Raw genomic sequence first — 141,294 nt, forward strand, 5'->3', positions numbered from 1 at the left:
TGAATTATTACAAAACAGTACCACATCTTTTTAAATAAAATATTTTACTTCTACAGACATGCACATTGATGTTTTTCTGTTTTTTAATCTTATTTTAACTTTTAATCATTGTATTGATTTTTCTACTTGATCTATGAAAATATTTATAAAATAACATGTTGTAATATTAATATAAAACTTTTCTATAAAAAGACCTGGATCATTTTCTTGTCCTGTTTATCACTGAGGCAAATGTGGTAATTACAATGTATGTATATATACTATATCAAATGTAGTTATTCTTTATACGTGGCAGAGTATTGGTGTAATGCATGGACTCCTCGGAGACAGAGAACGATTTACAAGACTTTATTAAACAGACAGAGATAAGAAGAATGAGCTTACTGCTGGAGGAAAACCGGTGGAACAGACTGAGGCACAGGAATCACGGAGCTGGGTTGGGGAAGAGGATAAGTCCATGTAGTGCATAGATTATGTCCGACAGGGAGTGACTGTGGTGCTGGGGTATATAAGGGCTGACGGGTGAAAGGGAGACAGGTGTGGCTGATCTGTGATAGATGTGAGCAATAAGGGGAGTGATTACCGAGGAAAGTCAGGAAAAGCTCGGGCAGACCAGGAGAGGGCGTGATCAGGGGGAGGAAGGCTTGGGCAGACCAGGTGAGGGCGTGACAATTGGTGACTCACTAATGTCCAATGAAGTTGCTAATGTACGATCCACACCCATGCAGACATTTAAAAACAGCCTTTAAATATGAGTCCTCTGTAGTGGACACTATGCATCAAAGGGTTAAGACCTGGTTCATTGACTGGCTGATTTTTTTATTTTTAACAATTTATTTTTAAATGTCTTGATAGGTAATCCTTAGAGCTAAAGAGGGTTAAGTTTCTGTAGAAATGCCAGAGTCAACTGTATTAGGCTATCAGAATACCTTTGATTTGATCCAGAATGTGCATACCATAGCTACATATTTAAGAATAAAATCAAGATATGATCTGTATTTGTCAATCTTTGCAACCCTTATGAATACACTTAATTTTACATTTTTATTACCTGCTTCTGCATGGTTTCATAGTGTCTTAACTGTTGAATATAAGGTGCATTAATATGTTGGTAATTGCCGCTATGGTTCTTATGAGCCCACACATCCAATACGTAGTTTTACAGCCCTGTCTAGTCAAATTTTGCCAATCTACTAATCTTGGTAAAGACAAGTGACAGTACATGTCACAGTGCACTCGAGCATTCACAAAAAGTAAAGCTGTTCCACTTGAAAGAATAGTAAATATGACAAGCAGCACTGGTTTACATGGTGAAAGTGCCACCAATGATGCTTGCACCAAAATCATTCTTTCACACTCAAATCTTTTCATTGGCATTGATGCCTGCTATCAGACATGACATTTCTAAGTGTCATTATAAATTTAGGGAACACTTTGCTCTATGCACCCAGTGTCAAACTATAAAATCCCACCTTCCCTTCCTCTAAGTCCTCTGAATCTCAACCTGCTGCTGTATAGTGACATTTGCAAGAAGTTGACAAAACAGGAACTATAAACTAGTAAAAGAAGCTTAAAATTGATCCTGAGACACACGGGGAGCCAATGCAGTGACCTTAAAACGGGTGTAATGTGTACTTGTCTCCTGGTCTTTGTCAGGACACGTGCAGCTGAATTTTGTAGTAACTGCAGAGCCATAATACTCTTTTTGGGAAGACCAGAATGCAGGGCATTAAGGTAGTCTATGCGACTAGTGAGAGAGAATAGGGCGGACTCTGGCTATATTTTTGAGATGATAAAAAACAATTTTTGTGGTATTCATAATATGTGGGATAAAACTAAGGTTGGAGTCAAAAATGACACCCAGGTTTTTCACTTGCAAAGATGGATTCAGGGCCAATGCCTATAGTTTAGAAACATGTTTGTCTCTTAGGGCCGATGACTATGTCTTCAGTTTTGTCTGTCCAAATGCTGTTTACTTGTAGGGGTTTTGTGTTTTCTTCAGTAGGTGTAGCTAAAATATGTTTTGCAAGTAATAGGTCAGCACCAAAAGGAGTTGCTCTCTCCAAAACTGCTACTAAGCATGTCCTGACTCTCATTCGTTGAACGGCTTTTACTTCTTGGACTTAATGACATCACAGTGAAAAACATTAGCATAATGCCTGCCCAGTGGCCTGTTAGCTTGCTTAAACAAACAGTAAGCAGCTGCTTCAAATTGCTCCATGCTTGACTAATCAGCTGACCAATCAGAGCTTTTTCAAGAAGGAAGCCTTGAATAAAGAGACAGGAACAACAATGGAGTGTTTCAGACAGAAAGACATGAGTTCTGCAGCAATGTGCAGTATGAAAAAATGATGTAGTTATTGAGCATTAAAGCAGGTCAATTTATTTTGCTGGACCACCGAAGCAGAATTATCAACATACTATAACATGGACAGTTTAAAGGAAAACAAATGGATGTCTTTTGGTTGAATGCTTTGATTATTTCCTTGAAAGCATGTTTTTGTCAAGATGAGCGTGGCGTAAATTATCAAGACTGACATGCAATGAAAAAATAAATAAATGTGCACACATAAGTAAAAAGGGAAGCAGAGTCTCACCTAAGAAAAATGAGTAAGCACTTGGTAGTCATCTGTTCTACACGAAACAGGTAACAGCTGCTGTAACATACTCATACCTGTAGATTCTTGTTGTCAGTATTTGGCTCTTGTAAACTTTTGTTAGCTCTTGAAAATATTTTAATGTAAATATTACAACAAAAAAATGTTTAACTACCATTACAGTCCAGTATTTTTATTGAAAGTAATCCAGGTTTTGACATTAGTTGGTGTGATTCCAGCTTGTTTTGTAGACTTGAGCATGACTTATTTTCATCTTAGCTTTCCCCTTGTAGAGCAGCAAGGGGCTCTTTGAGTCTGTTGAGCTATACTGTAGAAGCCAGTCTGAAAATTCATAACTCACATACAACAAATAGCAGCTATCATTGTCCTTTCATAGTTGTTTTGAATCTGTAGTTTTGAATGCATTGATTTTGTTAATTAATAGGTATGAATAATACCAATAGATTTCTTATTGTAACATGTCTACTGTGCAGATTTCGCTTCATACTTTTAAGACTTTTTCTTCATGTTTGTGCTGTTGTTTTTGAAGAAAGTCAGCTTTTTGTGGCTGTGTGTATTTTTATGAATCTGTGCATGTGAGCTCATATGTGCATCCTTGTATGTTTGTGTGTCTATGAACTGGTCAATGTGTCAGGGCGTGCACGCCTGTCTGAGTGCAGCTTGGTGGACAATCTGTCAGCTCAGGTTAACCTGATGCTGAGTGGCCACACCTCGGGGGTGTGCAGGCCTGCGAGGCGGGCTCTCTCTCATCAGCAGCATTAGGCCGCCGTGCGTGATGGCTGCTGACCCCCGGCAGAGTGTTGGCTGTGTCGGTTGGTCCGTGTTGGCCACCAGTAATACCAGGTTTTGGGCTCACTTCCTGCCAGAAGCAGCCCTCACTCTCCTGCTGTCAAATAGTAAGTGGTGAAGGCAAAGATGGCACTTTGGTTAATTTGCGCTGGGCATCATCAAGGACACCTTATTATAATGCCCCATGTCTCTGAGTCATAAACCACAGAGGAGATGGATGAAAAGGCAGGAGCAAAACTTTACCAACTTTTTCAAGAGGATGTAATAAGATTAATGTGATATATTAGCATTCACAGTTATTTTTTTTAAGTTGAGCTATCAATTTTAATAACATCATAAAACATCGGTACCAAAAATTGCTTAAATAGTCTAGGATCTGTGAATTTCTGTCTGTAGTTGTATGCAACCAGATTTCAGAGCTGTTCTTTTTGGATTTTATCTAATTAATTTGTCAAAGAGCAGATTTTTTTTTTCTTTCTTTTTTTTTAACCTGGAAAATTTTCTGTGAAACTGGCAAAATAAATGTTTGTTTTGGTGATTGTTTTTGGTCAAAAATTCCTTATACAAATAGATGTCAGATATTTAATTGTAATATGACAAAAAACCAGCATTTGATGTTGGCTGGATCAAGTTCAAAGATGTCTCATCTGTGAACGGAGGCATTTGGCTCCCTGCTGTGTGACGGTCAACAATGGCAGCAGGTGCACCATAGGGAGGAACAACAGGGAGGCAGGGCCACCACCAGGAAATGACCCCTGCCACAGAAACAACAATGAAAAATCCAGGGTTTTGGAGCTTTGAAAATATGAAGTGACAAAGGGTGCCCTTTGTGTGGGAATTGACGTGGTACAAGGCTGACACTGTGCACCCTCTAGGGGTTGATCTTACAGTCAAGATCAAATGCCAAAACTAGGTCAGAGGGAAAAGGGAAAGGGAGATGCAGGGTGGGGGGAATTCTTAATAATAAGAAATACTGTGATAATCTTCAACACCTTAACCAGAACATAGCGTACAGTGCACCGTTATGGTCCACCCATCTACCGCTTTTAAGCAGTTCTGCTAAAGAAAAAGCTGAGAACTTTATCAGACAAACATCAGTGGCCAGTACACATTGTCAGGGTTGTGGTTTCATTGTCAGTGTTGGTTTGGTCCGTAGTGTTCAGTAGACACCTGTGGTTGCTACCGCAGGTTCTCTACACTCATGCAAACAAAGGGCAACTGCTGCTGACAGAAAAAGCGAATGAACTTTTCTTTCCCTAACATGAAAAATAGAAATATAAAAACTAAAACTGTGTAGAGCACCTGTAACTACAAGGGGGGAAATCTCATATATAGGTACCCATGAGAATATTTTCATGCTAAGGAAAATCTAGAACTGGCAGCAAATATCTGACATAGTCATTAGAGATATTTTCTGAATCTAGCTTCCCTCCTTGCTATGAAAAATGTGATATGAGTTCAAACCTGAAAACTTTGACACCAGAGACCCAACCTCACATCCTGAGACCTGATTGTGGTTGAGTTTAGGCTACCAGTGCACTGTAGGGTTATTGAGAGAAACAGGTTTAGCTGAATGTTAATAAACTAAACATGTCCTATCTCACACATCAGGCAGAAGGTGACTTTTTCTTGAATATACTAAGAATTTTGTGTTTTACTTTTAAAAAGCATCGACCAGTTGATGAGTGCCTCAAGATAGTAACAATATTTTACTGAGAGGGTGACTGTTGTTCTGGAAATGTAAAGTAATATGTTCTATATGTTGATTTTACGATCCTGGTCCTGTTCGTTTCTCACACACATACACGGCACGGCGTGGCTCAGCAAGGTAGAGCGGTTGTCTTGTAACCCGAGGGTTGCCGGTTTGATCCTTGGCCAAGTCGAGTTCATGTCGAGGTGTTCTTGGGCAAGACACCAAACCCCTAATTGCTCCTGATGGGTTGTGGTTGAGCACCTTGCATGGCAGCTTCTGCCATCAGGGTGTGAATGTGATGTATGATGTAAAGCGCTTTGGTTATTATCACAGGTACAGTAAAGTGCTATATAAATTGGACCATTTACCATCACACACACACACACACATATATGTATATGTGTGTGTGTCATCCCAGGTTATATATTATTTTATTGTCCAGAAGTAGTCACATGTCATGTCAGTAATTACAGTGCATGAACATGTAAACCTTACAATGTACATATATTGTAGCCTTAACCATCTACCATTAACGTGTACCGCTAACCATTTGGTGAGAGCATGGTGGAAAAGCATGAGCAGGTGGCAGGGATGTAAAAAAATGTAGTTACTAATGAAAGCAATATGCTGGATGGGTCATTAATCAGTGACGTACGCTGTTTCTATGTAGGGAACAGAGTGGGGAAAATGTAATTTCCTGTAACACAGTACATTTAAGCCTTCACAGTGAAGCATCTGTGTTTTGGCATGCAGACCATTGTAGGTATTTAATGTTCTGTTATGACATCCTGTTGCACTCTGCTCTGTTTGTGGTCCAGCCGTGCTCATCTGCCCTATCCCTTTTTGCCTCTTGGTTTAATGTTCTAGTCTTTTGTCATTTTTAGGTCACCTTTTGTTTTGTTTCATCTCTGGTTTTTGCTTCCTGTGTTTTCAAGTCATTTCAATTTCCTCTTTTCTTGCCTGACTTTTCCTCTGACCTGCTTCTTATTAACTTTAACTCAAGTTTCCTTTTTGGATCCTTATTGGTGCATCCATGTTCCTTACATCACATATTTCAGACTCAGTTTGTTTCTTATTCCTTTCGTTCCGCTTTGTATTTGTGTCTCCTGCCTGTCCCTACTATCCACTATTGTGGATTGATGTATTCTATGTATTCTATGCATCAGTTAAGCAGAGCTGGCATCTCAGAATGTGCTTACCATGCACAGTAGTGCCATAACAGGATATCCCCACATCTCAGCTTATAGACACATTCGCCTGTCCTATCCTCTCCTCTATCCATTCTGCAGCCTTTCTTCTTGGAATTAGACAGAATTCTAAGAAAAAACTGAAAATGCCACCTTTTATAGTACCTACACTCTTTTCCTCTACACTATTTACAGAATATTATTAGAAAAGGACATAGCTTCATTCCCAAATAAAGAATCCTTAAGTCTGGAGTACTTAGAGGCCTCCTGATGTTTATTGCTCTGAAACTAATTGTGCTGCATTAAAAAGAAAGTTGTTTGGTGTTATGCTTTTTTTATGCAAGACATGTTTTGGGTAAATACACAAGCAGGGTTTCATGCCTTCATATAATAACGCAATGTGCAAAAAATGGAAACTGAGCAGTGATGCATGTGGGTTACTGCACTATTTTTAACCTGACATGTAGGTTTTGAAACATCTTGAAAGTAAATAATCATTTATCAAGCACAATTTTGTGGCAAATGTGTCTCATGACTCTTTTATGCAGCTCCAAATTAGATTAGTTAGTTTGTACCCAGACATTTCTGAATGGTTCATTATAATCATAAATAAACATTTTTTAGTCCATGAGTTGAAGAGTCCTTGGGTTAAACATTGAACCCAACAATGTTCAGTAATGTGACAATGTTCAGAGAAATGTATTTGTGTCACTTTAAAAACAAAACAAAACAAACAAACAAACAAACAAACAAACAAACAAAAAAAACTTAATTATTTTGTGTCCAAAATTAGTTTAGACAAGAGAAACCGTTTTATATATAAATGCAACAGTTTCCATTCCCCTTCAATTAGTGTCTGCCTACCAATCATGACTTGCCAGCAAAGTTCTCATCTGGGAACATCGGGTGAACACGTTGGGATATGAACATCAGCAGCAATAACAACAACAAAGCTGATCTTCCCCTCCAGAGGAACATTGGTCTGGCTGGTCCAAGCACACCGACCCTCCCTCTGGCCCATGTTTGTCATGAGCTGACCCTTCCATTTAATTAATTAAAATTAGCATCTGTCCCCTTGGCATTGACTTGTTACGTCAGATAGAATCAGCTTTTTGTATCTGCGGGCCCCTGGGGCTGCTGGCCCTAACGAGGCCCAAGATCCTAATTAGTCGATGTAAGAGGGGAGATGGGTGGGGGATAAGAAGGAGCTGGACAAGGAGGATAAAAGACAGAAGAGGCGGGATAGAGAGAGTCCTGCTGGGCTGAGCTTGCCCTGGAGGAAAATGGGGTATTTATACACCTTCACATGATGTGGAGGGGGGGAGGCAGGGGAGATGAGCAGCCCTGAATCCTTCCCTCTGTCTGTTGTATCCTCTCTTTCTCTGTTTACCTTCCTCTGCCTTTGTCTGATATGTCTCACTATTTGTCTCTTTCCGCCTCTCACCCCCATTGTCACAGTCAAACAAGTAGTACAGGATCAGACAAGGGTATGCAATCAGTGACATTAGTGCAGACCAGTGAAATCTTTCAAAGTATTTAAATGAATATTTTAAGGTGTGAAAAGAGCAGAACGTGGTTGTGCTGTTTTTTTCTTTCAGAAAAAAATTTCAAACATATTTCTTTGTAAAAAAATGAGAGGAATATTTCAGCTGCAAAACGCTGGCTATCAAGGGATTTGCTGCAGTTCTATCATGCAAGACCTGTAGGGTCAGGGGTGAATTCAGACATTTTGGGACCCCAGGAAAACCTAGCTATGGGACCCTCTACTTCCTTCATTTTAATTTAGAATTTTGTTGGTTTGAGGGTTTTCACACATTCAAGGTTTGATTTCCTTTTCCTGTGACAAAACAAACATTTAGAGAAAGTATATTGCAAGACTCAGTGTCTTTATATTCATAATTTGAGGTTGATGGTTGTTTTTTTCTTTACCACTTTTAAAAATATTTTAATAAGGTTTTAAAATTTTAATTTTGTCTAAAAACAAACCATAAAACAGTCTGTTCTATACAGCCTGACACTCTTGAAATAGGATTAATATCTATAAAAATCAGAGTAGAAATAGGTCAACAAAAAGTTATGAATCTAACAAGAATTTCAGTCACCTTTTGAAACTTGTGTGAACTCAAAAGACACTGAGTCTTACACTGAAGACTCAGTGATCTAGATGCTAGTTGTTGCTTTGACTGTTTCTCTATATCAAAAACCACAACTGCATCTTTGCCTAGTGTCATATCCTGATCCTCTCACTGTCCGGGGGTCGGTGGAGACACATGCTAGTGTTTGGTGGACCCTGCCAATGAGAGACCAGCCAACGAGAGCAGACAGGATGTGGGCAGCAACTCGTCCCAGATAGACATGTGTCAGTGAAACAGTGGGTGACACTCGAGGATGCCCATGTGGTGGGAGATGTTAGAGGTTTCAGAAAGAATTAAAAAGAGATGGTGTGCATGTGAAAGAGAGACAGAAAGTGAGACTGAATGTACAGTATGTCTGTCTTAATTCACAGCAAATCCTCAAGAGCCCCAAGAGTTGAACAACACATACACTAGCTTTCAAAAGTTTGGGGTCACTTTGCCATGGGATTCAATAGGGAAGTGACCCCAAACTTTTGAATGGTAGTGTATACTTAATAAATATTTTCCCAATTTTTTATCAGGGTTAGCATGCGTGCATGACTGGAGGATCAAGTAAAGCCAGTGTTGCATTTGAAACTCTGAGTAGGAAAATTTGTCATGTTTTGGCTAAAAATGGTGATATCAGCTAAAGCCAGAATGATGCTAACTGCTGAATTGTGCTTCTGAGGAGGCTTTTCTCTGCTGTCTCACCACCAGACAGGTATTTTTACCATTCAGGCTTAGTGGTGAGCAACTCTCATGACAGTCTGGATGTGGTTGCAGATACAGATCCAGATTGTATCCAGATTTTTATTCTGTTTAGTCCTGGATAAGGTATGAAGTCTTGGAATAAGTGATCAGCACAGCTGGATTCTGGATCTATTTGTCAAGTTGTATATTTATTTATTTAAATATACATTTAAAGACGCACTACTGAACTTTGGTGGATTTTCTCAGTGTAGTGACCCCTAACCCTTAATGGTGGCTAATTTGGCCTCCACCATGGAGCCTACTTGTACTCAGAGCTCTCTCCAACCAGTAAAAGTCAGTCTGATGTTGATTATTGTCGTACATCTTGCTCTATCTCTTCATCTCTTTCTTTTCCTTTCTTTCTGCAAAAATGTCTTCTTACATTTTTGATGAATCAGCCATGGTGTACATTCAAAATGGCCAGAAGTGTATTGATATCCAGTTGCATTTTGCAGCCTGTGCTACAGTATATTTATCATAAAAACTGAACCTTTTAGCCTGAGTCCACTAGAGGGGAGCTTTTTCATCTCAAAATAATCTGTTTCCAACACTTCAACTTGCAAATGTTAATATTTGTTTTTAGATTCTTTGTTTGAAAGAAAGCTGTCTTTCTTTGCCTTTATTAAACAGATATAACATCAAACTACAACATATTGTTTCTACACTGACAGGAGAGTTATTTATACCTTCTGATGTGCCATTGTGGTTTTATATAGCCTTATTAAGATCAGTCTTTTTCTAAAAGCAAACACAAAAGCTGTCATTCACAGTCACAGTTTCTGCAGATCAATTCAGATTAATTTCCATTGTGCTTGACTTGTTTAGCAGAATTAAAAAATACTGGGCAGGTTGATCTGAGCAGCAATTGCAGATCAAATCAGTCACCATAACGTTGGGTTATCAGAGTAAAGTGTACACAAAGAACTGCTTTCCATTATTATCTCTATATTTATACAGTTTACATCGTCTGTGAACAAGATCCCTCGCTTTGTGCTTTCTACTCCTATGTTAAACATTTATTTCTGTCCTTTTTTAGAAACCGTAACATTTTTTGTGTGCATGTTTGTGTACACGGCTGCAAGCTGCCTCAGTCAGAAAAATGCTCAGCTGGTGCTGCCCTCATGTATATAAATTTAGATTCACCCAGATGATTATCTGAACCTTATCACACTGTCCACATTCACACTTCTGTTGACTTTACTGTTCTTCCTTTTCCTGCTTTATGTACCACTCTTCACTTTTTTTTACAATAAGATGATACATCAACTTCTATACTCTTCAAATAAACCTGCACACCATAACACGCAAGGAAATCTAACACTGTTCCATATTAACCAATATTTACTGAATCAAAGAAGAGATTAAACTAACAACAAAAAAGCCAAATCCGGTAAAATAGTGTCCACCATCTCCGTAAACATGTCTGTACAAAGCACAAATTCACTACAACCATCTGAAGTGTCACCCAAATCAAGTGTAAAGAAAGTGTCAAGGGCTCAGAGATGTTAGGTAAGGCCACGGCCGTCCTGCAGGACAATGGCCAAGTTTACACGAGAGTTTCATTTTCCTTTTTTATTCAGAATAAAAATAAATTTTCTTTAGAAAGATCAAAAATGATTTTGCAAACACCTAATTCCGAATGAAAATGGTCATTAAATCTGAAGTAAGCGGTTGCTTTAATTTGATTTTTAATCCAAATTGAATAATTCCTCAATTATGTAAACATTCATTCCGCTTTAAATCATTCTGTGCATTCTAGTTCTCTTGTCCTGTCATGATTACGCACATACAGTACTCTGTTGTAAATATGTCCCATCTGCCCCCTGTCCAATCAGAACCCTTCCTCAACCCCCAGCTCTTAAGTGGAATTGAATTAAGAAGATTAAACGTGTTTTTCGTGTAAATCTTAATTTGGAATTACTATTTCCATGTAAACATGAAGGAGAATCCTTTACTTCTGAATTATTTAATTCTGAATAACTCTGAATTTAAATAAGTGCTACATCATTTGCTTCTAATTACTCCTCTGCCTGATGAGCTTTCAAAGGCTTCAGGGATGACAAAAGACTGACCTGAGTCCTTCATTTACCAGACTTAAGTCCTTTTAGGACTGTTGAGGCTTTAGCCAGTGAGTTTTAAAAGAAAGGAAACCAATACACCTCTTTAAATATCCTGAATGCATAAATCATACATGAATGGAAAGAGCAAATGGGTTCTCTCACCAACCACTGGTGCAATAGAAGTTACTCTATATATCTTTCTGACTTTAAAACTCCACGTTCCGGACTTGTTTGATGGCAGATTGACATGTATCTTGCATTAGCATATGCATCTCAAGTGGTTTGCTGATTCAGCAAAGAAATGCAAGAAGACATTATTGGAGGAAGTTAATAAAAGAAAGATAAAAGATCAGAACCAAACAAGAGTGATGATAAGACTGTCTTTTTCTGACTGGAGAGAGCTCACAGTGCAGGTTGGATGCAAGATGGATGCCATTGGTTGCTGACAGGGGGCGTGTTACTGAGAAAATCTACAAAAGTTCTGTAATGCGTCTTTAAAGCTTCCTCGCCCTGTCTGTTCCCTCATCTGCAAGAATGTAACTCCATAAATGTCCCACCGGCAACAAATGTGAAAGATACAAACAAGTTTTCAGTATGAATTTGTGAATTTGCTGGAGGATTATTTTTAAAAACTGTAAAAAAACAACTTCAGAACAAACTTAAGAAGATTTGGAAAAAGATATCATGTAGGAGGCCCAGTTTTATTTACTTGGTATGTTTTGTTACATTTTTTTTTCACTCAAGTTTTAGAATGGGTGAAAAAGTTGCTTTTGGGATGTAGTCGCCTACACTTGTCTAATAATTGTGCATGTTTATTTCCTCTTAAAAATGACAAAGCATACTGTCCATTTGTAAAGAGTTATCAGTCAGGATTAATAATAATGCATACTTTTATGACATTTTGGAGTTATGTGTTATAACTTTATCATACTGGATGAGCTGCAACATTCTGAACAACTTGTAAATGATACACACACAACTTATCCAGACCAGTTTGGAGGTGAAAAAGCTGTCATTTTCTCCAAGTCTTTTAGGGCAAAGTATGGCTTCATCTTGACAGTGATTCTAGGGGGTAATTCGTGCTTAACATTATGTTTGCAAACACATATGGACAAAGTCTTCTGTCTGTCAACTTTGTTCATTTCATGTGCACTTCAGTAGGTTTTTAGATTAGCTTATGAACGCTCCCCCAAACGGAGCAAACAGGGGTGGTATTGTACATTATGTCTCACATCTGAACAGTGAAAGAAACGAAAAAAGAAGATAGAAACAGTAGAACTTTTTGAAGAAAGGATTTACAAATGTGTGCAAAACTAAAAACACATATCTGGTTACCTTACTTGGGCATAGAGATAGAGAACTGTGACCATGTTTACTATTGTCTAAAACTGATATCAGAATATTGGATATCAGAGCTCTGAATTCTAAACTGCCCTCTAATGGATGTATTTCTTAACAACCATGCCAATTAAAGTATGTATTGGGAATAATGGATGTTTGACAACGCTTGACACGGATGCCCCTATTTATTCACGTAAAGGAACACAAATCATGAGCTGGAAAACTGAAACTTGAGTCCCATGCTCTGGATCTGGATGTCTTTCCTCCTCCTTCCCTCTAACCTCCTTCTGAAGCTGACATTTCTCATTGTTAACCCTTCACTGTAGACTGATGTTTTCCTGTTGGCATTTATAATTGGTGCAACTAATGTCATTTACTTAGTCATTTTCAACAGGATATTTATCTTGCAGCTCCCTTTGCATTGGAAAGTGATAGTAATGGGTAACTTGTATGTTGAATGGTGATATAAATGCCACAACACTAAGTGATGGTATGTGAGGATTTGGGAAGGAGGATGTCTTTGCTTCTTCATGATATAGCTCTTGTTAATGAAAATTTTCTTTGTGAGGGGTGTATAATGCTGGCTGTTGTTCAGTGCTTGTCTATTTGTGTGTAGCTCTTTGAGACTGTGTGTATGTGTGTGTGTTTGTGTGTTCAGCATAGCTGTGAGGAACTCCTTTAGCCAATCTCCATGTTTGTCATCTGGCAAGCATTCTCAATATAAGCACTCTAATTGCTCAGAAAATTACAGCTAACGATGATTGCACTTGACACGGGCTGACATTACAGTGACACCACAACGCCCCGCGCTCTCCTGCCCCCTCCCCCCATCATCCTCACCCTCCTCTCCTCCCTGTCCTGCCCAACACCCTCCTCAGGATGTTGTGGCGGCCCCCATTGACCGGAGCCCTACCCCTGGTGACCGCCGCATGCCCTCTGCTTGTTGAAGCTGTCCAAAACAGAGATGTCCCAAAGTTCAATCTGCTTTGGAATCGCTTTCTGCCATGCCTCATCCGTCAGTTAAACCATTTGTGAAGTATGATGTATTCAGCTGTACTTTAAGTGTATATGAAGTAGCTGTTTGAATTTAACTTTGTGCTGCTTTGAGTGTGCTCTTGCTTTTTTAATGTCTGTCTTTTCAGTTCAGTTTTATTAATATAGGATCAGTTTATAACATAGACAATTTTATAGCTTTTACATCCAATCAAGTAAACATTAGAAAGGGAAACCCAACAATTCCAGATTTTAGGTATAGCCGGGTGACAGAAACTGAAAACCAAAAACCTTAACAGGGAGAAATCGCCAATAGAGGCTGATTGGTTATGTTAAGCTGATGGATAAGTCCCAGTCCTGTTATAGATGAATAAGACATGTTGTATAGCACACAACTAATTCCTGTATTTTGCAACAAAACAAAACAAAACAAACAAAAAACAAAAAAAACAAAAACAAAAAAAAAAAAACCTACCATTTGGCATTAGTTTTCCCATTCTTGCCACTGCACACCAACATATAGTGTAACTGTGCACACATGTGAACCTGAGTAAATGCCCGCATGTGCATGTGCATGAACGTGTCCATATAGCCTGGCCCCTGCAGGCCGAGATGTGTCACCTCTTTGTCTTGTCAGTGTTAATGTGAGCATGGGCAGCCAGGCGTGGAGCTGTGACAGATCAGCAGACGAACCCCTGCTACACCCTTCCCCACCCGCCTTTCTCCCTTCAGCACCGCGATTAAATATCCTTTACTGTCCAGGCATTACCTCTGGCACGTAGGATTTTTATTTAATTTCAAGTCAGAACCTGTCCGTCTCTGTTTGTTTGGGCTACAATGCATCACAGCGCCAGAAGATGGCCACTGGGCGCTGCTGGGGTGGCACATAGGATCAGCAGTGATAGCAGGCACCTCACAGGCATCATACTTACAGCTAAAAGCCATGGTGTCACAGTGCCGCTCTGCTGTGTTAACCTGTGGCATTAACTTTTACAGGAGTATATATATGGTGGGTATAGATGCAGAAAAGGCTCTTACAGTTGTGGCAGGCAGGTTGGATACACTAATGCTGTCACACTGCGTAGCAAGCCCCTCCATTAAGTTGACCTTTTCATTCCACAGATGTGTGTGATGCACCACGTGCACAGTAAACATCATGGCTTTGTGGCTGAAACTGTGAAGTGCTTCTAAAATGTGAAAATGTTTTGAAGACCTCAGATTTAGGTATGGTAAAAGGTTTCATAGACAGTGAGTACTTGATGGAGTCATGAACATCAGCACCTTTAGTCCTACATCTCTGTTGGGCTTCAGACCAGCTAGAGCCATCACATCTGTAAAAAGGCTTAAACTTTGTCTGTGTTAGGGGATCAGCTAGCTTACGCTTCTCATAAAAATATCTCATCAAAGTTACCTGAAATTGAGTTTTTAGTCCCATATTTGTATTTGCAGACAGACACGGCCTGATATGATGCACAATGATGGAGTCAATCAACAGTCTGTTTATAAAGCTGTGTTATTTCAACATCATGAAAATATATTTAAAGCTTCACATGCTAAAAATTATGAACAAGCTCTTACGATAATAATCTACTCAGACACAAAAACAGACACCGTGGGTGGATCCCCAACTAACCCAAAGCCAAGTCAGTGGAAGCATGGTGACTCAGAGGTGACACTATCCCTGCTAACGGAGAGACCACTGTGGCAGACAGACAGTGGCAGACCACTCATGATCAGATCTAGATCCAGGCAGCAGAGTCAATGACTGCCTCAGCCGTCTGTGTCACAGTCAGACTGTCATCACTACAGAATGGAAACAATGGCATGTATTATTAGCCCTGCTAGTGGGTCTCTTCTCTGGATTGGCCTTTTTTGTATTCACTTCTCAAAATATGCAGTTTTATTTTTCATTAATCCCATCAAGAAGCCAACTTATCTCCACCTTTTTTAGACATTTCTTGGTTTGTTTTTTCTTCAAATAAAATTATTTTGAGGAAAAGACAAAGAGATTGTCTTTCCTGAATATCTGTTAAATAGTCACACAGATATTCTTGATTTCTATTATTTATTTCTATTTTATTTTTTGTCTTGTGATCTCTAAATTAACTTTTTTTTTTTTATTACTAGCCAATGTGGTTGGTAGAATCCCAAGGTTACCAGCCAATGAGCCAATATCCAACTTTTTTTCAGGGAAAATAAACCAGATTAAAGGTGCAACTTGTTATGCCTTGTGGGTTGCGGGTTCGAGTTTGTGTTAGTTTTTGCTGTAGCTGAGTTTTTGTCTTGTTTCCTGTTTTATTTTGTGTTTATTTGTTTGCTTCGCTTCCCATTTGTTAGTACACCCGATTTGATTTTCTCATTTGCTTCACCTGCTCCTCTTTAGTTGTCCTCAATATATATACCCCTTGGTGTCTGATACTCTTTTTCAGCTCGTCTGTCATGTCTCTGTTTCATCCATGTGAGTTCTGTAGTGACTCTTCATTAAAACCTTTTTTCCAGCACCTGTCTGCCTCCTGCCTTCTTTGTTCTCCATTTGGGTCCACTTCCTCCTCAACCCAGAACACAATTAAATGCATTTATCCATACATGTGTCTTAAGTTGTTTTCAACCCATGTGATGGGTTTTTCATGAAAATACCAAACATCAGCAACATTCCCTTAGCCAAGGATCTCAAACTCTGGTCCCTGAGGGCCGCGGTCCTGTAAGTTTTAGATGCTTTCTGGCTCCAACACACCTGAATCATTGTGATGGACTAGCGACCTGTCCAGGGTGTACCCTGCCTCTTACCTGCTAATTGCTGGGATAGGCTCCAGCCACCCGCAACCCTAAATTGGACTAAGTGGTATAGAAAATGGATTGATAGATGGACAATTAAAATTATCTACTTTAAACTTTAGCTTTATCTTTTTTTTTTTTTTTACATCAATAACAAGAAGAATTGTTGGCTGTCCAACATTTTGGAATATTTGAACAAAAATTAAAGATGTATCAGAAAACACTCAATACAGTCTTTGCCACACCTCCTTTCTCTTCATCAATATTCACCCGTACCCTTTTTGTAACCAGCCTCCTTTTTACACGGATCAATCACCACCATTGTTTTCATTTTTATTCTACATGCTATTTTGTATCAATTTTAGTTTCACTTTGTTCATGCATGGAAAAAACACCCCGCATGCTAAAGGAAGCACACATCCAAAGAATGTATATGTCATGAAATAGCTCTTATGGGAAATGCACTTCCAGGACAAATACCAAAAATACTTTATTCTTTATCTGCCAAACAGGCAAATGTGTTCCTATTTATACCCACCAAAATGAATTTTAAACCACATTTGGTGGGTATGTGGGTGTTAATTTAGAGCCCTACTTGTGAGTATAGTAAAATAAATAAATTTTGGTAAGGTTGATTGAATTTTGATTCCTGTTTGTATGTAATTTTTTAAAGTTTTTCTTCTTGAGTTTTTACACAGTTTCTATTGAAATTAAAAAACTCTACTACATTATACCTTCAGTATATGAAATCTTCACATAATTTTCAGCCAAACACTTTCTGTGCATCCTTCCTCCTCACCCACAAACTCTTCCGGGTGAACACAGAAAAAATCCCAAGCCAGCCAAGAGACAAAAATCTCTCCAGGATGTACTTGTTCTGCCTCAGGATCTCCTCCCCATGGGACGTGGCAAGAATGCCTTGCCTGGAAGGCATCCAGGAGCCATATTTAACAGATGCCTGAACCACCACAAGGGCTTGCATCTCTCTCTCTGAGCTGCTCCCCAGAGACCAACCTCTTAAGCCTACCTTGACACCCTTTCTTATTCCTTCCATCTCTTTGGCCTTTTCTAATTATACTGCATATGCACTCCATATACAGTACGCTGCGCTTTTTTCTCTTACAGTTATAAACATGACACTTTAACACATGAAGAGGCTGGTGTTCCATCAATCTTTCCACTGAAAGACAACAGCTCAACCAGCTGAACCACATCCGCCCCCAGGTAGGTGCAGGGTTAGGAGCTTCAACCACTAAGCCTTGCCTTTTGCCCCCCACTCATCACAACAGATCAGTATAGTGTCTGAATCACTGCAGATGCTGCACCAGCCCACCTGTCAGCCTCATTCTCTATTCGTTCCCTCTTTGCTCAAATGAATTTGTAGTTCTCAAATGAAACTTGCCAGGTACAACAAGAAAGCAGAAAGCCAAAATTGGGCAAAGATCAGGTTTAAATTTGAAGATGAGAGGAAAAAAGCTTTACCTTGGTTTTAGCTGTTCAGTCTTTTTGTTCTCTGACAGTTTTGAACTTCCAATGGTAAAAACAGATTCTAATAGATGCCAAACTTTTGGACTTCTTTTCCCTTTCTGTTTTATTCATGCACATGTATATGTTTTAATTTAATTTAATTGTAATTGTTGGGGAATTAAAAAAGAAAAGAGAAAATCACGAGTGATTGTTAAACTACTTTACATTTTATGTGATATTATAGTTTTACCTGACCATTTTCACAACTAAAACAAGATACAAAGGTCAAATTCAGAAAACTCGTATATTGTTGCAGAACGCTTGGGTTGCTCCCCTATTTGGCTACTTTTTTAAAAACAAACATACACACCTGAATAACAAAAAGTCATTTACAAATGTAATGTTAGCTGAGGTTTTGAACATGTTGTGTGTAGTTTCATGTTAGCTAATACAGGTAGTAACGTGCTATAAAGAAAATAATGCTGTTACATAAGGTTGAACTCTAAAATAATCCTATATAACTCCAAAATAACTCTTGTGATCTCACCTACAGGCCTTAATCTAAGTTATATGTGATCTAAACTCTAAACTGTTCATCATAATTAAGATAATCATCCACTTGAGCTGCCCCCCACTCTTTAAAAGTTTTTTGTTGTTAATCCACCCAGACGACCCCTGGCTCTTCCTGTTAGGCGCTCCTGTCACTCATCCAGCCGCAGTGATGGAGGTGTGGTAGAAGAAGAGGTGCTGGCGGTGGTTGCTGGGGGAACGTGATGGGTTGTGACAGCGGGAGCCAGGGCTGGCGGGCGGTCACCATGCGGCACCATATTGCTGGGCTCCCCGGGGATGAAGGATCAGCATGCCAGCCTTGCCAAGAAGTGCTAATAGGCGCAACACGTCTTGCTTTCACACATTAAGGCAAGCAAAGGGTGACAGATCAGAGCTGTGATACTGCTGCCTGTAAGGGGAAAAAAAGGGGCCACACCACCCATTTGCCATGCGTTGCCTCCTAATGATGAAAAGTCCCCAAGTCGAGCAATTTGCCCACCAATCACTGAGTTGATATCTCTGCAGATAGACACATCTCCATCTCTCTCGTGTCACGGAGTATACAGACCAGTGCAGCCTCACTCTTCACCACTGTTGCTAAACTCCATATTGTAACTGACAATAAAGCTAAAGTGTTGAAACGGTATCAACACTTTTCAAAGAAGACATCTAGTTTCTCACCCAAAGCAGCCGGGGTCAAGTGGGCTGCTACTGGCTACGACACCTTTTGTCAGATTTGTTACCAAAACCCACAGCTTGACTGTGGTCTGCTCAGCTGAATGTTTCAGTGTGAAGTGGAAACCAGAGCTTCTGTGCTCCCACTCTTTGTTACTTCCACCCGAGGGGCCATATGGACGATTTGGCAGACTCTTAAGCACCTGCCTCCATTTGTTTGCCTCAGAGATTATTTGGGACTGTTTTTTAGGTTTGTTTAAAATGCAGAACCGTGGAACTGAGTCCAGTTTAAAACTGAAGTCAGAACAATTTATAAGTAAAAATAACTGATGACTTAACAGTTTGTAGCTTTTGAACATTTAACAGAGAAAGGATGAAAAACTGAATTACGCTTACATCTAATATACTTATTTGACTGATATTATGGTAGCCAATATTGCAGAACCCATCATATGTGGATCACAGGGGCTCCTACTTTAAGTTTGGATAGGTTTTATCATTTGGTTGTAGCTCATTTAGTTTAAATTAAGAGTGATCTTTGTGCTACATAACAATTACATTTTTGACAAAAAAATGTGCTTCTGACTTAGTAGAATTTAATTAATCAGTAAAAAGTTCTGACTCCAGCCCCATTTGACACTTCTGTGATAAACATAGTGATATGTTAAGAATCAGGGAGCAGCTGGAGCACAGTTCCAGATGTCTCAACTATCCATGCTTACACTCACACCTACAGTAAAATCAGGGTCACCAGTTACCTGTGCATTTTTTTGCACTGTGAGAAAAACATCCATGCAGGCACAAGGAAAACATGCAAACTCAAAACATCATAGCCCTAGTGCCATTTCTGCAAATGGTCCAGATTTTATTTATTTTTTTAATCCCATCTAGGTTCTGGAAAGCACTTAAAATGTTTTCTGCACACAAACACTACTCAGAGCTTCGTATTATATGTATATATGCACCATGTAAACAGTAAGGAGTGCCTATCCTGTACAATCACACACCAGTGAATGTATCAAAGTGTTACATAGGGTTCAGTGGCTTGTTCAAAGACATTGTGACACATGGACACCTGAGGATAGAACCACTGACCTTTCAGCTGGAGGACGATCATTTTATCTGCTGAACTATGGTTGGTTTAAAACGCTCCTGTCTTTTCTTTCATTATATTTTTCCTAATTTGTGTGATTCATGCCCTATAAACAAGATTAATACACACTGGCCATTTTAATAGGTACACCTGTTTAATTGCTCGTTACCACAAATAGCCAATCACATGTCAGCAGCTCAATACATTTAGTCATGTTGACATGGTTAAGATGACGTCCTGAAGTTCAAACTGAGCATTAGAATGGAGAAGAAAGTGTATTTAAGTCACTTTGAATATGACATGAAATATCTGAGTATTTCAAGAACTGCTGATGTACTGGGGTTTTCACACACAACCATCTTCTAGGGTTTACAAAGAATGGTTTGAAAAAGAGAAAATATCCAGTGAGCAGCAGTTGTCTGGAACAAAATGTCTTGTTGATGTCAGAGGTCAGAGGAGAATGGGCAGACTGGCTCGTAGAAAGCAACAGGAACTCCAATAAGCACTGGTTCCAACCAAGTTATGCAGAACAGCATCTCTGAACACACAAGACGTCCAGCCTTGAAGCAGATGGGCTACAGCAGCAGAAGACCACATAGGGTGCCTCCTGTCAGCTAAGAACAGGAAACTGAGGCTACAATTCACACAAACTCACCAACACTGGACAATAGAAGATGGAGAAACGTTGTTGGTCTGATGAGTCTTAATTTTAGATGTAACAATCAGATGGTAGGGTCAGAATTTGGTGGAAAGAAGATGAATGCATGGATCCATCCTGCCTTGTATCAACACTTCTGGCTGATGCTGGTGTAATGGCGTGGGGGAAATTTTCTTGGCACACTTTAAGTTCATTAGTATCAAACTGTGCATCGTTTAACCACCATCTTCTGATGGCTACTTCCAGTAGGATAGTGAATAGTTTCAAACTGGTCTCTTGAACATGACATTGAGTTCACAGTACTTCAATAGCCCCCACAGTCACCAGATCCCTTTGCCATCCAACTGACTGTTGTGGTGCATATTCTGTAAATTTGAAAGTTCTGGAGCATCAAAAATGTCTGTTGCATTTTATAAATGTTAGTTCTGGCCAGGATGTCTTTCCCTCATGTAGACAGCTTGGTTCTCTACTGGACAGACTAACCTCTTGGCCAGGAATAAAACATATGAATGCAAATGGCAAATAAGCAAGATGTTGGAGGGAAACACCCCTTTGCAAAAAATAAACTCATACAAATAATTGGATTTGATGCTCCACATCTTTCTGCTTGCACATTTCTCACCAAACAAAAAGTTGATTTTGTGGTTATTTGTTTACAGTGTGGAAGGAGTTAGATCAGATTAAAAGTGTTTTTATAATGTAGAGATGCACTGAACTGCGAGCATGTCCACTTCTGATCAAGCTGACTCGAGCAGGATTGTTTGTAGGAGTGGAGAATGTTCCAAATGAGAAGTGGTTACGTTTCATTTGATGTCAGTCTGGATCCAGGATTTCTTTTTCAGACTTGGCGAAGATGTTGTCAGACATGCCATGTTATGAAACAGTGGATATAAAAAAGGATCCTGTGTTAAAGAAGGTGTGGCGACTGTCCAAACTGTTTCCACAATGACTCTGTCTCTTTCTGTAGACTTCCATTGTTTCTCATGAATAAAATCTTACTTTAATCAAGGCCTAAAAGCAGCACATTATAAATGAGAAAAATATCTTTTTAAAAAATCACAAGGGTGCACTTTTCAAGCATCTTATTTGGAAACCTTTTTCTAACCTTTACAACCTTTTATGTTTGTTTGTTAGCAGATATCATACTTGCTCTGGCTGCCTCCAAAAGGTCATTTCTTCCATGTCAGTGGGCCAAAGATGAACTCACTGCTACTGTGTGTTTGGCATCTGGGAAGACACTCGAGTGAAGACCCTTGTAATATGTCAGTGGCTGTCTGCTCTTGATCAAATATTAAAGTAGAAGGCGGTGTTGACAGTCAGAGCTGGAACCTCATAAAATAGCCTCCTTCTAATACAGACTGTAGTTACCTTCTAACATCCAAAATTGATAATGTGTCATGAATAAAAACATGCTAACACCAATGTGTGCACTGTATTGAGATGCTGTGAGAAGCTAAATGTTTGATATGAGATTCAGTGGGACGTCTGAGGTTTAACAGTAAAATGTTAATGCCAAATTATGAAAATGAAGTGAATGATTCATGGAGATAGTGGCTGACCTCTATGTAACCCCTAATGCTTGCTGCAGGGCCAATCTGTGGTTCAAGAGAGGTCATGTGACTGCTTATTTAAAAATAAAAAACATATCCCTTCCCTGTGTGCAGAGTTAACTTTCAAAGCAATATTAGAAGAGATGTTTTGTGGTGCTTTATTATAATCAAATATATTGTCTAAAGCCATGGTTCCCAACCTTTTTTACTCGGGGACCCCCTTCATGCATATACTAAAATATCATGCACCCCCTGGTCCACCCTGTGCTGGAACCATGTTGGTTTTAGGCTTTCAAAAGTGAGATTCTCACCATAAATACTGTATTCTGGTTGAGTCCTGTCCTTTGATGAAGCCGAAGTTAAATGAACAACACATAACCTAAATTATTTCCTTAAAATAGGGACAGTTTGTAGACATTAATCACAATGGGCCTAATGTTCAAAGCCTCAGGGACCCCCTGTGCTCTTTGGTGGACCCCCTAGGGTGGTCCCGGACCCCAGGTTGGGAACCACTGGTCTAAAGTATGCTGAGCTATGTACTCATTCTAGAGACACTCCTATCCAAACTGAAGAATTAGCAATAAGTTCTACACCTATTTAAAAGGACATGGTAAAACCACTGTCTTTTAAAGGGACACTGTCAGCACATTCAGGTGTGCTGAAAAAGTCTCACAGGAAGAACACTATTTTATATAAAAAAACTTTTTGAAACTAATTAAACATATCTTTGAGTTCTGACAGGTCAGGGAGGTCCCATTCTGATCCTTGAGGGCCACTGTCCTGCAGGTTTGAGATGTTTCCCTACATCAAAATGTCTGACTCAAAATAATGGGTCATTAACAGGTTTGTGCAGAGCTTGACGACGAGTTGTTGGGGAGATCTCCTTCATTTGCACCAGGCATGTTGGAGCAGAGACACATATACAATCTACTGGGTAGTGGCCCTTTAGGACTGGAACTGGACATTCCTGTGATAGATTATATGTCCAGAAACCTGTCCAGATCCTGTGATGCTTATAGAGATGAATTCAAATATACTCTTACTCAAGGTTGGTCCACCCAACTTTGTTCCAATCCAACTGCACTCAAATCACATTTTGCCTCCACCCAATTTGACTGGTTAGGATTAGACAAGGTTAGAGGATTTGACCTTCAATGAAACTAGATAAATAACTCAGACGGGGACAAGAATGGATGGTTCTGCTTTTTTATTGTCTCTGATATTTTTATGTCACTTTTATCTTGTGCCAATATTTGCAAGGTTGAGAAAAGCAACCACAAACTTAGTTTAATCTCTCCCATTGCGCTATTAGTCTCCTGTTATAGTAATTCCTTTAAAATATAAGGTAAGGCAAGTTTATTTGTATCAGACATTTCATACATAAAACAACCCAATGTGCTATACATGATAAAAAGAAACATGCAGGAGAATAGTGAGTTACATATGAAACAAACAGACATCACAGGGGAAATACTGTACATCATCATTATCATCATCGTCATCATTATTGTCATCTGCATTACCATTAACATCAATATCCAAATGAAAAAAATATGTTCAGAGAAAAAAGAAAAAACTCCCCAGTTTAATTGAAAGCTGTGACAAAGGAGTGTTTTAAGATCCAATTTTAAAGAAATGAGGTTTGAATCAGACTCAAGGTTTTGTTCCAGAAAGTAGGAGCATAAAAAACTAAATTTTTCATTTTCAGTTTGAACGCTTAAGATAGAAAGCAAACTTGACCAAGATAATCTAAGACGTTTGATGGCTGATAAGGTGTCAGCACATCAGATATATATTTTGGACCAGAACCATTCAGTGCCATTTATACCAGTAGAAAAAATTTAAAATAAATTCTTTAGAGAAACCTGTAAAATAACACTTACAGTAGTCAGGCCTACTGAAAACAAATGCATGACAAAGTTTTTCTGAATCACATTGAGCCATCAGTCTACTCATTCTAGATTTTTTCTTCATATGGTAAAAGACTAATTTAGTTATTGTTTTAATATGGTGTTAAATTGAACTCAGTCCAAAGTTAAACCCAAAATTTCCAGTCTGATCTGTTGATTTTAACATTGTTTACTGAAGCTGGGCATGAGGCTGGTCATTTTTGGATGCTCATCTGTGTTTCTAAAGACAACATAAGATTTAGCTTTTTGTATGTACAAAATAAATAATAATAATAATAATAAAAAAATTAGCTTCTCTCCTGATGCTGCAGTAAAGTTTTTATCTACCAAAAGTGAAGGCAACATTTTGTTGAAGAATCTCAATCATCCAGGCCATGACAATCCTGAGAGCTTGAATCAAAGGCAGCTTCTTTTTGTCTCTTGAAAACAATTAGCCTCTCATCCAAAAGGCTTCTTCAGTTATAAACTACGCTCATCTTGTGTATGTGTGGAGTTGTATATGAAGTCCAGTGCAGCAAGGAGAGCATAGACCTTTACACAGAATAAGCCAACAACCACTTCACAAGTGTCAACATTCAGCAGGCTACCTGCATCTTAAGGATAAAGGACACTCTTCAAATGTTTTGGTAGAGGAGTGAAAGAAGCCATCGATGTTAAACTGGAAAAAACAACATTAAATAGACGAGATGTCCTCAGGTTTCATCTGTCCAACACCTACAGTGCAGTCTCTACTTCCCAGGCAGTTTTGACACAATGTGAATCCTTTGGCCAAAACACATCTCATGTTGGTCAGGCAGGTAAACAACTCACAGATTGGAAAAGATCCTAACAACCCACAGGATGACCAACATTTATGTGACTTACACGACTCTCAAGTGTGAATGTCTGAACTACAGCTTATAAGCCTGAAACTCCTCACCAGTCAGTTTAGAACTGACTAGGCCTTTGGATAACATTTTCAAGAGACAAAAAGAACTCCAGTTGCCTTCGAATCGAGCAGGATATCTACCCAAAAACCAAATGCATTCCTTTACGTTGAACACTAGGGGATATTTTCCATGTACATATGGTTTTACAGACCGGAAACATACAAACATAGACACAAGGCTCCTCATAGACTGCTTCATTCCTTTCAGGAACAATTTCTGGTGCTCGCTTCCCTAAGGACAAGGCAGTCCTTCAGTCTCAGTCTGAAAGCCACCTTAAAGAATCACTTCCTCTTTAACACTAACGGGTATCAGAAATACTTTATTAATCCCTTTGGAATTCCTCAGGGAAATATATTTACTCTTGATATGTACATATATGTACATCCATCTATTTTCTATACCGCTTAGATCAATTCAGGATCATGAGGAAGTTGTAGCTTATCCCAGCAATTAGCAAGTGAGAGGCAGAGTGCACCCTGGACCGATCACCAGTCCATCACAGGGCCAACACTAAGACAAACAACCACTTATGTTCAGACTCCTTCCTAGGGAGCGTGTCTTTGGACTTTGGGAGAAAGTCTCAGTACCTGGAGAAAACCCAGGCATACATAGGGAGTACATTCAAACTTCACACAGAGGGCCCTTGTTTCTATAGTTTTTAGTCAATTAATTCATTATCAGAGTTTAAGCAGACTTAAGGAGGAGTTTTCTATATCTATTTCAGGTTTCCCACAGGAATGGATTAGCTTCCTTTGAATACAAATTTGTGGCATACAAATAGACACCAGGGTTTGACCACTGTAATGTTGTTGAAAATAGAGAAACTAGAGAGTTATTCAATTTCAACACCTGAGACAAAAAAGGGGTTTTATAGCAGAGAATTATCGGTATTCAGATGTCTGGATAATTTTGATCAGAGAATTTACTGTGCAAATGTGGGACATTTAACAGATTTGTCTCCTCAGATGATAAAGTGATAAAATGTTTAGACACAAACTAGCGTGTTATCTCTTTAGCACTATTCTGTAAACTTATCTGCCGGGCTTAACATCTTCTCTCTTCAGTCTGTCTCTTTGTGACTTCACCATAACACCTTTACAAATAAACTTGACTGGCAATATTTTTCCATCCATCCCATCCTCCACCCTCACCCCACACTGATGCCTGCAGTCCCTCGGGCAATGCTATGCTTGCTGAACCGCTGTGTTGTGAACGAGTGCGCTGGCTGCCATCAATATGGGTGAGTTACAGAGGTCAGCGGTTCAAACGCAGTTCACCGCCTCATGCCGACTCTAGCTGTGCCTCTACTTGTGCAGATTGGTGAAGTGTTGGAGCGTGTAAGAGTGTGTTTGCAGTGCATCTGTGTGCAGATACATGGATGTCTGTCTGTGTGGATGCGACTTTATCTCTATGCATGAATGTACTACACTGAATGTGTGTTTACGTGATGTCAAACTGTCCATGTTTTTTTTGGCTTTTGCATTCTCTCTTTCAGCTACAGCACTGAGGCTTTCGATCTCTGCCCTGCTTTCTGCCTGCCAACATAATGAACATGTTGTCAGTGGGGCATGTGGGACACCAGCACTGATTCCTACTTGAACAGCAGGTGGTGAATCTGTCTGATCAGCTGCATCACTGCTTATAACTCAGTCGCTGAGAGGAAAATGTCACAATAATCAATAAAGTGGTCGCAGCTGCGCTATATAACATTTTTTTTTAAATAAATGCAAGGTGAATCTATTAATCTAATCATAAAAATATGAAATTGCCTCTAGGTTCCAATAGCCAAACTCAATATTTTTTATATTTTCATTCATATGTGTCTCTTTTAATTCTAAATTCACATAATGATGTTAATGCAGGTCATAAATACCTGCTGACACAAAGTAAAAGATGACCTGAGGATATCTGTTGGAGTGTTATCTGATAAGAGATGGGAAAGACAGAAAGTCTTTAAAACACTAAATCCTTGATGTAGATAAATCTTCTCTGAAGAGAGACTCAGTTTGGATAGAGTAAACTGAAGATAAAATATGAGTTATAACTGGGTTATACTGGGTTAGATTAATTTAACCTGAGGTTGACAACAATATATAACACTTTCTCATCATTTATCTAACAAAACTAGATCTCTCTGTATGTCCTTTCTTATTGTTTCCACAGGGATTAAAAGCGTCAGCAGCACGGAGTTGCTGCTAATCAAATGCACTTAAAAAACTGATCATCAGAAAATGAACACCTTAATAAAAGCAGAAATGTAGGTAGTTTGCTGCTCTGGAGCATCCAGGTGTGTTTAAAATATTGCCAAGGAAGAAAGGCCGAGCAGTGATCTTAAATAAGCAATTGTTGCTGCTTATAATTCTGGGAAGAGTTATGAGTCTATTTCCAAACTAATTGCAGTCCATCATTCTACAGTAATGGACTGACAAAGATTATTTACAAGAGGAAAACAAGCTCCAATAACTTCAAAGTCAGTCTATAACACTTAGAAAACTGCAAAATAACAAGAGTTGGATCTCACAGCTCTAAAAAGATGGCAGCACAGGTTAGGTTTGCAAAGTTGCACCTGAACAAACCACATTGCTTCTGGAACAATGTCCTTATAACAGACAAGTCCAAACTCAAGATGCTTGGTGATAATACACAGCAGCCAAACCAAATGCATCTTATCAGAACATCATATCAACTCTTAAGCATGGTGGTGGAGGGATGATGATTTGGTCTGGTTTTGCAAACGCAGGATTTGTCCAAAGCAAACATGAACTCCTCTGTAAACCAATGTATTTGATGTGAGTCCATCTGTCTGACAGCTAAAACTTGACTGAAACTGGCTCATGCAACAGGACAATGATCCCAAACACAGTAGCAAACCCACGCCAGAATTACTCAGAGAGAAAAACATCAAGGTGTGTTTAAAGACCAGCCTTCAACCTGATTGAAATGCTTTGCTGGGACCATAAGAGAGCTGTGCATGAACAAATGCTGCAAACTTCAATGAACTAAAACAATATTGTGAAAAAGGGTGGGCCAAAATTCCTCCACCTGAAAGGTGATTGTATTTTCAGAATGTTAAATGTGTCTCTGTTTTTTAATAGTTTGGACATCATTTGGGCAGTTTTGGCATATTTGGAGCAAGATTTTCCTGTGGGCAGCAAGACATTTATAATTAAGGATATTTTTAAAAGTCATGACGCTTTTCCAAAATAAGAGATAAGGAGATTTCATGTTGTATAAAGATACAGTTGCCAACTAATAGTATTTGTGGCAATGATTTCATATAACAGGTGATATCTCAATTTAAAATGACACCTTTACAAATGAACATTCTGTTATCTGGAGAATGAACAATGTGCAGATATATGGTCTTGGGCCCTCTTATTTATCCGACTTGCTTTTAAATTATGAACCCTCGCGGACCCTGAGGTCCTCTGGTAGCGGTCTATTAGTTGTTCCAAGGGTGAGGACCAAGACATATGGTGAGGCCTCTTCCCATTGTTACGGCCCTCGTCTGTGGAACGGCCTGTCAGAGAACCTCAGGGCTGCAGAGACTGTTGATGTTTTTAAAAAGAGGCTTAAGACCTACCTTTTTAGCTTAGCTTTTAACTAAATTTTATTTGATCTTAAGCATATTTTTTTTATTTTATATCTTGTTATTTTATTTTCATTTCATTTTAATTCACTGTATTTATTTTATTTATCTGTTTATTTATTTATTTACTTACTCTTAGATTATTGTTTCTTAAGGTTATTTAATATTTGTTTTAACCCCCCACGCTGGGGGCTATACCTGCTCAGTTGGGGGGTTGTTGCTGCAGTGATCGCCCTTGTCTGGGTGGCTGGGGCCCTATACTGCAGACTTATGGCTGTGGTGTGGGTCCCGGTCTGCCCTGATCGAGGTGGTTGTCATGATGGTGGCCTCTGTAGGACATAGGTGGATTGACTCCTGGTGTGGATGGATCCCCATGATATTGTTTCCTCACAGCAACATCAAGCCAGATCGTTTTCACTTTTAGTGTTTTATTCTACTTTTAGTACAGAGAAGGAAATCAAGGAGTCGTGTGCTGAATGGGGGTGGGGTGCGGGGTGAGGGTGGGGGGGTGACTGCTTTGTGTGTATATATGCATGTTCCTGCGTGCAACTGTAACTTTTTTTTTTTTCTGTTATGTAGTTTCTATTTGTCTTAATATGCATAAATTGATTTTTCATGTAAAGCACTCTGTGTTGTCCCTGCATGAAAAGTGCTTTATAAATAAAGTTTGATTGATTGAGTTTGATATGGTAACTCCAGTCTGCTGTTTGTGGAGACAAGTAGGGGAAAGTTCTGTGGTTTATGTGGTTTATGTGGCCACCTAGTGGGCTGGTGAAACACTTCCCATATGGAAACAAAACACAAGATGAAAAATGCAAATATGTAAACACACTGTTCAGAACACACAACAACTGTGTTGATTATTTATTATTGTGATAAGTCTAATGTGAGCTCTTGCATAAACTGAATAACTAATTTAGACAGAAAGTGAAACACTGTTTAGTAAATTAAAATGAAAGCAATTGTGCAGCTTTGTGTTTACAATTCAATGTGTATCATGAGAATAAATGGAGACAGTTCTAGTTGGAAATACTATATATTCTGTAAAGGTAGTCTCCCTAGAATTTGAACTTGGTATCTGGTTTATATCTTATATGCAAAGAAAAGAAGCTCAGAGTATGTGGCTGTCAGCGTTTTTAGCTCCTAGATGACTCAGGATTTTTGTTCTACATCTGCAATCCAGTACCTAAAGGTTAAAACAACCACTGTAAGATGCTTAGAGCTTGTTGTTTATGCTCATGCAAACATTGATATTAGTCTGCAATTCTTCTGAGTTCAGTCAGAGTTTCCATTAATGTGATAAACTGTGCAGAAATCTTGAGCAATGAAACATGTTTCAACATCATTAAAAAATGGAATATTAGACAAAAAACAGAGACTTGGACACTTCTACAAAGCTAAAAGCTGTCAGCCCACATAAAAAACCGTTCTTGTATTTTTTATATAACATTTTTTAGTAATATTTGTAAAAAGTTTTGGGTCTTCTTGAAGGACTTTCCAAAGCTTTTCTTTCGATGTTGGCTCTCTTTGGTTCTGTTTTCTGTCTGGATGATTCCATACTGATTCAATAATGTTGAAGTTCGAGCTCCATCAGACCTGTTACAGTGATTTTCTGTCCAGTTCTTGTCTCATTTAGCATACTTCAGCCTTTTCTTTCTGTTTACCATCCTTATCTTCAGTTTAAACCACTTCAGACGAGGCTTCATTTAACAGAATATGGATCAACTCAAGGTCCTGATGCATTTCTATGGTTTAGTATCGGGTCTTTGCTGGGCTTTTTCTATTTCTTGCAAACATCTCTTTCACATGCACTTCTTGTGCTGTAGAATGGTCAAGTTAAAGGACTAAACTGAATTAAAATGAGAGAAAAAGTAGTCATAGTCCAAACATAAAAAAATAAAAAAATTGGAAAGATAACCAGCTTGAAAGTTAATTATAAATAAATTAAAGAAATAAGGGTGAACAGACTTTTGGACAGTAGTCACAATAGTACTTATATACATACATAGTTGTACACATAAGATGTTTTTAGCTTCACTCATCAAGTGAATGTGTTGCTGCTGTCAAAATACAACAAAGGACCACTGAGCAACCACAACATTTCCTGTTTTACTAAACTTCATTCGTGTTTGCCCTGCCATTTTTAAATGCACTTTCCTGGACTATGCAGCTAAAAATCCACATTGTTGCATTTAAAACAGGGTTCAGGCTCCACTTACAATAAACAAGATCACTGCTTTTAGATCAGAGAGACATGATTCCTCTCAAGTAAAGAGCTTTTTCAAGGGTGTTAATGGTGCACCTCAATAAAACACCATTAATGGTGTGAAGAGTTCCAAGTGCACGTATTTTAACACCATGGCTGTTTTTGTTCATGATACAAAAAAGCATTTGTCAGTCTTAATAATTTACAGGATAAGCCACCGTCATGGTAAATAAAATACTAACAAAATATATAACAGTGTTATACAGAAAGGTGCATTAACATAAAAAGGTTGGATGCGAGGGCATTATGCTGACATTTTCCCCATGTAGGTGAAATTAGTCATGTGAAAAAGAAACTACAGTCTCTCTCTGTATTCTAAGGTTTCATGTATCAGGAAATAATAATCTATAAAGAATGATTTGGTCCTTACCAGGTCTTGAAACTGGTGAAATGCAACCTTAGATGAACAGGAAAATATGATAAATTAGGGTTTATTAGTCATTTTTCATCCAACAAAAACAAGGCCAAAATGCAGAAGCAATGTATGAAAAACAAAGTACCCACCATGACAGAACAGTTTGCTGAACCAACTTTAACTGTTTTCTATCAGTCTTTGACATGGCAGGGTCATGTTGAGTTCTGGACCATTGCAACATGTCAGATGGCCTCTGATTTGCTTTATAATACTTTGTTATAGAGAGGAGTTCAGCTTTATGACACTGCAAAGCATCCAGATTCTGTGACTGCAAAAGGAGCCCAAATCTTCAGCCCTCCACCTCTGTGCTTGACAGGAGGTGCTTTTGCTGATGAGCTTGGTTTTCTCCAAACATGAATTTTTGCAATACGACCAAACATCTCCACTTAGGTCTCATTTATCCAAAGGACATTGCTCCATAGGTCTTGTGGTTTGTTCAGATGCAGCTTTGCAAACCTAAACCACACTTCCATGTTGTTCTACTCACACTACTATGAACACTGTAAGAGTGCACTGCTTCTGCATTTGGGTTTAGTTTGTCCTGTTGCATAATAAAACTTAGAATTAAAAATTAGGGCCCTTTTGTTTCTTTTATCCATTTGATCATCTTAACCCTTTATAAGAAATGTAAATTTGGCTTAGCATAAATTAGATTGAAAGTAATCACGATCTATTCAACAGAAACCTGTTTGCTGTAAGTAACACACCTGCAGAAATACTGGAAATGCGGAAAAAAACAAAAAAACCCTGACTTCTAAGAACTGAGTGTCTTCGTGCTTGAATGTGTGTTAATTCACGACAGGGAGATGTTTGCATGCTGTTGTGTAATGACACCGTCTTGAACAATGATTGGTAGTTTGGGTGAGTGCAGAGAGGTTGTTCTTTTTGATCAGTTAGCAGAAAAAGCTGCTTTTCATAACTTATTAACAGCGTCTGTGTGGTTTCTGCTGCTTCTTACTGCAGGCTTATGCTGCCTCTGTAGCTTCTCATTTGAGACTACCAGTTTGTGGTTTTGTGGCCCGGATGGGTGGGTGCATTTTTCTTTTTCCTGAAGTAGTCTAAGTATTGAGGTTAGAGGCACAGAGGCAACATGTAGGAAACAAGCTTGCTAAAAAGGATGGAGGCCATGATTTAGGGTAAATAAAATAGCCTTGCCTTCACAAAAAAAACATGTTACTATCTTCAAAGCGTCAATGTTTTTCTACATCAAAAACACTTCCAGTAAAGAGATTGATCTATTTTGAACTGACATCGTTGTATGACATGGTTAGCCTGTTTGGCCCTGGCCATATTTTCAGAAAAACACCCAAGACATATCTAAAGTAAATAGAATTGCTCCAGAATTTATGGTTCTTATGAATGTTCTTGGTATCTATGGACATCTATTGACCCTAGAGAATGTATTTCTAGTGTCCAGAACTGTGTCTGTTACTATACCAGAGTAAAATGAGATAAAACAGAAGAGAAATGTGAAATTTCTGTACTTCTCTGTTTTTTTACATCATATTTGACAGAAGATAATACCATGCCATCGATCTCCATCAGCTACAAAACTAATTTCTAAACAATAATATTTGCACAAAAAACACTTTCAGTCTTGTTTTGTGAACATTAGAGCTTAAACTTTGGGCAACAGTTGAATATGAAGTCGTTTGTCCTGTATTATTATTATTCATATTATTTTTATAGTAGGTTATTGTATCTTCATTTTTTCAGCCTGTGTAAAGGCAGATTGGGCTTTAAGGGTTAATGTGCATATTTCCTTAAACAATAGCCTTCAAAATGTGATCTACTAACTAAATAACAACAGCAGAAACATCTGCCACTTTTTCAAACTTTATCTTAAGAGTTGTAATAGTTGAATGTTTTGATTTATTTGTATATCATAATGTCTAAATATTCACCAGGATAACATTCATAAACTTTCACATCCAAGTGATGTACAAATATTTAAACTTTGTTCTTTTAAAAAAATCCAATTCTCCTTATTTATATTTATAATTTCTTTATTTTCAATTTAATTTGGACTGACTGAAGCAGGAATGAAACCCAGCTAATGCTTCATTTTAGTTGAAGTATTATGTGGCCTTGTCTGTAAAAATTAAAATGGCTTAGGGTGCATTTTCACAACAAATACAACCTAAACTGTGGAGGAACCTTAAAGAAGGAAGAGGTTTAACAATCTACAAAACAGTATCTTTTATAGAAATCAATCCAGATTGCTTAAATGGGTAAACATGTAATCTTAAATGAAAAATAATTTTCATGTAACAAAATAAACTTATGATATCGAACAGTCTGGATTAAAATCACTACTGATAAGTCTTATTAACCCAAATTAAATATGAGTGGGTTTTGTTGTTGGCTGATGGCTAACTAGGTCTCTTTCAATCTGCTTTTTAGTTTATGATGACTTACTAGAGCTTTATTGCTGCACAAGTCTCAGGAGACTGATGCTTTTGCAGCTCTGTCAGCTGCAGCTTCAGGCCTGAGTGAAACCAACAACAATGATTGCTGCAGTGCTCTGCTGGCTCCTGTAGTCACAGCACACACACACCTGCCCATCACCCTCTGTTGTGTGTGGGTCTGCAAGTATGTGCATGTAGGCACATGGGGTACATTTCACCTTTTGTCAAAACTAATCTAGAAACCTAAAGCTCTTAAAGGCAAAATTTAAAAACTGAAATGCATGAAAAGATTTTATACATAAAATATTCGCTCATTCGCTTTTCCTTTCTTTACCCCAGGAAATTAAACTTTTTCCATATTAACAGCGTGTTTTAAAATATTAGACCCACACCTTTCCCCTTTTACAAAAATATATTTACAGTTCTGCCCATATATATATATATGTGTATATATATATATATATATATATATATATATATATATATATATATATATATATATATATATATATATATACATACAATTAGATTTCACTGCTTTACACAGCAGGATTACAAAATAAATAAAATAAAACAGGTTGTGAATCTAGCCAAGAGGTAATAGCTTCATTATAAGAACTTAAAAAAAAAACAAAAAAGCCTGATTGCGATATATCAGTGCAAGTTCCAGTTTATTAATTAGAATATTTACAGACAGAGAAAGAAAACATACTTTTTATGTACTTCTGTGTTTGATTTCTTTTTGTTTATTACACTTGCAAAGTCCTTGAATGCCAGGAGTGTTGTTCCACGACACATTAGTTATACACATAGACATTTTTTCTCATTAGTGTTGTGGAGAGTTCATTAGTGCTGAGGTCTCAGTGTGCGCTTGAGGTTACCCAGGAAAAACAACCTGACTCACATAGTTAACTTATAGGAGAGTGGTGCTATACAAGAATGAAAAATCCAACATTTTTGTTCACTGTTATGTTTGGTTGGACCGAAGTTTGTCTCCTGAGAATTTCTGAGGGAAATTTTGAGTGAAATTTAATGAAAACTAAAACCTTTACTCTAATGCTGGCAGATCTGATATTTCCACTGCTGTGTGTTTACTTGTGTTAATCTCCTGAGTAAACCAGTTTGCTGTTAGAACATGAGAAATAAAAATGAGATGATGTCAGATCTTGAGGTTATTTTCCGTGGACACAAAAACAGAATAAAATGTAAAATCTGAACCAGCGATTCTAAACATACTCTACTGACCTCAGCGCAGCTTGTGTATGTGCGGATGCATTTCACTGTAAACATCCGTGTGCATCATAAAGTCAGCTCATGCAGGGTGTGATCGTTCTGCAAATGGCCAACAAGTTGTGGTTATGAATGTGCCAATACCATTACTCAGAATTCAACATCTTTGCACACAAACAAAACCATGTCCTCTGTCTTTTTCTAAATACAGGAAACAATTTGCTGTATTTACTTAGGAGGCAATACAGGTCCAAGAAAAGTACACATTGTTCATGAACCACAGCACATAATTTCCCTCTTGATGAAAAGAAACTTCAACTGCTTTCAGACTTTAAGACAAATCAAGCATTATCCTAGTTTCCAAAATGCACCACTGGTGGTTGAATTTTGTTTATGCTAACAGAATAGTGTGATGTAACATTACATCATTATCAATAAACACACAATTATGCACATTAATTATTGTGCTAAATAATAAATAAACTTTAAAAACAGAAGAAGAAAAAAATCTCTACAATGATCAGAACCTTCAGACAAACATTCATTTTCATCTTCAGGCTGTGACTGTAGTTGGATATAAGTTGATTAGAAGACACTACATAGTGAGTAAAAGAGGAAAGATGTAGGGTAGTATTTGTGTATAATGCACATATAATTCATATTTAGTGTGGTGGAATTATATATGTATATATATTGATTTACAGACACTCCAATTTGAAGTTGTGTAATTGTAAAGTACATATTACATTAGCCTTACACACTTGCAGAATATCTGTCTGTACACAACTTTAAACATTTGTACACATAGTGATAAATGAACATACTGTACATATAGTATAGAATACTTGTGAGTCAGGAAAGCCCTCTTCAATTTAATGGTCAAGTACTGCTTTGAAGTTATCATTGAAAAGCTCATGCAGTTTTTAAAGGACAGCTCTGGTTTATTGCAGCCTGGTTTAACTGGTAATGCTGTAATCACCAAGTTACAACCCTGATGATTCAAACTGTAATCTTAAAATGCCTGATTTGTAATAGTAGCAGACCTGCGTATATTTGTTTGGACTTCTTTGAATTACACCTTATTCTTGTGAAATTCTGAATAGTTTTCAGGATTTCCCCCAGGAAATTGGTTAGCAGAGGTGGCAAGTGCTGCTTTCCTCGCCACCCACTTTCCACCAAGAAAGAAAGAAAGGTATCAAAAGATTTCACAGTTTTGCCACAAAATGAGCTAGAGCTTTTTGTTTATTCAATCACTGGTGCAACTTAGAATAACCCTACTGATCGAATAAGAGTCAAGTACGTCAACAGAAATTTAGCTTTAGTCATCTAGCGCTCATATCATCAAACAACAAAAAAAAAAAAAAAAAGCCAAGAAGCGAATTCTCTTCTTACTCTTTAGCTGTAGAATTGACCATGTAAATGCTAAAAACACTGTTTACTGCAGGCTCTCCATGTTAAAGAGGGTTTCACATATAGATGTGAATGCAGCCAACCTGAAGCTGAGAATCTGTACTTTAATCTAATATTATTCGTATAACCTCATTTGAATCTATGGTGATAAAAAGATCAACATTAAAAATTGAATGAATGATAACTGCTCGGGAATCATATGACTTGACCATTGCAGTATGTCGGACATCTTTTACTTAACTCTTTCTGTCAGACAGAACGTTTTGCTGCAAACACAATTCATGTAAATACACTTTATTGATTTGCATCAGATAAACATGTCTCTGTCATAGCTACATATAAATAAGCTAAATATATTGAGCCAATATAAAAGATGAAAAGAATGAACCTTTTAATATGCCATACTTACGTCTGTACTCCCACTGTTCCCTTTTATCAGGTACGTTTTTAAATAGCTATTAATGTGTTGCTATAATTAAATAAACCTTGTACCTCTATGTAAGTTGTATATTTGTTCCTGAGATTTGTTAAGTGAGTAAATAAGCTTTATTTCTAGATTTAAGTACTTTTTAGAAACACACAACTTTCTGCATCAGCTTTGCTCTGTCAGCAGCAGAGAGGCAAACACAGCAGGAAGCCGCTTTCACATGATCAACCAGCTTAAGACAGTGGTGCGTCATTTGAGACATTCAGTTACTTCTGACTTTCTTTTTTACTCATTTCTACATATGTGAATATACCAAAATCACAGCACAGATGTTTAGTGTATGTAGATGACAATTTTGCTGGAGTACTATCCTGAAATCATTTGAATGACACTCTGAATGTGCTTATTAGCATATAATGTTGTCTTTCAACATTTAATTACAGATTTAGCTGCTTTTTATTGGCAACAGATGGCAAAACTATAAGAACACAGAAAACAGTCCTCTGAAGTGGGCTTAAAGGGGTGAGCGTTATTAAACTTGATTAAAGATGAATTTGAAATAATTTTTTTTACATCACATTATTGCCACCTTGGTGGGTTTGTTGACAGATTTAGCTGCTTTTCAGAACCCCTAGTGACTATCTTTTTTTCTAAAAGCAAATGGTGATAAAAACCCGTGGCTTTTAGGCCAAACCTGCACTACATTGAGAAGAAAGCTCCAGTACTTGTCTAGCTGTCTGCCATGTGTAATCTGTGCAGTCCAGAGGGTGAGAAGCTAGCAGATAGGCTCACGCATATTTGTGAATCTGCAGTTCGAGCATCATAAGAGAGCTGAGAAAGAAAAGTTGCATCTGCTGCCCAGCTGGTGCCAGGATTCTATAACTTAGAGGAAATGTTTAAGACATCCCTCTGTTTGTAATTTTCTCCGAGTCATCATATCTAAAATTACTGCACAGACATTGTTTTTGACTTAAGTGGTTGGTGTTTTTGTTAATTAGTGCAGAGACGAAGCCTCACAGTGATTTCAGTAGTCTTTGGCTAAAACTGAAAAATATGTCAAAATTTGAGATGAAAAGAGTAAAGCAGTTGGAGTAAAGCAGAATTATGTCATAGAGATGCTAATTGGAGTACAATATCATTTAGGAACATTTACTTTTTTTGCACACTTTCCAATAGTAATGGTAACACTGTCAAATTCGTTTCTTTCACTGGCTGCTTGGTGAAACTGGGTATCACAATGTCCTGCTTTAGTTTTAACACTCAAACTACTTGGTTAGGTTGAGGAACAAATAATGGGGAAATATATAACTAATGCCTTCACTTTACAATTTGAAGGACGGCCTTATGTGATACCACTGGATTGAAATGCAAACGCTCAACCCTGGTGTTGACTGTGCTATTTTGCTTGTAAAATGTTGCAAACAAAACATTATTTGAACACATAACAAGGTTAAAACTCGATTCTCATTTAAGTTATTAGGTTTAACATCGTAATTAGGGAGATTAAATTTAGCTCATTATCTATTTCAATGCCAATGTACAATGTAAAAAACAAATGCAACAAAAGCCCAGGTCATTATGGCACAAAATAATAGAGAATTAGTGGTAAAGTTGCAATATCAGAAAGCAACTAGCTTTTAACATTCTAGCTTGCATGTTACTAGTTAGCTTGCTAGCATTAGCATGGTACATCATCTCAATAAACATCTTCTTCATGTTGCTGATTTTGTAGAGTTCAGGACGGTGAGTTCATTGTTAAATCAGAACTTTATAACCAGCAGCTAAACCTACAACAAGTATTAGGGTTACATAATAAACAAATATTTTTCACAGGCTTTGAGAATAAAGCTGTAAAATTATGATAATAAAAGTTTCATTGTATAAAAAAGGCGTAATTATATGAGACTAAAGATGTAATTGCACCAGTTCCAGTCGTTTCCCCTCCACTAAAGCAACGATTTCCTCCAAGTCCGCCTGCTTCTGTCTTGCAGATTCTTTTCAAAGTGCTGATACTAATGATAATGTGGTGCTGATGTACCAGAAGTATCTCCTGGTTTGTGAAACCTATGCTGAAGTTAAACTTCACAAAATGCTCCAAGGTCCTCATTTTAACAACATTCCTCTAAAAAAAAAAAAACAAGTGGTTAAAATATTACGGCTTTATTTTCATAAAATTACAATTTTTTTTTTTTTTTTTTTGTAATAGTTCCACTTTATTCTTTAAGTCTGTGGAAAAAACATTTTTTTAATGTGGCCCTAAGACTCAGTCATAGAACTAAAATGAAGTGTTAATAAACCAGAGTTGTCCTTTAATCTGATATGATCTTTATCTAAAAATCCCTGTATATCAAAGCTTCCAGAGGTTGTCGTGATTCAGTCACCTGCCCAAACCTACAGGTCAGTCATTATTCTGCTGCCACAATCACTGCCCTGCATGACCACATTCACTGCAATTTCATCTCCTTATAAATGTCATACCAGTTTAAATGAATGGGTGGCTGTGTGGGGAAACTGCACATTAGAAACTGCACATGGAACTCAAAACTTCAGATTAACTGACATCAGTGTAACATTATTTAATTTTTTTTTTTTTTTTTCATTAAAAAGTTCAAATCCCACAAGCAGAGTTTTCATTACATTAAATTTTTGATAAAAATTAAATCCAGGTATCAAAAAAAGAGTATAGTCTTTGTTTAAACCCTGCAAAGATAACCTTGCTGGCTGGAGATGATCTTTCAGTATCAGATCTCAAAAATATAAATACAATACATCCAAAACCTGACCATTCTTCTCTTAAAGCAGGTTAGATGTGTGGAGCTCATGCAGCCAGTTGTGTGTGGAATTTTGAATTTTTTTTTTTTTTTTTTTATCTTTTTGTTTGGGGGGGGGGCATGGTCTGGGCAGATGTGACATCAAACTGTGATGAAAGTCGGACTTTGAGGAAGACCGAGGGGAATCCTAGATGTAAATCTGAAGTCTTTGTACAGAAAAGTATCCCAATTCTGTGGCATTTGGGTCTTTACTCATTTAGCTTTAGCAGTGTGCAAGCACATGGGAGAAACTTGTGACCAACATGAGACATGTGGTGCATAAACATTTGCAAAAATATATCTTCATATACATTTTTTGCCTTACAGGTAGACCACATAAATAATAAATCATAACATGGGAAATATACACCAATCAGCCACAGCATTTAGTGCACCTACCTAATATTGTGTAGGTGCCCCTTGCTCTTGAGTCCTGGAAGTTGTAGGGCCTCTGTGGATCAGAGTTATTTTTCAGGCATTCCACTCATTTGGCTGAGACCTAGCAAATTCAAAGGCCAAGTCAACACCTTGAACTCATCATGCTCATCAATTAGTTCTTGAAGAACATTAGCATTGTGTTAGGGCATGTTGTGGAAAGAGGCCGACACTGTTGCTGTCAAGGGAAGTACATGCTCTGCAACAATGATTGTGCAGGGGTGCATGTGAATCAACGTGAATGCCAGAAAGAAAGTGAATGTTTCCCATAGCATCACAGGTCCTCCACTTTCTTCTTGTGGTAAATCCTGCTGAAATGTCCATCCCAAGTACTCATACGATGCTTACCCGGTCATCTCTGTTGCTTACTTGTTCTGACACAAATAGAGCTGCTTTATGCATTTTCGCAGATAGAGGCCAACATGGAATCTCTGGTTTATTCACACATGCCAATACTCAGAGGTTGTGATTTTTTGTGTGTTCTGACATCTTTTCTTTCTTTCTTTTTTTTTGTTTGTTTTTTTTTAAAGAAAAAAAGCCAGCATCCATGGTTTTCAGCAAGATCCTGTGTACAATGGACAAACCAGCCTTCACTTTCCACATTCATTTGCACTCATGTTCCTGTTGCTGGCTCACTGGTTGTCCTTCTATGAACCACTTTTGGTACATAATTCCCACTGAATTTCCAAGTGGAGCAGTAGTTTTGCAGTTGTTTTTATCCAGTCTTTATTAGATGGTCCTTGTCAAACTTGCTTACATCCTTAAGCTGACAATATTTTTTGCTTCCAAAAAATAAATTTCAAGAATGACCTACTGTCTTGCTAATAAATCCCCTGGAGTTGACAGGTGCCCTAATATTGAAATTATCAATGCTATACACTTTACCTGTCAGTTGTTTTTACATTGTGGCTGATCGGTGTATATGGAGACTGAACACATTTACATTGTATTGTAGGCTATGCTAACTTAAAGTGCTAAGATACTTTCTGAACAGGCCGCAAGCATAAAGGTAAATTCTGACTAAAACTTTCCCTCTGCTTAAAAAGAAGACGTATCCTCATCACAGCCCTACCCTGCAGGGCATCATTTAAACAACGTTTGGTCCTGCAGGTTGCAAACCAAACATGGCGAAGTTCATAATCTCCAGTTTGTCCATTTTCTTTGTCAGATCAAATGTGACAGTGGAATGTTTTATACTATCTTAAGTGCCCTGAAAACAGGTTTCCTTGTTTCAGAAAAGTTCAAATAAATTCATATAAAACCCTGATCGACAGTCAGGCTTATTTTACGGTACCCTTGTTCAAATTTCCTTCTCACCTGTCTCTGTATGACTGTTGGGTCATTACAAAAAAACAACTTCTAACAGAGTTTTAATGTTAACTCTCATCGCACTGGATCCTTGACAAAACAGACTGCAGTATAGATGTCAGATAGAAAATTTCAAAACAGAGTTTAAAGCTAGTGGAAATAGTGGCATCAGATCTCCCTGACCAATTGACAATGAAAACTAAAATGGCATTCCGAGCCCCTGATCCTGCCAGTGTGCCTCGCATGCCTCATGATTGGCTCACTTTGATAAAGTAAAGTGTACTACACTGTGAAGCAAAGAAAATAGATATCTGAAACTTTCTTGACACCACACACGACTTATAAAAAAACAGCAGCAATCAGATCCAGTGATTATACAGGCAGTCTATCTTAAGGGCAATCAGTAAAGGACTCTGCATGTGGACCTACAAATCCAAGACGGACCTGCGCCATTTTGCATCCCTACTTATAGATTATGAAAGATAACTGGTTCACTGTCTAATTCAGACTTTCCTTTTTTCTAGATCTGCCAATCTCTTATATAAACTATAAGAGAACAGATGTGAGAGGGTTGTTGCCATGGCAATCATATCTTGCTGTTCTCCAGGTGGGAGTCAATGTGCTTGATGAGGGCATCGTCAGGGTAACCGACGGGGAAAATCAGCTGGCAGAGAGGGCAGCTCCGCATGTCACTCTCCTCAGTCTCCATCCAGAGCTGCAGAGCAACACAAGCACACACACACACACACACACACACACACATGCAATTAGCCATCATAATAAATCACATGTGAGCCTCAGCTTAGTCAGTTCACTGGATAGTATTAGTCAGTCTGTGGGAGGAAAATCACCTCAGCACATGGTGTACGATCAATACAGGCTTACACAAACTAATATTTTTTCTTCAGAACAGACAAATTTGTAGTAAATCAAGGGGGATACTTACACTGAAATACTGATTAATTGTGTAATCCAGTTCAGTGCTTGGAGACAAATAAATAATAAAAAAAAATAGTTCCAGTGGTATTTTGGTATTTTAGAAAGAGATAAGACCAATTATTGCATCAGTTATCAGTTATTCTAATTTATTCATTATCACCACAGAGCTAGAGTCCAAACAAGTGCTGTACAAGTATTTTCAGATACAAAATGCCTACAAATGATAGCTTATTAAATAATTTGCTATGTGCATTAGGAGTAAAAATCAGCAAAATCAGAGATGATATTGTTTTCAGTTCATGCATTAACCGTTTTGTTAAGATACTCACAAGTTAATTTTACTGTAATGAAATAGTACACTGCTTAAAAAATAAAAAGGAACACTTAATGATTACCATGCTACTTAAAGTCAGTCCGACTTTTGGGATATTAATCTTCTATTCTGTTTTATTCTATTCTATTCTATTCTATTCTATTCTATTCTATTCTATTCTATTCTATTCCATTCTATTCTATTCTATTCTATTCTATTTTATTCTATTCTAGTCATTTAGCAGATGGTTTTATTCAAAGTGACTTACATTCTTTACAATCTTTTCAGTTAGTAAGTAACACTGATTGTGAATTAATTTTATCTGCTGTTGTACAAATAAAACAGACAAGTGGAAATAAGAGGCAGTTATCAAGACAACCCTTATAAAGGAATGGTCCTGCAGATGGAGGCCACAGACTATTTCCATGTCTTCATCCCTTCTGGCTGATATTTGGTCACATTGAGGTAACATGAGGCAGTGTCTGCAACACAGAAGTTACCCAGGTAGTGCAGCTCATCCATGATGGCACATCAATGTGCACTGTGGCAAGAAGGTTTGCTGTGTCCCAGCATAATGTGGAGAAGATGGAAGAGACAGACCAGTATACAAGGAGATGTGGAGGGGGCCAAAGCAGGACAGCAACACAGCAGCAGGACCACTATCTGCTCCTCTGTAAAAGTAGGGGAGGAGCACTGCCTGAGTCTTACAAAACGACCTCCAGCTGGCCGCCAGTGTGGATGTTTCTGCTCAAACTGTCTCCATGAGGGTGGTATGATGACCTGTGGGGCCTGTGCTCAGAGCCCAACACCACACAGTCCGTTTGGTATTTGCCAGAGAACACCAGGATTGGCTGATTTGCCATTGGCGCCCTGTGCTCTCCATGGATTACAGCAGGTTCATATTAAGCACATGTGACTGATGGGAGAGCGTATTCTTGGAGGGCTGCACAGACCTCCATGTGGTAGCCAGAGGGACCCTGACTGCAATTAGGATGAGATCCTCTGAATCATTGTCACACCATATGTTTCTGCAGTGGGACCTGAGTTCCTTCTGATGCATGACCATGCTTGACCTCATGTGGCTCGAGTTGTCAGCATTTCCTGCATCACTAAGGCATTGATGCTATGGACTCGCTTATCCGTCCACCAGACCTGAATCCAGCATCTCTGTGACCTCATGTCTCATTACATCCACCGCCACCACATCACACCGCAGACTGAAGAAACATTGACTTATGATGCAGGTCTGGGAAAAGATCCCTCTGGAGATCATCTATTGTTTCATCAGGAGAAAGCCCAGACATTGTAGGGAGAGTATACAGGCACGAGGAGACCACATACAATATTGAACCTCATTTTTAATTGTCTTTAGGAATTTCCTCAGCTGTTCGGTCATCTGATCGTTCCACTTTGTCGTATCCTGAATCCAGACCTCCACGGGTTAATGATTTTGATTTCCATTGATCATTCTTCTGCTGTTTTTGTTCACAACACATTTCACTATGTAATGAATAAAGATTTTCAACTAATTAATCAAGATCCAAGATGTGCTGTTTAAGCGTTTGCTTTATTGTTTTGAGCAGTGTATATCTCTTCAACCATAAGGTCTTATTTTACAGTCAAAGTAAAGGGGACGTGAGATTTTTTAAGATATGTAAATATGTTGTGTTGCTGGTGAAAAAAAGTTAAGATGGCTCATAGCACAAATGAAAAAAAGTTTCAGGTTGACCTAAGAAAACACTTTCAGGACAAATATGAATAACCTTTTGGAATGATGCAGATGTAGCTCTAAGCATCTATTAAGCCTCTATCAAATAAAAGCATGAAAATTTTCTCTGCAAAGGTCAACTCTAATATAGTAAAACAAATCAAAATTAGTGAGGTTTTAGCATGGATAGTTCATGTAAAGAGTTAAGCACAATTAAACTTTTTTTTTTTTTTTTTTTTTTTTACAAAAAAATCCCCCAATTAAGGGATGTCAGGTTTTAAAAGGTTAAGATGTGTCATGCTAATAGCGTTAATAACAGTAATGATAAAAAAACACATCACTTCTCCATAACTATGTCACATCTAAGTTTAACACTCAAGAAATTCAGATAACGTGAAACTGAAAGATACACAGTTTTATTATGTAAAATATCAAGGTCACACATAAAACACTTGTTTTTTTTATACTTCTCAGGCATTTTCCATATGACGCATATCATGTTGCAATAAACTCTCAAACTTTATTTTAAAATTTTTTTATGTGCAGTTTTGTGTGGGCTAATTTTCTGGTTCCTAGGAGTTACCTTGCCAGCCAGTAATTTAATACATATAACATTTACCTTTGAACACAGATCAATTATTCCAAGATTTATGAGGTCACAGTAATCACAGAAACCAGTCTTTCTTTGCAAACGCAAAAATGTAGACCAGCCATTGTCCTTTATTGGTTGCTTTATGCAGGTCCTGAGTGTAGAAACTTTCCAACTGATGCATCAGGTTAGGTATTAATGAAACAAAATATAATTGCGTTGCCTCTGCAAACCCATTTTTTATCACAGCTTTCTCTGTGTTTCAGAGATATGCCTTCACTGTGATGGTCTTCAAGGTTCACATCAAAGACTTTCCATCTTAGGAATTTGAACTTTGTCTTATCTTACTAAAGAATGGACCCTCAACATTATTATTTTTACTTTTTGTCAAAATTCAAAGAGATCAATGTTGTTTTGTGTCACAGAAATTCTGAATTGCATCCATAACCTTTATGCTATGTTTGAGTTAGATTATGCAAGAAGTGTATTTACAAATTTACAAATGGGCATTTTCATAATTCTTAACTCTGTTCATGTACGTGTGACATAACTTAAAAAGAACGTGTTGGTTTTTTGAACTGCTGTAAAGCACATTTAATTCTAGACAGAAACCCCACCTGTTTCCCCTTTCTTGTCATTTTTTTGGGTTAATTTCAGCTCACATCTTTACTCCATCTCTTCAATTTCCCTATCTTCATGCACAGTCATAAGATTGACATCAAACTTCTCCTCTACAAGGCACAAAACAAAACCATGTGTATTTCTCAATGCAGTGATCAACTCTTTTAAAGGAACTAAGAAACATACCTTCATTATCACATTTGGTGACAAAGCTTCTTTTTGAGAAAAAAATCTTGTCAAAATTGCCTTTGGTATAGATTTTGCAGATGTGTTGAATTAACACTAGGAATCTTTTTAAAAATGTCAGGCTTCACCTCCATGTTTTCTGAACATGTAGTTGTACTGACTGTCTTTTATAAAAGGGTAATTAATTTGATGTATACTTACATTGATAGAAGGCCAGGACTGAGCATGATCAGTTGAAATGTACCCAGGTTGAGGGTGACAGCTGAGGTTATTAGGCCTCTGAGGGATGGGAAAAGCGGAGCAGGACGCCGGACCCCTCATGCCACTGCTTGGAACTGTGGGAGAAAGCACTCCCAGGGTCCTCGGTGGGCTGATGGGATGTGAACAGGTCCACTCCTCCTCATCTTCAGAGGACTGTGGGGGCTGGGGAGCAGGAGTGGATGGAGGAGGGGGCTCAAAGTGAAGGTGCGCCACCTCTGACAGAGGAAATGGCATCTCTCTGGAGTGGCGCATGGAGCTCTCCCCGAGACTCCCATCTCCTCCACCACCTTGATGGGGAGACGGAGGTCCTCTGAGCTGCAGTCCACCATGTGGGGAGCCTACATGTTGGGGCTGTTGCTTAGAGTAGCCATCAACGTAGGGCCGTGGTTTAGGCAGGGTGGACACTGGGTCCAGGGAGAAGCGTGGTGGGCACTGGTAAGCCGAGGGGTCAGCAACTTCGGAGTAGCTGCGACGACCCTGGAAACTGGCTCTCAGGTGCTGGCTGGGCGGCCGGTAGGAGTAAGAGGCTGGACCATCATTGACGTCCAGTAGGGGTGAACGGCGATGCATGTCAGGGGAGAGGCGCTGCAGCACTGGAGAACGACGCTGCTGGATCGGGGAGTGATGCGGTGGTGGTGGGACTGGAGAATGGCGCTGCGAGATGGGCGAGTGCCGCTGCGATACTGGAGAGTGCCGCTGGTGGTGAATGGGAGAATGAAGCTGCACTGAGGGGACAGAGAGGAAAAACATTCATTTAAAAGCTTAACACCAAACAGAAACTTGTATAGAACCACATGTCTGTGCACAGTACCCAGTATAACCAGTGGTACAATGTAACTGTACTTCAGTAAACTTGACAGAAAATAGCACATTAGTTGAGTAGTTAAAGATTTTTCTACTTTATACTTTTAAATGGTGACTGAGGCCAAAAATGGTATTTTCTGCCTTCTCAGTTTAGTTTTTAGCAGGTGGCTGTAGCTCCGATGGAGGTGTAGTTATCTTCCAACCAGAGGGTCAGCGGATTAATTCTTGGCTTCCCCTGACTATATGCCAAAGTGCCCTTTGGCAAGACAATAATCTCCATGTTGCCCCACCATGCTTCTATCAGGGTATGAGTGTGTGTGTTAGTTAAAAGCTGCAATAGAAGTGCTGTATGACTGTGTGGGTAAGTGGTGAGTGGTCATCATATGACGCTGTATGTATGCATTTTACCTAATAGTTGTTAACATACACTAAATAATGTACAATATAGTTTAGATAAAAACACAAACAATAATAAAATTGAACCCCTAAATTTCCAACTAAAACTTTAAAATGAACTAATTTTAAGTATGAAAAGTTATATTAAACTTTTGAGTCCATCATTAACTCAATTATTAATGATTAATTTTTAATTTTCTCAACAATGTTCTACCATGTTTATGATTCTTTCTACATTTGGGGTATTTACAAATTTTCTGACAACTGGAAAGTGTTTCTGGAATCGAATTTCAGTAGAGCTGATTAAGAACTGTGGTTGTTCAATGATCAGGTCAGAATGGACCAATCAGAGGTGAGAAACTCCTTTTTAGGAGTGGTATCAACTTCAGTTTGTTTCTTTTCTTCTAAAGTTCAAAACTTGGCATAAAAAAGTAAGGAAATTTGTGTTTGTTGATTATTTCTTTGTTGTAACAATACTCCTTTTACCATTACAAAGCCTTTTTTATTTTCCTTTTAAATGATCCCTTATTTGTTGGATGAGTGGCAGAGTTGTTTTTCTGGGCTGTGACCATGAAAAAAACTTCTCTGCCAATGCCAAACAGCTTATTTTGTTATTCACTGCTCTAAATGCCCTTCCATGTCAAGCCAGTTTGTGCTGGTATTTCCAACATGTGTACTGGAGCCTGGAAATATGGAAAAACTGTATGTTTAGCGATGAGTCCAGATTCTGGCCACCGGATTGTAGTGTCAAATTGTGGAGAAGATGTGCAAACATTATGCAACTTTTTGTGGAAACTGTGCGATGGAATGGGGTAGTTTAAAGTCCTGATCTCCACCCCACTGAACACCTGTGGGATCAGCTTGGGTGTGCTGCTCATGTCAGAGTGGCCAACATCAAGAAGAATGGGATGCCATTCCACAGCAGTGTGTAACCAAGCTGGTGACCAGCATGAGGAAGAGGTACCAGGCTTCTGTGGCTGTTTATGGTTCTTCTAGATTTACTGAGGCCCCGTCTGTAAAACTGAGGTTGTCCAGTACTGTCTGGCAGAGGAACAATAATGCAGATCCTATGCTTTGCTTCCCACAAATGCAATCCCATTCCACTAGATGGGTATCTAAGGAGTTTGGAGGCTAAGTGAACATCTCAGATTATTTGGCATGTTTTTATCTAAGGAGTTTTTGTAAGGCTCTTTGCTGTCCTGCTGGTAGAGGATGATACTATAAGGGAACGAGTGACTGTTCTGCAAAAATGCCTAAGTAGATGGCAGATGTCAAAATAACATCTGTGTGAATGGCCGTATAGCTTAGCAATGAGGTTAAAGCCACAGCGGCATAAACGTTAGCTTGTTACTGCTTTTGTACTAAAATAATATTAACTCATCAGATTAGCTTCACTTTTCAGAAGAAGAATGAAACATTTACTGAACAGTTTCCGTAAATGGCTGACTTTGCCATGATCATGTTAAACTGGGACCAGACCCACTGTAAACAATGAGGTTTTACTGGGCCTGTTTCTTAGAAAAATCCAGCTGTTGCTGTTTTGGGTATTTACAGAGGCTGTTACTTCTCGTTTGGCCAAAGACATTAAATTGTCTATGATATTGTTATCAAGATATTTTAGAAAAATATTGTGATATCATTTTTGGTTGATATTGCCCATCCCTAGTTCACATATCTATTACAAATTCCTCTAGAAGCTGGGGCTGTTCCAACAGTGTCCATGCTTTTAACTATCACACCTGAAGACAGTAATTTACCTTTTTGCTTTTCTCTATTTTTACATTCTCATGACAGTTCACTGCTAATCCCCTGGTACCTCAAATATCCTTTTTGTTTGCTGCTGGTGCTGTTATTTAGCTTCTTCATAAAACACATGTACAGATTCTGCACACGATGTAGGATATTTAGTTTAAAGAAATATGCTTAACTAATGGTCCTCTATGCGTTCATATAAAGATTTATCTGAATAAGTAGAGTTGTAGTGTTTCCTGTAATTACAAGATAGGTTGATGAGTAAGTCAGCTCTGTAGTCACCACTTCTGCTATACTTCCCATTACAAAGAGGAAACATCATTTATGGCTGCTTGGTTGAGGTGTTAAAAGGGAGGGGGTGTTTGTGCTCTCCGAATGAGGAGGAAACAGTTGAGCAGGACGATTCCGTTCACCCGTACAACAACCAAAAAATATTTTATGACTCTACACAAATTCCCATATAGCTCAAAGTTATACAGATCATGAAACATATTTAGGTAACTTGCACAATCCTAATTAAGAAGATGTGCCATTCAAGTCACATTTTTTGTAGATTACTTTAAAACATCATGATAGCAGGGAAAGACAAATACTGTTTGTGGATTTCTGTGTTTTCTCCCCTGTACACTATATAAAAGTGGACACTTGCTTGCTTTACAGGTTTTCCAGTTTGTTTGATCTGTTATCTACAGTTTAGTAAAGTATGTGCAAGTGTTGCCTTTGGGTTTGTGGTAGGTAGAAGATGCACACTTGTGAGACATTAGCTATGTGTACAACTGTGTGCAGGAAGAGAAAGGTGTTGCTTCACTTTTGCACTTCTAAGTTTTATTCTACAACAGTTTGTCTGTTAGTTTCTTTACTTTTAAAGTGAGAAAACACAACAGTAACAAATCACAGCCAGTTGCTCAGACACTTGCAAAAAGGTCGATATGTGATACATCAATGATATTTGATGTCAGTGGCATTTCATTTTGAGAAATATCTATTAATGTTGAAAACACAAAATTTGACATATTAATTGGATCTGAGTTTAGGTTATTATTTTCCAGCAGATATCATGATGTTTAAAAAAATTTATTTGGTTTGCTTGTGTATTTCAATTTTTAATGCAATTTTCTTTTATTAGATCTACTTCACTTCATTGTATCTTTGTTCCAACATGCTGTTTGTACCCGATTAATTACAAATTTTTTTTGTTTGCATGCCCATATTATAAAATATGCTGAAGAGTTTTAGATCAAACTACAGGAAGATTAAATATGTTGAAGTTTACTGAGAATTTGGTGTTTTTTGGTGTTTTTTTTTCCTCTCTTACTTAGAGGATGAGAAAATATTGATTCAGAATTCCCACCATACTGATGGGCTATATTTGTTCATGAGCACCATGGATGCTAACCTGGGCTAGCCTGCTCCTGTGTTGCTTTCCTCAGGATCTCCGTCTGCTTGGAGCTCAGTGCTTGGAGGCGTCCCAACTCCTCTGTTAACTCTGTGTAGGCCAGAGCCAAATTCACCCTGATGGAGGAAAGAGGATGCAAATTATGCAATTATCATAATGATTGTTATTGCAGAACACCATAGTGTTGGCAGTGTTAAAGGTGTTACAGCTATAAGGTTATGCAAACTGTAATCTCTGTCAAATTCTTGTGAAAATGCAAATTAATTTAGTGTAATACTGCAAGATGAAACTGCACCACAAATGCGCCTACCTCTCCTCTGAACTGAATGAGCTCTGTTGGGCTCACACAGACTCAAAAAGCAGGGTGGCTAATTGAGAAGCTTATGTGCTTATATTTTTAGATTGCATGTCAGAGCGAATAATTGAAGTGCATAAAATCACACCATTTTTTATGCAAGATGTGTCATGACTCTCAAGGGCCCTACTGATGGAGCAACACTATTTAAAGAGCTGTAAACTAGGGTGGTTAGATTACAGGCTTCTGTCTTTTAACCATGGCAATAAGCTGACTTTGTCCTAGTTCACTGATCCGAACCCCACAATATAAAATCATGTCATGTCATGTAGGTATCTAAGAAGTTGATATAACAGCCAATATTTTAATCTTTGTAATCAACAGTATTTGAAGACTTAGACAGGATAACAAATGATCTAGCTCAGATACAAAAAGGAACTTTAGAAGTTAGTCAACACCAGTGCCAACAACCCTCAAATCTGATAACAAGTTGTTTATCTTAAATGTTTAACCAGTTTTTATAAACTCCTTAGTTCTGATCTGAAATTGACTCATTTAAGCACTGATGATGGGAGATAAGAATGTTTATCAGAAGATAGGTAGCACTTGAAACTATAAAATCTAACATAAAATCTGTCAAGACAATCAGTTTGCCTTGCCAGTTTGAGTCATTTCTCATACATGGATTAGTATTTAAAGTAAATCAGGTAATCATTACTTTCATTAACATATTGACAACAAATGTTAAACTTCTGAAATACCACAGCATGAATGTCTTGCACGTAAAGCTTGATAAATGGAAATACCTCATGAGACATAAATATTAACCCAGACAGCCTGAACATCTGCTTAATGATAAATGGAAAGCCACTGATTAAAAGAGGATGTAGGTTGTGCATGAATACCAGACTGTAGTCAAGACTCAGATAAAGCAGCTTCTAACCAATTTGATGTGATGATCTTGCTGAAAATTTGCCTGAGCTCATTCCTCCAAAGAGATTGTGGCAGATAAAAAAATGCAGCTAACACTTCTGCATCTCCTGGGGATTTCTGCACGAAGAGGAATAGATATGAACCTCCACTGCAATGCTAGTTTCTAACAGAAAAAAACAAAGAAACGAAAAACTCTTTTGTATCCTTTTTACACAGCAAATAAAATGCATGCAAATTTACAAATATGTTTTCCAGCACACCTACACACCCACTTAATTGAGCTCAGTTTTGTGTGTGTGCATGAGCAGATTCTTAACCTTTATCTCTGAACTATATGTATTTTGTACCTCTTTGATTTTGAGAAAAATCTCAAGAAAGATGTACACAGCTACAAGTTTGCCACCAAAGAAATATTTGAAATACAGTAAGAGCATCCATTTCAGGTAAACCCACAATAAAAAGAATACTAAACCTGAAAATAAGTCAAAACTTCCATTGGTTAGTTGGCTTTAGTAGCCCACCTAGTTTTCCAGCAAACTGCCATGACTCACACACAGAGTGGGGGTATCAAACCCCCATCAGTCCCTGCTTATAGCAAACAACATAATTCTATGTGGTTGGAGTTGGTGGAACTTGGTACTAAGACTGAAATAATTCAGGGTTGTCCGTGATATAGATGCTGATGCTCCCTAATAGCGGCTAAAAGAATCTGCTGCAAACAGGAAAATAACAATCATTTCGGTTACTTACTGGCAGGGTGGGTGGAGTGTGCAGTGCAGTACTGATATCAGAGAATGCATCCATAAAAATCTCGCTGCCTTCTTCCTTCGCTACTCTCAGGTGTCTTTCAGCTCCAGTTGTTTGTGTCTGAATGCAGATGTACTTTCTTCATAGTTTAAATTAGGGCACCTCTTCCTATCCACACTTGTGTCATCTCAGATTTTAAACTTGTCTTTTACAGACCCTCAGTAAAATGCAACACCTCTCAGTCATGTGTGAACACCTGCACGGATGCACACAAACACAAACACCTAATGCTTTCCAATCATTTCTTGTTTCGTAAAGTCTTATTTTTCTGTGTGTGACTAAAAATACTTTTCACATTTGGCTGCATGCATCTGCTCTCTTGCACATATTTTCATTTGTTTCCTTTTTCTTTACTTGAATGTGAGTAGCAGTGTGCACACATTGTACAGTGTACACTACAGTGCGTAGGAGGGGTGCGATAATGCCAATGCAGCATTGATGAAAGGCTTGTGCAAGTGGATTGATCAAGTGCAGAGGTATACTGTATATGTGTGTGTGTGGGAGTTGAGCGTGGGTTGAAATCTGACCTCTGATCTGATGTTTTAAAGAAAGAGCCGTCACTGCACCTGCCTTTGGGATCTGACATTCCTTTTGTTGGCTCGCACTCGCAGAGGTACTTTGCAAATCTGCTGGTGCTCAGTCACTCACAACATGGGCCTGACACGGGGAAAACTTACACTCGAACACACGTGATGCGGCAGTAAAGTTCTCATAATCTGCAGCACGTTTTGTGTAAAAGACAAAGGTCTAAAGGAGAAGCGGAATTTCAAACCCCATGGAGAGGCCAGGTTGCTAACAGCCGTCGAATTGTAGTGTGGGGTTTTCACACTCTGCCGTCCATGTTCTACTTCTATATCGTGCATTTCAGCTCAGCTTAGAGAGGTGTCAAACAGTTCTCACACCAAGGCCCAGTGACGTAGTAAAGCTTTGTATTCTCATAGCTTTGAGCTATTTCACTTTGGGCCTTAAGGTGGACTTTCTAAAAATAAGTCTCATTTTACACACAAGTGAATTTGTTGATTACTTGTTTGAATTTTCAGCAAGAAATGGGAATTCCACTTGAGCATGTTGTGATTTATTGGAAACTCCTCACTTTCTGAAAGCTGAAGCCGGATTACTCAGTTTCTCTGCGTACTAAAGTTTGGTGGTGTGTTAACGGGGTGGGGGTACTGCAAGCGCCTACAGCAGTGTGGCTTGTGGTTAAAAAGGGTAGCTTTTTCTTCTTCTTTTTTTTTTTTTCTCATATTAACGGTTACTAGTGAGACAAATGAAAGTCAGTAAATGCATCATGAAAAGTGTTACTACATGGACCCGATTAAAGAGGCCATAAAAAGTCAAACAAACAAGTTTGTGACAAACTACAAGAAATTAACTTAGTTGTCCTGCATGAAGGTGAATTTATAACTTCTTGATTAATTTGCTGTTTATTAAAATGTACGCATTTTGGAGAAGTTTTAAAATATCACAACTACTAAACTGACAGTAGTCTAATCTAGAAACAGCTGTGGTAATGATAAAGGATAAAGGTGATGCATTCATTTTCTCCACAACACAAACAAAATCTTCTATTTCAATCTGTGCACTTTACACTAAATGAGCCCAATTACAAGAAAAAGCTCCAGGAAGCAAAGTAGTCTAGAGTCAGTGGGAGTTAGTGATATTGTTGAGTAAAACCAAAAGGTGACCAAGGTATGGAAAAAACAGTAAGCTTTCACCACACACTGAGTAAAAACTAAAAGCTAAGAATCTCCTCGCTGCCGCACCATTTACTTTCTGTTTGTTCCCATCGAAACACCTCTGGGGTTTCATTGTGTGGGAGTCTGTTGCCCAACCTGCTGTGGTTTTAAACCTTTTTTTGTACTTGACACCTTGTAAACATCAGATGGCTGGGGCAATTTGACAGGCAGATATAGATAAGCTACAGCTCTCACTGGCAGTAAGCGACACAAATAGGAACGAGGGGAAATTAAGCAGCTGCTCTTAGTCTGTTGGTGCAAGAGGGAGAGAACATATACGATTGGGCTAAATGCTTCATTTAGATGTCCAAAAACAAAACAAAAAAAAAATGCAGTGACATGAGAAAATACACAGGAAGGTGTCCTGGCCTGTGCTTATACTGCCCCCTGCTGCTCAAGTTGATGTCTTGCCAAATCTCTTTGGGCAAATATTGGACACAGTACCAACTGAGTTATAGCTGAACACACCTCTCAGAGTACACATCAGATGCAGTCTTAGAGCCAAAACAGTAATATTCCTCTACTAATGTTGCATTTGAATCCAGCTAGCCAGCAATGGAGAGCTTTTCTGCTTTCTAATGAGGTCCCTGGAGGTCGGCTTGAACATATCACAGCAGGAGAGCAAAAATAAAGATACAAAAGTTTTTACTGGAGCATTTCTTTTTTTCTTTCACCATTGCTTTTCAACCAGTATTACTCTAATACCACTCTATTTACCCTATGCTTTCCATCCATCTCTGTCTTGAAATACCTCCCTCCCTCCCTTTCGCCACCCAGAAATCCATGGTCTTGGTCACTTACTGCTCATCTCCCACCTTCTTTATCCACTCCACATCACACTGCTTGCACGGAGAAGTCATTTCCTGCCGAAGTAGAGCATGAAATTAGATTAGTATGGAGATGCTGGTAGAATATTGCATAAAATCTGACAGCAAGAGCCTATCGAGACGTGTGAAAGAAGATGCAAAAACAACACAGTCAAAGATAATCAGCATAATACTTGTAATTTGTGGCTATTTGGCTTAGTGGATGCAGGTGAGCCCTCATTTTTAGTAGTATTATCCTAGGTTGATCTTATTTTCCTTTTATCTGAAAAACCCTCCACAGATTAAGTGGGAAAAGTCCCTGTAGTCCTTTGTAACCTCCTCTGCATCACTGTGTTGGGGATTTTTGTGCTTTTTCAGCTTATTTCCTGCAGCTTTGAACCTTACCAAAAAAAATCAGTGCTTTGTTGCAACCATGGCTGAAATAACACTTCTCATCACCTGGAGTGTTTTTGTCACAAAACCCATTTACGTAGCTTTTTAGGTCAGCTGTTTCAGGCTGAAATGTTTTGTTTCCGTGATGCCACATTTATATTGTTTCATAGTAACTATCGGTTTGTAATAAGTAAACACAGAGTACATATTCACATCTGATTAATCGCTGAAGCCCCCTCCAACAGTTATTAATTCTCAAACAACTCATATGTGCTCCTCAGAGTTGTTGCCAGTTTGTTTTCACCATAACCGAGTTTGAAGATGACTCCACACATTTTTTCACATTCAGTTAATGGATATCTACGAATATGCCAATCTGGACCCACCCACATCATCCCACCAGCAGCTGACACTGCCTACCCAGTCTCTGCTATGCTACACAATGGCCAGGATTATCCTGGAGTAATTTAGCTGGGTATGTTTAGAGAGCGATTCTCAAGATGACGTAGCTTGCAAGCTATTGGAAGCATCAGAATGCTAATATTAACATTACTTAAATGATATTTAAAAGAAAAATATGCAGAGGAGGCGTCTTACCCAGCTTGGCTTAAACTTAACTGTATACTGCAGCCATAATCGCTCTAATTGCTGGCAGTCGGGCTGGGCAGCCTCTAGCCCTGCAAGCTGCTAATTGTACTTTGTCCAAACTACTCTTTTCATCAGTTTCTTTTAGACATAAGGCTGTACAGTCAATGTACAGTAACAAATTGCAGTTGCAGGATTCTCACTAATCTTAGCTTTCATCATGCATGGTGTTTGGGAGGAAACGACTATCTAACGAGTCTACTACTAACCACTAACTAGTCTACTAACGACTACTGCTACTATAGCTGAAGGGATTTAATTCTGTTGTTTCAAGATCATGATATTTTTTGCGATTAATGAACTCACTAAGTGATTTGCTGCTTGACTGAGAAATTGTTTGAACTTACTGTATGTGAGAGGAGTAATCAGGAAATTGTGCTGACAGTGGAAGGTGGCCCTGTACAATGCATGCTAAGCAAGAAACCTACACATTAATACATAAACAGCAAAACTTTTCATAAATTCCTTGTATGAACACTCAATGTTTTATCATGTTATCATCTGGGAAGAGAGGTAAAATTTACCATGAAACACTAATTATGTTCATGACAGTGATGCAGGGTTTTGCAGAGCTGACTTTTCCTTTTCTCATTACACTTCTCATAAATCATCAAGGACATTGACTGCATCGCAAGCATTTTGTTGGCTGCTTCTCTTATTCTTCAAATAGTCCTGATGCAGTAAATTCTTCCGGAGCAGATGAAAACAAGCCGACACTGACCCTCTCCCTCTGGCTGTTCTGCAGCTGTCTCATCTCGTCTTTCAGCCTTTCGCACTCAGCCTTCAGCTCCTCCTCCCGCTGACACGCCCCTTGGGCCTCGTTCCGCGCCCCTTCTAGCTCCGCCTCCAGTCGCTGCAGCTTTAAATCGGACAGGGTGTCCAGGCTGCGTGAGCTCTGGAGGGTCAAGGCTGGACAGTCCAGCACTGGAAGGAGAAAAAGGAAGAGTCAGTGGGAAGATGCAAACATGCAACATAAAAGACTAAACACTGCGCATCATTGCTTTGTCCCCTGACTAATGCAGAGTCCTTCTGTCCACAGTTGTTGCTCAATCAGTATGAAAGAGCAAAATAGCTGAATTCTTCCCAAGCCAGCATCTTTCATTTTGTACCTGAGTGATTTGATCTGTGTGGGCATGTTAGTGATTCAGCTCCGCTCACACAGACCTTCAGCTACAGAAGCAGCAGCACAATTTCATCGTTTTCCTGCTCCTTTGCTTCCTCACCAAAATAGTCATATGTGTAGCCACAGGTGCAAACATACTGTAGAAAGTCAGCACTAGTACAACATTTTTACACATTTGTTCCTCATTCATTCTTAGCCATTAATCAAAGAACTTTTCTTTACAGACTCAACACAAAAATGAAGGAACAAAAGCCTTTTACGCTCATCTTTTTCTGATTTATATGACAGTTTGATGCTTATGCAAAATGATACCTCCTCCTCATGAGGGTATACTATCGGCAGAGGCATCTGTTGAGGTGGCTGTGACACATTTCTTCCATGTTTCAGCCACCCACATCAAGGGAGCAGAGTTTAGCATCACTCTAAAGCAGTTAATCTTAACAAAAGTTAGCTGTATGTTCTGGCTTGAATTCAGTGCGAAGGGATCTAAAATGTGTTTAATTGTTGTTTTTTTTTTACTATTAAAACACTGGAGTCACATTCAGTGTTAAAACTCTCATACATTTGGGAATTATACTGTAATTAATCTGCATTGTAATAAGTCACATATTTCAGGTCTCTGATCATTTGGTGGTGCAGATGGAAGCAGCAGGCTGAATCATGCAAATTTACAGCACCATCTCTCCAAATTTCCAAATAATTTCAAAGCCAGAATGATCAACTTTGGCTGCGAGCACTTGCAAAACAACAAAATGTTTATTCTCTTTTTGTTTCCTTAAATTGTGACTGGGTAGGAGAAAGCAAATGTCCAAATTCTCCCTAACAAGCTGAGAATGAACCTGACCTCACTTTTCAGATGGATTGTTGGACTGGAGCCACGACTGCCAACTAAATAAGAGATGAGGAGTTTTATCGCCCTGTGCTCTTCTCACTTCATGGTTATAACTTACTCATTAAATCAGCCTTTAAAATGCTTATACAGATTGTTGATTTAATTTGTTGTCTTTAAAACTGTCACAATGTTACTGGTACTTGAAGATAACCTTACAGATAATACACATGATAAAATCCAAATTTTAACAAATGCAGATTGTTTATAGTGCAATTTTAAAAATTATATAATTCCTATATGGAGTGTGATTCAATTGTCAAAAAGAAAGAAGCAAATAACCTTCTTAAAAAAGCAAAAATAAATTAGTTTGACTGCAGTATTGTGGTAAAATATAACAATTGTGAATGCTTTCAGTCATGATGATTGTGTTGGGAAAAAAAGGGAGGTAGACACAAAACTGCTTAAATATGTGTTACATACTAAGATAAGTGGGTCAAGACTAAATATTGTCCCTCTCTACACATATGATCAGTAAAGGTGTCAAATGGGGGGATTGTTAGATGTCATCTTGTTGTAAAGCACCTTTGAAAAATAAAACTAGCCCTTCTACGTTTTTACTAATCTAAAATCAAATTTAGGCCATAGTCCATAAACACAGTAACATTTCTGTGTTGGCCTGTTGTGTGAGCAGTTAAAGGAATAGACCTCTCATTACTCTCCTGGCTCTGGATATATTGTTGGCATATCAAATTATTGACTTGAATGGTGAACCGTGAGCATGCTTGTTATCACGTTCTGGCCACTTTATAAGATGCAAATGTTCAATTAACACAAATAGCTAATCAGTTTACAACATGGAAGTACCTCAACACATTTAGTCACATAGACATGTTCAAGACGACTTGTTGAAGTTAAAACTGAGCATTAGATGCAGGAAGAAAGGGGATTTCAGTGACACTGAACGTGGCGTGGTTGTTGGTCTGAGTATTTTTAGGAACTGCTGATCTACTGGGATTTTAGGGGTTACAGAGAATAGTCCAAAAAAGTCAAACAAATTATCAAAGTGTGGCAATAACTTAAATAACCACTGGCATATATAAGGTATGCAGTATACCATGTCTGATTAGAAAGCTGAAGCTACAACTCGCACAGTTTCACCAAGACTGGATTTTTGAAGATGGAAAACACTGCCTGGTTTAACGAGTCTCCATTTCAGATACCAGGTTAATATAGCAGGGACAGAATTAGATGGAAACAACATAAAAACATGGATCCATCCTGCCTTGTGTCAAGTGTTCAGACTGGTGGTGGTGTAATGGTGTGGGAGATATTTCCATGGCTCCTTAGTACCAACGTGACCTGGTTTAACCACCACAGCTTACCTGAGTATTGTTGCTGACCATGTCCATCCCTTTATGACCACATCTTTTCATTGCTACTTTCAGCAGGATAATGCCCCAAATCATCTCCAACTGCTTTCTTAAACATGACAATGAGTTCACTGGACTCCAATGACCTCCACAGTCACCAGATCTCAATCCAGTAGAGCAGCTTTGGGATGTGGTGGAACAGGAGATTCTCAACATGGATGTGAAGCTTACTAATCTGCAGCAACTGTGTGATGCTATCATGTCAATATGGAGCAAAACCTCAGAGGAATGTTTCAAACATCTCGTTAAATTCATGCTATGAAAAATAAGGTAGGTCTAAAGGAAACAGAGAATTCACCTCAGAACTGAGAAGGTGTACCTAATAAAGCGACCAGTGAGTGTATATGTCATCGCTGTAATATTCAAAGGTCTGCCTGGTACTTACTGTGTGTGTCCGGGCCGGCGTGGAGTTGCAGATATTGCATGTCTTTGCTGTGCAGCTGCATGTTGAGTTTCTGCAGAGAGTTGTCCCTCTGCCTCAGCACTGACTCCAGACTCAGGATTCGCTCGACATGCTTGTCCACCAGACTGGTCTGTAATTACACATCAGCAGTGGTTAGATGGTAGGTTTGAACCTACAGAAAGTGTTTCATCGCATACAACATTAGTTTAAAAAAATAGCCTTATATACATTTCAAAGGTTTGCCAATATAGCTGAGATGAAACTCTCTAGTGGTTATTTTCCTTTGTTACACTATCTAGTGCTGCTAATGTCCCCTCATCTGTTTTTGTGATATTTGCAAACAGGGACTCGTTCTATCTGGGAAAAAAATGGATTCATAGTCAGGTCAAACACATGTAATCTGAACATTAGCTGCAGAACAACACAAGTGCTGCATTAGAGAAGTTGCTAATGCAGTAGCTAAAGAGAGATATTAAAGCTTACAGGCATCAAAAAGAATATACATAATTACATATCTTGCTAACACGTCTCTTACAAAAGCAGCTCTCACAAAGTGACTCATTCAAGAAGTGATTTATCTGAATGTCCATCTTCTGAAGTGGTGACATAAATAGGAAATTGTTCCAGAAAACAGGTCTAATTTGAAAAAAAAACAAACAAACTCTCCAAATATTAACTTTTGAGTACATGGAAACTCTTGACTTTTCAGGAAAACCCTCCAGATTGATGTGTGTATGTGGTTTCTATTTATTTCAGCAGAGTGACCGAGAAACACAGAAGGAGGGCAGAGTGGCAGGGATTTGAGTGAAAGGTGGTGTGGGATTTTTTCTGCCCTGAAAATATGGAAAAAAAAAACTTTACTTTATTTTCTTCTTCTTCTATTTGGCTTTGACTTTGACAAACATTTGTACGGTTCTCTATATTATTTTTGATGAGTCAGTGACATTGCGCTGATCCTTGTGAGGTGGCAGATTCAACATTCTTGCTGCATTTTATACTTTAATCTCTTTGATTATCTCTGAGATTATTTTGCATAATGGGTTTCACTCTAAAATGAGACAGTGTATTATCACAGAGGGTACTTGAGGAAGACGAGCTGGCAGACATGCTCAGTTAAACGGCTCCGCCTAATCTGTTCTTGCACTTTCTCTAAATGATCAAATAAAGCACACTGTTCTGGGGGGAAAAAGTAATTAAAATAAATGTTCAATCCCAAATCTTTTCAAATATTATCTTTTGATGAGATCACATATTGAAATCGTCCATCCATCCATTGTCTCTGCCCACTAATTTCAGTGCAGGGCAGGTGGGGGACTTGAGGCTATCCCAGCTGTTACTTGATAAGAACAGGATACACTCTTGACAGGTTGCCAGTCCATCACATGGCCCATTTTGAAGTCTTGGAGGTTGAAAAGAAAAAAGTCTTTTTATGTCAGAGTGTGTAAGTTTTTGTTCTGAGGTCTTGTGTGGGAGGTTTCAAGTTTTCAGTTGGGCTTCTCTGACTTTGAACTGGGGTTTAATGTGTTCATGATTTATTCATTGTGCTTCCTGTTTTATTGTGGAAAAGTTTCTACCTTTTATATTCAGTTGTGTTTACATCCTGCTCCTCTCCTACTCCTGGTTTCTGTCTCTAATTGTTACATCTGTCATGCTTTTGGCCGTTAGCTCCCTCAGCATAAATACCTCTTGGTTTCTTTTGTTCGCTGCCAGATCCTGTTGAAGTTTGTCTTTCCATCTTCCTAGTTTAATTTGGTCAGTCCTGTGTAGTTTATAGGTTTTATAATATAGTCTTTGTTCAAGTTCTTTGTTACCCTGCCATTGCACCAACTGCTAGTTTATTTAAATAAATCCTATTTTATTTAGATAAATGCTAATTCCTACATCTCCCTGTCTTTTGCCTCCTGGGCCTTTGTCTTGGTTCCTCCTCCTCTGACCATGGGTCATTGCAGTACAAGGATCTATTCAGTTGTAAAATATGCTAAATGTGCTTTAACACTGTCTCGCAAAAATAAGGAAGTCCTTCCCTTTGTATTTAAACAAAAATACTTACAAAAGACGAACAAAAAATTATATGCACTGCCTCTAGCACTACATGGCAGCACCTGGGTCCAACTGGACTCAAAGCAGTCTGACTATCACTTAATTATGACGTCCCATCTTGTTTGAATTCTTGCTTGTGTTGTTCTTACTCTCAAATGTAAGTCGCTTTGGATAAAAGCGTCTGCTAAATGACTGCAGCATCCAAAACACCCTGAATGCCAAAATGTAACACAATGCTGGGAAACTACATATGCTGTTCAGGATTAATAGTGCACCTTGCTGATTAATGCTTCAGTGTAATATGCCATCATATCAATGTGGATAGACATTTTTGAGTTGGGTGCAATAATAAGGCAGACAGTCCCACTCATTGTTAGAGGACTCAGCAGATACAGGAATAAACTGTGTTCCCTGAGTCATTTTTAGGTGCATTTTCGAGCCCATGCAAATATTTCCATCTCAGAATAATTTGAAAATATCTTCAACATCTATTCAATAATGTTTTCAGTCTTGTGCAGTGAAAATTTTTTTTTATTTTAATATTTTTTTTCTTTACATAAAAAAATGTTGCATTATTTTTCTATATGCAGGCTTTCATAGACCCCTCCTCATCTTCACTGCCAAAAGATCCAATCTGCCTCTGACTTGTTGCCACCTAACCTAATCAGTTGGAACACATAAAGGCTGCTGTAAAAAAAAACTGTAATAAAAATTGAGAAATGAAAATAAATACTAAAAAAGAAAACGGTGTGAATTCATTTTGCTGTCTGCAGTTGTTTTTAACTATGCAGCAGCCTTTAAAAGGTTGTATCAGCTGCTGAATTTAAAACGTTAACAAGCAATTGCTGAACAATTTAAATTGTAAAAAACTTGAACTTACACATTACAGAACATACCACTTTTACCACATCTGCGGGTTAAATATAAACATCTTTTTTATCTTCCCTTATAAAATCAGTTGTGTAAACTCTTGCCTTTTATATTTGGTCAACACTACCAGAGTGTAAAATTGCAAGAAATAATTAATAAGCCACAAACTGGTACAAAGCTGCTGTAATATAACTAATGTTCGATGCAGTGAACTGAGTAATGCCTCTGACCATCTTGTCGAGATCCCTCTGGAGGTTGTTCTTCTCCATGTGGATCTTCTCGTAGGCCTTTATCACATCCTCCAGCTGCTCCTCCCTGTCTTTTCTCTTCTGGAGCTGAAGCAACACACACAGAAACAAGCTGAAGCACTTAAAAAAAGGCTTGACACATTTGCTTTTCCCCTTCCCTCCTCCTTAGTCTGTTTTCAAACTACACAAAGGAAAAAAGAAAGGAAATCTTCAATTGTGAGAGTCATCAAATGTGTCTCATACAAAGCTGTTGTGTAACCAGGTAAATTTAGGACATGGATTTCTTGAAACCTTAGCTTGCACATAACAGCTCCCCCACCATTCCTACAAGTGCAAGAAAAATTCTTATTTCTTGATGTTTTGCTGATCCTGTGGTATAAGATAAATCTACAAGCATGCTATCTGACAGTTTTTGGGGCTGTGACATACAACAAATTGAGTGAAATGAGATTTTGAGAGTAAAGAGCAAGCTTTTGATCAAAGAATATGAAAAAATGTGGTCCCTTCAAACAACACCAACAATGAGTGTGGGGGCAGCAGTAAAGAAGTGAGATAAACAAAGATAAACATCACTGCTGTGCGGTGAAGCACTGAAGCCTATTCAGTGTGTCTATGGTAACATATGCCTGTAGAAAACCAGCAGCAAGGAATAGACTGCTTGTTGAACACATAAGGAGCACAGCGGGGCTACTGAGCTACGTCTCAGCTAGAAGATGCTCCAAGATGAGTTTATATAACTAATGATATATATATATATATATATATATATATATATATATATATATATATATCATTGTTTCCTTAAACATTTCCATTTCGGGCTGCAAGTGGAATTTATTTACTGTTTATAGTCCACTTCATGTTGCACTCTGGGATTTACAGTATAATTTATTTAGCTGCTAATAGTACTGTAAATGGAGATAAAAAAAACAAGACCATAGGAACCAAATGAATCACAGCTAGGTTAGATAAAATGATAATGTGGTTTATTTTCTTGTAAAGAGCTACAGCTGCCTACTGTGCTATAAGTGCACAATTATAGAGTAAGAATAAGAGGTGACTGATGTTGAAGCCTACATACATAGCTTCCATACATTCATACATTCATAACAGATGCTAGAAATTCAAGCTTATAAATATGGCTCAGTGTCAGAAATAAGGGGAACAACATTAGGTATAGGGTGGTCTCAGTTGTTGGTCTTTTACCCTTTCTCTAAAGGCCTATTTATACAGAGCTATTCATCCATCTCAAGCACCCTTTACGTGGGTAAATTGGTCAGTTTCCAGGGCTCTTGCAGATGCATATCCTGACAAAGCAAACGGAGCAGCACCATCAGAAACCATAGGAGCAATGTTGAGCAGTATAGCTGGTGTGCGATCAGCAAAAGAAACAAAGAAGAAGAAAAGCCACCGCATATTTAATGGCCCTGAACTCTGCACTGCCTTCTAGTGGATGTATTGCTCTAACAACCATGCCAAAGTAAAGGACATATGAGAGTATGAGGGGCAGTGATGCTTGAAACGTACGTAAAGGGAACATAAATGAGCCTTAGCATGGAAAAGATTAAAAATCTGCTTTGCTGTGGAGTGAAAATATGTCTTTTGCTAGGCCATTTTGTAGAAGAACCAGGAATATCTGCAACACAAAGAAGTTTTTAAAATTTTCATGTGTAACATTACCTTTTTTTATTGCAACCATTTTGCAGGTTTGAGTCATAGCATTTTCAGATTTTGTCCTCATCAATCATTCAGCCAAGTAGATGGGAAAGAGGTTTAAGTGAATCTTCCTTCTGTGCTTTAATTTCAACAAACAGTTCACAGTTGTTTCTTTTAAAATGTCTTTTAGTGTTAAAAGAATAAATATAGAGATGCAAATGAAAGCAAAATAAGGTATTAGCAAAGTATTCAATGTTGTCATGAGGCAGGTTCAACACTGATGCCAGGAGACTTTGACTGGAAAAACATTGAACTTGTTCTGCTTCTCCTCTGAGGTCACTTCACCAAAATCGACCCGGCTTATAATGTCTTTGTATTTGTGTCTGCTCCATTGGTCACGTCCTAACAGGACGTTCAGTGAGCCGAGGCACATTTCATCGCTCTGAATGCCAGGTGTCAGACCCACCCCCACCCCCATGACCTTCACAGTCCCACGCTGGCTGCTATAAACCATTTCCTTGTTCTCAAGCTCTTTTCATCGCTGCTGCCACCAGATTTACCACGACCTTCCTGTGTCAGTTGTCTCTCATTTTCTCACACTCGTTTTCACTCAGTCATAGAAATACTAAAGTCTCAGCCGAGGAGAAAGGAAGTTATCTGAAATGCTGCTTGTGTGTAGCATGTTTGTGTACAAGTGCACAGCAAGTAGCTTGTACCTTTATAAGATTGTACACATTCTTCAGGCCCAAGTAGATGGTAAAGAAGTTTATGGGAATCTTCCTCCTGTGCTCTAATTCTTGGTAACAAATGGGATCAGTTCACGGTTGTTTTTTTAAAAAAAAATGTCTTCTAGTGTTAAATGACGAAACGGACAAAATTGTTGGTACCCTTTGGTTAATGAAAGAAAAACTCACAATGGTCACAGAAATAACTTGAATCTGAACAAAGTAAAAATAAATAAAAATTCTATGAATTTTAACCAATGAAAGTCAGACATTGCTTTTCAACCATGCTTCAGCAGAATTATTTAAAAAAAAAACCTCAACATTCTTTAAAATCTCCTCTTTGAGCCAGATTTAGCTGCATCTCAAAGTAAAACATTAGCACGAAACCTCCATGGCACACTGATCCTTGGACAGCCTCTTAAAAACTTCCAGTCATAGTGATTCTGCCCAGAAAGCAGCTTTCATCCTTAATTAGTTCTTGACATCTCTGTGTATGTCCAATAGAGTTGGCTTTAATTCACATTTAATTCAATTACTTTTCATTAAAGGAAGGGATTTCCACAGAATTAAAACTCCTTTGGTGTGATAAAAGTTTAATTTTGTCAGTTTTACTGAAACAAAAAAAAAAAAAAAAGAATTAATATATATTAAATTGGATTTTTCCTAATATCTTTTGCATGTCCCATCAAGCCTCTTCCCTCTTTCCTATCATCCGTCCTCCCCTCTCCGTTTTTGTCCTCATCTCTGCTCTTACCTCGTGGGTCAGGACGTTGATTCTCTGCTGCAGGTTGCCATTTTCCGACTGCAGCAGCGCCGTCTCCTTGCTCTCGAAGGAGCAGTAGGAGTTTGTGTCCTCACCGAATCCGCTGATCATGGGGAACTGCAGAAATGAAACATTGCAGAAAGAGACAGATCAAGATTTATCTTTTTTTGTGTGTCTGTGTGTTTGTTTAAATTCCATTTTTGTGCTGTTTTCTGCTATTTTATGGTTTAATGCTGGGAATCATTAAAGATTAATCTCATCGGCAAATAAATCCAGTTGTGGTGTTTTAACTGATGGCATACTTAAGCTAGATTTAATCTCATACTGCCTCTAAACTAATTTCTGAATTTCCACGGCTAGTTGCTCCAATTATATTCTCTATTTTCATCCTAATTAATAAAATATGGGGAGGGACATGGACTGAGCTTTGTCAGTTTGTTTGCCAATTTGTCTGAATGTCTTCAATAAACACTGCAGAATGATAAAACGCTAAATAATACTCATTTGCTCAAAGTTAATTCCACAATATTCATTTTAGTGTTTTATGCCAGTCATGGCATCTCCTGCAGATTTGCCAGAATAGTAGGAAAATGCTCAATGCACACTGACTGTTCACTGGAGGCAACAGTTTTAACTTAGTTTTAAATAAGTGGAAAATCTGAGTTTGTGATTTGTCAAAAAAGTCTGCAATTTACAATATGTTGTTTATACTAATTACATTACCATTCCCTTAGTGTCTTTCAAATTGGGTAAATGACAGCAGAAAGCATGCCTTGTATCATTACCATTTCTAAATGGCTCCCTATCTTTCCTATATTCTCAAATTTTAAGAATGAGTAATAGTATATATTTTTGGTACACTCTGCAAAGCCAATTTAACCCTATATTGTTGTGTGCATAATATTTGTTCATACATTTCTGAGACCTATTGCATCACCAGATGGGAACAACTCAAAACCCTGTTGTATACAATCTAATATGGTCTTCTGCCCCCTGGTGGACAATTTATGCATTGCAATGATTTTGAGAGACAACACGGTACGGATACTGTACATCTAACCAAATTATTGGTGTTCTTTTTTAAATAAGGACTTCAAATTAAAAAAAATATATATTTTGTCCATTATTTCATGGATCAGGCAATTAAAGTGCCAAAATCTCACAGTTGGCTATTTGTTTCCCAGTACTTTGTTCCTTCCCCCTATCAGGCCCTCAGCTCAGAACCCACTGTAAATCTTTAAATGTCAGTCACAAATACAAAACCTGTATACAGTTTTATTTAGCCACAAAGTCATTCAAACCCACATGATACTGCATTTCAGTATTAGGGTTGGGGGCGTTCTATATTACTTCTTGTTTTATATAGAGTTTTTCTCCATGTCTACTTGAGCCAGTTTTGCTTCCTACCTTTGTTTTTCTTCACAAATTTGCAGTTACTTGTTCATGTCACGCCTTTGTTCTTTTCAGTCAGTTTGTCTTGCATAATCTCCCTTTATTTGTTCATCTATTTATTGTTTTTATTTTTGCCTCCACTTCTACACCCTTGTTTTGTTACCATTTGGACCTTTTGGACTGAACTATTTGAATATTTGCCTGTTTAATCCCAGGCTTGTCTTCTCTATTAACTGTAGTTGTGCTCAACCTCTTAGTAAATATATTGGGTATTTGGATTGTAACATTTTAGGCCCTGCATCAAGGTCACCCTACTGATGAAATAAACCAAAACAAAGATGAAATGCTCTTTTTAATGTAAAAAAGCCCAACACATTGCTTGCAGCTACAGGTATGACCAGCAGGAAAATATTTCTGCCTCCTAATAGCTTTTATCACATTTTGTCAACAATTTTGATAAACAAAGAGAAATCCAGATTATTCAGGTGACCGACTACAGTAATATGAATAAATGCATGTCCAATATCTGCTATTGCCTTCAAGGTTAAATCCTAAATATAATTCCAACCTTAACTAAGTGCACATAGTTACAGGCATGTGAAAAACAAAGTACTTACAAATTTAGTTCCAATGTTTCATGTATCAGCATACAATATTAGTACATTTTTAAAAGATGAATAAATAAATTATATGATCCTGGCCAGCTCTTAAAATCTAGAAAATGCAACATCAGATAAGTAATAATACAAGACATTTGATAAATGATTCATCAAACAAAAACAAAGCCAAAATGCTGAAATAGCGACTGAACAGTCTGTAATTCAGTAGCATGTAGAACCAACTTTAGCAGCAATAAGTAATAACTAATTATTTTCTGTAACAATACTGGCCTGCCATTTAGTTTATAGAGGATTGTGTGTATGCACAGCTCCCTGAAGGTCCCACCACAGCCACATCCAACCAGTCAGAAATCTAGACTTGGATTTGGATCATTGCAACACCTCTATTACTTTATCAGACTTTTTGTTGTAGATTTGCTGTTGTATTTGGGATCATTGTTCTGTTGCATGAGACAGTTTCAGTCGAGATTTAGCTGTCAGACAGATGACTTCATATTTGACTGAAGAAGACTTTATTATTCAGATGAGTTCACAATCAATTCAAGGTATCCAGTTTATGAGGCTGCAAAACAAGCTGGAATCATCAGCTCTTCAACACCATTCTTGGCAGTTCATAAAAGGTGTTTGTGTGTTGATATTCTGTCATACTTAACCTCTCAATTTCATACAAAAACATGGTATATTTTCTTAAGTGAACAATTAAGCATTATGTTATTTATATAAGATGATATTTTCCTAATTTTAAGTTCTAGTGAGGACCAGATGACCTTTTTTATTATGTGCTAAAAATTAACAACAAGGGTACACAACCACTAAAAAAACAATAGTGCAATGCAAGATTCAGGAGACCCGGAACATCTTGTTCCTTTCTTTTGGCACCAAGTAACATCTAACTGCAAAATGTGTCCCTGTTTTTATTCTGTAAGTGATAACAGCATGATGACTTTACAGGGGAGTAGCAGAAGGGTATCTCCCAAACACATCTACTGGAGCAATAATGGGCAAGTAATTTTAGACTAGACCAACTAAAATCAAAGATGGGGCTTTTAATAAGATATAAAGATATCTATTTAGAGGAAACAAAACCAGAGTTTATGGTCTTAATGATGTTTATTGTTGATGGTTTTGTTGGAGGTCTTTTAAGCAGGAGAAAATGATTCTGCTAGATACCCTCTAGCTGAATTCTCCAAATTACGCCTTGGATTTGCTTCACATTTGCAATCGTAAGTGTTGCCATGACATTGAATGAGAAAGCTCATGCACACACAAACACAGAGGCTACATTCTCTTGTCATGTGTATAGAAGCATTAAATAAAGGCAAGAAATGAGCTAAAACAACTAGCAAATGCAGTTCTTTGTAAACTTTATTTAAACAGGTGTTAGCACAGCAATTGTTTAGGACTATTTTTAGCAGTGCAGTAATACTCATTATATGAGTAAATGAGTATCACCCCCAAACAGAATGGGACATGTGAAAATGAATCGAAATAAATCCTGTGTGTCTCTTCATGATAATGATGAAAAATGTCCGCTAGTGCAACACTGTGGAACACTGATTGTTTGCAATAGTTTTTGACAACAATTGAGCTCTGCAGAACAGAGGAAATATCAAACTTTAGACACACACACATGCAACGTCACAACTAGATCAAGTCATTGCTTATTTGTCTTTTTGTGGGTTTTGTTCCCAAAACATAAACTTTTCAATTATTTTTTTCGAAACACTGGTGTTAAAAATCACAGAAGGGGAGAATAAATTATACGTACATACAGAACACAATAAGGGGATGCAAAGTTGGAATAATGAGCATTCAAATATTGGGAATATCGAGAAATAAATACATTAAACAGCTACATTTATTCTGACTGATTATGCAATTACAGCTGTAGACTGCAAGTTTGTGGTTGAATCATATATTATTCCACATAAAAAAGTTTACAGCTTGTTTGGTTATTATATCAAACTCTGGTCATTAGCAGAATGCTGGGATGAAAACATTATGGTTATATAACTCTGTGTCGTTCAATCTAAATGAACACATTTACATTTAGAGTGGCTACCATAAGCATTGGAGGGCTTTTTATTTTCTGTGTGAAGTCATCACATTGCTGATGCAATGTCTATTTGAAGGGGAAACAACCCTTTTCCATTTAGCAGAGCACCTCTCTCTGCTCAGTTTAACAGTAAATGTGGTAAACATGTGCAGTCACCCCCCCAGGGGCACAAGTGCTCTCACACTGCTGAGCATCAGGAACTCTGAACTGGAGAACAACCTCGCTTCAGTCTATGTTCAAAGAGGCAGGAAGCACTCTCATCTCCATCATTACACCAGCTACACTCAGAAATCTTGTATCTTGGAAGGTCTGAGGCATTAATATCTTTTAAAACTGTGTACCTAAAAATATCTTGTCAGTTCAAGCAATGTTGTTATGATGTCAGATTTTCTTGAACAGCTGGTGTTTTATTATAGTTATACACCCTTGCTTTATTTAACTTCTCAAAACTTAAATAATTTCTGATTTTAATTATAAAACTCAGGGAAAAAAACAATTCTTCTGGTTTGATGTGTATAGTCAAACTGTGCATGTAAAACATTTGGTTCAGAGAATGCATGCATTTGTTGAGACCTGCAGAGATGCAGATGTTAACTACATAACAAGCACGCACTCAGGATTCATCAACATGATGTTTGTTGTGATCATTTCTGTTTGACATGTCATATGTGCCATCTGCAACATAATATATGCTCACTGACCAGTTTCATGTAAACCTGCTGCTTGTTAATGAAAACTGCTAATCAGTCAGTCACATGGCAGCAACCCAGTGCTTTTAGGCATGTAGACATGGTCAAGACAACTTACCAGAAAATGAGGCTACTATTTGCACAGGATCACCAAAATTGGACAAATTGGAGAAATTTTGAAAAAAGATTGTTTTGATGAGTCTCCGTTTCAGCTGGAACATTCAGTTGGTAGGGTCAGGAAACAACATGAAAGCATGGATGCATCCTGCCTTGGATCAACACTTCAGGCTGGTGGTGTAATAGTGTGGGGAATATTTTTTTGGCCCTCTTTGGGTTAGCTCTTACGTGGCCTGGTTTAACCACCACAGCCGACCTGAGTATTGTTGATGACCATGTACACTACCGTTCAAAAGTTTGGGGTCACTTTGCCATGGGATTCAATGGGGAAGTGACCCCAAACTTTTGAACGATAGTGTACATCCCTTTATGACCACAGTGGAGCATCTTCTGATGCTACTTCCAGCAGGATAATGCACCATGTCACAAAGCTAAGATCATCTCCACCTGCTTTCTAGAACATGGCAATGAGTTCACTGGCCTCCAATGACCTCCGCAGCCACCAGATCTCAATTCAACAGAGCAGCTTTGGGATGTGGTGGAATGGGAGATTCTCATCATGGAAGCAGCCATCAAACCTGCAGCAACTGTGTGATGCTGTCATGTCAATATGAAGCAAAACCTATGAGGAAGATTTCCACCACCTTGTTTAATCTATCACACCAACAATTAAGGCAGTTCTGAAGGCAAAACAGGTCCCACCAGGTACCAGTACAGTGTACCTATAAAGGGCCAATGAGTGTATTTCCTAATAATACATCCTTGCAATTTTTTCTTTTAGTTGTCAAATGTTTGGACCTACCTTTCTGGTTGTTCTATCTGAGTGCTTACATGAATTACTGCACATTTAAAAATAATTTCTTCTACTTAAAGGAAAAGAAAAACATCAGCCAAGAAATCTAAACAGATTTGACAATTAAAAATGAATAATAGATTAAAATGATGAAAGAATTCTGACTCCAGACCAAGTTTTATTTATTTATTTATTTATTTTTTTAAATTAACTTTGAGTTTTCTAAATCACTGGGTGCAGTGCAACATTTTGAGGTTTGGGGTTAGCATGAGGGCAATGCTGTTATGAAATTTGTTTCTGATCTCATTTTGATGCCCATATACATTACAAACAATGATAAAAACTAATTATAAAAAATCATTTTAATATTAATAAAGATGCAAGATGCAATAAAAATGCAAGCAACCCAAGCTGGGTTCACCCAACTCTGCTGCTTGTCACCTTCACAACAGAAAAATTTCAGAGTTTAGTATTTGCTTAATTACTGGAGTCGGGTTAAACTCTAAAAATGGAAACATGCTGTATCCCCATATGCACAGGTGTATCAGTTTCTTCTCCAAATGGACAACATCTGCACCTGTTCTTCCAAAATCAACACCTGTCTCTTTGGGAATAGGCCCTGAGCAAACCAAGGCTTGTGAGTAAGTCAACAGCAGTTTGGCAGCCTGAGGCCTTCGATAACAGCTGCTCGCTAAAACGACGCCAGAGATCAGTCTTCCTCTTTCTGACGTGCCAAACAACACTCCCAGCAATTTAAAAAATCTCTTATAGAAACCAAAGAAAATGCATCAGTTTCCCCACTAACAGTATCACTTGTAGACCACAAAATAACATGTTTACATGTTTTATATTGTCTTCCTGTATATTTCAAATGCAGCAACTTCGCTGGTGATTTTTTGGTCATTTGAAGTTTTTTTCTTACCTTTGCACTCTTGGACAGGAAAACAAACCCTCAGCTGTTGCACTGTATTGAGTAGAGTTACAAAAAGGTCATGTAACTTAGCTAGAAATAAGAAGTGGAAGGTGATTGAAAAGTGGGCTATTTCATGACGTTGTTGCTGTATAATTCCTAGAATAAGTAAAAACACCCAGGGGAGATTATCCAGAAGTGTATTTTTTCCTTTAATCCTTCTTTTTTCTTAATTTCTGCAATTCATTTCTCCCTTGCTCTTTGCATCATTATCTCTTTTCACTCCCACATTTCTCATTCTCTTTTTTAATGTCTGCCAACACATTCCTCCACCCATGTAGCTCTTTCTTTCAACTTCTTTCCCCATTTTTCCTCATTTTCTCTCCTCCTACGCTCTTCTTTTAAGCTTATTTGCTCAACATTCCCCTGTTCCATCAGTGAGCTGATATAGCCATTGCAAAGATGCAGATTTCTGCTTCATCTGCTGCCTCATCCAACCAAAAACTTGTTTCCACCAACAAACTTGCAGGTCTGGCTATGCAGAAATAATAAGCTAATATTCTGAGGATAGACATGAGATGCTGAAATGCAAATAACCGAATGGAACAGTTGGCCACACTGGGAATCTCTTTATTCCTAATTCTGGAATTTAGGATCCCTCTGGTATTAACATTCCTGATATAAAATAGATATTTCTTTTTTCTGACTCCCATTTGAATAATCAAGCTGGTATGAAAATGTCTCCAAGTTTGTGCTGCAAACTTGGAGTGAAAACATTACAAACATTATAACTACAATTACTTCTCACAGGGATATTAATGTGGTTAAATACAAGTAAAGAGCAGCAATATATGCTTGAAGAAACACATTTTTCCAACACTAAAGGCAAAATTGTTAACAGTACGTTTGTTTCAGACTCAGAGGGAGAATAATGCTGCATTCAGTGAAATGCATGCAAAATAATGGAAGCAGTTTCCCTAAAGAATTAAACAGAGAATTTCCAGTTGTCATTACTTTCTCCACAAACCCAGTGAACCAAGCCTGTAAATGTGTGTGTGGATGGACTTTAGGCAGCATTGAATGATTGAACAAGCATTTGGTTTGAAGGTGTTTTTGTTCCAGGAGCCTTTCTCTGGGAATATAAAACTTTTTGAGGAATCCAACCTGTGCTTCCACAGAAGGAACCACTGTCTAAATTAAGTCCTAGGGGCATAATTCATCCCAGCCACCCAACACACATTTTCCACTCACATGACAGAAGCTACTTTTTTGGTACTAAGAAACTTGAAGGTGCAGCACTAAATCTTGCTTTTATTGTCCCTTGCTGTTGTTGTTTTTCTTCAGAAATCCATACTGATATTATTATCTTTTTTAAAAATTGCTTGGAACTGGCATCACAAAGCCAGTCAAAGCTGTTGGAAAATTATTACATTACTCTGTGAGTCTGGTGGCTCTTACATATGTCTAGATTAATAAATGTTATGTCTGTTTTTCTCTGAGGGGTCTTTGCTGCAGCTCTTCCTGCTTCAGGCACCTCACAATTCTACTTAGAAGAGGAACAAGGTCCCGCAATAGATCCAAGCTGCCAAATCTAAATTGCTATAAACTCACACTAAAATTGGATTTGGATATAATTATCTTTTTGACTAAAATGATCATAACTGATCAAGTCCTTTTCTATTTAAAGATGCTAAAATTCCTCTGGCTGGAACAATCTCAAATGTCAGGATTTGCTTTGCTGATTATTATCCAGATGGTTTGTTACACAGAATCATCAGGGAAGTCATTGCTGGAAACCGTTTAAAATAAAGGCTTTCAAAACGTTCTTGGCAGGAGGTTGGAGGAACATAACAGATCAGCAGAGTGTAGCCAGTTGGTCAAATCAAACTCCTGCCAAAGCCTGTTTGGGAAAAGAGTAATGAAATCTTTTCCTCTAAGGAAAGCCTAAGTATTGTTCTTTACTCATATTTCAATGGAGAAATTGAAACTACAAAACGCTGGTGCTAATCAAAGCTGCCTTTAAAGCTTATAGTCACACCTGAAATTCATTTCACTGTCATGATAGGACGCCACAAACATACATGGAGCCTTAAAATATGGATTCACAGAATTTGAAGCTACTGTAAACTGAACAAGATACCACTGATGGGTAGCTCAGTCTGCATGACTGACTGGCACTCATCCACTGTTAGCTTGGGTTCTACAATTAATGATTTCCTAACAAATATGCAAATGAACTGTCAAATCCAGTCTCTGTTCTTGACAGTGAGTGGATGTGTGGTTTGATATACACGACAAGCATTGAGTGTTCATATAAAAGAATATCAGAATACAAATTATTACAGTTTTATGTTATAATTAGAAAGATTTAGTCTACAAACGTGTAATTAGAGTTTTGACATTTTGGGAAAGAAAGTGACTTTGCTACTTTAGGAATTCATGGGACCCCAGTTTGCCCTTGTACTGGCCTGGATCTACAATCTTTTTCTGATTTTAGCAAAGAGCTGTGATCCTCTTAGAATAATGAATAATATCCATTTATTGTTAGTGAAAGCTGGCACACTTTACTGCCTTGTCATCCTTGTTAAGGGGCTCAGCTCTGCCAGACAAACTGCGATGAGCTCTGAAGCACAGAGACCAAAAATGGGAAGATTTCATAAACTATTATTTAATTCAAAATAGAACACAGGAAAGATATGAAATGTTTAAAGAAAAAAAATGTTTTCTTAAATTTGGTAGCATCAATACATCTTAAAAAGTTGGGACAGTTTCAGTTTTATGATGAACCAAATGTTTTCACCCAGCACCCACACCCATTTACTATGATGATCACACAGACATACCTTCAGATTTTTAGAATGATACTCTATATTAAAGATGAACAAATATTCAAAGTTCTCATATGATGAAGGAAATAATTCTGAAATCGAGGCACAATTTTTAGATACACATCTTTACAGATTTTGCTAAACTTCTACCCATACTCACTGCTACGAGACTCTGCCTCTCTAAGGTGCCCTTTTTTAGACCTCATGTTTTTGACCAGTTGCCAATCAACCTAAATAGTTCAGGACATGTTTATCAAGCTGTTTCTTTTAGTAGACTTTATCTTTTTGTCCTTTTTTGGGGTAAAATAGTAGAATCTCTTACTTTAAACATTTGATGTTTTCTATGTTTTATTATGGATTTGGAAATGAATTCTGTTTTAATTTACATTTTACAAAGCATGACATCTTTTTTTTTTGTAATATAGGTTTTATAATGAATGAAAACAGAGCCAAAACAACCACAGCGCTACAGAGCAAGACCCAGAAAAATTAAGATAATGGAAGCGTTTAGTGACCAGTGACTAACCAGATCACAAGTTAATACCAGATGTAAATGGCTTTATGGTCACTTTGACAGAGTACATTAGCAGAAGCTCAAATTAGACCTCTTCTGTCTCAATTACTTAAGTCTTCTTCCATTTTCTGTTCCAACAATGTGACTGATGTGGTTTAATTTTTACCCACATAAAATGTAAATCTTAGCCATGTGCCCCAAATACACAGTGGAAGGATTTCTTCCATTTTGGATGCATATATTTTTTTTCCTTTAATTCCTGGATCAAATGCCACTAAAGCTGTCTTTACTTTCATCTTTGCGGAAAATCTCATTGCCTCCATAACAGAACAGAAAGCATTAAAGCAAGTTGAACGGCCCTCTGAACTTTTTAAAAGACTTCCAATAAATCACCAAAGCAAACTATGTTAATCCGTGTCTGTAACCGAGTCCGTCATTCTGATACCGACAAGGACAAAAACAACTGTGTTGATTAGCTTGTTTTTTGTTTAGCTGTGAAATGTTGGACTTTTAAATCTGTTCACCTTGATCTCATAAATCTTCAGCTTCCTCTTGATACTGGTGTTCTCTCGTTCCAGGCTGGCCAGCCTCGTTTTGATGTCCTGATAGGCAGTGATAAGAGTAAGGTGGGAGGTTGAGTAGACATCGTCAGGTGGAAGGGGCGAAGACCTCCACGCCATGCTGCCGCAGCCATCCTCTTTCAGCCCCCCAGTGTCGCTGCTTCCTCCCAGCAGCCCTAGCTCCCCTCCACCAAACAGAGACTGCATCACTCAGAGCCTCAACCTGAAAGCAGACACAGACGGTTATTTGCTTATTAATTATTCAGTCACCAGATTGTTTCCATTCAATTAAGTGTACCCTCCAAGAATAACACAATGTTGTGGCGCTAGCATGAGTCAGTTATTTGTCCTACCGCAGCAATCTTAAAAACATCAAGCTGTGATGCGCATCAAACAAAAAAACAAAGCCATTTTCTACTGAGAGCAGTTGGACTCCTGGCACACAGAGTGTAAAATATTTAAAAGCAAAGTGGGAACGAAGAGACACAGAAGGGAGACTGAGGGACACTGTGTTTTTAAGTGATGCTTAAAGGGGCAATTATCCAGTTAGAATTATAATCATGCCAAGAATGTTTATAAGTGCACTGGGTTTGATCGGGGCTGTGAGATGACATTTTCCAACAAACACGAATATTCATCTCTGTTATTTGTTTCAAAACTTGAAGCATTTCATATAAAGTAATTGCAAAGATGTAGTGAAGTGGATGCAAAAGTTGCTAACCGGCTGAGTTAGTTTGGGTTCTTTGCTTTAGTAAATGTCATGTTCTTTTTTTTTGTTTATTCTGTGTTTTCTTCCTCTTTGTGTTTCACACCTGGGCTTCTGTTACTGTTCACATCTTGTTTGGTTTTAATTTCCTCACTATTGCTGAACTCAACAAAGCTCTTCAAAGTTTTAAATTTATCTTTGTTGACTTCCTGCTTAGTACAGCATCTTCGGTTTGTTTCTTTAAAGTGTAATTAAAGCCTTTTTTTGTTTCTTTTTATTTTGCCTGTAATGATTGAACAGCTAATGCTGTTACTTTATATATTATCTTTGTCTCAATTTTTCACTTCACTCTTTTTCTCTTTTGTTTATTTTCTTTTTATTACAAACAAACAAAAAAAAAATTATAATAAGTACATTTGTCAACCAATAATATAGACACTTAATCATGTATGTTGTGCCTCCCCCTAACTAAATATTACATAGTGACAGCAAATAAGGAAAGCAAAAAGTTGGACAATGCTCAGTTGGATGGGGGCTCTATGTTTGCTTACTTGCATGACAGTATGTGGTGTAATGCAACCATCACTGATCATTAAGATTTAATAGTTGTGCAAATGACATTATATGACAGTTTCACAAAATACATAAAGTATGAAATGTTTTTGGAGGCTTGAAAAAGTCATTTTACATTAACTTCAGTCATACGTGAAAAATTCACATAATGTAAAACAGATGCATGCTACAATTTTCAAAGGCAGACATGAGCATATAATGTTGTAGGCCAGAAAGTGTTGTCATTTTTGTATAATACATTATCATACTTTGGAGCGCAACTGTAGACAGATACAAAACAATACAGAAACAAGGAAAATTACTCAAAAAAGAGACAGAAACCAATTTTGACTGGCTTTCAAATGCCTGCAAAGGGATCTAAAATGACAACATAAGACAACTTCATAATTTAAAACAAATTAAAAGAGACTACCAGAAGTCAAAAAGACAAATGAACAGTAAACTGCAGAGCCTTCTGTCAGTATATCTGGCACCTATGCAGGAAGAACGGTAATGTTAGCGTTAGCGGCATATGCTGCATAATCCACCCTCTTTAGTTAAGGTAACTCAACAATGTAAGACATCAACAAATTAATCCAGTATACTGGATAATGGATGATAATAGCAACATTACACCCCACCATCTCTTTTATACAACAATCAGACATATAAAATATGATGCAGATGCAGATGCATTGACAGGTGTAGTTTCTTACATTCTACAGTTACATTTTGGATTTGCATAACAAATATGCAACTTCCATGCAGCAGATCCATAAGCAGATTATTTCTAAACCTATATTGGTTTTAAGATGCCAAACTGAATGTAAACATACATGATTTCAAGCTCTGCTTTTTGCATTAACTATATATATGGTGCAAGCTCCCCTATGGGTGCATGATCAACCAGTGCATGCACTGTAGCTGATATGTTAATCAGAGTCTGATTTAAAATATGAGTTGGGTTCTTGTTCCATTTCACAGTACTTAAAAAAACATGAGGTTTGACAGTCTACTCTCCTTGAGTGGCATGATGAATGAGTCGGATAGCTAGCTGATCACGCTACATTTCATCCAACCAGCCTTGGCTTTCCCTTCCTTGCCCCAAAGACTCAGGGCAGAGCTGTCAAAACAGATAAATGGCACCTGTGATGTCACTGCCCTGTTTTAATTCAGCCACAGTGGAGACATGTGCACAAAAGTCATACTAGATGTGGCAAAGTGCACTGAGAGCTGTTTGATTTACAGCTACTAAGAGAGTTACACAACAGCTAGTTGATTTGATGTATACTGGAATGGATGCTGTCCTGACTCCCAGCATTGCCTTGTGAGTCAGCGATTGCCTACTGAGCTATTTTCATCTGCTCCCTTCCTCCACTGTGCTATTTTCCTTGCATTTCAAGAGTGAGGGGAATGAAACCTCAGCCAATCTACAGCTCTCTTCTGCGCTGGTCTGAGAAGATGATCCACCAGCACTCCCACGAGCTCATGCGCACACACGTACACACATGTCTGTGCATACACAGCCAAAAAAAGCCACAAACTAAAATATATGTGTGGATAAAAACGCCCATTTGATGAAACAGACTGCACACAAGCCGACTATGTCAGTCACCTGTTAACTGCCTGAAACCAATGTTTATGCCAGGAGGAATATTCAAGTGCCATTTTTAAATCAGACAGAAAATCAAACATATGATAAGACATGACAGTAATGGAACAATAATGGTACAATGATGGCAGACTGTCAGAAAACTGTAAGAATTATCAACAACGTCTCTAAATAATGAATAGCTCTTAGTACAAGCCAATATTTGTTTCTTTTAACCTTGACAGAAATGTTTCTGTAACCGTACAACTCCACAAATGAACGTTTTATATTCAAAACAAATTATATTTTGAAATGCTGCAAAAAAAGAAACGTGAATCAGACATGTTTCTGTTTGAACAATCTGGCTTGAAAGAAATAAACCGGCTTCCCTGGCCTTAACAGAAAGTTGCAGAGTAGGCTATGTTGCTAATGGATATAATTCAGCAGAAGAAGTAGCTGTTGTAACTAGCAACAAGCTCAAAGGGATTTAATCATATAATGCTGTATGTATCATATTTGATACATACAGCATTATATGATTATATGATTGGTGTTATATCAAAATCTGTGACCCATCAGAATCTGGGACTGGGTCTTAGAAGACGAGTAAAGTCTTGAAAACACTTTTATTGAAGTCTGAGTTCATTATAATGCAGGTACAGTAAAGTAATACATTCTGATAGCTATCAGAAATGTGTTTTCAATAAAAGTGTTCAAATTACGGGGGAGCTTGGCTCCCCTGAAAGGCATAGGAGCTCCCCTAAAGAGATTCAGTTGATACTTTAGGGGGAGCCCCTAAAAATTTTCCAAATGACGCGGATGATTTGTTCTGTTTCCTTCAGCTTGGTGGACAGCAGCGTTGTTTGTCTGTTGTGTGCTGTGAGCGTCCACACAACCACCTGATGTGCTTCTTTTTGTGGTTAAAGAGTTCTCTGTCGCTGTTTCTGATTAAACAAGCTGTATACAGTAGTTTTTTAATAGTAACCATATTTTTGAACGTGCTACATGCACTAATATAAATGTGCGTGCACGTGACGTGTGAAGTCGCGGTGCACGTGCAAAAATAAGGCTCCCTCAAAAGCCGCAGGGTAATTCGAGCCCTGCGCACGTGCAGAATAATGTACACTATCGCCCCCCTGTGGTCACCAATTCTGATGGATCACAAATTTTGGTGTAACACCTATCTTTGTAAGTGTGTTTCAGTAAACTTGTAAAACTGTTTTGGTAAACTTGTAAAAGTGTTTCACTGGATGTAAATGTGTATTGCAAAAATGTAAGTGTTTCACTCGATGTAATATTGTTTTGCACTTACCGGCCACCGTAAAAAACAGTTAGATTTGGGTCACTTTTGTCTGTAGTGTGAACGGAGCCTTAGAGTCTTGTGAACATATTCTCCTTGAGTTTCTGCCCTGCTGTTAGTTTTGTACAGTTATTAAGTCTCTTAAAGTAATTGTTAAATTGTCTTCCAGTTCCTTCTAGTATGTTGCTGTATTTTGCCTCTCTTTGTGACACACAGAAAGAAAACTCTACACTTAAAGTTTGAAATGTAGACTCATTAAACATCGATATCAAATAGTTTTTGGGAAAGCCTGAGGGCACGTTTGTTGGTGTACGAAGTCAGTGCTGGAGCTTTTTCTTTTTTCATCTTCAACACAATTATAACAAATGTTTCCGGCTTTGTGTATAACATAATAGCACGCCATTGATTTCAACTCACGTTTTTCCTTCAAATACTGACACCAAGGCAAAGACAATAAGTATATAGAAAATTGCTAAACACTCAAATCAGGAACCCAAAAATGTCAAATTATTGTTGTTAAGAACAAAATCTCTCTGGGTGAACATTATCTCGCACCTACTGAGATTGAAAAAGTCCAAATTTAAGTTTTTTTTTTTAACTTGACCTTGAACTTGAACTTAAAACAGTGATTTATAGAAGATTTTGACTGCAAGACTGCACATGAAAAATACCCTGCTTTACCAATTTTAAAAACTCTCCTTGTAACACCTGTTATTTGTTTATCTGATTTATTTTTAATTTTGTTTTATTATTATAAATGTCATATCAGCTTTGATTATAATTCTTAAATTTTCAGAAGAACATGTGAAGCTAATAACACAGTTTGAAGTGAGAAACTAAATTTATTCTGTGTGAAGCGTGGGTTGCCAGATGATATCAGGCACCTTTATGGCATGTCAAAGAGGGTTATAAAGAAAAACTGTAAGCTGATATTAAAAGAATATGGCTTCATTTAGCATTATATGAGGAAGAAAATATTAACCATACAACACCTTTCAGCTGGTTATGGAGTCCTCACACCTTTTATTTGTAATTCCACTGACATTTTTATTAACGCCCATGCAAAGTTCCTTACAGGCATGAACATGTGCATCATAAACTGGAATATCATTTGTGTCTGTTCTTGTATTTTTTTAAGATCAGATTATTTTTTTCATGATGTCATATATAAGATCATAAATCTGTTTATTAAATGAGCCTCTGGTGTTGGTTCTCTGCTAGTGTGAGGACTTGGATGAGGTCATAAGTGCTCTGGTGGGATGCTCTCCAACTCCGGTCCTCATGAGCTACTGTCCTGCGGGTTTTGGATTTTACCCTGATGCATCACACCTGACTCAAATCACTGGGTCATTAACAGGCTTGTGCAGAGGTGTGTTGTATTAGGAGACATCTAAAACTTGCAGGACAGTAGCTCACGAGGACCAGAGTGGGAGACCCCTGCTTTAATGTTTTACATGTTGATGTTAGATAAAGTGTCAATAGCAGGGCAGTGAGACCAGCCATTGACATGCAGTTTTTTGCTTCTCAACAATTCCTACGAACATGTGACAACCTGTTTTAGGTGTTAAACTGCCACTTGGGGGGAGTGCTCAAATATAGAATGATTAAAACTTAAGTCTGTCCCAGTGTTGTTTTTCTGGTTGCTGTTTTCATTAACTTTCATTAACTAACCTAAGTACTTAAACACACAAACTGCCACCAGAGAACATTGTTGCTTGTGCTTATGATTGCAACATTTATGGTTTTTATTATTTTGTATTGAAAACAGTTGTTAGCCATTGTGTCAACTCCACGGATTCTGCCTTGTTAGCTTTTTGGAGGCATGTCTGCCTGTTTGCACTGAAAATTTACCCAGAATGCTTCAGTTTGTTGGCACTAACAGGTACGCAGGTAGATTTGTACACAAAAGTAAAACTTGGCACTAAAGCTAGCCAGGAAATGAAAAAGGTTGGTCACAGTTTCCTATTTGCCATGATCATTTTGTAAAGCTACAAATGAATTGTTTTTTTTTTTTTGTCCAAGCCCAACTAGATAGTGAGAAAAGTGTTTTGGTGTAGTGTTGTTGTTTTATGGCCAAAAATTATGTTGGACTCAATGCCATGTCTCACCAAGGACCATCCAACCACTCCTCAACCTTATATTGACATTGGGACTTATAGAATTGACAATAAAATCTGTTCCAATGTGAAAATTAATATATTTTATTGTATTCCTTTTTAATGCTTGTATGGGCTGTACCTTACAAGTTGGAATTATGAGACACATTTATGATTATCAATAAACAACTGTTTTGAACATTTCAAGAGGATTTGTTTTAGGCACTTTTGAGTTCATTGCAACCCAAAAGACAATTTTCTCCATTGCTTTTCATGGAGGATTATATCTCGACTCTATGCACCACTTCCCCCACTAGAGCATCCATCTTGTTTAAACAAAGGACAAAATGGTACAGGACAAAAAAAGACTAAAATTTCCTGACACAGCAAAAGAAGTTGCTGAATATTTTCACCACAGAAGTTTGCCAAAGGTTGGTTTTAAAAGACAAAAAACTAAAATGCATAAAATAGTGTAGTATCTAAAAATAACGCAGATCAATGCACAGGAGAACAGATAACAAATTAAACTCTGGTAGTGTTGTATTTACATAAATACCATTTGAATATGTGCAGGCTTAAATGTAATATGGTCAAATCTGTCAATCAAAGATTTGACATACTGTGTATGATTTAAATAAATAGTTTATGCAGCAACAATTTTAGGCTATAGACAATGATGAACCTAAATATACTCTGTCTATATATACAATTCATTTGCATATAAATGAACACATCTGTGCTCTGCAGCTCATGTCCTCCAATAAAGACGTGTCGGTTGATGAATGTAGCTTAATTTAACTAACAAAGGACATGGACTCAGGAATATTCATGTTGTCTGGATTTCTCTAATTGGCAGCTCAGAAGTAAGTCATTTATTACAACAAGCACACTCACAACTTTGCTCTCTTCTCCTAGACCCAAAATATCCTTCATCTTGCTTGATCCAGTCTCCTCACCAATCCATCCTATCTCCTGAACCTCGGGGTTCATTTGCTGGAGCTCTCAGGGTCCCTACAGATCTTAGCATGAAGGTGAACGCTTCTCCCCAAACCACCCTCCTGCTTCATTATAGAGATTATACCGCAAAGCCTTACATTACCTGGAGACCACATGACATACACTGGTCCTCTGAGACTGCCACTCTGCATGTTGCCTTCTAATCTCCATCTCCCTTCTGTATCTCCAGAGACCGAACCACCCCTCCCTCTGTGCTGCTGTGTGTAGTACTGAAAGGGCCACAGACTGCTGCTGTGTTGAGTGGAGCTGGAAACTATAGAGAGCCATTAACTGTGTGGGCAGGTCTGAATGGTTAATGTGTTCTTTACATGTAAGTCTCAAGGTCCCCGTGGTCATTTTTAGAAAAGTTACAATAGTTTTGACTAAATCAGAGTTGCTGACATTTTCTTTTGTCAAAGCTCACGGTCACGATCAACCGGACTAACAATAAACAAGGTTTAATAAACAGGAAGAGAGATTACACATGGATGCTTGCATTCATAGTATGATTAGATTGCAAGAAGGAAAAATGTGTTTAAATCCAACTGCAAAATAATCTGACAGCAGCTCAAGCCCCCAACAAGATACTATTTTATCCAGTTGGATTCTGATGCATCTTATTTCATGATCAATAACTTCCTCCATCAAATGTGTGGTATTTAATGTTTGAAATGGCACCTAATTTTATCTTTTCATTAAGATCAGGGCAGAGCAAAGTCAATAAAAACAGCAATCCAAAGAACATCTAAACTAATATGTACCATTAAACAGTTCATTTTATAATAATCTCAGTTACAGTTTGCTTGTAATTATGCAACTTCAGTAAATACTGGAGGAAATATATCTGCAAGCATTATACTGCAACCACCACAAATCAGATTCAACAAACACGTCAACTCAGTTACATCACATAGTTAAATCTTTTAATGTATACTTGACCCTAGTTGAGTTTGCATATTTATTTTTCTGTTTGTGTTGCTTAATGATAAGATAAATAAAATTTCGTCATTCATTAATTCAATATGGGAATTGCCATTGAGTCCATATTTCCTGCCTATCAGATCATTTCCTTAGTTTGTACTGAGGTCATTGTGTTTATAATGTTCCAGTTTGCAGCGATGGGTCGGGATGTTTTACTAGAGCACTGTCCAATATAACAAACATAGTGAATAGTGAAAGTTTCATTTGCATATTCTGATGAAACCAGTTTAGTCCAGGTGATTTAACCTTAATCCTGAATTACTGGAGTGTTGCCTCCGTGGCTAAACACACAAAATGTGCAGTATTCACATTACTAAAATAAAAAACTTTGAGTATAAGTGAGAATAAGTCAATGAGAGAAAAAGCACAACTACATAATTTTATTTTGTTACTATTTTATTATTTTCTACTAGGCTGGTTTGTTTGGTTATGTTGTTTAGTTAGTTAAGTACTGTATGTAGTTTTTACACCTGGTCAGCCTTTGGGCAATAGATAGCCTAAGGTTACACAGTATCAGGTTCTGTTTTCCTTCAAATTTTAAGAATATCAGTATGCAGACGTAGTGGTGTCAATACTACCGTCTCAGATGAGACTCATCACGCAACCAAGCAGAAGTACATAAAATGAACTTCAACCACTTTAGGTGTCAAATACTCATGTTTAATCAAAGATGGTAAAACACCTGTTTATTCAAGGCATTTTTTATATGCCATTTATTTTAGTTTAGCTACCAAAGTACTCAAGAGAAAATACCTATTTTCAGCATTTCGTTCTTACCACAACTAAAATTTGGTATATTTATGCACTTTGGCGCCATCTATCAAAGACTAATTTGATCTCTGTTTTGCATCCTGTCTCTTCCCTGAGCTCTCTCCAGCGAGTAAACTCTAATGTTGACTCCAGCTCTATCTTTTTTTCTTTCCTTTCTTCACTTCTTCACTGTTGATAATGTCCTCTTGAGTTTCTTTAATGAATCAACCATGATGTGCGTTCAGAGCTGACAATGTGTTGATATGCAGTTGCTTTCATGTGACGTTGTGCCATAAATCAAAACATAGCTGTTATGTGATGCTCCAGGTTGGAAAAAGAAAGTTGTAAAATACAGTTTCTCAGCATCAGGCTGCTACATGGCAATGATGGCTCCAGGAATGTACATTATGAATGTCAATGTGCCATCAAAACAAAGCAGAAGCACAGACATTTAGGGCTGGAAAATGGTGTGGTATTGCATTAAAAAGATACATTTAAGAGTGTTTTGTACAAACTTGTCTATCAAGAAGTACGAAATGAGTGCAATTTGTTTAGTAAAGGAATGGGGAAAGGTATTGTCTTACATGCTATGAATGTATAACAAAATCATGGTTCACCTCTGTGCAGTGTTGCCTTCAGTGCTGCTTCTTTGGTACATGCACAGAATTTTATCATACTAACTTAGGGGTGTAAAAATGAGCTCATTGGAAACTATTTTAATGTTACAGGTGTAATTACTTCATCATGTAGCTCCCTGGATTAATATAAATGTATCATAAAATGGTTGATGGTCTGGCTTTACAGTTTAAACCAGTTTCTGGTCTAATTTTTACAGTTTAAAGTAATTTGACTAAGGCTTTATTGCAGATTCTTCAGTAATTTTGACCTGATGATAAAACATCATTCAGTCTGAATTTACTCTTTGTCTCACCAGCAGTACCATCACCTTGTATCTAACAGACAATACCAGTTTAAATTTTGTTTAATAAAGGATAACATTAACATATTAGCCAATGTGTTAAGTAAAAAGCAGGGCAAAGCATCCCTCATGTCCACGAGATGGTCACTAATTAAACCGTAGAGATAAGCAGTCATTCAACAACAGGTTTGGAAATTAATTTCTGATGCACTGGAGAAAGATCTGAGAAATTCATCTTTCTCTATATGTGATTATTTTCCAACACAGTCCCTCAGAAAGCTCTTATACACACAAATAACATATATTGTGTTGGCAATGCAGCCCTTCTGTCACAATTCATATAAAATTACTACAATATTTTTGGAATGTAAGCTTATGTCTGAACACCATATTAAATAACAGACAAAACTAGAAATGTTACAGATACTGTCCTAAATACCAGTATTTAGCGGCATTACTGCTGCATGCTCCCTCATGGTATTCCCTATTTATGAAAAAGAATAACAGTCTTCAATTTGCAATCTTATGACCTTTATGTAGAATAAAAAAAGATTTAATGTAATTTAAATGTATTGCACTTTATTCTGTTGTTTAATATGCTTAAACACAGCTGAAGGATTACAAAATCTCATCAGGGAATCCTTGACCAAGTTTAAAGAGTAAGCCTCATCCACTTAGAAAAATCCATTATCCAATCATAAGCTGGTTATTTCTGTACAGTAAATACAGCTGGTCATATTTCTGGAATCCTCATAGGACTGATTAATAAGCTGCTCGTCCTCTAAAATGTCTTACAGCAGTCTCATTGTTTTAAATTGTAGTTAAATATTATTGTTTTTTCTTTGGATCATATAGATTGGTTTTAAAGTGTACTTCATAAAATTGTGAGATTCCGTTTTTTTTTTTTTTTTTTTAGCATGACTTTGTTGAATAGGTATTCTCACCCTGGTAATAGAGAAATATAGAAAAAAAGAATTTACTTATGTTTTGCAAGGATTTAAAAATGGTCTTCTTGAACCCAAATCCTGAGTTTAATGTCCAAATAGCAAAAACGAAAAAAAAAAAAAAAAAAAAGTGAAAACAGGGTGACGATCTTAGCCTAACACCAGTCTACTGGGTGAAAGTCCTTTTTTTTTTTTTTTTTTACTTTCAGAAAGAGTTTTCAACTCCCATCTCTGGCAGAGCTCCAACCATGTCCCGGGTGAGGGGCACTGAGTCCGATTGGGCTGTGTTTCGTGCCTCTATTGTCGAAATAGCCAGCCACAGCTGTGGCCGTAAGGTTGTCGGTGTCGGTGCCGGAGGGTGTGCTCCAACTACAGGAGGATCACACTCCTCAGCCTCCCTGGTAAGGTCTATTCAGGGGTGCTGGAGAGGAGGGTCCATCGGATAGTTGAACCTCGGATTGAGGAGGAACAGTGTGGTTTTCGTCCCGGTCGTGGAACAGTGGACCAGCTCTACACCCTCTTCAGGGTCTTTGAGGGGACACTGGAGTTTGCTCAACCAATTTACATTTGCTTTGTGGACTTGGAGAAGGCATTCGACCGTGTCCCAGGGGACTCCTGTGGGCGGTACTTGTGGAGTATGGAGTGCCGGACCCACTTGTACGAGCTGTCCGGTTCCTGTACGACCGCTGTCAGAGCTTGGTCCACATTGCCAGCAGTAAACCAGAATCGTTTTCAGTGCGGGTTGGACTCCGCCAAGGCTGCCCTTTGTCACCAATTCTGTTCATAACTTTTATGGACAGAATTTCTAGGCGCAGCCGAGATGTTGAGGGGATCCAGTTTGGTGGCCTCAGGATTGGGTGTCTGCTTTTTGCGGATGATGTGATACTTTTGGCTTCATCGGGCCGTGATCTTCAGCTCTCACTGGAGCGATTCGCAGCCGACTGTGAAGCGGCTGGGATGAGAATCAGCACCTCCAAATCCGAGACCATGGTCTTCAGCCAGAAAAGGGTGGAGTGCTTTCTCTGGGTCTGCAATAGGGTCCTGCCCCAAGTGGAGGAGTTCACGTATCTCGGGGTCTTGTTCACGAGTGAGGTAAGGATGGAGCGGGAGATTGACAGGCGGATCGGTGCCGCGTCTGAAGTGATGCAGACGCTGCATCGGTCTGTGGTGGTGAAGAAGGAGCTGAGCCAAAAAGCAAAGCTCACGATTTACCGGTCGATCTACGTTCCCACCCTCACCTATGGTCACGAGCTGTGGGTAGTGACCGACAAAACAAGGTCACGAATACAAACGGTTGAAATGAGTTTTCTCTGCAGGGTGGCCGGGCTCTCCCTTAGGGATAGGATGAGAAGCTCGGTGATCCAGGAGGGGCTCAGAGTAGAGTCGCTGCTCCTCCGCATCGAGAGAAGACAGGTGAGGTTGCTCGGGCATCTGGTTAGGATGCCTCCTGGACGCCCCCTGGTGAGGTGTTCTGGGCACGTCCCACCGGAAAGAGGCCCCAGGGAAGACCCAGGACACGCTGGACAGACTACATCTCCCGGCTGGCCTGGGAATGCCTCGGGATCCCTCAGGATGAGCTGGTGAATGTGGCCGGGGAGAGGGAAGTCTGGGTTTCCCTGCTGCCCTCGCGACCCGACTCCGGATAAGAGGCAGAAAATGGATGGATGGATACTTCTTTTATCACTACAGTCTGAAACCATGCATGCTGGGTTGATTAGTAAATCAAACTTAACCAGAGGTATAAGCTTGAGCTTTAGGGCACATTCACACTGGAACACAGCAACTACTCACTAGGGGTGATATTCCTGAAACGACCAATGGCAAGGAAAAAAGAAGAAAATCCACCTTGATTGGCCAGGACAGAAAAGCTTATTCGCTGCCAGTAAACAATGGAGCAGCAATAAAATGATGCAGCCTTGATGTTTCAGTTTTTATTTTGGTGTTTAAACTTAATGCAGTTTTCACAAGAATCTGTCCAGTATGAGCAGCACTAGAGGCAGTGGGCTATCCAGCATGTTGCGCTTCAACATACCCTGCATCACTACATTTTCTTGGTTCTCCTTGCTTCTTTGGTCCACACCAGAAAGCAAATACGTGTTCAAATGAGCTGTATGCGTGGACCAGTGTTCATTTAAAGCAGGAATCGTCAACTCTGGTCCTTGAGGGCCAGTGTCCTGCAGGTATTGGATGTTTTCCTGCAGTAACACACCTAATTGAAATTAATGACTCATTAGCAGATTTGTGCAGAACTTGACAACAAGATGTTGGAAATCCATCTTATTTGAATCAGGTGTGTTGCCGAAGGGAAACATTCAATACCAGCAAGACATCAGCCCTCACGGACCGGAGTTGGTGATCCCTGCTTTAAATGAACACTGGTCCAGTATTTCAGTGCCTCTGCTGTGTCCAAGGGCATACCCATGGTCAACATGAGGATTTAAATGCTGGAGCTTCTCCAGCTCAGATGCAACCTTCCTTTGTTTTCAACTCTTCCTCTTTCTTCCCCTGAGCTAGCAGTGTAGTATATCATTGATTCCATCTTTCCTTCACCCACCCTCTAATCACAATTATACCTTCCCCTTTCTTTATTCTCGTCCTTTTCTTTCCTCTCCTCACTGTCTGGCAGTATCCAGCTAATCTCAGAGTCACCCTGTGATACCCACAGGCTGGACATTTGGCACCTCTGACTCAGACAGTATGTCTGTGAATGGTGAGTTCAGGGCAGAGAGGAGAGTTGTCTTTCTGCTCTTTATACTCTCCTGCCAAATGTACCCATGATGCACAGCTTCAGTCCAGTGCACCTTTTTCCTCTGCCTTTCCCGACAAACAAGGCCAAAACTAAACAGTACAGAACACACTGAGAACCTATTAACATGCCAGCAGGTAGGATTGTATGGTTATTTTGTGATTATGGATGCAGACATGAAGACATGCACATCAATGAGTTTGGAAACGAGTCAGGGCAAACTGAACGTGTGTTTTATGTGTGTCAGTACAAGGACAAAGAAGAAGCAGTGAAAAAATAGTGCTCTCTCTCTCTCTCTCTGTGTTTCACAAAGAGATAGTAGGTAATGATGCATTATTTTATGACACAGAAAAGGTACATAATAACCAGAGTGCCACTAAATCGAAAAGATGTGCTAACGCGACAGCAAATTCTATCAGTTATGACATGCTAGTATCTAAAGTAAACTATTTAGTCAGCTTCAATATGATTGCCAGCCAATCAATTAAAATCCCAAGCCTATCCATACTGCCTGATAAGGCAATGCCTAGCAGTGGGTCACCAGCCTAGAGATGCTAGTTGTCAGCCCTCCAATGCTAATGCACATCTGGGACAATGGACAGTCCAATGAGTAGCTATCCTACATTCAAAAATTATTAATTAAGGTAGTTTGAGTATGTGCACTCTCATTTGCCACTGCCAGTCATTAAGATACAGGTGTGGGCTGATTATTAATCGGATCATCAGCTGGCTTTGGGATGAATATAGCAACAACTCCTCCTGCAACAACTGTAGTCACTCTCGTGTGCTAAATAGTCTTACTGCAACTTACTGTTTCCATGTACTGAAAATGCATACTATGCCATAACCCCTATTAAATAATAAAAAAAAAAGTCAGTTTTACGAGTGAAAAACAAAAACTTCAATCGCACCAGTCCCAATATGGACCAAGAGGTAGTTCTTCCTTTGTATGCATCTTCCTATTCTGCACCAGGTCTGGCAAACTATGTGGTGTGAAATGACGTGGATCATTTTAACACCAGCATATTGTGCTTTTTGGGTTTTTTTCCTTCAAGTATGTTACTAAACCATCTTGTTCTTCTGACAAAGTATATAGAGTTCCAGAGTCTAGATGGAGTTACTCTCCTACAGAAGATGGTGCTCCTTTATATAACATTGTGTTTGTAGTCACCTGGTTTACTTTGTTCTCTTAATGACATCACCTTGAAACATATCTGCATATTGCCTCCTGAGTGGCAAATGAGCAACTGGCTTCCACTATGCAATGTCTGACCAATCAGAGTCGATATGTCCTTTCATGTGAGGGTTCTTTAAAAGGTACTGGAGAAATTCATTAAGGAACAAGTATCTAAGGCATTGACCTTATCCTGTCTCCACTCTCATGAGGAGGACTTCACAATATCATGCAGACAGTTTTATTGTTGTGACTGATGGTTGTGAATATAATGCTGTAAATAACATTAGTTAAAAACATATCTCCACTGGAACACACGCTACTTACAATCCTAAAGCGTTAAATGTTCTGCACCAGAACAAAACTTAACAGCTTTGGTTATGGGAGATTACTTCCTTACTTTTATTGATAATGATAAAGATTTAACTGCCCAGGTACTTTAGTCCATATGAGAGGATCTAAGTTGAAATAAATATAATTGTTTGCACAGTTGTTACAGTGCATTCAAAGAAAGGAGCTGAACAAGCAGTGGTGTGTCAAGTCTCCTCAGGATGGAGCTGTGGGTGAACCATTGTGATAGCTGTCAACATTTAGACAAATGGTAAACACAGGAATTGCTCTAACCTACTTAAGGAACCGGAGGGAGATGGATGACATGCAAGACAATACAGCAAATGCAATAATGAAGCACAGGGAAGAAAGGATTAGACTACTTATGACAGATGTTTCAGAAACTTTTGTCTTTTACTTCTATGTCTGGAAAGTTTATAAAACCATTAAAGATTAGAAAATGATAAATAACATGAAATCACACATATCTAGAAAATATTAATTAAACTCCAACCTTATGTGATAAAACTAAGCCATCTGATATTGATTCCGTCTCATCTCAAGAAATATGAAGAGATACTATTTGAGTCAGTAACCCTTGAGAAATTGTTGATATCACCTGCCTGCATGTGTGGAACCATCTGAATTGCCATCATAGATTTGTGTACTTGAGATTTAATAATTTACCTTAAGGAAATGGCTATTTGCACATTTGATGAAGACAACAGAGATGTCTGAGAGCATCGTAAATGCTAATTATTAAACACAATACATCACAATTTCAAAGCTGCAAGGAGTTTGTAATGTCTCAGGATGTGACACTTAAAAAAAAGACTTAATAAGAGAGGTCTGCAAAGATTCGTGGAAAAACCACAACACAGATATGTAAAGAGCTTGGGCTGACCTGGAGCAATCTGAGAGATTGTTTGAGTCCATATCAGACCATGAATGCTAAACAAATGAGACTCCAAGTGTAGACACCAAGCAGGACATTACTTTTGAAAAATAGGCAAGATCGGTGATTGTTCTCCTTTGCCAGTAGAACTTTTTTTTACAAAGTTGATCTCTTTTGGGAGGAATCAGGATCTTGACGGGCAAAGAAATTAATATGTCAAAAGGAAAAAATTATGTCAATTTAGAGTAAATAATATATTTTAGGAAAATATTTGCTAAAAGCACCTAAAAAGGTTGAAAATAGTGGATAAAAGATAAACAACTACAAGTCTTGACCCTGATGCTATGGAAAACCTTTGTTAAAAAGTGAAATCTCTCTCTGAATAAGAAGAGCTTAGACACATAGTAAGAAGTTATAGAAACTACCTGCAGGCAAGTCTGAGAAGCTGTGAGACAAAAAGATTAAAGGCTGTCACTGTTGCCAAAAGTTCTATATAAGTTTGGACTTTAAATTTAGATTTTTTTATTTTGCTTTAAGACACAATACAGAAGTTCTGCAGATTTTCTCACTGACACGCCCCCTACTGATGGCTAGTTCAGCATCCATCAAGCATCCTACCTGCACTGTGAGCTCTCTCCAGCCAATAAAAGACAGTCTTATCTTGACTGTTGACTTACCTCTTGCTCTGTCTTTTCTCTCTTTCTTTTCCTCACTGACTCTGACAATGGTTTTATTGTGTGTTTCTTTGCTGAATCAGCCATTGTGTGACTTCAAAGCTGCCAGTGTATTGATATCCAGTTGCTGGCATATGACACGGTGCAGTAAAGCAAAACGCAGCTGTTTGTTGATGCTCCGGGCTGGAGCACATATCTGTGAAGTGTGGTATCTCGGCCTTAGGATGATGATGCAGGGCAATGACAGCACCAGGAATGTGCATAATGAATATCAGCGTACCATCAAAATAAATCAAAAGCACAGAGTTGTAAGATCAGAAACTTGTGTGGTGTCGCTTTAATTTGCTTAATTACATTTATTTCTGAAGCTACTCTAAAGCATTTCACACATGTGACATCACACCAACCCCAATGCTTCATTTGATAAATTAGTTTAAAAGAAATTAATGGAAACTTAACTAAATTATGTTTAATCCCAGAATAATTATGTTTGTTAACTAAAAACTAAATAACATCTTTGTTTAATGAAACAGTCGTTGCTGGGAGGCTCTCAGACTGATTATAGTTACTGAACAGACACGTGTTTTCAGAGCTCCATGTCAAACACATCTACAGTGTTCATATCAGTCTATGCCACATGCCACTACCGTCCATACACACACACACACACACACACACACACACACACACACACACAGGTGAAGACACAACACAAAGTGCTTATACAGCCTGTCAGTGCAGGAGAAAAACACCACCTCTAACAAATGCCATGCAGCGCCATGATTCATCACCACCACCAGAGGAATCAGCTGTGTTTGCAGGCAGGCAAAGAGCTGCATGTGTGTGTGTGTGTGTGTGCGTGCTTGTGCAAGGCAGCTGCCATTTAGAAGATTGATGTCAGGGGCAAGATGGAAACAATAAGTTGTGTAGCTGTTTTTCTTTTTTCTTCTCTCCTTCGCTGAAATTCCCCTCATCTTTCTTTCCACTGAAACTGAAGCAAATTGTCAATTCTTTCACCTCCTCCCATGAACATCACCCTGTCTACCCCTCCTCTGACATTCATCCATCTTGGTATTCAGTAGCAAAGTTCATCACAGCCTCCGAGTGGGGGAAAAGAGAGAAAGAAAAAAAAAAACTCCATCTTGACTTTGAATGAGAATTTTCTCTACAAAAGACATTAATCTTCTCATTATCACTACAACCAATCCAATACTCGGATTCCCTCGCTCTGGAAAAACATTCAGAGTCGAGCACCCCAAAACAGAAAGCCCTAACAGAAAAATACAGAGGCCAAGATAAGAATGGCTTTTTCTTCTAACTACAATTAAAAGTCCACCCTGCTTTTACTAACTTCACTTAGCCTATCTAATTAGCCATGGCCACACACAGTCACGAATACGTGTGGTGCAAACGCAGTACACTCATACTTGCTGACAGGGTGAGTGAGTTGGGTGACTCACAAGCACTTGTGTGTTTCCCAGTGAAACAAAGCCTATAATTTGGTCTCAGCTGGTAAAAAGAGCATTAAGGAAGAGAGTGTAATGCCTTCTCTCAGCGCACAGTTGGAATGCCAGCAGGCTGGAGTGAAAGATGGCTGCTGTGTGTAGATGAGATGCACAATATGATGAAGAGAAAATGTGACAGAGCTGTGGAGGCAGAAAGCCTCGAAGTCAGACAGAGATAATTTACTATTAGATGTTTTTAACATATTACCAAAGGACCAAATTATTCCGTGAAATAAGAAATGTGTTGCTTATAATAATGACTAGGGGTGTAACAGTATGCCCAAATAACGGTTTGGTATGTACCTTTGGTACGTACCGTTTTACAGTCATGGTTCGGTTCTTTTTCAGTACAGTAAGGAAACAAATGCAAAACAGAAAACTTCTTAACTTTTGTTTCTACAGCTTGTCTGTCTTTTTATAGGTGCTTCTGATGATTGTCAGTTTCTGATTAATTTTTGTTTTGTTAAAGTGTTTTTTTCTTATTTCTTTGTTTTTCCTTACAGGTTTTTTTTCTGCAAAGATTGAAGAGCTGATGTTACTCTTTATCCTTGTCTTGTTTTCTCTTGTCTCTTCCCTCTCTTTTTCTCTTTCATTTTCTTTCATTTGTTTACTTTCTCCAACCCTCTTGTTAGGTTCAGCATAAATATGTAAACTCAGCAACAGACAAATTGAAAATAAAGAATAATGCTTAAAATGACAAGAGGGGCCTTATATCCACAAAACTCATCTTGGCAAAGCAAATTTGTCCATCACAACACTGCATCCAGACCAATATTCTGTTGCTATGATGCTGGACAGGACTAGGTTAAAACAATCTTTGGTGTAAACAGGAACATTGTTAAGACATTTTAATTAAACAAAAAAAAAAAGAGAGAATAACAGAAAAAAAAGAAAAAAGCAAAACAAATAAAATACTTTGTTGTAAATTCTCCAATAAAAGATTCTTTTCAAGAGAAAAATAAAGATAATTCACACAAATGTGTACAAATTTTAATTTAATCCACAGTTCAATGTAAAGTAAAACGTTAATATTTTAAAGCATGTATGCTTTAAAAGATAAAGCAACATATGATTAGTTGCAAGGCTTTGGCATGTTTGGATAATTAAAATATTGCTTGAATGATCAAACATTCTCAGATAAAGTCTGTATTGAAGGTAAAAACCCTTCAGCCATTTTGCATTTTATTTACTTTACAGTTTTTGTTGTCGTTAAAGACAAAAATTGTCTGTAAATATAAATATAAGTAAGTCCTTTTGACGGCTCTTTAAAATAGAAAAAGAGTTTTCAGCTCAGGATCTCGTACACAACACAGCTGATTGGCATATTAAAAACAAAAAATAACCGCATTAGCATTTATTTAGCCAGTAACAGCTGATTATTTAGTACACCTTCTATGTTTTGCACATTTGACCGATTAAGCCTCATTTTTGGATCTCCAAGATCAATTTGTTATAGACCGCAGTGCTCTGATTGGAGTCTACAGCAAGTAGAATGAGACTACTGAGACTAACAAAAGTAAGTTAAGACTAATAAAAACAACAAATAAAAAAGATTAAACTGGGAAGTATAGAATTTTATATAAATAGACATGAAATTATAGAGCTAAAGATATAGAAATAAACTGGGAGCTAGTTTTGGGTACATGTGCAAAGTGATTATGCTGGCCACTGCATTTTGCAACAAAATGAATGATCATGACCAGCATACAAAGAATAACAAAGAAAGCTTTTTTTTTTTTTTTTAATGGACTACAAGAGAAACATAATAATAATAATAATAATAATAATTATAATAATAATAATAAATGGGGCTAAATAAGAAACCATGAGGTACCTCATGACTAAAGGGGTAGAAAACCATATCTATATCTACACAAGAAAAATCACTTTGTAATAGCTTCTATTTATTTATTTATTTATTTTTTATAACTTGTCCTGTCCAACATCATAAAAGCAGAATGGTCTGGTAATAGCTTCAAATTATAATACACATCCCAAAGTGGTTTTTAATTTAGTGGTTTGTGCAATGATGCTGAACTTTTCAGCTTTTATATATATATGTATAACTTGCTGCAACTGAGCGGGCAGACTGTCGTATTGCAGAACATATACAGCACATTACAATTTGACAGCCTTGAAGAGGAATGCAGAATCAGTCAGATCCCATCAGTCATGAGAATAACGCATACATTAAAGCCAGCCAAAGACCTTAACAGATGGATCCGCTCATGTCATTCTAGTGCCAGTGGCCCTTACTCGTACTTGATTTCCACTTTTGTCTTGTTTCCCAGTATCTAAAGGCTTGAGCACCTCACAGAAGCTCGCATCCTCCTCTCGTGTGCTGTTCTGCTGTCATGAACTAGCTAAATCACAGACTGATGGCTAAACACTAAGAGACTAACAGATATACACACTAAAAAGAATTATACAAATGGAACATAATGAGTGTATTGAAACGCCAGATACATGAAAAGTGCACAAAAGAATGTAAAACATGCATATCTGCATAACCTCATTAAAAGCTCCCACTAGTAACATTTCACAAAGGCTTATCTGAAGACAGTGAAAGCTGATCTTTTTATTTAAGCACTGTTATCAATTCCACATTATGTAACTAATTCAAATCCATCTGTATCAACAGAAAACCATCTAAACTACAACACAGATGTGCAAATATTTTAGCTCAATTTCATCCCCCAGCATTTCATGACATTAAGATCTATGCAAACTGGCTAAAGACGTTATTATATAACCCAGTGTTTAATTGGCTCTGAGTGCTGATATGACAATCTGTGGCGGCTGATTAATTAGTGGCACATGGTACTGCTGGTTCATGCTGGATGAGTCTAGAGACAAAATGATGTCTGCTGGAGAGGAGAGGCTTGGATCAGAAAGAATACATGATAAACATGAGCGGTGCTGTTAGACCAGAGTGTACAGTATGTACATCATATATGGCATCAGTCAGAGCGCATATACATCTGCTCATTCAGGTGACATAGAAAACATCACTGAGAATGAGTGTGCATGTCATCTCAAGGTATGTGTGTATGTGTGTGTGTGTGTTTCTTGCTGCACTTGTGCCCTTTGTCAAGGCGTTAGTGCATTATTTTAATGGAAGTCACAGTCCTTGGCAAAGGACACAGCCGCTCAGCCATGGAAAGCTTTCTCAGTCGCACAAAAACATGTGCACATATGGCTATCTCTGTGAGGACATTCACTGATGTAATGCATCACTTAGTGCCTCATAACCTCAGCTTTATGATTGCAACTAAAATGCCACAACTCAACCTTTCTTAAAAGTTAATCTTTAAAGTCTTATTCATCAAACTACCTTATAAAGGAGCGTGAGAAAGCGAAGACAAACCACTTACCCAAAAGGTCCATAACCTCAAGGTCTGAAATTTAATCTGGTCCACACAATGGTAGTTATGCAAGTACAAACACACACATTATACTCAGCCCTGTGATGCTCATCTTCTCAGAAAGACTGGGGTGTTGTGATGAAAAATGTTATTGGACTTGTGTGTAATTTACCCAAGTGTGTGTTTGCTGGTGCAATCAAAGAACAGTGAGGAGCTGGGGAAGGAATAAGTGCATAAGAAATGTACTCTTGAAGCTCAATTAAAGTCTGAGTTGAGAGCTAAATCCCGAGATGCCACATGAGCTATTGCAATAACTGCACAATTCTGACTCTGCTAAGTTGACACGGCAACGGTAGACAACAACCAAAACTGCACCTTACTTTTTTCCCCTCTGTCCATCAACACAATCTGTGTCAATTTTAAGAATGTTTAGTATTGCTCCCTCAACCAGGAAGTAATAAAAGCAGTAGTTATATCTTGCTGAGACAGCACTTGCGTAAATTATAATGTCATCAGCGTATATGTGTATTTTCTATTCACACTGACACAACATGTTGAATCTTCAAACATTTTTCTGATCAAAATCACAGGCTTCAACCAGCAGTCCTTCATTTGTTCTGACTACTAAATCAAACACTATAGATACCCAAATAAAGCAGCACAATGTTGTTTTCTGTACAATGTGGTAATTTTCTGTAACTGTTATGGTGCTGCTATTCATTTACTTAACTGGAAAATTGTCTCTATTTAATTAAGTAATTAAGACCCAGGAAATCTAACAATTATCATTACAGAAGCACATCATCATTTGTAATTAACATTTATTAGTTTATTCATAGCATGAATATATAGTATGAATCTCTCTGCACTAGTTCTAAAATAAAACCAACAAAAGCACTAACAAATATCCACATTTCAGAAACCGAATGGATACATTTTTTTGGCATCTTTTTTTATTCCTTTATCAAATTTGTTGACCAACATACCACTTCATCTCTGGTGCACTGGTTGGTTTCTGGTGCTCTGATGCACATGCTGGAGGAAATAATGAAACTGACTAGTACAGTGGAGGTCAGTGGAGAGCCAACACCAATTTAGTCCGTGAAGGAAGTTGTTCCAGCCATGTGTGAGAGACAGAGTTGATGTGAATGTCACATTGGAGCAATGCTCACAGACTGAGAGATACTTAGGCATAAAGCTAAAGCCCCCACAAACATGCACTGCAAAAGGAACAGCAGAAAAAAGCAACATTATATATGGTAATTTCAACAGAAACTAGTTGTGCAAACCTTAGCTGTCAGTTCTAAGTAGTCAACTCTGTTTAATGATGTAAAACAATGTGTAAATACAGTTTCACCCAACTGTGAAAGTGAATAAATAATTTAATTTACAACATTTAATCAATTGTGACAGACGGACAAGATTAATCTTTACTATTCTAGAGAAGGAACACACACAATGTTTTTGTCAAAGTTTTAAAAAAGGCATGCTTTAAAGATTTAAGGAAGAACTTCATGAAATAATATGTCTCATTACTGGTGAAAATGGTAGTATTAAGCACAAATTGAATAACATTAAATTTCCAAGTCATCCTACTAGCAGGGCTCTGAGGTAGTTAAAGGAACTGTTAATCAGCATACTTTTCCCAAATCCAGACCATATGCCAGTAAGCAGTCATTGGAAGTAACCACAGTTTTTTCTGCCATGATGGCAAGAACGACTTTCATGTCACTTGTACTCCCTCCATGTAAGCTATCCATGTGTCACCAGCAAGTTAAACTGTTTTCAGTAAGCACAACATGTCTTCAGGATAAAAAAAAATGTACCCAGAATACGCTGTTAAAGAAAAACTTTTGTCATATGCATCAAAAGAGGGTAAATCTGTGAACTCTATTGTTTAAATAGGAAATTATTAAAAACTATTTAATCTTTCATAATAACTATTTCATTTTTATGTTGACAGATTCATTTTTGAATATGAATTAATATTTTAGAATGCTTTAACTAAGATTTAATGAAAATTAAAAGACTTTACAAGTTAGAAAACCTTTAATGACTGCAAGGAAAATTACAACATCTATGATATTCCAATTCACCTGAACAAGATCATTTGACGTTTTGGGCCAATTGGCAGTGTCTCTGCAAGAGGAACTAACAAATATAACCAACTAAAAATAATTGGAAAATAATGTTATTGACTGCGTGAACTTAATGAAACTTTGATATTAAACTTTGTTAAAGAACACAAAGAAGACTGATAAATGGGTCAGAAGGAAATAAATTAAACTTGTTCGGCTCAGGCCATGGTGCAGCTTGTTTGGCGTGAATCTGGACAGGACTATCATAGAGTGAATAGCCTTGACAGTGACACACGGAGGTGAAAGTGTCATCATATGGGACTACATGAGAATTTAATGTTTTATGAACTGGTTCAGAGTATAACGCCAAATTGCAGGAAGGGTGGCTCAATTGGTGTAGCGCAAATTTCAGACCATTGCCTGAAAGCAAGAGGGGTCCTGGTTAAAACCTTGCCTGGGGCCTTTCTTTATGAAGTTTGCATGTTCTCCCCTAGTATGCATGGGTTTTCTCCAGGTTCTCCAGCTTCACAGTCCAAAGATATGCATTTTAGGTTAAACTGGTGTTTCCAAATTTTCCCTTAGAGTAAGTGTGAGTGGTTGTTGTCTCTCTGTGTTGGTCCTGTGATGGACAAGTGACCTGTCCAGGGTGTGCCACTAACTCCAGCCCCCCTGAAACCCTGCATTGGAAAGTGGGTATGGTATTATAGCAATTGAAAAGAATTTTCTTTGGACAAATTACAACATTGAATTAAAAGTAATGCAGTTATTTACACATTTAAACAATATAGCAAAGAGTTGCATCGTTAATGATGTAAAATCAGTCATAACTAGTGAATCTGGAAGACAGTGAAGGACACCAGCACAGGCAACCACTACATGATTTCTGTTTGCTATAAGCAGGTAGCTGCCAGCAGAGTGACACAAACAGACAAGTGACAGAAGCTAAAAAATAAAAAGACTTTCCTGTAACCAAGTGACATGGGGGAGTTGGGAGATACACAACATTTCTGGAGGATAAAGCAAACAACTACAGCAGATTTTTGACACAGCTGACAGGGCGAAGTGAGGTGGAACAGGGCCAGACTGATGGAAGGAAATAAATACACGATGAGTTGCTAAAGAGGTTTTGAAGCTCCATGGACTGTTCCTTCTGCGTAGGGCATTGGGTAGAAGAGCTGAATTTGACAGCCAATTATTAGACACAAACAGAGCAACATACTCATTAGGCCACAGAGGCCATATGTTCTAGTTCATGTATTTCATGCACAAGTCACATATAGACCAAAATAGAATAAAATCACTTGCAGGCATGGATTGTGAATGCATTTTTCCTCTAGTAACAGAATGACAAGGAAAGCGATTTATGTTTAATTTCTAGTCTGAATACTATGCAAGGGATTCAGATTGACCAAATATATTAAAAAAAATTATAATAATGTATTTTGAAGAGTGTTACATAAGACTTTTTGTCCCATTGTGGGAAAATTATGGGGAACGTATAAAGATGGATCCTCCTGAAGAACCACAACCACTTTTTTTTTTTTTTTTTTTTTTTATTTAATTACTTTTCACAGGAAACCTTGAATCCATTTTCTCTGTTCTTTGTGTTCATCTCATCAGTTATTGGCTTTCAGCGCCATGGACAGCAGCCCACACATAGCAACACTGTCAAGGCTCTTCTCCAGCAAAACAACATGCTTTTTACATATTATTGGACCTTAAATAGATGCAAAACTATTTCAGTGAAATGATAAAATAACTGAATGTGTAACTTGGATAAGCATCTCTTTCGATGTACCAGTATTATATAAGAGGCTAACTTTTTTTTTTCCAGTACTGTCTTTGTCCTTCTAGCCATATCAACACTCACCACAATCACCCATTAAACTTTTAACATGTCGAGTTTGTGTGAGCTTGACTGCTTTGAGAAATAAATATTGCATCTGCCCTTTCACTTCACCACAAACACACACCTCATTTTAGTGTTAACATTCAAAGTGTTTTGCTCTGTTAGCTAACTGGTGGTCAGTCTGGTTAGATTTAGTCTTGGTTTTCCTCCTATTTATTTTTTTTATAATTATTTTCCTTCTGTATTCTGTTTAATTTTGCTTCCCATTCTTTTTTCTACACTTTGGCTCAGTTACTGATGGCATCCCACTTGCTTTATGTTAGTCAACATCTTCATCAAACATATATTAACCTGTTTTTTTCTCCATTGTTGCTGATGTTTTTTTTTATTGTTGCACTCCCTGCCTGTCCAGAAATTTCTATTAGATTTAGAGGTTTAACAGAAAGACTCTTTAGCTCTGTATCTTCCTGTCCTCTGTGAGTCTGTTTTGGGTCCTACATGCACACCTAGATTCAGCTGATGCTGCAACTGATGTGGAGTGACTTTGGAGTTACTTTTCTACAAGCAACAAAATGCAGTCAGCAGCCGTGTACTCTGCTGAACTGAAGGAATAGAGGTGCTACAATGGTGTTTAAGATATGATGTTAAATGTTTTATTGGCTCAGGAAAACTGAAGATTTAATATTTATTGTGTAGAATGGTGAATGATGAGAAACAAGTCAGCTTTGAGAAATTTAATCATGGTTTTCCTTCTGATTGTGAGAAAGAAACTTGAATGGCGATCAAATGCTGCACAGAACAAACATATGATAGAAAGATGTTTCAGGCTAAATTAAAGATGTCAAAACATTTTCTCTGACTGTAGTAATCTTGGTTTTTTGGTTGAGTATTTTTTTTTTTTTTTTTTTTTTGGTTTTACTGTTATGTAGGCTTTCTGTCATGGTCGTATCTGGTTTCCTGATTTATTTTATTTAGTTCCTACCCGTGTTAGTTCTGTTTTTCCTGTCATTAGTGCATCGGGCTTGATTTAGCTCAGGGGTACCCAAGTCCGGTCCTCGAGAGCTACTATCCTACAACTTTTAGATGCATCCTGGCTGAATCATCCCATTCTCATCATTTAACTCTGCAGAGGCTTGGTAACGGGCTATTTATTTGATACAGGTGTGTTGGAGAAGGGCTGCATCTAAAAGTTGCTGGATAGTAGATTTTAAGGACTGGACTTGGGCATCCCTGATTCAGCTGATTCACTTCACCTGTTCCTTATTAGTCCCTCAGTGTATTTATGCCCCTTGGTTTTCAGTTTCCTCTGTCAGATCCTTGTGTTTTTTTCTGTTGTGTGGTTCCTGCAATTCCTGAGTTTGGATTAAAACATTTGTTCCCTCGTTCTATCTGCCTCCGGCCTCTGAGTCCTGCATTTGGGTCCTCATCCCTGCCACACTGTGATACTGACATGATCATTGAAAATCGTAAAAACAGACACAAAGGCAAATGTTCTGGTCTGTGGTTTTTACTGTGTTTGGGTTTTTGTTTTGTCTTTCGGTTTCTCAAATTCATGTCATTTACTCTTAATATTTTCTAGTTATATTTGGACTGGTTATTGCTCTTGTCCTGTCTTGCAGGTTTTAGATGCTTCAACACCTCAAATTAATTAATGGGTCATTGTCCAGAACCTAACAAGCTGTTGGATCCATTTAAATTGTTGATATTGAGTTTCTTGAAAACAAATTTAAATGTTTTTCATGCATATTTCTCTTTAAAAAATAGACAGGCAGCTTTATTTCTCATTCAGTGACAGTGTGGATGTTTGAATTCTTGCTATATGCTGACATGAACATTAAGCATCTGGACTATTGCACTACTGCACTATCATTTGTTAATCTGTAAGCAGTTATGTTCTTTTTTTCTTTGGAAAAAAATGCCCTTGAAAATGAGACACTAACTACATTCAATCCCATTTTATTTATATAGTATCAATCTAGAACAAAGTTACTTTAATTCACTTTTAATTACAGTTCAATCTATTTATGATCTAATTATTGTCCATATAAACCATTTAATCATTTAATTCACTTTATTCCAAGTCATAATAATTGTGTTTGCATGGATTCATATAAAAGCCTTACTAAGTAAACCGTCAGATTGCATTATATCTAATATTTGATTCAGTTCCCCATCCTGAGCTATGACAGTAGAGAGGAAAAACTCAGGAAGGGTGGCCATCTGCTTCGACTGGAAAGATTTTGGAGCAGTATGTGATGTAATGAAAATCACTACTATTGTTTAGTTTATTTGCTTTGATAAACACTGTTTTTGAGTTGTCACCATGTGTTGAATTTGATCACTTGAGTGTTTGTGGAGCCCATTTTTATTCACCACGACTGCCCATATAACAGCTACACAGAAATGAGCTTCCACTCAGCCAGTATACCTGTGGGGGTGTGATGGTCTGATTTCTGATGATCATAATACAATTTATTTTTCATTATTTATGAGTTTTTCTCTGAAATTATCTAGATTATTATAACCATGACACATGGATGTTAGATCATTTAATGTTGTTGTTTTGCTTTGTATATCCTTCATTTCTCTCTCTTGTCTGTGCTTGCGATGGACTGATAACCTGTACCCTGCCTCTCACTGGATGGATGGATGGATGGATGGATGGATGGTGAGAGAGTTTCAAGAGTAATGAAAAAAAGTTGAAATCAGGTAACTCTTTAAGGCAAAACTACATAACTATCTAACCTTAAAGCTCTGTGCTTCTAACTTATTGACTCATTAACTGTTTTCAAACTTCTCACTTGGACCCAAATGGTCACCAAATACGTCTCAGTAAATAACATCTTTAAACAGCCTTTGGACAGGAAGAAAAATAAGTCTAAATATTAGTAAAATTAAAGAACTTTAATTAAAATCATCCCCAAATCTTAATTTTCAACATGTCAGTGCTTTAACTCTGCAGGGGGTACATTTGAATCTATTCCTGTACATTTAACTGTATTTTCAGATGATTTATTTAAAAAAGTAAATATAGGAAGTCTACAATAACGTATTTTAAAAAGAGCAGGTTGCAGAAAACATTCTTGGTTGGTGATTGGATGAATCTTCTCTTTTTAAAGGTTATTAGCAAACTGCAACCAATCAAATGAAGTGCAATGTTCACCATAAATGACAACTAGGGATGTGACAATCCTAGAAGTTCAATCTCCATATGAGACAAAAGAAAATAGTCAATGCTGTTTTCAGTACCAGAGGAAAGATGACCAATCAAGAGGAGTAAAACATTTACAATAAACATGGCTTCTGAGTAACATTTTTAAAATAAGAGCACAAACAAAAAGGCTTTAAACTTGAATTCTTTCATGCTGACTAATAACTGATACGACTGCACCATAAACACACAAATAACAAATTTAAGAGATTTCAGAGTATGACTTTACAAGAGAAATGATTAAACAAACTGTTATTAATTAAGTTCAAATTAATATATAAATCCCTCAATGATATTCCCCTTGTACAATAAAACAGATATTTGAGTTTAGTCTTTTTATGTTAAAGGTGGCAAATAGCAGGTCTTCTCATGATTGGATCTACTGATATTTTTAGCCATTTCAGTTTCTTATGCCATATGAGAAGTTTGTTCTTTTCTCTCAGACCTGCTTCAGTTCAGTACTTCTGTTTCTGCAGAATTTCTACAAGTATGTTGTCGAGTCAGCAAAGAAAATCTCCACAAACTATGGGCCACAGTGACAGCAGGACATGAAATCCTCCTCTATTTTTTAACGATCTATCTGATAAAGAGCATGACCATTTCATGTCAGAAGGATATCTCTGCCTACCGAGTCCACATCTTATTCTCATCTTTAATTCAGAGCTGTTGTGTCACAGGTCTGAATGCTTTTTATTTGAAAAATTCAACACATTTCAAAGGACCAGGCAGAAAGAGAGTAACAGTAGCTGCTTACTAAACAGAAATGAAGGCCAGAATGCTGTTACCTGAGATGGGCTCATGTTAACTCTCCAGTCTTCACTCAGGTGCACAAATGTATACAACACACACGTCACTCCCCATGGTGTGTAAAAAGGTGAATGAGGATAGATAAAAGAGATGTATATGATGCACAGGCACAGTTACATTTTGTTTAATTTCTTTTCTTCTCTTTGTGTCACAAAAGCCAGGCCAGAAGTTGGAAACACGGATCCTTTGGTGACTGTGACCTTGATATATTAACTATGGAAATTCTGTAATGCCATGTTTTAAGGTTCGACTTGCCTGAGTGCATCTTTAAAACTAAGCTAAATTATTTATAACTGAAAACTAATTTATGGAGCCCAGGAATGAGGAAGCCTCCCTGAGTGTGCACTGTGGTGTTGGAGGTAAAGGGATCTGCTAAGCTAATTCCATAGAAACATTTGATGTCATTTGAACAACGAGCTGAACATGCAGACATATTGTATCTCATCTATTCAATGTTGGTTGTGCAACAGAGCCTTGAAATGCTTATTGTTCCTCAGTGGAGTGGCAGTAATTGTTTGATGGATCTTTGTCTGTGGGTTTATAAATTTAAGAGCATGCCAGGTGATGTGTATTTTTCACTGATTTCTGTCCTCAGACAATCACAAGCTAAAGTATCAGCGTTACAGAGCTTAATCTTCAAACTCTGAATCAATCATGCAGCAAAAGTTCAATAACTTCTCTGACGGCAGTTTAGGTTAATTGTTAGGCCAATTTGTAAGCAATTGTTCTCCACTTGTTTTTCTATAGTGTGAAGGTCAAAATAGCACAGTTTTTTGGACAAATTAGCTCCACGATGTTGAGCTGTGATCCTCTTTTAAATTGGTCTGTTTGCATCCTAATAGATAGAGGACACCTTTGTACTTAAAAAAAAAAACATCTGCCACCTTATCTAAGACCATGAGGGCACACAACATCAAACTGTTCCAATTCAAAGTCACTAAAGAACAGTTTTAATTACTTTACTCTTTTCATGCACATTTTATTGGCACCATGCTCATTTAATGGGCAAAGTGATGGTGCCTCAAACAGAGAAAGTTAAAAAACCCCAAAACAGAAAGAGCTGTGTGGTGCTGATGTGTGGGGTGGATGAGCAACTAGCTGGGTTGCAGCTCTCTCTCAAAGCAAAGGCATGAAATTACAAGCAATCCGATGATACCAAATATGTCACCGTTGATCACTTGGAAAGAACTAAAATATCGATACAGAGCTAAACCGTTGTTATTGTTAGGTCCAGAAAAGTCAAATGACGCAATGATAACTGATGAATTTCTTCATTTGGTAATTAATCTGCGTTGTCCCTAAAGGAATGTCACCTTGTATTTTATTGCCAAGGGGGAGGTCATGTATTTGGCGCATGTCTGTCTGTCTATTGGCGACACAACTCAAGGTTATGGAGACTGACTTTGATCAAATTTTCAGGAAACTGAATGAAGTGATTTTGGAAGTAAAGGATTCTTTACTTCTTTACTGGGGAGATAGGGATAATTTTGCCATTACAGCTTCTAACTAAAAAAGAATACCCACAATCATTGGGCAAAAAAAAAAAAAAGACAATGGCTTCGGCAGAGGTCTGCACTTTCTGTGGGCTTCTAGTTATTGTTTACCTGCCCAGGCACAGCAGATAGAAAAAAAACTAGCAATTAGCTAAATCTGGCCCATCATGTTTAACAAAGATTGGATGTTTTGAAAATAACGGGAAGCTATGCCACTATGTACGCACCCTGAAAGAAATCTGATAATGAGCTGGAAAATGTCATCAAGGGTTTTTCAAATATTGCATTTCAAAAGTGTATATAATAGCATCTAATCTGATTATTGTGATTATCTGATTTTGATGGTCATGTAAACAGGCACATTGTTACTTCAGCACCCACAGTTTATTTATTGGTAGACCATTCAGGCAACATTTAAACCACCTTCTCTTTTGAGGTATGCATGGGGCTCTGTAGGACATCCCCATCCCAATGCAGTCCTCCTCTTTAGAGCACACTCATTGGCAGAAACAGCACTGAGTCGTATACAATGAGATGATAATGCACAATGTAGTTTACTGTAAGACTTCACATAGCACTCTTTTTGAATACAGGCTGCAATAACTTAACAGTTTCTGTCGTAAATCATGTTGGTATTTCAAACTTCATCCAAAATACTGTTCTTTATGTTCCATAATGGTTAAAAATGTGTTTCTAGTTAAAGGAGAGCCTGACATCTTTGCAATACTGCAAACTGCTAAGTGGTTTCCAAGCCGACAGCTTCAAACAAGAAGAAAGACATCAAAGACTACTAGGTTGTAAATAAAAGGTGGTCCTCTGCGCAAAGTCCCTGGTAAAGGTCTGCATGAATCAACCTTCCCTCTGCTTTGTAAAATAAGCAACACAGAGAACACAAACGTATCCTGAGTGCTCCTCTCAGTCTTGCTCAGAGTGTCACTCTGCTTAAAGCTGGATATTTCTTAGCTGCATATTTATTGGAAATCCATGAGCTGTGCCTGGGTTGCTGTAAACACATAGATTATCACACAGATGTAATTATTCTTTGTATCCTCGGAGTCAGCTCAATGGCAGGTTGTTAGTGAGGTCTGACTGCAGACAGAAGAAGGCATCTTTGCTCTGACTGATATGGTCAATATGCCTGACTTGGCTCTTTACTGCATATTTACAGTCATTCATTCATGTATTTCTGCCAGTATGAATACAAGAAACTTAAGTCTGGATTTAGTAAGAACAGGGGATTTGTGTTGCAGCAGCTTTAAAATTGCAAACATTTTCAGAAATGTCAGCAAGACATTTCCTTATAAAACACAGGTGGGGCATTCTCAGCGTGAGTGGATATTTTTAGGTGCACCAGAGGGAGTTTGAGCAGTCCAGTAACGAGCGACAAGCAAGTAGGTAACCTGGTTTTCCTGAGACTCAAAAAGAATCGTGTGAATCCCTAGTGAGGATAAAGACTTAAAGCCCGACACACACTTTCTACGTCTTTCCAAAACCAAGACTTTTCAGCGTCTCCCCCACACACAAAATCCTGTCTTGTTTCTATTTTTATGTATTTCTACTATTACTCTCTACACTTTAGACCCTTGTCACACAAACACATTGACCATACTGTGGATATTACACTACATTAAGCCTCCATAGTCGGCACGGCGCCATGAGTGGGCAGAAAGTGAGTGGTCACATTGCACGGCTGTTACATCACATTCCTTCAGTCTCCTCTGCGACCAGGTGTCCCCTACCAACAAAAGTAACACAATTACTGTTATGTCATCCTCCACTTGTCACACAATGTTTAAGGTTTCATAACGAACAAAAAAATGAAAAACAAACTCCTATTTCACATCATCATAGTCCAGTTCGGCTCCTGCAAAAAGACTCTGGTGCAGTCAGTAGGGTTGCTTTGAACAATGAAAACAGCGGGGATAGTGCAGTGGGAGGTGTGAGTTTGTTATATCTTAGAGCAGCAAAGAATAGTTGGGAGAGAGGTGAGGCTTTCTTTCCTCAAACATGTGACTCATCTGAAGCCAAAACTCTGATGGAGAAGGCAGCGTTGATGCAGGTGGGCTGCCCCAGGCTTTTTCAGAGGCAGTAAGGAGGGGGGGCATAATGGGTGGTCAACACTCAGGCCTGCAAATATTACACCATAGTTATGTAAATTTAAGAAAAGAAAAAGAGTGTTAGAGGATTGAGATGAACCAAAGATTTTTGCATAATAGGAGTTTTAAACACTGGCTCGTGCTAAAGGACAAAGTTATTTCAACTTCAGAATAAAATTACATGCTCATATTTCATTTAGTTACACTTTTATTACTTACTTTAAATCAGGTATGACCACATGCCCCCATTAGATGGTCATAAATACTGCAAAGTCCCTTACATGTCATTGTAATGGCTTGCTGTGAGTAAGAGACATAACCCAGCTTAACACTTGTACATGACCGACACAACCACACTCCTGGTTGAGGGATGGGATGCATCCCACAGCAAAATGTGGGCAGACTGGTGACCAGCATGAGGAGGAGGTGCCAAGCTGTTGTGGTTGCGTAGAGATCTTCCGCTTGCTACTGAGGTCCCTGACAGTGTAAAATGAATTAAGTTTAAAATTAGCCAATATGGGTTGTTGTTGTTTTTTTCCTTCTTACTGTGGGAGCGAGGTCAAACATCCAGCTCACCACAAAAACTGAAAAATGGAGTAAATACCAGCAGAATAATGCAGGGAATTTTGGCACAGTTTTTTTGGGGGGGACTACCCACATGTTTATCTGTGTTGCTCATTCCTCAAAAGTGCCATCTTTACTAGTTTTAAGGGAAAAAAATTGCCCAAACAAAATAATCTGTACTTTTTGTGCTACATGTATTTGTATACATTAAAGCAGGATATTGTGTAAACCTAACTCCTATTTAGAGTCTCAAACAAAACAGATACTAACCCTAACTCCAGTTACACACTACACCTTTAGATATCAGAATTTTCCTAAAAATAGAAAACTTTGGTTGTCAGAACAAAGAAAATAGAAACAATTCCACATGCTCTTTCTTAAGTTACAAATGGATGATTATTCAATCCATATGTTAATTGGAATTAGTGCTATTGGCAGACTGATGATTGAATCCATTTATTGTTATATTGATATTTTCTACCCCTTTTCCCTCATTGGTGCAGCAGACTCTAACACAGAACCACAAATGGAAAACCTAGCTGTATAAAACTGAGATCTTGGTCAAACCTTAAGTTCTAGAAAGGTTTCATACTCAAACTAAATTTCAAATTCAGAGACAGTGACAGAAAAGCACTAAAACTGAAAATGCACAAGCAAATACAACAACATTAAAAAAGAAAGGAAGAAGTCCAGGATGTAAGGCTGGGCAATTAATGAAAAATTAATTAAAATCAACTTATACAGTAGAATCAATGTAATGCTGCTCAAGTCAATTATTTAAATTATCTCTTGAATATAATTAAAAAATATTTATTAAATGACCATATATACTTAAACCGTGTGTGCTCCTTTACACTTATTTTAAAATTTAATAATTAATAACAAAAATTTTCAGTTAGCTATGTGGGCTACTAATAAATTGATACTAAAACAATAGCTAATTAATTGTAATGATGTTCAATTAATCGTGATATTTATTTGGGATCATATCGCCCAGCCCTACGAGGAAGACCTTTTGAGGTGAGGACTCTACTCCTGCCTTCAGAGTTTTCAGCCTCATTACCTCTTGAAGGTAACAAGGTGGATCCTTTTAGGGGCTGTTTCCTCAAATTATCGAAGCTTTGGCAGAGAATCGTGCTTGTGGTCTAAGTGGTCACGCAGCATTTTTACACTCCACCCTAAACCTGATTAGTGAATGCTGGCTGAAGGGTGACTTCAGGCTCTGAGAAGCTGAATGTTGATCACTGTCTGGGCATCACTGCTCTTTGCTTTTATTTGGATAAAAAAAAGTCACAGTGATCTGGGACAAATCACTACTATCAGCCCATTCTTTAAATCTACACTGTCATTTTTTTTTCAGCAGGTGGGCTTTAAGTTTGTGGATTACAGCATTTGTTGTATTGAAAATGTCAGGTAGCTCAGATTGTTTGAAGGTCCACAACGCAGTCAGTCCAGGTTCAAAACCTGGCCTTTTACTTCTTCCTGCATGTCCTCCCCCCATCTTTCTGACCCTTTCCATGTCAAGCTTATTCCAAATAGAGCATGAAGCTTGTTTGCATAACAGGGGAACCTGTGACTTATACAACAAAACACCTGATGCAGTCTGACATGGCGGTCCTTTGACTTATTTAAGAGTGAAGCCCAAACGGAAACATCGGATTTACAACTCACCCAAAGGACAGGAGCACACAAGTGCGTCATTCCCTATTTTTTCTCTCTCTCTTCTTGCTTCAACCCTCATAACCCTTCAAAGCCATCCATGAATATTCCATCAGCTAACTGGGCTTCTGCCTTCCCTCTTCATTTAAGGACAACTATAACTCACAGATCTCCATGTTTATGTATAAAAACACAACTGTACCGTGTACTTTCACAGAATCGAGAGCAGGAGACATAGAAAATGAGTAAGGAACAGCAGCAAAGACACTGAAGGAGAATGAATTAGGTTTTGCATAAATTATCTATCTGTGAAATATGTCAGCACAGTCTCCAGGCAGGACAGTTGCTCACCGTGCATGTGTGTATGCGTGTGTTTATCTTATGTGTGTATGTGTATAATGATACTGTAGAATACGATAAATGAACTCTTATCCATATGGCTGGGCCCGACTCTCAGGTGCTCAGTAGAAGCTCAGTATTCCTCAAAACTCATAGCAAAGTTTTGGTTATGGTCTCTCCAGTCTCACCAGAAACATGTACCAGGCATGTTTACCCACATCCCCAAAATGGATATTAAACTCAGACCTTATATAGGAGCTGGCAGACTAACCCCTCCTACCAACATCTTAACAAATATTTGTGGCGAAGAAAAAAATGCTCTGCCAGTCATCTACATTATCACCCAACAAGACATCAAATGGGGAAGTTGTGATGGATGTAGCAAGAAGTTATGGAAACCCTTTAAAAGAAGTCTGCAAAGATAAGGCAGATATATAGTGTTTATCATAACCATTTTTCAGCTAACATTAAGTAAATCAGAGCGAAATCTAATACAAATATTTAAATTGGAGAGGTTTGGTTATAAAAGAAATTATGGGATAATTTTTTTTTTAACCATGTTGGCTCTCATTAATAATAATTTGAAATTTTGGGGAATTTATGAGCTCATCTGAGTAATTACAGATTAATATTATATCATGATACCAACAGTGGTCCACAGTGCCAAATTAACTATTCATCTCATATTCCTGCTTTGTCCTGTGCAGGTCCCTAGACCCAGCTGGAGTATACCCTGTCTTAGGACAGGTTGCCAGTACATCACAAGGCCAACAAAGAGACAAACTCTAATATCAATACATACCAGTTTAGAGTAATAAATGAACCTTATATGCATGTTTTTGGACTTTTTAGGTGAAGTACCAAGAGTTGAACCATGCATGTACGGGGAAAACATACAAACTCCATATAGAGATCGCAGCTAAGAGTTTAACTAGAAACTTTCTTGCTGTGAGGTGACACTGAGCATCCCATGCAAAATGATGTGGTTTCACCTCAAATTTCTTACAATGACTAGGTTTTCTGTTTCCACTAATCCCTGCTCAGATACTTTAGTTTCATTTCGCAACCATACTGACATCTTACGTCATATATCCCCACACAATTACATCCATTGTCCACTTCTCACTGGTGTTTAATTGGCCACAAATGCTTAAAAGAAGCAACCATGGGATGCTGCAAGATATTGACTTTTGTGACACTTGTGAAAGAAACCGCTGCTTTGAGACCCATCTTGCATTATCATTTCAAAAGCAGTTGTATGAAATCCTAAACGAAATCCAGCAGAGAGGCATTGACATTAGATAGTTAAAAGAAATGTTTGAGCTGCAGGTGGTTATACAGTATAGGTGGAAATCAGGGGATTTATCAAAGTCAATGGGGTGCATGGACTGGGCAACATACAGGCATAGAAAAGTGTTAGTGTCAGGGTTGGCGCAATAAGGTAAACAACCAGTCTAATAATCAACATTGACTTCAATTAATTCAGTATGACAGCAAAACAGAAACACGAGGGGAAAAAAGAAAGCTGCATTTTGTTTGGATAGCCACTGTCTTTGCTTCCAAATGCCTCAGGGCTCTGTCATAATCCCATTATTATTTCAAGTTAATTCAATCCTGATCAGAAGTTTCCTCATTCATGCCAAAACCCATCTTATGGGGACACTGTCTCAGGCTCTCACACCATCAATGAAACCACCAGAACATCTGATTCAAACTGTGCAAGCATCTCGATCTGAAAACGAACAACTGTCCATGGTTTGCACCGTCCTGATGAAGCCATCATAAAGCTCGCTGTCTCGCAGCAAGCACAGCAAACACAGCAAACACAAGCAGCTTCGTCATTCACGGAGCTGAAAAGCTGAAAGCGTCAAGGTTTTGCAGCCTATACAAAACACAGCTAATTTGCCTTGGCGAGCTATTTTTTTACCTCTTTAAATAAAAGAACATGACACTTGGCAGAGGTTTCTATTATGTTCTGGGTTTGTTTGCCTGAAGGACTCCAGTCTGAGGACTGGAAAAAGTATTTCTGAGAATCATCCTTTCATGCCTTCTGTCAAATAGACCTGTTGACAAAAGAAGATTATTATGAGTCAAGCAAACAGTTTGTTCTGCTCCGTTTTCCTACATGTTGCCTCTCTGTCAGTCATCCAGGAGGACAGACAGGGAAGGGAAAAAAACAGACATAAACTCAACTCTTATCTAAACGTAAAAGAAAATCACTATATTAAATGTGTATTATTGCAAACAGCTTATGTTTAAATCTAATAATATTTAAGTTTTGTTCATTTTTCATTCGTCTGAACTCAGGTTTTTTGGTTCTTTTACCTCCTCTAATTCATGCCTCCTTGTTTCCCCCTCCTCCTGATTGTGGTGCAGAAGTCAATCTTAGTGCAACATCTTCACTGTAAAATGAAGATATTTACTGGATATAACTTAATTTTAATCTAGTTGTTATTAATGCTCATCTTAAAAAAGACATAAACATTTGAATGCAAAATGTTGAATAACTTGAAGTACTTAAGTTGAATCAATGAGATGGATACATGAACAATGGTGAAGTTGTGGTGGTACTTTTTTAAAAGTACTTTTCTCTATATTATTGGTTGATCAATAATTCAAATGACACAAAAAGATTTCCAATTGTTTCAGTAAGAGGTATAAAAATGAGAATTAAACTGTCATGTCCATTTTCCAATTAACTAAAATGTCTCAAAGTTTATCTTTTTATTCTTATTTCTCACTGTTGTGACAAATAATAATAAATTATTTAGGAACAAAAATCATCTCATGTCCCCCTCGATCATCTCTACTCCTAAAACTTTCTGTGTTCAACTAAATGTATTTTGGTCATCATATTTTTATAATCCACATTTACAATAGCTTTAATGGATATCATGTCATGGATTTTAAAATACATGTTACCTGTTATGATGTCGATTGATGATGAAAATGAATAATAGTTTAATTAAGTTTGGAAGTGTCATGTAACTGGTCTCAAGTTACTGGTCATCCCTGTAAAGAACCAGTTGTTCAGGCCGCTGTTGCAGCGTGATGCAGGGGTTTGTGGCTGGATGCCATGCCCACACCAAGTTCCTGCTGCAAAGCAAGAGCAATTTTGAGCTATCAATTACAATTTAATAAGGTTAACTTGAACTCATCATGTGTTTTAAAAATAAAAACAAGAATTATCGTATCAAGTTTCTTCCAAACCTCATGTACTTACAGCAAAATAAGTTTATCTGGTTCAAGTTCTACAAACTCAAATAATTCCAGTTAATTGTACTCAGTTAACAAAAACAGAATTTTTTTGAGGCGAGTTTGTAAATATTTTTTAGTTAAGTCAACATGTTAGATTTTACAGTGTTGGAGTATTTTAAAACTGCTTAAATGTACCTGGAGGAAAGACAATGTTTCCCAGAGGAGCTCTGTGTTTGGATGCACACTGTTTATCTCTTGCAGTCTTACAGCATCAGTGGGACATAGGGGTGGATGCGATCCTTTTGCAAATAGAGGTGAAAATTCATTTATAACTTGTCACAAACACATTTTAATGCTGCTAAACAATGTAAAGATGATGCACCCACGCCACACTCTACCTTGCCTCTTCCTTACCTCCTCTGCTTGCATCACCGGTGGGAGAGATAAAGATGCAGGAGAAGAATCAGAAAAATGTACAAAGAGGCGGCATGACTTCGACATGGGAGGCCACTGTTCAGTCTCTATTGCTTCCTTTTAAGAATTTCTACGATGTGTCCTTCATCTTTGGTAGGGACCTGAGTGATTTTCTACATCAAAGTCTCTTCTCATGTCTTGGAGAGTTCTAGTTCATGTGTGAGAAAATGTCTAGCCCCAGAGGATGAGGTAGATTATTGGAGTTTGGGGGGGGGGGGGAGAAGTTAACATTAGCTGCCACAAGCATAACACACCTGCAAATGTTCAACCAAGCAGCTAGAGCTGAGATGCAATTATTATAATGGATTTAACTGTTCTTTATTTTAGCTTTGCTTTGCATGATTAAATTAATATAACTGTGTTTAGGATACATTACTACTAAAAATAAGAACTGATAAATAGATATATTATAGAATGAATTTTAAAAAATGTTAACGCAAGATGCAGAGCTCAAAATGTGCCTCTAAAACAGCTGAAAGAGACTTCTGATGCTTTTCGTGACTTTGCAATACTGAGGCATTTTTGGTTCAAGTAAGCCTCTATAATGAAATTGTCCACAGTTTAGTTTGTTCCTAGAATAAGATTGAATCATAAGGATGTGATTTTTTAGACATGTATCATACAGAGCAGCTAGCAGGTCACCCAAACCGCAACTGCTTTTCATTTGCTTCTGCAAGTTAATTCATTCAGCACAAAAAACACTTCCGCTGTTCAATCGAAGGTGCCAATGTTCACAGTCTGATTGCGTCAGTAAGCACAGTTTCAAAGCACGGACACACACACACACACTTTTTATGCAGAGCAAAGGAGTAACTCCATAGCAGCCCTCTTCAAGGTCAGTCGGCACAGTTCAATCCCTCCCAAATACACTCTAATTATCTTCACAAATGAACACTTGAAGGATGTGTTTGTGGCGATGAATCATCGGTAATGACAGAGCTGCACCTGAGCGGTCGCACTGTCTCCTGAGCTGTGTCTCAATACTATCAAATGAAAGCAAAACAACTAAAACCCCTGATCAAAACATGCCGAAATTTGATCATTTTTAAAACAAATCAGACTGAGAAGCAATTTCCTCCACAGAGTGAAATCCCTGGCATGCTCACTTCACAGCACATCATGTTTCCAAAATAAAAAATTCCAGCATCAACAGCACTAATCAGCGTATAATAAAGTGCGTTATACAACAGCTTCAAGCATATGGAGCTTAATCCAATCCCATTTAAAAGTGTGGAGGGTTAAAAAAAAAACATGATTAAAGAGGAAGAAAACAGCTAAACAAGCTTGGACCCACTAGAGACTGTGCAGTGGATATGTGATTGGTGATTAGCAGGTGGAGTTATGATTCACTTCCTTAAATTAGATCCTTTTGATGGGACCCCCTGGGAGCTGAGAAGAGAGGTGGGCTGAGTGTTTTAAATAAAGGGATGGAAGTGAGGCTCTGCAGACGGATGGGAGGCTTAATATGAGGTTTCTTTGTAACCCACTGACCTCTCTTAAAGAGACGGTGACTGACAGATATTAACATGAAGCTGGTTAGCAGACCTGTCTGAGTATGAATTCATGACTTGGATTACAGATCTTAGTATTTATTCAGGGTTTTGTTGGCCCTCTTTCAAAGTTTCTGCTCCATTTCCCTTTGTCTCTGTGGGGCCAGAACCTGGCTGCATTTCAGCAACACATCACAGTCTTTGAACCGATTCCTTTTAAGAGTCCATATTCTTCATATCTAAAAGTGAAATTATTTTATTTTTAGTGTTCATGATAACAGGTTTATAAGCTTTAAAATTAAAAAAGCCTTATTTTCCTCATGCTGTATGACATTGCCATCATCTCAGCTTGTTTTTAATTACTTTTAATGCCATTATCTCAAGATATCCTATAAGTATTTGGTCATATGGATTAATTAAAAGCTTTTATTTTATGTACATATTTATAGTATAATCATTTTTAAAACTGTCTACACTTAAAAATAGTATTTGGGCTGTAGTTGATCTAAGGCACTTTTCTTTTACATGAATCCCACTTAATTGTTTTTAAGAGATTACTTGATTTAATTAACAGGAAATCAGCAGAATTGTAGCACCAACTTAATTGAATTGCTTCCATTTGTAGCAAAAAATGAACTGACTTTGATAAACTTAATACAGTTTATCCAAGTTAGTTAATTAAGTTAGTTCAGCTTTACAGTCAGACCTACTCAAATCATTTTAGCATCAATTGTGCAAAGACCACAAAGACTCATGGGAAAACCATATTTAGCAATATGGGGATTTTCTTTTAAACACTGTTACGCTATAAATTAGAGTTATGTGCTTTACTGCCTGTGTTATGTTTGCAGTATCATCTACTGGACTACAACAGGGTTTCAAAGATAAGCTGCATTGGTGACAGGTCTGAAATAAATGTTTGCTGAATCTACAGTTATAATTGTAGCCTGGATACATCGTTCAAATCTCAAGAATCAATGGTGTATGTTGTGTAGGTAATTGTAAGGTAGACTGTGTAAAATACATATTTATTTATCACGTCCCGCTCACAGGACATTAACAGTTAAATATTAACTGTAACATAACGCATCCAGATAAAACTCTATAAAAAAAGATTTGAGTAAGTCTGACTTTGAGTGGAGCTGAACAAACTGAACTTGAATAGACTTCAATCCCTTGCTACCAATTAAAACAATTCATTTAAGTTGTTTCAGCTCTTTTCTTTTTACAGTGGAGAAAAACTTGCGGAAGCTACCTTTCTGCCTGTGATTAATGATGGTGATATACTGTACAAGCCTGCAGCCTCGTCCACTTCAAGAAGCCTTGGTTTATCAGGTGTATCATTCTTCTCTGTGTTTCATTTCAAATGCAAAATCTCTCGCTGCATTCTGGTGGCTGAACGTTAGCAACTATTCACAGACAACAATAAAGCTCTGCTGGGTAAACTCCCAGAATACCTCAGCACCCTTCTTTCTGTCAGCTCTAGTAGTTACCATCTGCGCGCCTCCCAGTGATTGCTCTTGAATGTTCCCTGGGCTTTGACAGACTTTGACAGGCTGTAAAGAATACAGTGAAGGAGGAATCAAATTGCTTTTTCTTGAGCGGCCACTGTGCATGAATAGCTGTCTTTTTGTTTTACTGCTTAGCTGTGTATCATTCATGTTTTTTATATTTATATATGGCTGCTTGACCAGGTCTCCCTTGTTGAAGATATTGCTGATCCCAGTGGGACCTCCTGGATAAATAAAGGTAAAATAAATGAATAAAAGAAAACTTTAACACAATGACTAATTCATTTCTTCATATTATCTTGACAAATCGGCCTTTTGTTTTTCTCAAATTAACCGTTTACTGCAACTTGTTGTCATACGATAACAAGCTTTTTTACAGTGAACTTGGCTCCTCGTGTAATTTGTAATTGTTCCAGTTGATCAGAATGACATTACTTTAAGGCGTGCATGTGTATTCTGGCTGTGCTGAACTCAAATAAAGAAAGACTTTAACCATTATCTTGAGAAAACAATTCCTGTGATCTCAAGAAAATGTTTTATTTTAAGCACAGCCGCTCTGAACAATCGTACATCTCCTTCCTTCCAAAATTCTGCAGTTATTATTCAAAATGAGATACGTGATGATGTCATTAAGAAACAGATATAGAAATTTTTCGTCAACGGCTTTGAAGCGAACAAAGGAGGCTGCGCAGTGTTGCCAGAGGGGGGGCAATGCATTTGTATGGAGGGAGATAAATTCCTTTGGTGTGGACTTTATGCTTTCTAACACTGCAGATCTTTTATGTGTAAGAAAAGCTATGAAACAAGGAGAGGGGAAAAGCCCTAGAGCTAAATATGACCTCTTTAAAGCCTCACTTCATACAGAAACATTGCATGTTTGTTAAAGAGGATGGACTACAAACTAACGGCTGCAACTAAATCACAAGGACTTCACACACATTTCTTTTACTGCAATTTTAGGAGATTTACAGTCTTTTATGAGCAAACATTTTCATATTTAAAGGATGAATTCAAACAATATTTCATAGCGTCCAAATATTGCATACAAATGACTTTGTTAATCTCCTGTCAATATCAAATGAATGAAACATATCTTCATTTTTTTAGATTAATTTCCATAAAATGCTACTTATTATTTATGTTTTGCTATCATAACTAAATTACATTCAGAGCTGTCAAAACATAGCCCAGATTTTTCTGACTGCTTTTTTTTTTTTTTTTTGGTGACTTCAAAGCCACCAACAAAGCTATCTGTGCAGTTACAATCCCATACAAGGTATGCTATTGTCAGAGAAAAGGGCAAGCTGTGTCTTCCTGCTGTCCATTTGTTGACTGTGCTCAGCCTTTTGTACGGTTTTTGCATTTCCAAGCCAGAAGTGGACATGCATCACCCCTTGGATGACATTTTCTTGACAAAAGAGGGAGGAAAAAAAGTCTTGCTTTGAAAGAAATTTTGACTCAATTTCAGATTACTTAAACTACTCAAACAGGCGCTTAAGAAGAAAATTTATCAAAAGTTTGTCTATATTTGCTTTAAAAGGCTTAATGTAATAACTAGTGGACTGTCGGTCTGATTTAACAGATCTTCCAAGAGACTGACAGCCTTTCTTTTCATGATTTACTAATATTATTTACAACTGCGATAAAAAAAAATCAGGCTCATAAGAGAACAACCCGACAGATGTTGTCTGCTCTGCTGACCGCGCTCCATCAGCACCGAGCTGAAGTTGAAGGTTGCCTGCAGCCAGAGCATCTGATGCTGATGTTGCAAAGCAACGAACACACGGGTGTCATTTTATGGAGATAGAGCAAATTAGTCAGCTTATGATCGCTGCAAATACATTGCGTGTGCAGCACACAAACACGGAATGTGATGATTGTTTAAAAACCCTCCATCCCCACGTTTTGGCCCGTTTCTAAACGAGGCTCTAATGATGCGAAGACTCTACAACATGGCTGTTAGACATCCAGTTTGTTCTGCTCTCTCTGTGTCCGTCACATGAACGGACGTGGCATGGCTTGTAAAAAAAAAAAGAGAGAGATATAACTCACGCGCTCTGGTTGATCGATCAGTGGATTGCATCGCTGTGGGGTTGCGGGAAGCAGAGGAACAGCAACCCTCCACCTCGGGGGTAAAAGCGCTCCGTTCGGCGGTGTGTCCAGTCAGCGCCCGGTGGAAAGGATCTCGCTGGCTTTGCTGCTCCTGGTTCTCCTGTGGCAGGGGGAGAAAAACACGCCTCCTGAAGCTGCTACTGTGTAGGACTGAGCATCCACATCGCACACCGTGGAGCTCCACTGGTGTGGGATGATGATGATGATGATGATGATGTCGCGGGAATAGGAGCGTTAGTCTCCTTTTAACGAGAACATCTATGTTCACTGCCTGAGTCACTCTGCATTTTACTGGAGAACTGAAGACATTAACGTGTCTGTAGATTTTTCTCTCTTCTAAATAAAACCCTGTTTGATCTCTGTATTCCTCCAGATAATAAAGATAATAATAAAAAAAGCAGCACAATCACTCGGAAGCACGTTTAGCGGCCGCTTTTAGCAAACAACTCATCAGCTTACATTTAAAGCCACATGCCTCCTAATGGCTACATCCTCTATTATATGGGCTTTTTCACACCTTCTGTTTGCAGGACTGTGAAGAAAACGCGTATGAGGCAACACATAAACTGTCAGGGTCTGGAAATTTTATGCTCCAGTCTGATTCCCATGTCTTTTTACAGCCGCGACCCCTTGCTGAAATAATGTGGGTCAATGTCCCACTTGTGAGATGAACATACAGGAACCAGTGCCAAGAATGGGTGACTGTTGTCATACTGACAGGCCTTATATGGGATATGAAGCTTTAAATATTTCATAAATGCTATAGAAAATGTATGGATTCAATCCCAAAAGAAATTATGTTCTTGAATTTTCAACTTCAGAAATTAAGTTTGTTTCAAATGTTTTAACAGATTTTGCTGTGGTTTCAATTTATCTATCTATCTATCTATCTATCTATCTATCTATCTATCTATCTATCTATCTATCTATCTATCTATCTATCTATCTATCTATCTATCTATCTATCTATCTATCTATGCGCATTTACCACAAAAAAAGAGCAGATCGTTAAAAAATGTTTAATAGGTTCCAGCAACACACACACACACACACACACACAAGAGAATAAATTCAAATAAATTCTAATATAGTGTAGTCCCATGTCCCAAGTCCCCAGTGTAATAAACCAGAGTATCCAGAGTAAAACAGTGTTGGGCTCCTCTGATGTTTTTATTCAGATGTTTCTTTCACTCTTCACTGCCATGACCATCCCAATTTTTTTTGGTTTGCATCTGGTTTGTAATTGTGATCTCCATGTCAAAATAAAATCTATCTGTATTGCAGTATATAATTTTACATTTTGCTAAATACATGTAGGTCATTGCATTGACTTTGAGTATCTGCCCCTATAGAGGGCTCTGCATGGGCCTGTGTACTTCATTCTACTAGCACCTGTCTCTTCCACAGGCAGCCACACATCCAAACACAGAGCAGCTGCAAAGTTTCTGGAAGACAGGTCCACATCCAAATTGTTAAAATGCTTAATAAATATAATTATAACTAACCCATCTTGTGTCACTGGTTACATTAATGCAAATCTGCAGTGCAGAGTGTAAGTAACAGTTAAAATATGCCTGAATTAACTGCCTACAATGCAATGCAATAAGTTATTTTTTCCACATTTCATACGATTAAATGTTTCTTCATTTGAGAAGAATTCATGCATAAATGAAAACAAGGAAGTTAAAATGTATCATCAGGAATTTACGTCGCACAAATAAAAGTGGTGCCTGCACAAACGACAGTCACCACCCCTCCTTTCTCCTCATGAGGATTTTGTGTCTTTTTTAAATGAATGCCTCATAAGGATGTTGGTTTTTTTTACTGTTTATCTTTAATAATATGACAGATTGAGAAACACTGATTAATATTTGATTAATATTTCTGGATAATAACAATAAACTGTTTTGTTGTCTTATTTTGACGACTTGCTACACTGTGTGAAATGTGGCTCTTTTTAATTAATAATGGGTTTTTTGTTGAAAATTTTTAAATTAATGTCATGATTCTACATTGATTGAATAAACTAATCTGCATGTTATAACCAGCTTACTTGTGTTTTGGTTTTACATCTGTCAGAGAGGTTACAACACAAATTGAATTTCTGAACATTGTGATGCTCCAACTTCCTGCAGAAACAGACATCAGTGATGGATTCATGGATTATCAAAGGCAAAAGGGATAAAAAAAAATGGACTCTTCTGTTAAGGGACAGTCATTAGAGCTCATATTTCTATTTGTGTTCCATTGAGACACAATTGTAGCAGGATATTTGGGATCATCCATCATCACTTGGAACTTTGAAACTGAGGTTTTTCTTCATGGTGAATTTCTCACTGACCGGTACAAATGGAAATATATTGGAGCAGGAGATTTTTACAAAGACTCCATTTCATGCCAGTCTGCCATGTTTACAGTAAAGAAGCATTTCAAACTCACAGGATGTTTTATTTATGGTCTCAATATCAGGCTTCTGTATAATATAGAGAATTATTTTGTCCCATTCTGTTTTGTTCTTTAAAAAGTAAAAATAAACTAACCATTGAACAAACTTGTCAAAACATTAGCCAGGCAGAATTTACCTGAGCCAAACAAGAGTCTTCTTGTTCCCGTTCTACTGCTTCAACAGAGTTTTAGACACTGATGCCTCAAACTTGTCAGATTTTAGGCTTTCAGATGTTAAATAATATAAATATATGATGTGGATAACCTCATTGGCTGCCACACAGGCTCACATACACACCATCTAATTAATTTTAGTCCACTTATAATTAATTTCTAATTTTTATTTTTATTTAAAAACAGACATATTTGTCAGTGTTGGCATCGCTGGTGTATGAATGTGGATGAATGTTCGTGGTGGTCAGAGAGGTCGTAGGCGCAGATTGGCTGCCACGTTTCCGTCAGTCTGCCCCAGGGCAGCTGTGGCTACACATGTAGCTTACCATCACCAGGTATGAGTGAGGAGTGAATGAATAATGGATTCAATGTAAAGCGCTTCGGGTGGCTTGAAAAGTGCTATATAAATCTAATCCACTATTATCATTATTATTAAATAGCACATGAACATGAGTAAAGAAAAAAAAAAAAACATGTGCAGAGTTAGCATAACTGCTCATTTACATCTGTTATCCCTTTGCAGGTCACAGACAAAACTTTAACAGACTTCAGCTATACATATATAATAATAAGGTACAGACATGAAAAGTGCAAACAGGTTGTAGTAAATTTTACATAAAGTGCATTTTTCAACTGCATGAGGTTGGATGAGGTTTTAAGAATGCAAGGTAAAACAATATTTTAATTAAAATATTAAGCTAATCCATTACATGATCTTCATTAGTCCAGTTCATAATAACTGTGTTCACATAATCCAATTCTTAAGAAAGAACTGCTTGACTTGGAAAACCAAACAAGCATGCAGGTGACAGCAGATGACAGTGGAGAGAAAAAAATTCCTTTCAACAGGAAGAAAAAACCTCCAGCAGAGCTAGAGCTAGAGCCAGGAGGGGGCGCCATCTGCCTTGACCAGTTGAGATGAACAGGAAAGAAGGGGTCAACAAGAACCATAACAGTAAACCAGGGATACCGTTCATGGAAGTTTTTTATGGAAGTTCTTGGTTCATGGAAAATAAAGAGCAAAGAGAAAAATGTGAAGGGAAGTGCTCAGTGCATGATGGAATGTCCCAGAACAGGCTAAGCCTAGCGTCACTAAAGGGATGGCTGAGGGTCAAGCTAGCCACATCTACAAGCTTTATTAGAAAGAAAAGTTTTAAGCCTAATCTTTAAAGTTAGAGAGGGCGACTGGTTCCCCATCTCGGAACTGGGAGCAGGTTCCACAGAGTGGGGCCTCATGACTGAACACATTAAAGTTTACATTAAAATGTACCTAAGTACGAGTATATGTACACTTCATTTTCATTTCATTCAACAACATGGTGTAAATGCTCATCATGTAGAAAATGTGCTAAATGAATACATTTGCCTGGCATCACACATTCAAGTTTTAAATCTACTCTTCTGCCACATGTCCAACAATGTTTTGCATCTACCCACACATACAAACTGCTAGTAATCCACTAAAGGAAGGATGTAATGTGTGTACCATATGCACTCTTCAGCTTCAGCCTCATTGTACACACTTCAGATCAAGAGCACATTTAATTTTAGAGCCAGTTCAGTCAAATATTTGGAGTGGGAATGAAAGAAAAGGAAACATAGAGTTTAACTTGATTCAGTTCAGTTTAATTTAGTTAAGTGGAAATCAGGCTAAGAGTTTTAGGCTGATGACTTGGAATGGGAAAGTCTCTGAGAAAGTACTTGTTTATTCTTCATTCATTGTGGTGGAAAGACGCTCAAGTTGAAGCCAACAAAGAGATGCACATGATCAGCAACGACGCTCAAACAGGCTGTGGTATTTAAACCATGATTGATAAGAGACCACAGTCAGCCAAGATATCATCCCTCACATCATTACACCACCAGCATCAGTCTGGACTGTTGACAGAGAGCAGATTTAAGCCGTTAATTCTGACCTACCATCTGCAGCCTCAGCAGAGGCAGGAACTCATCAGACCAGATTAGGTTTTTAGTTGTTCAATTTTGGTGAGAATGATCCCTCTGAAGCTTCAGATAATCTGGGGTTGAAAACTGTCACGTTTAAAGCCAAGCAGCATTTTATTTATTTATTTATTTTTCTTCTTTTTTTTTTGCTGGAGCTGATGGATGGCTAGTTTAAGGCTGCCTGATTAACTTATGCAAATTGTAGTGTGCAGGTGCCGGACATCTAGCCATGGGTTTGTTTGATTACTCATCTCCCCCTCCTCCTAAAAAGCTTAAAGTTTGCCAGTGCTAAGATGCTTGATGTATCTTGATTCATTGGTATTCCTTTTCTTTGATTTGGATCAGGTCATCTTTTCTTTTCTTGCTTCGACAGTTTAATCTTTTTTTTTTAATCAAATTGAAATCTTAATAACGTCTCCATGGTAACTTGAGACCTAAAGATGGGTTATTTGTCTTGTTGCGTCTCAACCAGACAGGATGTAACTGTTTTAACTCAACCCCACTTTATTTATTTAGCACTTTATCAAACACATAAGAGCAACCTGAAGTGCTTTAAAAAACAAAAACCATATAAGAATGCAACAAATAAAACAAAAAAATTAGAACAATAAAACAATTAAAAAAAACAAGTGTCAAGTGTCATATGCTGCTAGCCCACTCAGTATAAAACTAAAAGCTAGTTATGTTTTAATTGTACATATCTTAAATTAAACTAAATGAAGTGTAAGTTTAAAAACAGGAAAAGACATGTCCACACACAATGTTTTATATCATGTATAATAGGTGTATAATAAAGTATAACTCTGCATAAAAGTTTTATTAAGTGCCATAAATATTCTCAGTGTTTTTTAAATTTGTGTTTTGCATTTTAAAGGAGAAAACTCTAAAAAAAAAAAAGGCGGAAGGGGGGTTGAAATTAAACTATTTATTGCTCCTTTTTAGAAATTGATTGACATGTTTGTTACTACTAGGGGGCAATGTTGCCCACTTTACCACTGCTGGTCACACTGGTCCTCATGTTTTTGCATTTCAGTTTCCTTGTATGGATTCAAAGAAATTAATTTTACAAGCTGTGATGACAGCATCATGCCATAAAATAATAAATCTTAAATGCATTTATTTATGAAATGTCTGTAAGAACACTATGTAGTTCTTCCTGCTGTATTATTCGGTTTGTAGAAACCAGTTTTATCCAGATCGGCTCAAACATTGTGACTGAATGACCCAGGGAAGTTCCCCGAGCTCAGCATGATTCATCATGGCCAGAAGGATAGACAGCGAACAAAGTGATGAAACTTTGATCTTTGAGATGTGGCCTTTTGAAGGACAGTTAACTCCAGGCATCTGCTTAACTTCTCTGTCTTTCATTTACACTCCTTTCTGTGTTTCTTTCCTTGTTCACTGACAGCATTTCCTTTCAAAGTGATTATAATGACTATGTAACACCTCCATTCACATGCTTGATTAGAGGAACATCTTCACTAATGTGCATTCACGTAGCACTGCTATCATCCTCTGTTACATGAATGCTGACTAAATACTGCTGCTGTGATTAAACTGGTTTGTTCATTTTTTCCCCCCTTTGTAAAACAGCCACATATAGATGTGCAACAATAGATTTATTAGAGTGTATCTTAACTTTAATCAGGGGAAATCTTCTGTGAGAGAAAGAACATGGTTTGCATTTAAATGCATTTTCTAACTGAAGTTAAAGTGTGTTTGCCCAGTAGGCCATCGACAGCTCCCCCTGGCCAGCAGCTGAGATTGTTGTGTCCAGTTGCTCACCCTTCACCAGTATGGCAGTGACTAAATGCCTGAACATTTAAGCCTGACATGCCTGGCAGTTTGTTGACAGTGGGGAATAAGAGCTGACTACTGGCAGGAATGCAGGGTGATGGAGAGCGGAAAAGTACTGGAGGTTTACCACAAGCCTCCCTCCCCTGACCAGTTAAACTCTCCCCAGGCTTACAAACAGGAACAAACTTTATACGCAGACCAAATTACAGTATAATCTAAATTAATTAACTTTATTGCTATTCTTTATCTAACCGCAATCAGTAAACACACACACTTGCAAGTTTTTAGACTGTTATTGATGTGTTGGTCAGACTAAAGATAACTGAGAATAGGAGTGTCTGCTGAGCTCTTTGTATTGATCTGATAATAAGCATTCTCTTTAACCCACATTTTTTCACATCACTGAAACTCAGCAAAACAAACTGCATAAAAAAGACAGAAGAACAAAGCACTGCAGAGCCACAATGAATTAATTCATTTTCCAGGATACTTTAATCTCTAAAAGAAAAACAGTTTAACATCGTCGTTGACTCAGTCCATTAAAAAGTTGAGTCGAGCTGCTATTACAGTTCATACCTGGCCTTCTAACTGGACCACAGTCCCCGTCCCATTGTATATGCATGGAAAGGAAATTAGATTGTGACAGAAGCGTGTTCAGTAAGGTCTGGAGGTTCCTGGAGGGTGCATGAAAGCTTGCTCAACCAGTCTATGCTTTGTGGACTTGGAGAAGGCATTCAGCCGTTTCCCTTGGAGATTCATGTAGGGGGTGCTTCGATGGGGCACTGGTGTTCTGTTGGTTTGGTATACGTCTTTCTCAATGTAGGGAGGACCAAGGAAATGGTCACTGACTTTAGGAGAAGATCTTTCCATCAGCATCCATCAGGGGTGCTGCTGTTGAGAGGATGAGCAGCACCAAGTTCCTGGGAATGCACATCTCTAAGGACTTCTCCTGGACAACTCACACAACACAGCTGGCCAAGAAAGCCCAGAGATGCCTCTACTTTCTCCACAAACTTACAAAAGCACAAGTTACCCCTCCAATCATGCTTTCCTTCTACTGGGACACCATTGAGAACATCATCACTGGCTGCATCACAGAGTAGTATGGAAGCTGCATTGCCTCCTGCAAAAGGACCCTGCAACGCATAGTGATGCAGCCAGCAAGGTCACCGGTGTCCCTCTACCCTCCCTCTCAGACATTTTCTATACCTGCCTCACCTGAAAAGCCATCCGGATTGTTGAGGATCCCTCACACTCCCACTTTAGCCTCCTGCCCTCAGGCAGAAGGTTCCACAGCATCCATGCTGCTCCACAAGACTGTCAAACAGCTCCATCCACCAGGCTGTCAGGATGCTGAACTCTGTTCACTACCTCCACCATCTGTCCGCTGCCTCTGGACTGTAAATGTTGTGAATATTTTTTGAACACTTAACTGTTTTATTTGTTTTATTTTTATTATTATTTTTATTATCTTACTTCATGTGGTCTTTTAAATTATTTTTATGTTATTTCTATGTTGGGAAAGAACAGCAACTCAGTTCTTCTGCATGTTTTGACATATGGTGAACTGACAATAAAAGTCTTTGAATCTTGAAGCTTTGAATCTAGCTACCCTTGGTTTATGCACATGCATAGCACAGAAAACTGCAAATGACATATCAATTAAGCACTACTGACTACTCAGAAATTGCATTGGCATACAGTCGATTGTAAATATTGTAAATATATTGCATATTAACTGAACATTGCTCAAGTGGATCTCTTGTATGACTAAAGCTCGAGGGGAAATGTACTTAAAACCCCAGATGAAGTCTTTGAAGCTGTACTTATAATGCAGTTTTTTCTGTTAATCTTTTTGCAAGTGATGCTGTAATGTTGTTTGTAATGTTGTAGCATCAACTTATTAACATCCAGTGACTTTTCCCAAACTGGGTGAGAACATGTAATGATTAACTTTGAAATTACTATTGCAAAAATGAAATCTTAAATATCATTGTAGCCTATCTATCAGCAGCAGCTATATCGTTTTGATAACGTTGTGTAAACAGACAGACAAGGCTATGTCATATAAATAAAAGATTTAGCCCTCTACTACCTGAATGTGGAGCTGAAATGGAGACTCATCAGACCAGCAACGTTTGGTGAGTCTGTGTGAATTGTAGCCTCAGTTTCCTGTTCTTAGCTGGCAGGAGGCACCCGGTGTGGTCTTCTGCTGCTGTAGCCCATCTGCTTCAAGGCTGGACATGTTGTGTGTTGAGAGATGCTGTTCTGCATACCTTGGTAAGAACCTGTGCTTATTAGGGTTCCTGTTGTCTTTCTATAATCTCCAACCAGTCTGCTCATTTTCCTCTGACCTTTGACAACTGCTGTTCACTGGATATTTTCACTTTTTCAGACCATTCTCTGGAAACCCTAGAGATGGTTGTGTGTGAAAATCCTCCGACCAACAACCATGCCACATTTAAAGTCACTTTTCATGTTTTAAATCCCCTTTCTTCCTCATCCTCATCCTCATCCATCAGTTTGAACTTCAACAAACTGTCTTGACCATGTCTGCATGACTAAATGTATGGAGTTGCTGCTATGTGGTTGGCTGACTGGCTAAACAAGCAGCTGAACAGGTGTATTTAATGTGGCTGGTGAGTATAAATACAAACATCTACTATAGCTCAAATTGTACCTGAGTGCATGGCTAATTAAAAGCCGTAATTAATATGATGTGTGTATAAATTAAACAGAAAATAATTGGAAGACAATGAGAGCGAATAACATCAACATTGGAGCATTAAGAGAAACAGTGTTGGCAAAACACACCAGTATTTAAAAAAAAAGATAAAAGTGGGCAAGAAATTTCACAAATTACAGCTAAAAGACCCACAAACATCTTTTAAACTACACCAAACTGAAACATCAGAAGTTAGTAGCAGAAATGAAATGTCTCTCTGGTGTGTTTAGAATAAGGATGGTTACTGTGGAAACTCTGCTGCAGCTTGATGAAACATACTTCTTCTCACGTTAGGGTTGAGTAAAATAAAGTGAGAGAGATGGCCATCTCAGATCAAATTAAAGCAGGTGAGGTTAAATAAAAATGCTGGAAACACATAAAAGCTGTGTTTTTTTTTTACTGTTCTGCCCTCAATTACCTGAGTCAAACACAAATAAACCTCTGTGGGCAACAAATCCACTGCTGACCAAGGTCTTTTCTTTATTAGCAGCACCATCGCTCCTTTAGTTCATTATTGCTTCTTCCTTCCTGCTTTCTTTCAAAGGACATATTTTTCTGAAGGACAACATTTCTGACGCTGCAAAGTGCTGTGGAAAAAAAATAACCGGACATTTTGTACATTTTAAAACTGTAAATACAGTTGCTTTTGAAGAGGAAATATCAGCAGCAAATTATTGTTCAATATGATGTATGAAAATATGAATTTTTGTCCTTTCAATGTGTTGTCAATGTAACTGAATTAAAAGCTTTCTGTAAAATGCAAAAAAACACAGAAAGGAGTCACTTAGATTATGGAAAAATCAGTGGAGGCAAAAACACTTTTGTTATATGGTGAACATAATTTTAGTTATTTTGTGTTATTGTTGTATTTCCAGTATTTCATGTACAAAAACAGTACTGAGGTTCAGATATCAATTAGCCATGTGACCAAGACTCTTGTACCATTTAAAAAGTTCCCAGTAGTGTTTATTCATGTCCAAGAAAGATCAAATTTTGAATAGAACATCACTCCTATGTAAGGGGTTCAAGAAGCAGCCTGTGTTTGAAAATTTCCTCATTCCGGGGTGTTCAACCTTAGGCTCCAGAGCCCCAAGCGGCTCTCTGGACCTTCCACAATGGCTAAAATGCTAAGGAACTAACTAATGTTTTTAAAAGTAGATTTATTAACAAATTCACTTTTTTTGTTTGTTTTGTGTTGGGTTTTTTAAACCACTTTTTCAGTACCAGATATATATATTTTTATATCTACTTTTCTTGTCATGAGGTTGGAAACTACAGGCTTTTTAACATAATTTTTCACAAAAACATTGCATAGAAGAAAGTCTATCTATCCTCTTTTTTGCAAATGTTTTATGTTTTTCTTTATTTTAAAACATAAAAATAAAAATATCGTTCTTCAAAAATGATTGTATTGTAGATATTTATAGAAATATTTATAGAAAAATAATAAGTTGTCTGGAAACATTTGCGGTTCTTAATGAGTTTTATTTAGCTGGGCTGAGGGAAAAATGGCTCTTTGGAGTGTAAAGGTTGCAGACCCCTGCACTAATGTGTGAGACAATAAATTTTAATGACGTGCAATGGCTATGCAACCCCTTGTGGACAAGAAAGTAACTGTATGCAATGAGTTCAAAACAACGTCCATGACAATGGCACTGAACGAGGATCATTTTCGGGATCCACGAAGGAGACAGTTGCAGTTGTAAAAATAATTCATTTTAGCCCAAACTATGATAGTTTTCTAGTTCTACCAGAGTAATGTCTGTCTAAACTCAACCAGGAAGTGAGAAAAGCTACTCTACTCACCATCACAGCACTGAAACATTTCAAATTGCCAACAGATTTTCAGCACATCTCAGTAGGAATTTGGACATCTGCACTTGACATCTCAGAACTTAGAAGACATTCTGGCACAAATTCTCATCTGGATCCAGGTGTGGTCTCGTATCTGTAGGTAAACCCTGATAAACAGTGCACATATATTAATAATAATCCTTGTGCATGGTCTTACAGATACCTGCACTGATGTACAGTAGTCCACTCTAATAAGGAGAGAAATCCGTAATACACATGTTTCAGCTTTTTCTGGTCTTTTGTTGGGCCGTTCAGAAACATTGATATTTTCCTGTTAGCTAAGGATTCACAGATGTATCAGCAGAACATAAGTATAATCTAATATTAACTTGTTAACTACAATCAGCCTATTGGCAAAGAGCCGTGGCAGATATTTCCCTGCTGCATCTATTTTTTTGCCCTGAAACAGATAAAATGTCTTTAATTTGATGTTGCTGGGCCGCGTAAGCACTGAAATGCTGTTGAACTGGTAATGATCTAACAGTAAATAAACTTTTGAAACTGTTTTTTTTTTATTATTTCTTACACAAACTATCTTATTATATTGGAAGGTTATTTGGTTGTGTTTTTGAAAGGTTTAAATGTTTTTTTCATGCATTAGCATGAAAGAATTTTTGCTTGTTCAAAGATATTGTGGTGACGGCTGAAAATACTTTAAAAACTTTTCTGTATTTTTTTTATTTGTTTGTTTGTTTTGTTTTGTTTCTTTATGTGTCATGCATGATTTCTTCCCCAGTTCAAAAGGGAAACTTTAACACCAATATTGACCCAAAACTGTACATTTATGCATAACTAATATCAACCAGTTCTTGACTACTTTGGATTAGTATTTCAACTCATTGTCTTGTTTGACAAATTACTTTGAATTCTTAAACTTACTTTAAGTTCCTTAAGCTCTTTTTTTTTTTCTTTTTTTTTTTTTTTTTGCTCCTGACCACAAAACCACTAAGGTAAACTTTTTGGAAGGAAAAAACAAAGTTTAAGGGGCTTTTCTTTTGTACCTGCAACCAGGGAGATCAGCTACATCAAGATTCTCAGCACTTGGCTCTGGGAAGCAATCAACCTCCTGTGGAGGAAAAGTCAGTAACAAGACAGTGATCTGGAACACACACCCCTCAAGAGGTCAAGAAATAGTTTAAAGTGATCAGTTTGAGCATTTTTAGGAGGAAAGGCCAGGCCAGAATTTTAATCAGAACCTTATGAGAGAAATAAAGACAATGAGTGATGACGATGGAGATTTCAAACCCTTAAAAACTGAGTAGTTTCAGCTCGTAAGTGGCCCAAAATCCCAGTAGACACATGCAGAAAGCTGTAACAAAGACAAATGTTACTGCAAATAATTACATTTCCACTGATTACAGAGGAAAATGTATGAGTAAAATACAATATACAAAAGATTAAAATTTGGCATGGATATGAATAATTTGAGGTCTCTAATCCTGCACAGAAAATTGCTTGGTTTGAATATAAAAATCCTGAGATAAAACCAGATTAAGTGTTTGAGTCAGAGCATGAACATATCCTGCAACAACATCCAAGCAGCTGACACTCAAAAACAATCTAATGCAAACTTGTTTTGAACACATCCTGCAGAGTTCAGCTTACTATCTGTTAGAAGCTGTTAAACCTGAAATTGGCTTTGATGTTTTGAAGTGCGTTTCTTTAATATAACACTATGATATAACTGTGTTGTTTATTACTGCCAAAACAACTAAATGTGTAAGCTGATGTTTTGATTTAAAGGTAGGATGTGCCCGCCTTTATAAGGACAATCCCAACGGTACTGACACAGCCATCGCTTATGTAATGAGAGATTTGACCAGGACACTGTGTTCCCTGACGGAGGCATTTCTATTCAAAACTCTATGTGGCACGCATCCAGAGACTCATTCACAGAGGGTGAACTTGTGTCTATCCGGAGAGGAGGGAATAAACAAGGAGCAGAGGATCTGATTGTGTTATCATAGAGATTAAGGTGAAGGTGGTGGTAGATCACAGTTTATAAAGAACTTTGAACCATTTCAGAGTTAGCCAAATGGCTACCTTTCATCTGCAGTCTTTGGATACTTCCACATAAAATCTTTCTTAAGCACATCTTAGAAATGATTACTGTATGTTTGAACAATATTTTCAGTTTTGCTATTCTTCAATGCCTCTGGACTGTTGATCATTGAATTGATGTATATTAAAGTGGTGTTACACCACTGGTGGGGGTGTGGAATTGGCTGGATAGCTTAGTTGGCAGGGCATCTGTCTCCCAGACCTCAGTTTGAATCCCACAGGGGACATATTACAATGGGGCAAATATTAACACCCTCCAGGGCAAGACCCTAAACACTACTACTCTCAGATATAAGTCGCTTTGGAAAAAATTGTCTGCTAAATCAGTGGTTCCCAACCTTTTTTCCTCAAGGACCCCCTTTATGCACATACTAAAATGCCCTGTTCCACCCTGTGCTGGAACCCTGCTGGTTTTAGGCTTTCAAAAGTGAGATTCTCACCATAAATAATGCATTCTAGTCGAGTCCTGTCCTTTGATGAAAATGAACAACATATAGCCTTACATTTTTTCCCTTAAAATAGGGACAATTTGTGGACATTAATCACAGTGGGTCTAATGTTCAAAGCCTCAGGGACCCCCAGTGCTCTTTGGGGGACCCTTTGGGGGTCCCGGACCCCAGGTTGGGAACCACAGTGCTAAATGACTCTACACCTCCTAGTGGAGGTAATTTGGATGCTTTTTCCACATTGGGCCAATAGAGATCTCTTTGTCTCACACACTGAAGCTTTACGAAATGGTTTTGGTTTGATGTGTTAAAATGATTGTAAGTGGTTTAATGTAGGGGCATAAAACAATTTCTGGTTTCCACATACACTTGATAAAGAGGCTGCTGTGACACAAATGTAGTCATAACACTTTGTTAGCAAAAAGTCTAATTCTAAAAGTCTTTCCGGGTCTGTATGCCGAATATTTGTAACTGTGTGGATTGAGTCTACTGACAGCATGTGCACCTGAATCTGTTTGTATTTGGAAAACAAACATGTGGACAAAGAAGACGAGGAGCAGAACAATGACACTGATAAAATACTTTGAAGGAGAATCACCAGTATGCAAACCTCAAGGTTCTGTAGACTTGACTGCATGCCCTTACATGGGAATCCAGCACAGCTGACCCAAAATGTAGTACATTATTCACAAAATGTATGTATATATTTGCTTTTTATATTATATCAGAATGTTCCTGATATATAGAGGCAAACATAATTTTACCTTCTCTAAACCTTTGAATGCACATGTACAGCTGTCTAACATTTAAGTACTTATTGCACAAAAAGGTGATTAACCCCAAAAAATAACATAAAAAGTGTCTGAAACTATTAATCGATCATTAAACGTTCTGGTTCTACAACAGCTTATATTTAAACAGTCCTCTTCATCATACTAATCATCATCAAACCATGATGACACCTAACACATGACAAGTTAGTAACACATTATGTTGTGGTATACAAACCACTGCTGTTAGCTTTTCTTTAAATAAATGGTTTTAAATGAATGAATTACCATTGCATGATTCTACGTAAATGCCCTACAGTTATAGTATAATATCAACATAGCAAGAACGTCTTACATCTTCTGGTCTAGTTTTATTTGTCCCTTATTTTATATTTTTTTTAAACCACCACAATTGGATACGAAAATAAAAACAAAGTGATGCCAAATTAAAGATAAAGAACTACACAGACTCAGTGTCACAACATATCTACAAAGTGACTCAAAGTTCCTAAAACCTTCAGCAAAATCAGTAAATATATATAAAAAAAAAACACAAGTTTCAAATCTACAACAATCCATTAACAAAGACATTTAAAATTACTTAAAACAATGACAATCAACATAAACGTGATGCAAATAATACACAAACACTGTCTCATCTTCCCCAAAAGACCCATGGATCTTTTTGCCATGCAGGCTATATTGACCAAAGACCAAAGTTACAAGAACACATTAACCTCTAGAGGTTGTTAAAGTATCTTCATATGAAGATCAAACCAGGAAGTGACTACAGTTGTGTAAGTGCTGTTGTTGTTGTTATTAACCAGACATAACTCAGAAGTGAAAACAGATTTTAAAGTAAATGTTTGAGTATGTTTGATATTAGTTGTAGTTCTCTCCTCCTGCCTGTAGGAAGAGTAGTTTAGAGAGTAGTCATGTTTTAAGGAATGAACAAGTGTTCAATTTGATCAACTTGATTGGAGGATTTTTTTGCTAAATGAGTGAACAAAGAATAAAAGATTAACATAAATAGATGCAGTAGAAATGTACAACAAAATGCCCTTACAGGTTCCTGTTTGTACATAAATTGTTCTAAGACCCAACTTGCTTGGGAACTAAGATCTTTTTTTTTTTTTTTTCCATCCATAGTCGTCACTAAAGCCAGGCCCAGCATCATCTGACAAACCTGACATCAGAGGAGTGGAGGCTGACATGTTCACAATCTATAATAGTAACTGAGTTAAGAATTGTGGGGTCATTACAGCACCAGGTCAGAACAATGGCACACATTGTTCATGTTAATTATTTATTCCTTGATAGAATGTTTTCTTTTCATGGATAATTTCATAAACACCTTGTTCCTAGGTATAACCTTTTATTTTGACCTAAAAGATGTGTCTTTATTACAATCTTTATCAGACAGCAGATCTATTCCACCTGTTTAAATCTTTATAAATATGTTGTTGAAAAGGGGCACAAAGGAAACATTGGGCTTTACTCATGTTTCAAGATTTTCCTGATTTATTTTATTTTTTATACAACAAAGTTAATCAAATCCTGCAGACTTTTACCCTCACTTAACCCATATCTAAAACTCTCTCTCAGGTGTCTCATGTCTTCAGTAGCCTGTATATATGTTCCTAACTCCCCCACCCTCACCGAAGCCTCTGGTAAACAGCAGTTAGACGTGGATACGTGGAGTAAACTGTTGCAACCTATGTTCTTCCAGGTTGTTGTTTGAAACCTTTTGAGGAGTTTCCAGTCTGGGAGGACCCAGAATCCTTAACCCCGCCTTTCACTGCTACGATTGGTCAAACCGGAGCGTAAACAGAAATTTCTCTCTTCCTATTGGTTGAAAATCTGTACATTTCTATATGCAGCCCTCCCTTGTTGTGAATCGACACTGTGAAAAGGGGGGTCTCCTTCTGGATAGCCTAGCATGATCAGACTGTTGTTGACACAGAGAGAAGCTAATAACACCCAAACACAGCAATAATGAAGTTCGTTCGGTTTATAATGAAAAACGCCGCATTGGCCAGCGTACCCAAGCATATTGAGCATTTTTCCAAGTTTTCTCCATCACCGTTGTCTATGAAGCAGTTTATCGATTTCGGTGAGTATTTATAACTGCCGAAACTACTGGATAGTTTTAGTTTTAGCCCTTAAATCAGATCAAAATTCCGCGTTGTATCTTATGATCATTCATTCATGTAAAATGAAGCATGCAAGACTGAACGAATGCTGTAGTGCATGTGGTTATTGTAGTAAGGTGGTGTTCACGCTGGCCAGTGTTGCATCAGATCTGCTGCACCATTCGGGCCCAGTAAAGAGTGCTTCGAACTGCATTGTTCATCATACAAATTCCTTATGAATATTCCTGGTCTGCAGATAACCTTTAGGAAAGAAAAGAACTTGGTCAGCAGTGGATTTGTTGCCCACAGAAGTTAATTTGTGTTTGACTCAGGAGGAATTTAGCAAGCACTTACAGTAAACATATTTGTGGTGCAAAATTGATAGATTATATATAAAAGTATCACCCAAGGCTTGGGAGTTGCTACTTATTTCATTATTTAAGGAACTGATTGCTATGTTTGATGATTCACATATACATAAGACAGTCAAAAAGCCCAACAGAGGTAGAAATCTTCAAAGTTTGGCTTGTAAAATAGCTTAAATATGTTTATTATATTCCAGTCCTCTTTGTTCTAACTCAGGTTCCATCAATGCTTGTGAGAAAACTTCCTTCGTCTTTTTGAGGCAGGAACTCCCTGTAAGGCTCTCAAATATCATGAAGGAAATTAACCTTTTGCCTGACAAACTGCTCACAACGCCTTCGGTGCAAATGGTGCAGAGATGGTAAGTCAAATTGTGTAATCTGTGACCTCACCTATTGATTTATAATGATCTAGGTTATTTAAAAAGTATTAGTTGTGGCTTTGGTGTTATTTCCTAATTTAGCTTAAACTTTATCCTAAAGACAAATGAGCAAAGATTGCACATTTGCACCTCCCTCGCTGCTCAGTTCAACTGTTATTTGGTGCAAGACTTTATCAGCGTTACAGTTGTTGTTTAGTGTCATGAACTGGTTTCCCCACATCTGTTACATAACACTGAACTATAGCAGCAGCCTTTGACCAAGTTGCACTCTCTCCAGTTGGCTCTAAGCAGTGGGTGTGGGGAGTGGCTCTCAGCTCTGAACTTTACCCGAGTTTCTCGTCACAGAACCACGTGACCCATGTTTTTATGTTTTCAGACTGTCTATTTTTAAGGCTGCACTGTGATCAAAATATGCACAAAAACAGCCAACTTTCCAGTAGACTCACTCAGCACAATTATTCACAACATTTCTTTTTCTTTTCAGGTATATTCAGAGTTTAATGGAAATCCTTGAATTTTTAGACCAGAATCCAGATGATCACAAAGTTCTTGGAGAGTAAGTCAGATTTCATGTTTTATATTATGAAGCATAAAAGAAAACAACAGAACCCCTTTAAGCATATCTTTTCCCGCCTCCAGCTTTGTTGATGCCTTGGTCACCATCAGAAACAGACACAACGACGTGGTGCCGACCATGGCACAGGGTGTCTTAGAGTACAAAGAGGCCTTCCCCCAGGATGTGGTCACAAATCAGAACATTCAGTACTTCTTGGATCGCTTCTACATGAGCCGCATCTCCATCCGAATGCTTATCAACCAGCACAGTGAGTCAAGATTCATTTTAAAAAAATTCACCTGACCTGTATTTTTATTTTTATTGTAATTGGATTGTCAGTCTGCAGCCAGTTGCATGTAATTTGCGGAATATGATGAGTCGTGTTAGAGGAAAGTTATCTGTTTTAGTCCCCTATGTTGTTGCTTTTACCCAAAGCAATAAAATAGATTTTTTTAAATTATTCTTATCAGTTGTTTACTGCATTGATTTCTATTTATCTCACATATTATTCTGCTAATGTGATGATAAAAAGTGGATTCACACTCCTTGTCTCAGTAGAAACAAAAACACCAAACATTCAGAGGTTCAGTTCGGGCACGTCTCATGCAAGCGAAAACATCATGCATCACATATGATAAGAGCTGTCTGACAAGGGAACAAAGTCATTAAGGCATCCTGTGCATGTGCTTATATAACAGCAGCAGATAGCCTATCTGATGCTCCGTTTCTGGGCTGTATGCATGTGCCCTAGGCTTCGCTTGGAAAAAATCTAAAATGCCACTTTAACACAAGTTTTTGTTCCAAGTAATAGGCTGCAAAACAATTCTTATGAAGAAAGAAGAGAAAGTACAAATATAATATCAGAATGAAGTTTGTTACTGAGGGCTTGTGTCAGGTGTGAGGAACAAAGAGTGCTGATGCGGATCACTGACCCAGTGCAAAGTTTCAGAACAGCTGCTGCAGGAAGGGCAACCTTCATGGTTTATATTAACGTAATTAATGACTCTTTTCACACATGAGCAGTTTTCATTCCCAACACTTTAACGCTGCTTTTATCATTATCAGGACCAAATGATCAGACTTGAGCAGCTACAGTTAGAAGTTTGCATCTTAATCTTGTTTAAAAGATAATTCAGCTTTAATGGTAAATCTTAAATCAGGGTAATAATCCAACTGTTTTTGTTCACTTTCTCATTATGTGATAAGAAAAAGTTTAGTTTTCTCTTTTTCATCCTGCGTAATTTAACTAAATTCATTTTTAACCCTCCATAGCTCTTGTTTTTGATGGCACTACTAACCCTGTCCACCCAAACACCATCGGAAGCATCGACCCTCACTGCCACGTGGGAGACGTCGTCCAGGGTGAGCAGCGCTCTGATGTTGAATTATGTTAAAACAAGTTTGACGTGAAAAATGATCAATTATAAAACCAAAAAGTCATTTAAATCTTTCATTTAACCAGTTTATAGCTGTAAAGTTAGACTTTTTATTATTCTCACTTTATTTTTTCAGATGCCTACAATAGTGCCAAGATGTTATGTGACCAGTATTACCTCTGCTCCCCTGACCTGATAATCCAGGAGATGAACCGTGAGTTAATATTTATTTAACCCTGTAAGTTTACATGATAAGATCCTGTACAGGCCCATTGGTGCTAGTTCAAACCAGTTTTGAGTCACTCTGGAGCAAACCTACAGAAGTCATTGTTCAAAAACTGACCTGTAAATAAAATGATTGTAATTAAGAAACACTGGTTTGGTTCTTTTTGTTTTCCAGACAAGAATAATCATCCGATAAACATGGTGTATGTGCCTTCTCACCTCTATCACATGCTGTTTGAGCTCTTCAAGGTAGGAGAGTTACAGATCAATAACTTAAAGTCAAAACAAAAAAGCCTGAGAAGAAACTCTTCGACTTTAACTTTTGTCCTTGTTTTTGTAGAACGCAATGAGAGCCACGATTGAGACTCATGAGAGCAGCAATAACCTCCCTCCCATCAAAGTCATGGTGTCTCTCGGCAGCGAAGACATGTCAATCAAGGTGAGGAACGAACTATAAAGTGCACATGGTGGAAATGGATGGATAAGTTTGTGGTTATTTTGATTAAATGAAGACATTTCCAACTGATTTAAAGGGTGCAAGGTCAAGTGAATAATCATTAAAGCACGCACTGGGCAGAATACCCTCTACATCTACACCTACAACTTAGATAAAGTATTTAATTAGGTTCCTTGTTCTGTCTGCATTTTGTGTGAGATGCTCCCAGGAGGTTTCTCTCACAATCTCTTATCACACTATATTAATAGCAGGTGGATTAGAGCTCTGTGTGGACCAGCAAATCCTTCACAACTTTAATAAAGCTTGTAAAAGTAAAATGTTTCACAGAGTTTTAAATAGGTTTCAGATCAGTTTTATATCTCAGACGTTTTACAGGCTTATTGTGCACAATCAGGGATACGCCCTAAAGGCTAAATTCTCCGCCCTGTTGTGTTTTTTCTGTTAAATATTTCTCTGTACCAGTTACATAATGACCTCACCCTCATTTCAGCCTAGTGTCTACATGCAACCTACTAAGCTCAGATAAGATTAGCTTCATACAGGACACATCATCAGGGTTGATCCCTTACTAACCAGGCTACAAA

General features: G+C 37.9%; 2 protein-coding genes across 2 annotated transcripts in view; one reads left to right on the plus strand and one right to left on the minus strand.

Annotated features, from left to right (window-relative positions):
- Positions 1-39,148: 39,148 nt before the first annotated feature.
- tbkbp1 (TBK1 binding protein 1) lies at positions 39,149-121,214 on the minus strand. Its single transcript, XM_041973235.1, has 10 exons — positions 120,944-121,214; positions 76,563-76,821; positions 66,111-66,236; positions 62,958-63,062; positions 59,800-59,947; positions 56,751-56,953; positions 54,987-55,048; positions 50,415-50,530; positions 46,007-46,791; positions 39,149-42,164 (listed from the first exon to the last, which is right to left on the minus strand). Exons 2-10 carry the CDS (start codon positions 76,803-76,805, stop codon positions 42,036-42,038), a joined length of 1,917 nt encoding a protein of 638 aa, XP_041829169.1. The 5' UTR covers positions 76,806-76,821; positions 120,944-121,214; the 3' UTR covers positions 39,149-42,035.
- Positions 121,215-137,132: 15,918 nt separating this feature from the next.
- pdk2a (pyruvate dehydrogenase kinase 2a) overlaps positions 137,133-141,294 on the plus strand; it is a 6,212-nt gene continuing 2,050 nt past the window's right edge. Inside the window, exons 1-8 of the mRNA XM_041973225.1 lie at positions 137,133-137,332; positions 137,934-138,075; positions 138,581-138,652; positions 138,736-138,920; positions 139,925-140,014; positions 140,165-140,242; positions 140,429-140,502; positions 140,594-140,692. Coding sequence (XP_041829159.1) covers positions 137,215-137,332; positions 137,934-138,075; positions 138,581-138,652; positions 138,736-138,920; positions 139,925-140,014; positions 140,165-140,242; positions 140,429-140,502; positions 140,594-140,692 — 858 coding nt within the window. The 5' untranslated portion in view covers positions 137,133-137,214. The remainder of the gene's footprint in view (positions 137,333-137,933; positions 138,076-138,580; positions 138,653-138,735; positions 138,921-139,924; positions 140,015-140,164; positions 140,243-140,428; positions 140,503-140,593; positions 140,693-141,294) is intronic.

This window comes from Melanotaenia boesemani, chromosome 21, assembly GCF_017639745.1.
Source record: "Melanotaenia boesemani isolate fMelBoe1 chromosome 21, fMelBoe1.pri, whole genome shotgun sequence".
Classification (NCBI taxonomy): domain Eukaryota; kingdom Metazoa; phylum Chordata; class Actinopteri; order Atheriniformes; family Melanotaeniidae; genus Melanotaenia; species Melanotaenia boesemani.

Bases quoted from the DNA above. Each gene is read 5' to 3' on its own strand.
- tbkbp1 (XM_041973235.1), bottom strand. From the start codon at position 76,805: ATGCAGTCTCTGTTTGGTGGAGGGGAGCTAGGGCTGCTGGGAGGAAGC. The intron at 66,237-76,562 runs GTGAACAGATTT...TCATTTCTGCAG, and splicing joins TGAAGATTTATGAGATCAAG to TTCCCCATGATCAGCGGATT. The intron at 59,948-62,957 runs GTCAGAGGCATT...GTGTAATTACAG, and splicing joins AGAGGGATCTCGACAAGATG to ACCAGTCTGGTGGACAAGCA.